Source organism: Chiloscyllium plagiosum, unplaced genomic scaffold (assembly GCF_037043375.1).
Source record: "Chiloscyllium plagiosum isolate Xiang-an unplaced genomic scaffold, Cpla_swu_hap1 HiC_scaffold_8, whole genome shotgun sequence".
Taxonomy (NCBI): Eukaryota; Metazoa; Chordata; class Chondrichthyes; order Orectolobiformes; family Hemiscylliidae; genus Chiloscyllium; species Chiloscyllium plagiosum.
In genome coordinates this window covers 100,626,474-100,770,652 of record NW_028270146.1, presented here as the reverse complement: position 1 = coordinate 100,770,652, position 144,179 = coordinate 100,626,474, and the positions used below count along the sequence as shown (strand labels likewise).

The 144,179-nt window shown below is 43.9% G+C and overlaps 2 protein-coding genes across 2 annotated transcripts in view; both read right to left on the bottom strand.

Moving 5' to 3' along the window:
- heatr4 (HEAT repeat containing 4) overlaps positions 1-57,773 on the bottom strand; it is a 69,142-nt gene extending 11,369 nt beyond the window's left edge. The window contains exons 1-11 of the mRNA XM_087990171.1: positions 57,694-57,773; positions 52,117-52,978; positions 46,236-46,414; positions 40,054-40,215; positions 36,843-37,037; positions 34,212-34,346; positions 27,838-28,026; positions 24,566-24,726; positions 19,140-19,244; positions 17,475-17,593; positions 9,223-9,403 (exon numbers count right to left, since the gene is read on the bottom strand). Coding sequence (XP_087846297.1) covers positions 9,223-9,403; positions 17,475-17,593; positions 19,140-19,244; positions 24,566-24,726; positions 27,838-28,026; positions 34,212-34,346; positions 36,843-37,037; positions 40,054-40,215; positions 46,236-46,414; positions 52,117-52,907 — 2,217 coding nt within the window. The 5' untranslated portion in view covers positions 52,908-52,978; positions 57,694-57,773. The remainder of the gene's footprint in view (positions 1-9,222; positions 9,404-17,474; positions 17,594-19,139; positions 19,245-24,565; positions 24,727-27,837; positions 28,027-34,211; positions 34,347-36,842; positions 37,038-40,053; positions 40,216-46,235; positions 46,415-52,116; positions 52,979-57,693) is intronic.
- Positions 57,774-66,816: 9,043 nt separating this feature from the next.
- Positions 66,817-131,100, bottom strand: rtf1 (RTF1 homolog, Paf1/RNA polymerase II complex component). Its single transcript, XM_087990170.1, has 18 exons — positions 130,753-131,100; positions 111,978-112,088; positions 106,979-107,126; positions 105,840-106,044; positions 104,354-104,465; positions 103,669-103,780; positions 102,047-102,182; positions 98,316-98,493; positions 96,195-96,277; positions 92,312-92,399; positions 91,888-91,995; positions 90,763-90,840; positions 86,518-86,639; positions 74,916-74,973; positions 72,893-72,970; positions 71,248-71,346; positions 70,256-70,376; positions 66,817-68,556 (listed from the first exon to the last, which is right to left on the bottom strand). Exons 1-18 carry the CDS (start codon positions 130,828-130,830, stop codon positions 68,450-68,452), a joined length of 2,022 nt encoding a protein of 673 aa, XP_087846296.1. The 5' UTR covers positions 130,831-131,100; the 3' UTR covers positions 66,817-68,449.
- Between the last annotated feature and the right edge of the window lie 13,079 nt (positions 131,101-144,179).

Sequence of the window (144,179 nt, the reverse complement as noted above, 5' to 3'; positions counted from 1 at the left end):
GGAGTCAGCTATTACAAGGGGGCATAGCTTTAAATTAAGGGGGGGTAGGTATAGGACAGATGTTAGGGGTAGGTTCTTTACTCAGCGAGTCGTGAGTTCATGGAATGCCCTGCCAGTAGCAGTGGTGGACTCTCCCTCATTATGGGCATTTAAGCGGGCATTGGATAGGCATATGGAGGATAGTGGGCTAGTGTAGGTTAGGTGGGCTTGGATCGGCGCAACATCGAGGGCCAAAGGGCCTGTACTGCGCTGTATTCTTCCACGTTATATGTTCTAAATAAGGTTCAGATGTACAGAATGGATAAGAGTGATTGGATGCTGTCTGCTGTGTATTTGATGTTATATTCTGGGCCATTAATTATTCAAGGCTAGCTTTAAACATAAACAGATACCAGGCCCATTAATTATTGGGTAATCAACCTGATAATAATTGACTCATTCAGCACTCCACATGGCCCGAGGTGAGCACAGGTGGTAAAATCCAGAAGCAACACTGAAAAATTATTTGCAAAGGATTAAGCGATACGGAAGGAGGCCATCATACCAATACTGGCTGTTTCAAAGAGCTCTCCAAAAGCTCCACATCACCACCACATATATCCCTTACCCCAACTCATATGCCCCTACCCCACAGTCAGGAAATTTTTTTTTCAATTTCAGCTAACATCCAATTTCCTTTTAAAGGCTTTTTCTTCTTCACCCATCCTTTTAGGCAGTGCATTCAAGATTGCAACTCATTGTGTAAAAATGATAAATTCTCTGCCTCACCTCCTCTGGATTTTTAGCAATCTAATCTAATCTAATCTTTCTGCTAATAGAAACAGCTTTCATCTGTGCCATCAATACTTCGTACAACTTTGAATACCTTTACTCGGTCCTTCCTCTACTCCAACCTCAAATCTCTCCATGACTGATGTCCTCATTGCTGGTATGTTTCCAGTAAAAGTTCTCTGCACCCACTCCAAGGCCTTGACATCATTCTTGAAGTGTGGTGCCCTTAATTGAAAACAATGTTCCTACTGAGGCCAAACTAATATTAAGCATAGCATCTTTCATTTTGGATTCTATTTCTCTACACATGATTGCAATATGATTTTGTTTGTTTTTTAGAAAAGTCATCTTGACATGTCCTACCGCCTTCACTGGTTTTTGTACATAAATCCCAGAGCTCAGTTTTGCATTCTCTTTTAAAATTGTATCCTTTAAGTTTACTAATATTCCTCTCCTCATATTTTTCTTTAAAAATGCATCAGTTCCCGTTACATAGCATTAAATTTGGTCTGTCATGCATCTGCCTATTTTATTGAAAAAATTGCCAGTGGGGAGATACAACAATTTCCTCATTGGGCTGAATCTTTGTACAGATGGAAAGGCTGACTGTCTTCCGTGACAATGGTACCTGAGGCAGGAATCTGAAAGTCTGTCCCTTGCTGTCATCAGCTGGCAGGTTCACAGGGGAGGCTGCATTTTCTGAAAGGCAAATCTCATTTTCACTCATGGGATGTCCAAAATGCAGCTTGTGCATTTTTAGTCTCATAAGACCTGGTCTAAACTAACCACAGATCTTTGGAGAGAAAGGGTACCCTTTTGGACAAGTGAGGTACCAATTTGGTTGTGGTCCAGAGCACCTTTGATAAAGTGTCAGGTAATCATTGGGAGAGGCAAGGTCTACATTTAGCAACACCAAAGGGCACATGAATGTGCATTAATCATAGATAAAATCATTGAGATTGACATGGTCAAGCAAGCTGTCAAGGGCATTTAAATATTGTAGAAAGTGTCTGCAGTGTTAAACAAAAAATGTGCAATTTACTCTCTATGATACAAGCCTGAAGACTGTCCTTATTGAGTCATTGCTGCATGACTGATTTCACATGCTATTATCAATGTGTAGTATCTGTCAGTTCACAATTTAGTTGACGGTTCTAATTGCTTATTAAGTCTTGTCTTTTTTTTCATAAGGGATTAAGTATTTGAAAGAAATTATATGTAGTGAGTAAGATTTATCACTGAGGGTGTTTTTTCTAAAAGATCGAATTTATCAACGTATATTTAAGAGCTATATTTAATCTCAGCATAGAGCCTGAGGTCTGTCCTTCGTGGATACTGGATGAGCTAGAATGAAGGGTGCAAGGACAAAGGATGGTGGACCGTGGGCTGGGCAAGCCGCACTAGTCACACAGGAGCTATCAAGGGTCATGGGGTTAGATGGAGGAGCAGAGGTTGAAAACAGAGTTGCTGCTAAACCTGTTGGTTTTCTCCAACAATTTCTGTTTGCTTCAGTTTCAGATCTTCAGCATCCGTAGTTCTTTATTTCAGTTAAAAATGGACTTGTGAGCCAGCAACCTAAGATAACTTTAAACATATTTATATAGTACAAATTTCACAGGTCACAGAGTCATAGAGATGTACAGCACAGAAACAGACTCTTCAGTCCAACTCATCCATGCCAACCAGATATCCCAACCCAATCTAGTCCCACCTGCCAGCACCCGGCCCATATCCCTCCAAACCCTTCCTATTCATATACCCATCCAAATGCCTCTTAAATTTTGCAATTGTAACAGCCTCCACCACTTCCTCTGGCAGCTCATTCCATACCCATACCACCCTCTGTGTGAAAAAGTTGCCCCTTAGGTCTCTTTTATATCTTTCCCCTCTCACCCTAAACCTATGCCCTCTAGTGCTGGACTCCCTGACCCCAGGGAAAAGACTTTGCCTATTTACCCTATCCATGCCCCTCATAATTTTGTAACCCTCTATAAGGTCACCCCTCAACCTCCGATGCTCCGGGGAAAACAGCCCCAGCCTGTTCAGCCTCTCCCTATAGCTCAAATCCTCCAACACTGGCAACATCCTTGTAAATCTTTTCTGAACTCTTTCAAGTTTCACAACATCTTTCCGATAGGAAGGAGACCAGAATTGCACGCAATATTCTAACAGTGGCCTAACCAATGTCCTGTACAACTGCAACATGACCTCCCAACTCCTGTACTCAATACTCTGACCAACAAAAGAAAGCATACCAAATGCCTTCTTCACTATCCTATCTACCTGCGACTCCACTTTCAAGTAGCTACGAACCTGCATTCCAAGGTCTCTTTGTTCAGCAACACTCCCTAGGACCTTACCATCAAGTGTATAAGTCCTGCTAAGATTTGCTTTCCCAAAATGCAGCACCTTGAATTTATCTGAATTAAACTCCATCTGCCACTTCTCAGCCCATTGGCCCATCTGGTCAAGATCCTGTTGTAATCTAAGGTAACCGTTTTTGCTGTCCACTACACCTCCAATTTTGGTGTCATCTGCAAACTTACTAACTGTACCTCTTATGCTCGCATCCAAATCATTTACGTAAATGACAGAAAGTAGAGGGCCCAGCACCGGTCCTTGTGACACTTCACTGGTGAAAGTGAGGTCTGCAGATGCTGGAGATCAAAGTTGAAACTTTATTGCTGGAACAGCACAGCAGGTCAGGCAGCATCCAGGGAACAGGAGATTCGACGTTTCGGGCACAGGCCCTTCTTCAGGAATGAGCAGAGAGTGTTCAGCAGGAGAAGATAAAAGGTAGGGAGGAGGGACTTGGAGGAGGGGCGTTGGAAATGTGATAGGTGGAAAGAGGTCAAGGTGAGGGTGATAGGTCGGAGTAGGATGGAGGCGGAGAGGTCAAGAAGAAGACTGCAGGTCAGGAAGGCGGTGCCGGGCTGGAGGGATCCGGCTGAGACAAGGTGGGGGGAGGGGGGATGAAGAAACTGGTGAAGTCCAAGTTCATCCCCTGCGGTTGGAGGGTTCCCAGTCGGAAGATAAGACGCTCCTCCTCCGACCGTCGGGTTGTTGTGGTTTGGCGGTGGATGAGTCCAATGACCTGCATATCCTCGGTGGAGTGGGAGGGGGAGTTGAAATGCTGTGCTACAGGTTGGTTGGGTTGGTTCGTCCGGGTGGCCCAGAGGTGCTCTCTGAATCGCTCCGCAAGTAGGCAGCCTGTCTCCCCAATATAGAGGAGGCCACACCGGCTGCAGCGGATGCAGTAGATGATGTGGGTGGAGGTGCAGGTGAATCTGTGGCGGATATGGAAGTTTCCTTTGGGGCCTTGGAGAGAAGTGAGGGGGGAGGTGTGGGCGCAAGTGTTGCACCTCCTGCGGTTGCAAGGGAAGGTGCCGGGAGTGGAGGTTGGGTCGGTGGAGGGTGTGGATCTGACAAGGGAGTCGCGGAGGGAGTGGTCTCTACGGAAAGCTGATAGGGGAGGGGAGGGAAATATATCCTTGGTGCTGGGGTCTGTTTGGAGGTGGCGGAAGTGACGGCGGATGATGCGCTGTACATGGAGATTGGTGGGGTGGTAGGTGAGGACCAGTGGGGTTCTGTCCTGGTGGCGGTTGGAGGGGCGGGGCTCAAGGGCGGAGGAGCGGGAAGTGGAGGAGATGCGTTGGAGGGCACCGTCGACCACGTCGGGGGGGAAATTGCGGTCCTTGAAGAAGGAGGCCATCTGTGTTGTACGTATTTTGAACTGGTCCTCCTGGGAGCAGATGCGGCGGAGACGAAGGAATTGGGAGAATGGGATGGCGTTTTTACAGGGGGCAGGATGGGAGGAGGTGTAGTCCAGGTAGCTGTGGGAGTCGGTTGGTTTGTAGTAGATGTCCGTGTTGATTCGGTCGCCTGAGATAGAAACAGAAAGGTCTAGGAAGGGGAGGGAGGAGTCCGAGACATCCAGGTGAATTTGAGGTCGGGGTGGAAGGTGTTAGTGTAGTGGATGAACTGTTCAACCTCCTCGTGGGAGCACGAGGTAGCGCCGATACAGTCATCAATGTAGCGAAGGAAAAGATGGGGGGTGGGGCCAGTGTAGTTGCGGAAGATGGATTGTTCCACATACCCTACGAAGAGGCAGGCATAGCTGGGGCCCATGCGGGTGCCCATGGCGACTCCTTTTGTTTGGAGAAAGTGGGAGGATTGGAAAGAAAAGTTGTTCAGGGTGAGGACCAGTTCGGTCAGTCGAAGGAGGGTGTCGGTGGAAGGGTACTGGGTGGTACGGCGGGAAAGGAAGAAGCGGAGTGCTTTGAGTCCTTCGTGATGGGGGATGGAGGTGTACAGGGACTGGATGTCCATGGTGAAGATGAGGCGTTGGGGACCGGGGAAGCGGAAATCCTGGAGGAGTTGGAGGGCGTGGGTGGTGTCACGAACGTAGGTGGGGAGTTCTTGTCATTGGACTCATCCACCGCCAAACCACAACAACCCGACGGTCGGAGGAGGAGCGTCTTATCTTCCGACTGGGAACCCTCCAACCGCAGGGGATGAACTTGGACTTCACCAGTTTCTTCATCCCCCCTCCCCCCACCTTGTCTCAGCCGGATCCCTCCAGCCCGGCACCGCCTTCCTGACCTGCAGTCTTCTTCTTGACCTCTCCGCCTCCATCCTACTCCGACCTATCACCCTCACCTTGACCTCTTTCCACCTATCAAATTTCCAACGCCCCTCCTCCAAGTCCCTCCTCCCTACCTTTTATCTTCTCCTGCTGAACACTCTCTGCTCATTCCTGAAGAAGGGCCTGTGCCCGAAACGTCGAATCTCCTGTTCCCTGGATGCTGCCTGACCTGCTGTGCTGTTCCAGCAATAAAGTTTCAACACACTTCACTGGTCACAGGCCTCCAGTCTGTAAAACAACCCTCCACCACCACTCTCTGTCTTCTACATTTGAGCCAATTCTGTATCCAAATGGCTAGTTCTCCCTGTATTCCATGAGATCTAACCTTGTTAATCAGTCTCCCACGGGGAACCTTGTCAAACGCCTTACTGAAGTCCATATAGATCACATCTACCGCTCTGCCCTCATCAATTCTCTTTGTTACTTCTTCAAAAAACTCATGGTCATGGATTTGCTTCTCCATACAATCTCATGTGGTCTGTATTTTTGGTGACTTTTCCGTCATCAGTTCCCATTCTAAGTGGTCACCATTATACCTACTGTAACAAAGTAGTGCAGACTCATTCCACAGAGCTACTTGAAGGTCAAAGTTCTGAAAACTTCTTTTAGCTCTAAAAGAACTGGGTGATGTCACTGGCAATGTCTACTTCTGTTCCACAGGGAAATCTTACACAGCAAGTCCCTGTTTAAAATTGACTCATTTACCTTTGTTACACTTTAAAGTTGCTATTAAAATCATGACTACATTTGCTTAACATGGTGAGTTTCAGTTTAATGTTGTCTGCCTGTTCTGTGGCCTGCCTATCTTCAAGACCTTACTCCCCACATCCTTCTCTGTCTCCCAACAACTGCTCCCCCATTCTAGCCCCTGTTCTCAGTCTCTCTTCACAACCACATGCACTCCAGGGCTCCTGTATAAATTCCTTTGTTTATACCTTTATAGTCAGCTGGTGTCTCTATCTGAACTGAATGTTGCTCTGAACTTGTACTGAAGTCTTCAGCTTCACTTAGTGACAGAAAGTGGTTAGTGGATGCTGTGCCTGCACTGGTCAGCTTTTACCACTAGACATAGCCTGGCGAACCTTTCCTTAGGGTGGGGGATTTCAAGACTAGGAGATACATTTTTAAGGTGAGAGGAGAAAGATTTAAAAAAGACATGTGGAGTAATTTTTTTTGTTTACACAGAGAGTGTTTCAAAGAACAAAGAAAATTACAGCACAAGGACAGGCCCTTTGGCCCTCCAAGCCTGCACTGACGCAGATCCTCTACCTAAACCTGTCATCCATTTTCTAAGGATCTGTATCCTTCTGCTCCCTGCCCCTTCATGTATCTGTCTAGATACATCTTAAATGATGCTATTGTGTCCACCTCTACACCCCCGCTGGCAACACACTCCAGGCACCCACCACCCCTGCGTAAAGAACTTCCTACACACTTGTGTGTGGAATGTACTTCCTGAGGAAGTAATGGATGCCGGTATAGTTACAATGGTTAAAAGACATCTGGTTAAGTACATGAATAAAAAGTGTTTGGTGGGATATGGGCTAAATGCAGGCAGGTGGGACCATTTTAGTTTGGGATTACGGTTGGACCGAAAGGTCTGTGAATCTATAACTGAAACTTCATTGGATTTGTCATTTTAACAATGTTTTAAAGTTGTTTTTAGCTGAGAAAGGTCCTGAAGTACTCTACATTTGTTTTTGGTGCTCATCACTGGATTTGGGAATTTTGGAGGCAGGTCACTAACCTTTAGCACCTCATGTCAAGGCAGTCAGACAGAACCAAGCAGCAAAGTAAGTTTTGGTGTTTCTCACTGGAATGAGAATCCCCATTGCATGAAGTTGCCTTTGCATAGAGAATGCATGAGTGCTGCTGTTGCATCTGAAGCACGAGTGAAGTTGACCCCTGTCATAATAAATGCTTGAACGTTGACAGGTCAGGCATATCCACATTGCGAGAAGTTAACAACTTGGTCATTGAGAAACGTGGGAAATAGCTAATGGGAGTAGGTCATTTGGCCCTCGAGCCTGTGTCACTACTCAATTAGGTCATGGCTGATCTTCTACCTCAAGATTAGAGTCGTGCTGGAAAAGCACAACAGGTCAGGCAGCATCTGAGGAGCAGGAATATCGACGTTTCAGGCAAATGCTCTTCATCGGGAATTTCCTGCTCCTCGGATGCTGCCTGACCTGCTGTGCTTTTCTAGCACCACTCTGATCTTGAGCATCTGCAGTACCCACTTCCGCTGAGTTGATCTTCTACCTCAGTAGTTTATTTCCACACAATCCCCATATCTTTTGAAATCTTTAACACACAGAAATCTATCGAATCACTATCTTGAGGATAGTTAATCACTGACACGGCCTTTTGGAGTACAGAATTCCAAAGATTTAGCAGCCTCTGGGTGAAGTATTTCCTCTGTGTCTCAGTCCTAAACAGTCTTTCTTTCATTTGGAGGGCATGTGTTCAGGTTCTAGGCCATAGAAATAAAACTACAACAAATCTGAAATTAAAGGTGAGAGTGCGAAAAGGAGCCAAAGGCCAGGTCTGAGATAGAGAGGAAGACGGGAAAATTTCAATAAGGAAAGTGTTGATGTAGTAAGATCAGCAGAAGATGTAATGGGACATGAAATGAGACATTGACCAAGTAAAAGTAAGAGAAGGATGAAGATTGGAAGTAACATTAAAGGAACTTTCTAGCTTAGGGAAATTGCACCAATGACATCACCGATGTACGAGAAAATGAACTGAATAAGACTGAGAAAAGGAATGCCCCACATATTTCAGAAACACCGCATAACAAGTGCCTTGTAGCAATGCCCTTCTGTTTGAAGGGAGTGAATAGAGTTGAAGGAGAGATTGTACAATATGTGAACAAGTTGGAGGAAGGTGGTGGTAAATTAGACCTCCAATGTGGAAGAAGTGGAGCTACTGGAGACCATCCATAATGAAGAGGAGTTGGTTATGACTTGGTATACAGGAAACTGTTGGAAGTGGCAGACAGCATTGTAAGAGGACAGACCAGACAAAAGGAGAAAAAAATATAGAATCAAAATGGGAAGAAATCAGTTTTGTGGCTCATAGGCTGAAATAATGATACTTCTAGGGGGTAGTCTTGTTTGTGGGTCTTCGCAAAAAGGTTCATGTAGGCTTTTGAGGGATGGAGTCTAGAAGGTTGGCGACTTGGCTATGGGGTAGGGTATGAGCTTCAGCGGAAGCAAGGTCACTCGCTGTGGCATTAAACTCTGTCATTAATCTTCACTCTCCTGGGATTTACGTTACATGGATTCTTTCCAGTAGTCACCTGGGATACTTCCGACCACTCCCATTTTGTGCAGTTGACCAAAAGTAAGTGGGGGACGTTTCTAGGGGTTATCTGGGAGTCAAGGGCCTTTGCTGTCCCTGATTGTGAAACATGGGTGTGTTGAGTACTCCTTCTGCCAGTGGGCAAATAAATAGCTGCCTGGCTGTTTGACACTGTTGATGTGAGGTATCAGAGACTGGTGCCCAGTCTCTAGCAGTCACCCATGTGGTGTGCTTTTACAAGGTTTTGAGAATTTCAATTGGTCAGGTGGTGAGTGGCCACGGCTCAGTCAGCAGCTGCCAGACCTGCAGAGTTTCTCCAGCTTTTTCTGTTTTCAACATGTTCAGTTTTTAACTATGCGCAGTCAAACCTGCTTTCTGCTCCCCTGTGCATCTTGATGGCAGGCAGGCAGCAGGATTAACTGGGAATCCTGCTCCGATCACTGTTAAAGATTCTCGCTTAACGAAGGCAGAACTTCAGAGTAAATGAGTACTGTTCCTACCTGCTCATCCTTTATCTTCAACAAACCAGCTGTCAGGCATGCCTCTCGCCTCACACCAACAAAATCATCACTGAAACAGGCGAGGAAGCTCGGCATCAGTTTTCCAGTCATCACACCAAGCTGACCAATACATGACAAGGCCTCGATTCGGCTCCTGCAATCCCCTTTCTCCAATATCTCCCTGCAAAACAATTGAATACAGTACAATCACCCCTCACATACTGACAGTCCCAGATGCTAAGTCTAACAGCAGTCTAGATTTGTTTAATATATCGTTCCAGTTGCATGACCACTGTAGTCTTTGGCTATAAACTCTGTGTCTTATGATCCTGCTCCACAGCTATGTGAAGGAGCAGTGCTCTGAAAGCTAGTGCTTCCAAATAACCTGTCGGACTACAAAGTGCTGTTGTGCAAGTTTTAAAGATGAAATTAGACCGTGAATCAAATTTGCTTTCTATCAACCTGATCGATGCCTTATGCAATGACAAAGTTATTGATTATTCTTCATTATCAATATCTCTCATAGATTAGAATGAACCCAGACATGAGCTAAGGAAACCCCAGAGAGAGAGAGAGAGAGAGAGAGACACATACCTTTGAGAAACATAGATTAGCAGGTCTCTTTCAATGTCATGTTTCACATTACCCACATACTGGATCCCAAAAGAGAATTTTCTGGAAGTGATCTGATTTACATTTAAGTGAATTAATAGTAACTGCTTTCATTGTCAGCGGAGGTTGACCATTAAAATATTGTTTCTATTCAATTCCTAAGGCGCTTAAATAGCTAATTCTGTTCATCTTTAAGAGCTTCCTGCAAGAGCTTTGTGTTACCTACATCTTTAGCTATTGTGCATAACAACACTAGCTCCAAATTCTGATAAAGATATTAACACCTCAGAGATGCCACTGGTATCATTCCCCAGTGCTGATAGAAATCTCCCTGCCTTTGACTAGCTGAAGAGAATAGAAGAACATCTACAAATGAGGGAAAAAATGAAGAGCAATCATGGATTTCAAAAAGAAATGTTCTTGTTGGCCATATTTCCTCCTGAGAAAACTAATAAGAGTCATAAAGATGTACAGCACGGACACAGACCCTTTGGTCCAACTCATCCATGCTGACCAGATATCCTAATTAATCTCGTCCCATTTGCCAGCACTTGGCCCATATCTCTCTAAACCATTCCTATTCATATAACCCATCCAGATGCCTTTTAAATGTTGTACTAGCCTCCATCACTTTTTTTGGCAGCTCATTCCACACATGCACCACCCTTTGCGTGAAAACATTGCCACTTAGGTCCAATTTAAATCTTTCCCCTCTCGCCCTAAACCAATGCCCTCTAGTTCTGGACTAGAGATTATGCAGTGGATGTAACTTATCTTCAAAAGGCCTTCACTAACATGACTCAAAAGATTAGTCCAGTTATGTGATCTTGGGGAACATAAAAGATCCTAAGCAGGCTTGGGCTTGACACAGTTTTGAGATGATATTTCCATTGATGGGGAAGCCTGGAATGAAGGAGAACAATTTCAAACTAAGGTCTCCCTTTTAAGGTGAAGAGGAGGAGGAATTTCTCCTCCTAGGACAGGTAATGTTCAGAGTTCTCTTCTCCAATGGATCATTAAATATATTTGAGTAGCAGAAGGATTGCTATCTGGCATTCAAGACGGACAGCAGAGATCAGGAGTCAGAGAGGCTGAAGGTAGGAACTGATGTTTCATATGGCTCTCTACTGGATTTACTGCTAGTCACAATATACAGAAACAATTGAGACACTGGAATCAAAAACACAATTTCCAAATTGTGGATGTCACTAAATTGGAGGGAGTCAACATTGAGAAGGGTTATCACAAAACAGAGGGTGGTTCATGTATGGAACGAGCTACCAGAGAAAGTGGTGCTGGCAGATAGAAATACAAGATTTAAAAGGGCATAGACAAATATGGGCCAAATGCTGGCAAGTGGGACAAGGTCAGATTGGGTAATCTGCTCAGCGTGGATGAATTGGACCAAAGGGTCAGTTTCTGTGCTGTCTGACTCTATACCTGTGGGCGGCACGGTGGCACAGTGGTTAGCACTGCTGCCTCACAGCGCCAGAGACCCGGGTTCAATTCCCGACTCAGGCGACTGTGTGGAGTTTGCACATTCTCCCCGTGTCTGCGTGGGTTTCCTCCGGGTGCTCCGGTTTCCTCCCACAGTCCAAAGATGTGCAGGTCAGGTGAATTGGCCATGCTAAATTGCCCATAGTGTTAGTAAAAAGGGGTACATGTAGGGGTATGGGTGGGTTGCGCTTCGGCGGGTCGGTGTGGACTTGTTGGGCCGAAGGGCCTGTTTCCACACTGTAAGTAATCTAAACTAATCTAAAAAAAAACTCTATAAATCACAAGAGGACATTAATAAACCACAAAATAAGCAAACAATTGGCAAATAATTCATTTTGGCAAGAAAGATGTGGAGGTCACTATGCACAGGAATGGGATTGCAGATTGAAAATACATCAAAAGTTAGCACACGATTACAGCAAAGGATTAGAAAGGAAAAAGGAGATATTAGAGCTTAATTCAAGAATGGAACATAAAAACAGGGGCATTTTACCACAGCAGCACTGGGCCTTGGTGAGACCACATCTAGTACTGTTTGGCTTTCTTATTTGAAAAAGGATATAGCTAGTTCAAAGATGGTTCACCTGACTCATTCCTGGGATTAAATGCTTATCTCTGAAGAAATGCTGAATAGGTTGGGCCTATACCTACAAGGACTTACAAGAACAAAAGGGTGATCCTATTAAAACATGCAAGATCTTGAGGGGATTCAATACCAGGAGGAATTAGCCTCTTATGGGCAGACTAGAGACGGAGTTGAAAAAAATAAGAGAACTCCAATTTACAGTGTGGAAGAACAGAACATTTTCTCTCAGTCTGTGTAACTCCCTTCCGTACAAAACTGTGGAGGTTAGGTCATATGGCTAAAAAGCACTAGCAGAGTTTTGAAAATCAAGTGGGTTTATGTTGTGCGCACTTTAGCTGCAAAGATTATGTTACTTTTTGGGGAAGCGAAGTGGCTATTTTGAGAGAGAATGGTACCAGGAGTTTTTGAGTCAAGAGACAGCCTTTGGATTGGTGCAGCTGCAGTCTGTTACAGATCTGTGCAGTATACTCAGAGACATCTAGAAGTTTGCAAATAAGTATTCCTTACCATTTCTCTTGGTGAGTGAAGGGGTAGAAGTTGAAAACTTTGAAAAGAAAGAATTCAAATTCAAAATAAGACCTAGGCCACCCAAACAGCTACTGAATTTAAGAACAATCATTGTTCTTCAGGCAATATTGAGTCACCTTTACTTTAAAACAAAACTTAAAAGAACTGAGAGAAACAACAAATCTCACCATTGCGTTCTGGACCCAAACTACATAATTTGTTTTCCCCGTCTACATTTATCACCTCTGTCAAACTGTCTTTGTTTGACTTATTTGTGAATGAATATGTATTTGAAGTTTAAAATGAGTACAGCTTAGGTTACAAAGTAGTATATTAAAGGGAGAAGGTGGTGGTAAGCTATTATCTTGAACTACAGCATACCTTGGTGTGAAAAGACATGCAAAGTGCTGTGAAGAAGGGATTCACTGTGACAGTGAATGGTGATATATTTCCAAGTCAAAATGGCGAGTCGCTTGTAGGGAACCTTTATGTGCTGGTGTTCCCATGTATCTGCTGCCCTGGTTCTTCCAGATGGTAGCAGTCACAGGTTTGAAAAGTGTTGTCAAAGAAGCTTTGATGAGTTGTTGCATCACATAATATAGTGATGAAGGAAGTAATTGTTGAAGGTGGTGGCAGGAACAGGTTGGACTGTTCACTTAAGCATCTGGAGTTGAGCTTGAATCACAGGTTTTAACTCAGGGACATGCAAGTAAGTCACAGAGCCAAGGATGGCACCTTCGCAGCAGTGAAAATGCAAACTCAACATGCAAACTACTGACTCTGAAATCAGAAGTATATTGTTTCAAATCTGATCCAGTGACGAGGTTGGGCTAATGCACACACTGCAGTGCTGAGGGAGCACTGCACTGTCAGAGATGCTGTTTATCAAATGAGGTGTTAAATCTGTCTGCCCTTTCAGGTAGTTTTGAGAGATCCATGACACTATTTCAAAAATAAAAGCAGAGTCATTCTTCATAGAGATCTGACCAATATTTAGCCCCCAGTCAACTTCATGAGAAACAGATCACCTGATCATTTCCACACTGCTGTTTGTTGGAACCTGCTGGGGGTAAAAGAGGGGGAGGTGTGGCATTGCTTGTCAAAGATAGTATTACAGCTGTGGAAATGACGATGGATGAAGACTCGCCATCTGAGGTAGTTTGGGCTGAGGTTAGGAATAGGAAAGGTGAGCTCACCCTGTTAGGAGTTTTTTTACAGGCCTCCTAATAGTCCTAGAAACGTAGAAGAAAGGATTGCGAGGATGATTCAAGAGAAGAGTGAAAGTAATAGGGTGGTTGTTATGGGGGACTTTAACTTTCCTGATATTGATTGGGAAAGCTATAGCTCAAGTTCATTAGATGGGTCAGTGTTTGTCCAATGTGTGCAGGAGGGTTTCCTGACACAATATGTAGATAGGCCAACAAGAGGTGAGGCCATACTGGATTTGGTTCTGGGTAATGAACCAGGCCAGGTGTTAGAATTAGAGGTAGGTGAGCACTTTGAGGACAGTGACCACAATTCGGTGACTTTTACTCTACTGATGGAGAGGGATAAGTGTGCACTACAGGGCAAGAGTTATAGCTGGGGGAAGGGAAATTATGATGCGGTGAGGCATGACTTAGGATGTGTGGCTTGGAAAAGTAAGCTTCAAGGCAAGGGCGTAATTGATATGTGGAGCTTGTTCAAGGAGCAACTATTGAGTGTCCTTGATAAGTATGTACCTGTCAGGCAGGGAGGAAAGGGTCGTGTGAGGGAGCCGTGGTTTAATAAGGAATTGGAATCCCTTGTTAAATGGAAGAGGGCGGCCTATGTAAAGATGAGGCGTGAAGGTTCAATTGGGGCGATTGAGAGTTATAAGGTAGCCAGGAAGGACCTGAAGAGAGAGCTAAGAGCAGCAAGGAGGGGACATGAAAGGTCCTTAGTTGGTAGGATTAGGGAAAACCCTAAGGCTTTCTATAGGTATGTCAGGAATAAAAGAATGACTAGGGTAGGAATAGGTCCAGTCAAGGATAGTAGTGGGAAGTTGAGTGTGGAGGCTGAAGAGATTGGGGAGACATTGAATGAATACTTTTCGTCAGTATTAAATCAGGAACAGGACATTGTTGTCAATGTGAGTACTGAGTCACAATTAAGTAGAATGGATGGCTTTGAGGTATGTTGAGAAGAGGAGTTGGAAATTCTGGAAAGGGTGAAAATAGATAAGTCCCCTGGGCCTGATGGCATTTATCCTAGGATTCTCTGGGAAGCAAGGGAGGAGATTGCAGAGCCATTGGCCTTGATTTTTATGTCCTCGTTGTCTACAGGAGTAGTGCCAGAAGATTGGAGGCTAGCAAATGTGGTCCCCTTGTTCAAGAAGGGGAGTAGGGATAACCCTAGTAACTATAGGCCGGTGAGTCTCACTTCTGTTGTGGGCAAAGTCTTAGAGAGAATTGTAAGGGATAGGATTTATGAACATCTGGATAGGAATAATGTGATCAAGGATAGTCAGCATGGTTTTGTGAAGGGCAGGTCGTGCCTCACAAACCTTATTGAATTCTTTGAGAAGGTGACTAAGGAGGTGGACGAGGGGAAAGCGGTAGATGTGGTGTATATGGATTTTAGTAAGGCGTTTGATAAGGTTCCCCATGGTAGACTACTGCAAAAAATACGGAGGCATGGCATTGAGGGTGAGTTGGAGGTTTGGATTAGGAGTTGGCTGGCTGGAAGAAGACAGGGGGTAGTAGTTGATGGCAAAGGTTCATCTTGGAGTGCCGTCACTAGCAGTGTTCCGCAAGGATCCGTTTTGGGACCATTGCGGTTTGCCATTTTTATAAATGACCTGGAGGAGGGGTTAGAAGGTTGGGTGAGCAAGTTTGCGGATGATACGAAAGTCGGAGGAGTTGTAGACAGTGAGGAAGGATGTGGCAGCTTACAGCGGGATATAGATAAGCTGCAGAACTGGGCAGAAAGGTGGCAAATGGAGTTCAATGTAGCTAAGTGTAAGGTGATTCACTTTGATAAGAGTAATAAAAAGATGGGGTACTGGGCTAATGGACGGATACTTGGTAGTGTGGTTGAGCAGTGGGATCTTGGTGTCCATGTACACAGATCTTTGAAAGTTGCCACCCAGGTAAATAGTGCGGTGAAGAAGGCATATGGCGTATTGGCTTTTATTGGTAGAGGAATTGAGTTCCGGAGTACTGAGGTCATGTTGCAGTTGTATAAGACTCTGGTGCGGCCGCATCTGGAGTATTGTGTGCAGTTTTGGTCGCCATACTATAGGAAGGATGTGGAGGCACTGGAACGGGTGCAGAGGTTTACCAGGATGTTGCCTGGTATGGTAGAAAGATCGTATGAGGAAAGGCTGAGGCACTTGGGGTTGTTTTCATTGGAGAAAAGAAGGTTTAGGGGTGACTTGATAGAGGTGTACAAGATGATTAGGGGTTTAGATAGGGTCGACAGTGAGAATCTTTTTCCACGTATGGAGTCAGCTATTACAAGGGGGCATAGCTTTAAATTAAGGGGGGTGTAGGTATAGGACAGATGTTAGGGGTAGGTTCTTTACTCAGCGAGTCGTGAGTTCATGGAATGCCCTGCCAATAGCAGTGGTGGACTCTCCCTCATTATGGGCATTTTAGCGGGCATTGGATAGGCATATGGAGGATAGTGGGCTAGTGTAGGTTGGGTGGGCTTGGATCGGCGCAACATTGAGGGCCGAAGGGCCTGTACTGCACTATGTTCTATGTTCTATGCATTGGTTACCATGCATAGTATATTACAGCATTAACCATACTTCATAAGAACAAAATTACTGACAAACAGCTTCACAATGTCCTGAGATTATGAAACATGCTAGATGAATGTAAGCAACAGCTCATAATCGGACCTCCTCAGTCGGGTCCCTCAGCAGCTCCTCCCTTCACTGATAAGTTAGTGAGAAATGGCTGGGATGGTGTTTGAAATTGAAATAGAGGAAAGGATGGAAGGATTATCAACACATCATAGACCTCCCTTACATGTGGCAGAGGCTACCTGGTGAGCCATAAAGATCTAGTGACCTTTTTAACAGAAGAATTCTAGTGCAATTTAAAAGCAAGTCTTCATTTACGACCTGAATTTTGCCCTCTGGATGGTAGCAATTCAAAGGAGAAGTCAAGCAGCATCATCCAATTCCTGTATCCAAGTTAGGTCACTGTTAGGTTTTCTGGGGTTACACTATGGGCATGGTGGCTCAGTGGTTAGCACTGCTGCCTCACAGTGCCAAGGACCCGAGTTCAATTCCTGCCTCAGGCAACAGTCTGTATGGAGCTTGCACATTCTTCCCGTGTCTGCGTAGGTTTCCTCCGGGTGCTCTGGTTTCCTCCCACAATCCAAAGATGCAAAGATGTGCAGGTCAGGTGAACTGGTCATGCTAAGTTGTCCATAGTGTTAGGTGCATGAGTAAAGAGTAAATACAGGGTAGGGGAATGGGTCTGGGTGGGTTACTCTTTGGAGGGTCAGTGTGGACTTGTTGGACCAAATGGCTAGTTTCTATACTGTAGGGAATCTAATACAATATTGGGCAACATGAATCTCTCCAAATTATGTGTGATGTAGGATTACTTGTGCCACCAACTGAAAAAGGAATCTGCAGAAGGCCCAAGCTTGTGATACACTGGTTCAGACGCTTGGGCATTGATAGAGACTCAAGACTTACTGTGGAGTGAAGCAATGACAGGAGAGATGGAATTCTGGATTAGTGGTGCTGGAAAAGCACAGCAGTTCAGGCAGCATCTGAGGAATAGTAAAATCAACGTTTTGGGCAAAAGCCCTTCATCAGGAATACCTGATGAAGGGCTTTTGCCCGAAACATTGATTTTACTGCTCCTCGGAAGCTGCCTGAACTGCTGTGCTTTTCCAGCACCACTAATCTAGAATCTGGTTTCCAGCATCTGCAGTCATTGTTTTTACCTAGAGAGATGGAAGTCAAAGTCATAGCTTGTTGGACAGGCTACGTAGACTGGCCCTTTGCCTACTGAAACAGTCAAGGACCTGCTTCACAGCTCCAGACTTCTCCATTATTCTGTCTTACCTGAGCTTATCATGGGCTTCCTTCCCCAGACCCAAGGCTCCCAATGAGTGTGTTGCTGCCTGTCGGACGTCACTGTTCCAGTCATTCCACATCAAGTGCACAATCTTGCGTGTTAAATCCTGGGTCATCAAAAAGTTGACAAAACATTTTATTCTACATCTGAACAAGGTAGGCCACTTAGCCCTTCAAGCTTGTTCTGACATTCAATAAGACCACGGCTGTTCTGATTTTAATGTCAACTGTACATTTTTGCATATACCCAGATATTTCAACTCCTCTGTCATCAAGAATCTATGTACCTCTGCCTTAAAAATATTTAAGGATCTTGCCTTTTGAGGAAGGGAATTTCAAAGACAAACCACTAAGAGAAAATGTTTCATCTATTTTAAATGGGTGAAAATTATTTTTAAACTATGACACCAGTTCTAGATTCTCCCACAAAAGCGAACATGCTTTCCACATCCACGTGGTCAATCATTCCTCATGATACAATCCACTCTTTCTCTGTATTAATCCAGTAAACCTTCGCTGAACTGCTTCCAACACATTAATATCCTTCCATAGATATGGTGACCAGTGCTGTAGGCAGTACTCCAGATGTGGTCTCAACAATACCCTGTATAACTGAAGTATAACCTTCCTACTCTTCTATTCAATTCCACTCAAAATAAACTATAATCTTTTATTAGCTTTCTTGATTACTTGCTGTACCTGTATACTAATCTTCTGAATTTTTTGCACAAGGACAACCAGATTTCTCTGCATCTCAGGGCGCTGCAACATTTCAATATTCAGACAGAACGCTTTTCATTCTTTCTGCCAAAATGGACAATTTCACACTTTTCCACATTTATACTGGATCCACTAAATCTCTGCCCACCCACTGAACCTAATTATATCCATTTGCAGGTTCCTTATGTCCTCTTTGTCTCTTTAGCAAATTTAGTTAACACACCTTCAGTCCCTTCATCCAGATCATTTATATAAATTGTAAAGAACTGGGGCCCTAGCACCTACCCACCTCAACTCTCCTTGCTCTCCCCTCTCTTTCACAGCAGCAACTGCTATCCTCACTTATTGGTAATTATAGGAGTATCTTAGCCTTGCCCAGCTGAGCTGTGTGAATGATGATGTGATCCCACTCTACAAGACACCCAGTTTTGTGTTGCATTAGGAGCTGACTCGAATCCAGACAAGCCATCCCTGGATGCTAGCCACTCAAGTGATCTGTAGGGTTCTGGTTTACAACTACATGGGGCATAGACAGCACTATAACATAACCTAATGAGTGGTACAGTTAGAGTGATTACCCTGTCGAGATATTTGCAAATTTTACAAGAGGTGATCAAATCCCTGTCAAAAACATTGGTGTTGAGAGTACAAAAGATGCCCAGAGGTGGATCATACAGTAAATCTAAATCCACCTTCTCAGTCAGGGATTGAAGCCTGAAGAGGAAATACAAAAAGATTACATTGTGGGGACTTTTCACAAATTGATTTTCAGTTACAGCAGCTGTTACAGGTTGGTCTTATACATGCTCAGGGTTGTGCTCATCTGAGAGGTTATATGGGATCAATTCAAACAGGGAGCAATGTCCATTCAAAGCATGCCCCAAAAGGCAGCCAGAATATGCAATTAGCATTACAAATTGAACATAGGCCTACCTTGTTAAGTGAACCACGCAGACAGGAGAAGACCTTGCATGCCAGCACCTTCTCTTGCCAATTGCGGCTGTTCAGATGCTTCGCCAGTATGAAATGTGCCAGAGTCTGGTTAAACAGAGAGATTACCAAATACCAACAGGAAATGTACTAGGAGAAAGTGAGGACTGCAGATGCTGGAGATCAGAGCTGAAAATGTGTTGCTGGAAAAGCGCAGCAGGTTAGGCAGCATCCAAGGAGCAGGAGAATCAACGTTTCGGGCATAAGCCCTTCTTCAGGAATCAGGTTCCTGAAGAAGGGCTCATGCCCAAAACGTCGATTCTCCTGCTCCTTGGATGCTGCCTGACCTGCTGCGCCTTTCCAGCAACACATTTTCAGCAGGAAGTGTACTAGACCTTGGTGAACAAAATGTGTGGGGGAAATAGTGTATATAATCTCCATACAATGTACCTGTCTTGAGTGTGATTGATGGGGCAGAATTTTACTCTTATATCTAAACCCATGCTATACTGCCCAGGAAGTGCTTGTTGGGGACAGTCTAGACGGAGCTTCACTCTATCTAACCGATCATTTATCACCTTTGGGAGCCCCTCAAATAAGGGGGTCAACAAGCAAATTCACCCATGGAACCTTACAAATGGCCTGCAAAAATGTAGCAAAGATGGCAGCGAAGAACTCAAAGGACATTCCAAACATAAGCTAACATTGTGACTGAACAATTAACAGTGTAGGCAATTCAGTGAGTCCAGGAAAATAATGTAGAGTTTGAGGAGGAGTAGGCCTGGGAAAGGCAGAATCTGCGAGGAACTCTCCTCCAACCACAGGTTTGTTCTCTCCTCTGCTGGTTGGCCTGCTCCTCTGAGCACAGGTTCAGTCCCTCCTATTCTTATTCATCCTCAAAAGACAGAACCTATGATTAGTGAAATAGCAAGGTGGGAGAGAGGAAACCTGTGATTGAACTGAAGAGTAGTTTCAGAGTGGGGAATAAAGAACAAAGAAAACTTACAGCCCAGGAACATGTCCTTCGGCCCTCCAAGCCTGAGCCGATCCAAATCTATTGTCCAAATCTATTGTCCAAACCTGTCGGTCAATTCCTAAGCATTTATATCCCTCTGTTCCCCACCTACTCATGTATCTGTCCAGATGCATCTTAAAATGAATCTACCATCCCTGCCTCTACCACCACTGCTGGCAACGTGTTCCAAACGCTCACCACCCTCTGTGTGAAGTACTTGCCGCAAGTATCCCCCTTAAACTTTCCACCTCTCACCTTGAAAGCGTAACCTTTCGTTATTGAATCCTTCACCCTGGGGAAAAAGCTTGGCTCTATCCACCCTGTCTACACCCTTCATGATTTTGTAAACCTCAATCAGGTCCCCCCCTAACGCCCCTCCCCCCTACCTTTTATCTTAGCCTGCGTGGCACACTTTCCTCATTCCTGAAGAAGGGCTCATGCCCGAAACGTTGATTCTCCTGCTCCTTGGATGCTGCCTGACCTGCTGCGCTTTTCCAGCAACACATTTTCAGCCCCCCTCAATCTCCCTTTTTCTAATGAAAATAAATCTAACCTACTCAACCTTCCTTCATAGCGAGCATCTTCCACACCAGGCAACATCCTCGTAAACCTACTCTTCAACTTCTCCAAAGTGTCCACATCCTTTTGGTAATGTATTCTAAATGCAGCCGAACCAAAGTTTTGTACAATTTTATCATGTTTTGCCAGCTCTTATACTCTATACCCTCCAATGAAGACAAGCATACTATATGCCTTCTTGACCACTCTATCCACCTGTGCAGCAACCTTCAGGGTACAATGGACCTGCATTCCCAGATCTCTCTGCCCATCAACTTTTCCCAAGGCTCTTCTATTCATTGTATAATTCGCTCTAGAACTAGTCTTGCCTAAATGCATCACCTCACATTTGTCTGGATTGAAAACCATCTGTCACTTTTCTAAATCTAAATCCTCCTGTATTCTCTGACAGTCCCTTATGCTTTCTGCTACTCCACCAATTTTTGTGTCATCTGCAAACTTGCTGATCATACCAACAGTGCCCTATTCCAGATCACTTATGTATATCACAAACAACAGTGGCCCCAACACTGACCGCTGTGGAACACCACTGGTCACCTTTCTCCATTTCGAGAAGCTCCCTTCAACTACTACTCTCTGTCTCCTGTTTTTTTTTTAGATTAGATTACATTACATTAGAGTGTGGAAACAGGCCCTTCGGCCCAACAAGTCCACACCGACCCGCCGAAGCGCAACCCACCCATACATTTACCCCTTACCTAACACTATGGGCAATTTAGCATGGCCAATTCACCTGACCCTGCACATCTTTGGACTGTGGGAGGAAACCGAAGCACCCGGAGGAAACCCACGCAGACACGGGGAGAACGTGCAAACTCCACACAGTTAGTCGCCTGAGGCGGGAATTGAACCCGGGTCTCTGGCGCTGTGAGGCAGCAGTGCTAACCACTGTGCCACCGTGCCGCCCACAAACTGGTTGTTCAACCAGTTCTTTATCCACCTAGCTAGAACACCCTGCACACCATGTGACTTCACTTTCTCCATTAGTCTGACTAAAGTCCATGTACATGACATCAACAGCCCTTCCTTCATCTATCAACTTGGTCACTTCCTCGAAGAACTCTATTAAGTTGGCACGGCACGATCTCCCCCACACAGAACCATGTTGCCTATCACTGATAAGCCCATTCTTTTCTAAATATAAATAGATCCTATCCCTTAGTACCTTCTCCAGCAACTTTCCCACCACTGACGTCAGGCTCACTGTAATAACCCAGAATATCTCTACTACCCTTCTTATACAGGGGGGACAACATGAGCAACCCTCCAGTCCTCCAGCACCTCACCTGTATTTAAGGATGCCACAAAGATATCTGTCAGAGCCCCAGCTATTTCCTCTCTCACCTCCCTCAGTAACCTGGGATAGATCCCATCCGGTCCTGGGGATTTGTCCACCTTAATAACCTCTCGCCTACCCAACACATCTTCCCTACTAATGTCAACATGATCCAGACTAATCAAACTACTATCTCTAATCTCAACTTTCATCATGTTCCTCTCCTCAGTGAACACTGATGCAAATTAATCATTCAGAATCTCACCCATTCCCTCAGGTTCAACACACAGCCTTCCTTCATTATCCTTTAGTGGACCAATCCTTTCTCTAGTTACCCGCTTGCTTTTTGTATAAGAAAAAATGCTTTGGGATTTTCCTTAATTCTGCTCACCAAAGCTATTTCATGACCCCTTTTAGCCGGCTTGGTTTCTCATTTAAGACTTGTCCTTAAGTGAAGAGAGAGTCAGACATAGCCCAGGGTTAGGGGAGAGAGCTCACAGCTTGAAACATGACAGTAAGAACAAAAAGATGGCATTAGCGCAGGGGTAGGAAACAAACTGGCTATTTGTGAAGCCTACACAGCACTTTTCTGCATTAAACAGGACTCTCTAGAAGTGAGGAGGAGGCTGGAGCTGCACCCAGTGTGTTAGTGCCTATTCGTATTGTGTATCCCTGTCTCTGAACAAATACCTTGCTCCACCAGGACTGTGTGGTAGTTGTTGTGCTACAAATGCCCTGTGTATCCCATGTACAGGCACCTCCCCCCTCTGCAAATGAGGTTTGGGCAGTGGAATTCTCATGGACAACCTGAACCTCGTATTGCTAACACAGCTCAGGATCTCTGACTTTATATCATTGACATCGCTGCCCTGACTGAGACACAGTGGGCAGGAGAAGGTTCAGCTCAAAGAACAAGGTAGCAGTTACACCTCTTACCAGAAAAGTAAATCTGAAGACTACATGGGATTCGTCTTGTCATAAAAAAGCCAACAAGTTGACCCTTTCAGTGAGTCCTTTCCACCTCCCCACACCCTATAGGATATAAAAATACCTCAAGACCCTTCAGCTCACCCTAACCCAGAAATAGTCCAACACAGTTGGTAATGCATACACCCAAACCTAAGAGCAATGGATGGGGCGAAAGAAGATTTCAGCTCCAACTTTGATCAGTTGCTGTCCTGTGTCTCAAAAGAAGATGGGCTGATTCTCCAGTGATTTCAATGCCATAGCTGGGAGAGAGACACATACATCTGGAAAGATAGGATTGATGAGGAAGGCAAAGGGAAGATAAAGACAATGGCGTTCCCCCAAATGAAATGTCTAGAATACCTGATTTCGTCAGAGAGACCTCAACAACAGATATTGATACCTGCTTGACCAGGTCATCATTAGGTTGAGGGAGCACAAGTAACAGCACACCACCCGTGCCATGACAGGAGCTGACCATTGCTGGACCAACCATTTCCTAATCCGGTCTGCCATCTCGATCAGGGTGGCCTAATAAACAGCAGCAGCATCAGAAACACTGCCTCAGGTAAATAACTAACAATGGATTCACAATCTCTGTCAACAACGACCTACACAGTCAGTGCTGCACAAACAACCCGGAGAAACTCAATGAAGAGGAACCATAGAATGTCTAAAGCGTATGGACTGTCCTTAACTCCAGCATAAACAGTTACCCAGAAGAAGCCTCGAGGTTTCTCTACCAGGAAACATCAAAACTGCTCTGACAAGAATGACTAGGAGGCCCAGGAGTGACTAAATCACAAACACAAAGTGTTCCGCAATTGGAAATACTATCAAAAGTTGGGAAAGAAAGCAGATCCACAAACAAATGAAGGCCAAACTCCAATGATAAAAAACAAACCAACCTAAAGAACACATGGTGGGTGGAAAGCTCAAGGAAATAAAGCAACCTGCCAACAACCAGGATGTGTGTGAATTCTTCAACACAGTCAGAACTATCCATAGTCCATGTACCCAAAGATCTATCCCACTGGCAGCTGAGAACAGAGTGGCATTCATCAAGGACAGAGATGGAAGGAGCACTTTGAACACTCACCCCCTCGCCCCCAACCTCAACCCCTCACCCTGCCGCCCCCCAGCCTCACCCCCTCGCCCTGCCCCCCTTACCCTCACCCCCTCACCCTGCCACCCTCTAACCTCACCCCCTTGTCCTGCCACTCTCAGCCTCCGCCCCTCACCCCGTCGCCCCCAGCCTCGCCCCCACGCCCTGCCACCGCCCTTGGCCTCACCCCCTTGCACTGCCGACCCCCCCAGCCTCACCCCCACGCCATGCCACCCCCCCAGCCTCACCCCTACACCCTGCCACCTCCCCCAGCCTCACCCCTACACCCTGCCACCTCCCCCAGCCTCACCCCTACACCCTGCCACCTCCCCCAGCCTCACCCCTACACCCTGCCACCTCCCCCAGCCTCACCCCTACACCCTGCCACCTCCCCCAGCCTCACCCCTAAGTGTGCGTTCAAAACAGGAGGCAGTTGTACAGTGTGTTTGATAGAATTTTGGTGCACCATAATATTCCAGCTCACATACTGTCCTCTCACTGAGCGGGCCCAGGATCAGACACACTTGCTTCATAATCTCCGGTTCTGGTTTATTGAAGAGATGCTGGATGATTCTGCTGACTACAGGGTAGCTGTCATCACCGTTGAGAGCCAGGCTTTGAGCTGCAATCCAACAATCAGCAGAATTACCTGTAAGACAAAAAAGTAACTCAACACAGGCCAGCAACCAAACATCACACCTACCTGCTCCACATTCTTCTTGAAGCTAAGGAAGTCGAAGGGAGCGAAAACAGAAATTGTGAGAGAAACTCAGTAGGTCTGACAGCATCTGTGGAGAAGCAGCAGCAGCAGCATTTTGAGTCTAATACGACTACTCTTTAGGAGTTGAGAGGAGAGTGGATAGAGGTCTAAGAGATTATGGCGGGTTTGGATAAGGGAGACAAAGATATTTCCATTAGTTGATAGTACTTGGACCAGGGTCTCATACGTAAGATTTGGGGCAAGTGATAGATCAGAAGAATCTTTCTGCAGAATAAGCAATAATGAGCTTGAAGCCACAACTAATGAGATAGTGGAAGCAGAGATGATAGATCTGCATTGTAGAGAGCTAGCGTTAGCTATGGTTCAGTGGAAGCACTCATGCCTCAGTTGAGAAGGCAAGGAACTGAGCACAATATCTAGTCATACATAATCACATATATATATAGTCAGATCTGAGGGAGTGCTGTACTCATTGGAGGCGTTATCTTTTGGATGAGACATGAAAATAAAAGTTCAGCAATCTTCTCATGCACATGCAGAAAGTTCCACAGCACTACTGAAATACCAGCAAGAGAGCTTCTCCCAGTGTCATGGTCAGATTTTATCCTTGAGCAGATAGGGTGAGAAATAGATCTGACCGTTATCTCACTCATGGGGGTCTAGATTAGGGTGGTGCTGGAAAAGCACAGCAGGTCAGGCAGCATCCAAGGAACAGGAAAATCGACGTTTCTGGCAAAAGCCCTTCATCAGGAATGGAGGCAGGGAGCCTCCGGGGTGGGGGGAGCAGTGGGGCTGGGAGAAGGTAGCAAAGAGTACAATAGGTGAATGGAGGTGGGGATGATGGTGATAGTTCAGAGGGGAGGATGGAGCGGATAGGTGGGAAGAGAGATTAGCAAGTAGGACAGGTCATGAGGATGGTGCTGAGCTGGAAGTTAGGAACTGCGGTAAGGTGGGGGAAGGGGAAATGAGGAAACTGGTGAAGTCTCGGAACACTTCAACCCCAGGGCATCAATGTAGACTTGAGCTTTTCAAAATATAAAGAACTCATTGTGACACTATTATTTTAGGAGAGAGATCATATACATATAGAAAGATCCAATTAACTATTACCATATTATTAGCAAACCAACTGCCTCTGAACAATGCTAAAACCCAGACAGGTGAGGGAGTTTCAACTCCATTGTTTTATTAAGAAGGTTTATGAAATATAAAAACAGGGGGTTGATGACGTGTGGTCCTGCCACAGGTTGGTTTTGAATCAACTGAAAGGTGTCTGACTCATCTCTGTTAATCAGGGTTCCCTGTAAGAGGGGAATCTTGAGGTCAGGACAGTTAGTCAGGGACATCTGTCTGGGTTTTAGCACTGGTTAGAGACAGTTAGTCAGGGATTTTACTCTGTGTGAAAACAAGATGTTTTGTTTGAAAAAAGTAATAAACTTCTTGTCCAAGGGCAGAATTTTAGATCCAGTTCGAAGTCTGTCTTGTATTTCAATAAGTATGACTTTTCTATCTTTTGTCACAGTACTCAGAGTTCTCAATTGTCAGTTGAGCGCCTTGCTTGATTATGCTGAACAAAATTTGATATTATTTACTAACTCAGTGACCTCATCCTACTAGATGGTATATACCTGTCAAACCTGAAGCATTGAAACTATATACTTTGAAAGGGCTGAAACTTTTAATTAGGTTAGCTCAACAGAATCAAATTAGTCCATAACTATGTAAACTCCATTTTAAAGCTTATAGTGTTAGTTGACTAAAAGTTTCACTTAAGGACAGAAAGCAGTGAGTCTTGGTAAATAATTATCCTCCAGTCTGAAATACAATGCTCCACCAAGACACACTTGGGACCACAGTTTTACTGGTATAGATGTTCAAGAATAAAGTTATTGAATGCAAATGCATTGAATGGGAGGGTTCATGAAGAGATGCAGAGAAGACTTGCAACAATGGTTCGAATGATGAGAGATTTTCACAACAAAGTAAGGTCAGAAAGGTTGGAGTAAAAACGGTTGATGAGAGACTTGATAGAGGCGTAAAAGATTTTGCGTGGTCTAATTAAGATAAATAAAAATGCTGGACGGTGGCACAGTGGTTAGCACTGTTGCCTCGCAGCGCCAGAGACCCGGGTTCAATTCCCGCCTCAGGCGACTGACTGTGTGGAGTTTGCACGTTCTCCCATGTCTGCGTGGGTTTCCTCCGGGTGCTCCGGTTTCCTTCCACAGTCCAAAGATGTGTAGGGTCAGGTGAATTGGCCATGCTAAATTGCCCATAGTGTTAGGTAAGGGGTAAATGTAGGGGTATGGGTGGGTTCGCTTCGGCGGGTCGGTGTGGACTTGTTGGGCCGAAGGGCCTGTTTCCACACTGTAACGTAATCTAATCTAAAAACTAAGGGGCATAGGTTTAGGGTGAGAGGGGAAAGATATATAAGAGACCCAAGGAGCAACTTTTTCACCACCTAAGGGTGGGACATGCATGGAATGAGCTGCCAGAGGAATTGGTGGAAGCTGGTACAATGACAACATTTAAAAGGCCTTTGGATGGGTATATGAATAAGAGGGGTTTGGAGGGATTTGGGCCGGGTGCTGGCAGGTGTGTCTGGATTGGATTGAGTTATCTGGTCGGCATGGACGGGTTGGACCAAATGGTCTGTTTCCATGCTGTACATCTCCATGACTCTATGGTGGTACAAAGATTGTGGGACACAGATTTAAGGCTCAGGGCAGGAGAAGCGATGAGGAATGTTTTTACACAGCGAGCGCTGACTTGAAACTCACTGTTTACAAGGATGGTGACAGCAGAGACAATCTTTTCAAATGAAATTGGAAATGCTCTTGAAAGAAATAAACTTGCAGGGTTATGAGAAAATTAGACTGATTGAATTGCAATAGAGACCCAGTATGGACTTGATAGGCTGAAAAGCCTCCTTCTATATCATAATTACTCTTTGACTTTAGAAGTTGGATAATCCTGAAGCTGTGAAGGGCACTGGATATATATACAAGGCTTTCTCATGGATCAACCAGTGATAGTTCATACCGTGAAGGAGGTTGTCACGAAGGATCTCTAAGACTCTATCATTCACTTTCTCCATTGTGACATGGCAGATGGCTGCTGCCAATTGTACGTGCTTGTTACTGCTGTTCAGGGCCTCACTAATCAGCGGTTGAAGAGACTCGGGCACAGCTTGAACTTCACTCACATTCCTCAAGTGAAGATTGATACGATCTGGAATGAAATCATTGGCATTTTACAGAAATTCAGTCACATGAAAACTTGTTCTGTCTGTGTACAGCCCTGTTATGACTCTCAGTATTCCAACAGTGACAGTTGCATAATGGTACTGTCACTGGATTGCTCTAAAGACACAGGCTCAAATTCCATCCAGGCAGAAGGTGGAATTTGGATTTATTTATAAAAGAGAAAGAATCTGGAATCAAACGTTAATCTGTGACGGCAGCCATGAAACTATCGGTTGTTGTAAAATCCCACCTGGTCCGCTCATGTGTTTTGTCAGTTCACAAATGGATGCCAGCTGGGTTAACTCGCGGCTGTTGAACATCTTGCCTCAAGGGAGAGAAAAGCTGACATGGGATGCCATGGCCCCCCACACAATATGCTCTTCAGGGATGCCTCACAGTAACTAAACATCTCATCTCATGAAAGGAGAAACTGATGATTCAAACATTTTCATGTATATTAGCTCTCAAGGATAGTGGAATCAAGGGTTATGGAGATAAGGCAGGAACAGGATACTGATTAAGGATGATCAGCCATGATCATATTGAATGGTGGTGCAGGCTCGAAGGGCAGAATGGCCTACTCCTGCACCTATTGTCTATTGTTTAGAGAAGTAAATCTACTACTATCTTCAAATGGTCTATGCAATGGGTCTGAAGCCACATGTAGAAATATGGCCAACCTGCCCTCTCTGAAATGGCCTACCAAGCTACTTGGTTCAATGGTAATTAGGGCAAACAGAGATGCCCAGATCCCATGAAAGATTCAATAAATGAAACCCCCATTGACAGTAATGGGAATAGGTGAAGACACATTCTGGCCTGCTTTTGTGTGAAGAGATGCAATGAAACCATCAGCACTCAACAAATTATGGAGTAAATCAGCAGCAGCCTCTGCAGACTTTACCTGTAAGTTAAACATGGCAAACCGGATGCTGCTGTCCAATTTGCCCTGATTCTCTAGATGTGATGCTACACTGATGTGTTATGGGATAGAAGGAGGCCACTCCACTCATCCTGCTGGCACCAATTTTTCAAATGAGCAATGTTGCTTCATGGCAATCTCCCACTTTTTGTCCATATCTGTCCACATTATTTTTATCCAAATAATTCAATCCAAATAAATGTTCAGGGATGTGTAGGTTAGGTGCATTAGTCAGGGGAAATATAGAGTAATAGGGTACCTCCCCTCCTTTAGCTGTAGCATATAGGGCATTCTCTATGTGGACTTGTTGGGCCAAATGGCCTGTTTCCACACTATAGGGATTCTATGATAATCATCCACATAATTAGGTCACAGCAAGAGGTTTGTATGTAGTTCTGGAATCTGCACTATAGAAGGGATATGATAGCACTGGAGAGGATACAAAGGGAATATCAGGGTGTTTGGGCTGGAGAGTTTAGTTATGAGGGTTACAAGGAAGTCAGGAAAGACCTAAAAAGAGAGCTCAGAAGAGCCAGGAGGAGACATGAGAAGTTGTTGGCGGATAGGATCAGGGTTAACTTTAAGGCTTTTCCATAGGTATGTCAGGGATAAAAGAATGATGAGAGTTAAATTAGGGCCAATCAAGGATAATAGTGGGAAGTTGTGCGTGGAGTCAGAGGAGATAGGGGAAGCACTAAATAAATTTTTTTCGAGTGTTCACTATAGAAAATGAAAATGTTGGCGAGGAAGATACAGAGATACTTGCATCTAGACTAGAAGAGATTGAGGTTCACAAGGAAGAGGTATTAGAAATACTGCAGAGTGTGAAAATAGACAAGTTCCCTGGGCCGGATGGGATCTAGGAGAAAATGAGGACTCAGATGCTGGAGTACCAGAGTTGAAAAATGTGGTGCTGGAAAAACACAGCAGGCCAGGCAGCATCCGAGGAGCAAAAGAATCGACGTTTCGGGCATAAGCCCTTCTTCAGGAATCCTGAAGTAGGGCTTATGCCCGAAACGTCGATTCTCCTGCTCCTCGGATGCTGCCTGGCCTATCGGATAGGATCTATCCTAGGATCCTCTGGGAAGCAAGAGAAAAGATTGCCGAGCCTTTGGCATTGATCTTCAAATCATCATTGTCTTCAGGAATAGTGCCTGAGGACTGGAGGATAGCAAATGTGGTTTCCTTGTTCAAAAAGGGTAGTAGAGACAACCCTGGTAATTACAAACTAGTGAGTCTCACTTCAGTTGTTGGTAAAATGCTGGAAAAGGTTATAAGAGATAGGATTTATAACCATCTAGAAAAGAATAATCTGATCAGGGACAGTCAGCACAGTTTTGTGAAGAGTAGATCGTGCCTAACGAATCTTATTGACTTTTTTGACAAAGTGACCAAATAGGTAAATGAGAGTAAACCGGTTGATGTGGTGTATATGGATTTCAGCAAGTTGTTCGATAAGGTTCCCCACAGTAGGCTATTATACAAAATGCGGAGGAATGGGGTTATGGGAGACATAGCAGTTTGGATCAGTAATTGGCTTGCTGAAAGAAAACAGAGGGTTGTAGTTGATGGAACATGTTCATCTTGGTGTCCAGTTACTAGCGGCATACCACAAGGGTCGGTGTTGGGTCCACTGCTGTTTGTCATTTTTATAAATGACCTGGATGAGGGCTTAGAAGGCTGGGTTAGTAAATTTGCGGACGACACTAAGGTTGGTGGAGTTGTGGATAGTGACGAAGGATGTAGTAGGTTGCAGAGAGACATAGTTAGGATGCAGAGCTGGGCTGAGAGGTGGCAAATGGAGTTTAATGTTGACAAGTGTGAGGTAATACACTTTGGACAGAGTAATCGGAATGCAAAGTACTGGGCTAATGGTAAGATTCTTGGGAGTGCAGATGAGCAGAGAAATCTCGGTGTCCATGAACACAGATCCCTGAAAGTTGCCACCCAGATTGACAGGGTTGTTAAGAAGACATATAGTGTTTTGGCCTTTATTAATAGAGGGATTGAGTTCCGGAACCTGGAGGTTATGCTGCAGCTGTATAAAACTCTGATACGGCCACACTTGAAGTATTGTGTACAGTTCTGGTCACCGCATTATAAGAAGGATGTAGAAGCTTTGGAAAGGGTGCAGAGGAGATTTACTAGGATGTTGCCTGGTATGGAAGGAATGTCTTACGAGGAAAGGCTGAGGGCCTTGAGGCTGTTCTCATTAGAGAGAAGGTTGAGAGGTGACTTAATAGAGACATACAAGATAATCAGAGGGTTAGATAGGGTGGACAGGGAGAGCCTTTTTCCAAGTATGGGAACGGCAAACACGAGGGGACACAACTTTAAAGTGAGGGGAGATAGGTATAAGACAGATGTCAGAGGTAGTTTCTTTACTCAGAGAGTAGTAAGGGTATGGAATGTTTTGCCTGCAACGGTAGTAGATTCGCCAAGTTTAAGTGCATTTAAGTTGTCATTGGACAGGCATATGGACGTACATGGAATAGTGAGGGTGGGATGGGCTTCAGATTAGTATGACAGGGGGCGCAACATCGAGGGCTGAAGGGCCTGTACTGTGCTGTAATGTTCTATGTTCCATGTAGAGACTGGAGAGACTGGAGAGACTGGAGAGACTGGAGAGACTGGAGAGACTGGAGAGACTGGAGAGACTGGAGAGACTGGAGAGACTGGAGAGACTGGAGAGACTGGGGCTTTCCTTAGAGCAGAAGAGATTGAGAGGGGACATGATAATGTTGCATAAAATTACAAGGAGCACAATAGGGGTAGACAGGAAGAAACTTTTCCTCTTGATGAAGGGATCAATGACCAGAGGACATAGATTTAAGGGAAGGGGCAGGAGATTTAGAGAGATGTGAGGAAAAACATTTTCACCCTGAGGGGTGGGAATCTGGAACTCACTGCCTGTCAGAGTGGTAGAGGCAGAAACTCTCATACTATTTAAGTAGTATTTAGATGTATGCTTTGGCTTTTCGAGGAACAAAGCTATGGGCCAAGTGCTGGAAAATTAGATTAGAATAGTTAGGTAATTGTTTTTGACTGGTGCTGGCGTGACGGACACCTCTGTACTATAGATCTCTATGACTCTCTCACTCACATTACCCTTGCTTATTTTGCAAATAACTTTAAATCTATGCTGTCTGGTTCTTGTTCCTTTGACAAGCAGGAACAGCATCTCCCTACCTACTCACTGTAGCCCGCTGGTGATTTTGAAAACCCCTCCTACTGCGTCTCCTCAAATCTTTCCACTCTCCAAAGAGAACAGTCCCAACTTCTTCAATTTGTCCTCACAACTGAAGCTTCTCATCACTGGAACCATTCTTGCAAATCACCTCAACACTGTCTCCAATGCACTCACATTCCTTCCTATAATACAGTACCAAATTTAACACAATACCCCAGCTCAGGTCCAACAAGTGTTTTATACAAATTTATCATCGCCTTGTTGCTCTTGTACTCTATATCCCAATTAATAAAATGTCCAACTCGTTATCAACTAAAGAGGTCAGAAAATGTTTAGACTCCTACCTTCAGGTTTCAGTGAATTTAACAGTGTGATAAATCTTAATTACTGTCAAAGATTAAATATTTTAACTTAGAGTCCGTGGCTTTGACTGCATACTTCAGTGGAGACTCTTCAACCTGATGCCTGCCCTGACCACACACACTCCACAGTATCTCCCAATACCATAGCTTGCATCAAAAAAACCACAAAATGTCAGAGAGCAATAAAAATGTAATGAACAATGAGCATCATTACTTTGACCACTGACAATTCTGGACTGCATACTTTTAAAAAGACTATAAGATTTAGAAGTAAAATTAAGCCATTCGGCCAATTGAGTCTTCTCTGCCACTCGATGAGATCATGTTTGATCTGATAATCTTCAACTCCACTTTCCTGCCTTTTCCTCATAAACCCCAACTCCTTTCCTGATTAAAAATCTCTCTATCTCAGCCTTGAATACACCAGCCTCAACAGCCCTCTGCAGCAAAGGATTTCACAGATTCACTACCCTCGGAGGGAAGAAATGCCTCCTCACTTTTGCCTTAAATGTAAAGCTCCTTATCTGAGATTATTGCTTCTGATCTTGGACTCTCCTACAAGGGAGAAACAACATCTCTGTATCTACCCTGCCTAGTCCCCTAAGAATCTTGTATATTTCAATATTTCGCACTCTTCTAAATTCCAATGAGTACAGGGTCAACCTACTGTCAACCTCTTCTTATAAGCCAGTCTTTTCCATACCTGGTATCAACCTAGAGAACCTTCTCTAGATTGCTTGTTTCACATTTCCTGTTATACTGTGTGAGGTTCTCCCAGTTGTTCCTGCTACATAGTGAGCAATCCTCTCTATCCTCATGCAAGTCTCAGCATGTCACCCCATATTTTTCCGTGACGGAGAGATTCTCCCAATTGTTCCTGATTTTTGTGACTCCATAATATTCCTGTTATTGTGTCCAATTCTCCCAAATAGACCCATTATTTTCAGTGAAATTCTCTCTGTATGCGTGAGTATATATATTGTTTCTATTGCTGTGTGCCCCTCCTGACATTGTACCTGTTACTGTCCAGTATGTGTCACAACTCTTCGTGCTATGATTAGTGTGTGCCTGCACGTGACAAGAGTGAGAGAGAGAAAGAGTGTGTGTGTGTGTGTGTGTGTGAGAAAAAGAGAGAGAGAGAGAGAGAGACACACACACAGACAGACAGACAGAGAATGACAGAGAGAGAATGCTCTATTGCTCTACACACTACAGCCAAGGAAGGGGGGGTTTAGATTGTTTTTTTTTCTTTTTGCAGTCCATCTCTGTAACTGACATATTCCAAAAACAACAGACAGACATCAACAAAACTGGGCACACAAGAAAAAAATGAATCAGTTCTTTATGAAAATTGCTCTCAATCTCCCAGTGACTCTTAATCACCAGGCTGGGATTCGGCCGGGTGGGGGAGACCTACTTGTGACTCCAGAGTCACAGTCATGTGATTGACTCTTAATTGCCTAGCAAAGTACTCAGTTGAATGCAAAGATGAGCAAAAGATACTGGCTATGACAGCGTTAGAATCAACAATGGTGTTCCATTGTTATACAGCCCTGGGAAGCACCTAAACTGCTTCTGTTTACAAAGATCACAGATCTTTGTGTTATTGATAAGGTCAAGACAGCTGCAAACATTTTAGGCATGCAACGATGCAACACTAAAATGGAATTTCCTAGACATATACATGTAAATCACACCTTTGTCTTCTTCCAGTTGTGGACGCTCAATAGCTCCTGATGCACAGGTTGCGAGAGCACTGAGCTGGACATAACTATGTATTGCTTTGAGGTCCCTCTTCAGTTCTTCGATTGTGATATCCTGCCAATGTGAATCTAGACCGTAACACAATTTAAAAAACAGTATTTTATATCACTGTTTCCAGCTTACATAGTACTGTAGACAGATTCATGATACAGTTGATGATTGTATCCGAGAAGAATCCAGTTTATACTGAAACTACATGCAGCAAGGTCAAGTGTTCAGCTCTCAGTCAGTTGACAGGAGGGATGTTGGGGAAGAAATAGGACAGAGCTCTCATTGCTAATCACTATCCAAGGAACCTGACTTAGGAGAAGATCTGATGCCAGAATCACAGTTTGGGTTCACACATGAACAAAAGTCCCTTGGCTAAGATGAGAGAGGGAACCAGCGCTCCTATGACTATTGTTAAACTAGAAAATATCACAAATACCCAAGTTATCAATTATGAATTGTAAATAGCAGAGGCCCTAGGATTGATCTTTGAATTTTGATCTTTGTAACTGATAGTTACAGCCTGGCAAAATGGAAATGACCCATTTATTTCTACTTTCTATTTTTAGCCCCATTAAGTAATTCTTAGTCTTTGCTAATATATTCTCCCAATTTCATGGGACCAAATTGTGTGCAACAGCCACTTATGTGGCACCTTATCAAATGTTATTTTGAAAATCCAAGTTCAACACATCCAGCTACTCACTCACTCTCCTGCTCACCCACATTCATTTATTTAGAGACTCGAGAACTTTAATTAGTTGAAAATGGCAGTTGGGTCATAAATAGGATGCATAAAGTCTCCTTTCGAGAACACTCCTACCCTTCTTAGACTTAAAACAGTGAGATTAACCTAGCTCATTTTGTTGCAGGCAGGATCCCAAATCCAAATTGAAATTGGGCAATTTGATCAGGATGAAAAGCTGCAATTTATTCAGCATTAACCATGATCACAAGAGCTGGGCCTCTTTCTGTTAATCGTGCACTACGAGCAACACCCCTATCTTCGACACTGCATGAACACTTTCCCAATGAAGTTTTTATTCCTTAAGGGAATGAATATACGTTGCAAATTTTGAATTAATTCGTTAAATGATTCAGCACTTTGGAAAACCATTCTTCAGCATAAGTCAATGAGTGTGAAATCTGTAACCCCGTGAGAATCAAATGTCTGTACAGCCTGTACCCTAGAGAGCCAGTAAGTGCGGGTTCCACAAATGCTAACTGGCAGGTGCAATGGGAGCTGACTGTCACTGGGGAGGCAACAGGTACAAGGGGAGCTGACTGCCACTGGGGAGGCAACAGGTACAAGGGGAGCTGACTGTCACTGGGGAGGCAACAGGTACAAGGGGAGCTGACTGTCTCTAGGGAGACAACAGGTACAAGGGGAGCTGACTGCCACTGGGGAGACGACGGGTACAAGGGGAGCTGACTGTCACTGGGGAGACACGTACGGGGAGCTGTCACTGGGGAGACGATGGGTACAAGGGGTGCTGACTGTCTCTAGGGAGACAACGGGTACAAGCGGAGCTGACGGTCACTGGGGAGACGGTGACAAGGGGAGATGTCACTGGGGAGACGATGGGGACAAGGGGAGCTGGCTGTCACTCAGGTGGCAAGTTCCACAGGTGCTGACTTTGATTGGGTGTAGGTTTGACGGGTGAGAGGTGACCTTATAGAGGTTTATAAAATCATGAGGGGCGTGGATAGGGTAAATAAACAAGGTCTTTTCCCTGGTGTGGGGGAGTCCAGAACTAGAGGGCAAGGTTTAGGGTAAGAGGGGAAAATTTTAAAAGGAACCTAAGGGGTAACGTTTTCATGCAGAGGGTGGTGCGTATATGGAATGAACTGCCAGAGGAAGTGGTGGAGGCTGGTACAATTACAGCATTTAAAAGGCACCTGGATGGGTATATGAATAGGAAGAGTTTAGAGGGATATGGGCCAAGGGCTGGCAAATGGGACGACATTAATGTAGGATATCTTTTCAGCAAGTATGAGGTGGACCAAAGGGTCTATTTCCATGCTGTACATCTCTATGTCTCTGATTTGGTGTAGGTTCAATGGTTCCTGACTCTGTCAGAGGGTTGATTCAATGGGTGCTGACTCTCATTGTTGTCATGGATTGCTTGGGGGCTAGCTCACTTCAAGTTTTAACTAAACATTTGTAACAAATGAGCTTTCCCTTAAGAATAAAAGCTCCATGGGAAGAGTATTCCAATCCTGACTATAAGTGACCACAAAGTTATTTAACAAGACCTATAAACCCATTTGATCCACTTATGCCATTTCAGGAAGGAGCGTGACCTGTGCAGAACTTTAAACCCACCTTGTTTAGACCAAGTCCTGCCTTCACACAGAGGACACCCTCTAGCATACCGCATGACACTTCCACCAATTTAAACAGAATAGACTGGAAACAGATCGTGCAAAACCGGGCAAATAAATATTAAATTCTTGTCACTCTGCAATAATCAGCACCCGAGGGAATATTTGACATTCAAGAGCCTACAGCAGCTATTGGAATGAGGAAAATCACGGACATAATTTGCTAATTCTTTCCTGAGCAGAAAACTTACAGATGTGCCAAGCTTTGATCCATCCCGTGACCATGTTGCGCATCACTTGCAGGTCCTCTTGCATTTTGAAGGATTTCTTCACTTTTTTTTCCACCAGTTCATAGTCTGGTAATCTCAGTCCTTGCTCCATAGTGTAATCAGCGAGGGTAGGCAGGCCTGTCCACCGCCTTAGGCCTTTCGACACCCTCTTGGAACCTGTATGGACAAAGATGCAATCAGTTCCTCCACTGGCAGAAACAGACTGAGTATCAGTGATTCTATTTTTCATTCTTGGAAGTGGCACAATTGAAAATCGCCCTGATTTCTGAATACCCGCTATTTTTATCCTCATCCTTTAGACATCTTGAGCAACACTATTCTGACTTGAGAAGCAGCTGTCATTATCTCTTCCATTAGTTATGCCACCTCAAGCTGTTTGGCTGCCTGTTTTAGATTAGATTAGATTACTTACAGTGTAGAAACAGGCCCTTCGGCCCAACAAGTCCACACCGACCCGCCGAAGCGTAACCCACCCATTCCCCTACATTTACCCCTTTACCTAACACTACGGGCAATTTAGCATGGCCAAATCACCTGACCTGCACATCTTTGGACTGTGGGAGGAAACCGGAGCACCCGGAGGAAACCCACGCAGACATGGGAAGAATGTGCAAACTCCAAATATTGAGTTGGTGCCAAATATTTCTCATCCTTGGCTGGTCAAGAGCATATCACTAGGAGTGTCAGAATGCCACTCATAAAAAGGACATATAACATTATCATTTACAAACCACTGGTTGGGCTTCAGTTGGAATATTGCATTCATTTCTGGGTTTAGAAAAGACGTCAAGCTTTGGGATAAGTTAAACAGAGATTTACTACAGCAGTACCAGGGATGAAATAGATCAGTTTTGTGGAGAGACTACAGAAGCTGGATTTACTCTCCCAAGATTAGCACAAGGTAAGGGGGAAACCCTTTTAGTGGTGTTCAAAATTATAAAGGGTTTTGATACAGTGAAGGATGAGAAGCTAGTTTAATTGGCAGGGGAGTCAGTAACCAGAGGACACTGGTTTAAGATAACCGGCAAAAGAACCAAATGAGAGGAAAAATATTTTTTAAACAGCGAGTTACGATGATCTGCATTGCTCTGTCTGAAAGATTGCTAAAAGCTGAAAGCTTTAGTTTCAAGAAGGCATTGAACAAAATGTATGGCTTTGGGTTATGAGCAAAGGAATAAGACTAATTTCACAGCTCTTTCAACTGTGATTCAATGATGATGTGACATCATCCGAGAAGGAACATTTCAAGGCCACCACATACCCAAATTCAAAAAGGCCTATGCATGTTTTAATTTTATTCATCACATGAGGAGTGTTCTTCTTTCTTGGCTTATGATTCTACCTCAGCTACAGGCAAGGATGCCTCAAGGCATAGTACATTGCCGAGACCAAGCAGATGCTATGACAATGGATGAATGGACACTGCGCAACAATCGCCAGACAGGGATGTTTCCTCCCAGTCAGTAGACACTTCAGCGGTGAGGGACATTTGCCTCTGATCTCCAGGTGACTATCCTCCTAGGCGGACTTCGGGATTCGCAACAACGCAGAGTGACCGAAAAGATGCTGATAGCAGAGTTTGGAACCCAAGTGGATGACTTCAACCGGGACCTTGGTTCACGTCACATTACAGGTGACTCCACTGCACTATACACTCTCTCATACACACACACTCTTACAGACCCTCTCTCATACACATGCTCTCTCTCATACACACACACACACTCTCACAGGCTTATACTCCATCACACACACACACACACACTTTACCAAGCTTGCACACACTCACTCTTGTGTGCACTCATACTCTCTTTGCATGCACACATACAAGTCTACGGGTGAATTTGCATTTGCAGAAGTTCATTTGCAAATACATTCTATTTTACTCAAAAAGTGCACAACCTGCAGGCTGTTAATTCATATAATATTTTATAAATTCCTATTTGGGAAATGAAGCCAGTCTGATTTAAGTTTGGGATACAGGTAGACTTAACCTCACACCTTTAATACATTGTCGGAGCTGAGATGTCTCCTTTTTTATATACAAAACCTTAAGTTATCTCAAGAATGTGACTTAAAATTTCTGGGGGTTACATATTAATGAAACGTGTAACCCATCCTAAACAGCAATCTAGGTTTGTTCAATATATCATTTCAGTTGCTTGACACTGTAATCTTTTGCTATAAATTTTATGTCTTATGATCCCGTTCCACAGCCACCTGATAAAGGAGCAACGTTCAAAAGCTAGTGCTTCAAAATTATCCTGTGACTATAACCTGGTGGTGTGATTTCTAACGTTTTCCTATAGCAGGAAGACCAGAACTGAATACAGTATCCTAAAAGTGGCTCACCCATGTCCTGTACAGCCACAACATGACATCCCAACTCCAAGACTCAACGTCACTGACCAATGAAGGCAAGTGGGCCAAATGCCTTCTTCACCACCCTGTGACTCCACTTCAAGGAACTATGCACCTCCACCCAAGGTCTCTTTGTTCAGCAACATTCCCAAACACTAGTATTAACTGTACAAATTCTATCCTGATTTGCCTTACAAAAGTGCAACACTTGACATTTATCTAAATTAAACTCCATCTTCAACTCCTTGGTCCATTGGCCCATCTAATCAATGTTGTACTTCGAGATGACCTTCTTCACTGTCCACTACACCATCAATTTTGGTGTCATCTGCAAAGTTACTAACCATTCCTCCTCTTTTCACATCCAAGTCATTTATAAATGACAAAAAGCAGGAGACGCAGCCTTCCCTGGATTGCCTCCAATGCTAGCATATCTTTCATTAGATAAGCAGTCCAATACTGCTCACCTGTGGTCTGTACCTTGTATAAATTTAGCAAAAGACTCCCTATTTTTATGCTCAATTCCCTTTGAAATAAAGGCCACAGTTTGACTTGTGTTCATATTACCACCAAACGTGGTGGAGACTAGTACAATTGCAATATTTAAAAGGCATCTGAATGGGTATATGAATAGGAAGAATTTGGACGGATATGAGCCAGGTGTTGGCAAGTGGGACCAGATTAGGTTGGGATATCTGGTCAGCATGGACGAGTTGGACCAAAGGGTCTGTTTCCATGCTGTACATCTCTATGACTCTCGGAAGTGACAAACACCCCAGATTACTCACATAGCTTTTAATGGTGTTCAGACCTGGAGGTACTTGCTGTTTGTCTTTGTCCCCTTTGTCCTCCAACCACTCTTCTGGGGGCTTGGGGAAGCGCTCTTGGAGGTGTTTCTGATATTCGGAAAGGTTGTCCATGATGATCCTCTCCTTGTATTTCTCGCCACAGTGATAAACCACACTGGATGACCCTGTAAATTAAAAACTCGGTGACACAAACCAACTCATATATAATGCCCAAACATCCCAACATTAACACCTAAACAAGAATAGCCATGAAGAATTTGTTGACTCTTCCAACAGATCAAAGATATACCCACCACAATAACCTAAGCATATTGAGTTATGTCCTGTTCCTGTTTACACTGCCCAATGCAATGTCCTTACCTCAGACTTTTAACTTATTCCAAAGCCTCATGCCATTCTGGGTTACTTTCAGTCTGTGAACACTTATCCACTTCAGTGATTTATTCACACCATGAGTGGGGAGTTACTGTTTAGTGGCGTATTGCATGAAGGGTGGTCAATTCAGAATAGTCACAAAATAGATGAGGCGTCGTCTGTGCATAGATATGATCACAGAACAAGTGAGGGGACCTGCTTATTGAGGTAATTAAAGAATTTATGAGGATTCACCCATTCATTCTCATTGCTGTACTAATGACATCCTTTATTAACAGAATGGCTGTGCCACCTTTTCCTCAATTCCTCTCTTTTCAAAATGTCAAATCCCCTTCAATATTAAGGTACCAGCCCTTTCTGCTTGTGAATGCTTATATTTGTGCTTTCTGGTCCTTCTTGCCACATTCTGGTTATCCTTACACAAATTATTAACTTGTTCTCTTATTTGATTGCCTCCCTTTGATTTACCACATCTCTCATGTAATCTCTTCACCTTCACTCTTTTAGATTAAAGCCTTTGTGACCATCCTGGTAATGAGACTTCCTGTCCCAACACTATTCAGATGAAGATAATCTCAATGGTACCTCACCCAATTTTCCAATACTGATGTCAGTAGCTAATAAACTGAAACCCATATCTCCCACATTAATTTATGAGTCAGACATTCTTCGCTCTGATTTTATTTACATCACTTTTCTTCTCTTCCCCAGAGCAGATATTCCAAACTCAGGCAGACAACATAACTGATCCCTGAAGGGCTCCGGCCCAAAACGTCAATTTTCCTGCTCCTCTGATGCTTCCTGAACTGCTGTGCTTTTCCAGCAACACACTCTCAACACAGACAACGTAACCTTCTGGACTCGAATTCTCAACTGCAAAAAATGGTGTTAATCTCTCCAACTACATACTCATTTGCTAACCCACTTAAATGGCTTCCTATACCACTCTGCCATCGTACATTTGTTCATTCACCTTGCAACCCTCGCTCACATTCACACAATCTGCAAGAGGCTCAAACCTGTTGCACAATTACAAAGCTGCACCTACACCGCTTCTATCTTCTCTATCTCCTTTTCTGCCTCACTTACAGTCACACTTCCCTGTCTCTGACCCTAGAGCAAATCAGACGATTGTACCTTAAGGGATGTGACTGCCTTTTTAAATAAAATGTCTTTGTAATTTTTCTGGTCCTTTTTGCATCATAGCATTTGCAACTCGTTCTCCAGCTTAATGACAGAGCCAAAGTTCCTCGCACTTCAGATGTGGTTGTCTTGGATCACAGCCCCCACAATCAATCAGCCCCCACAAACTGCAGCAGCAATACATCACCTGTCCTATAGTTATTGTACATTAATACATTTTTCTCACTTTACAATCAAAAATCCTAGTACAACTCTCATGATGTCACAAATCCAAAATGCTTATGGATATACTGAACTTAAGCAAGTCTTTTTTTATAGAAGAGGAATGTACAGCCAAAGGTTGGTTTGGATGTAAGTTAGTGACTGTCTGGCAGAGTCTTTTGTGGATCTGTGGAAAGTTACACCTGTTCAGAGTGAGGGAAACTCCAAACAGAAAAAAATGAAACTAAAGAGATAATGAGAGGCTGACTACCCACACCACTCTCTCTCAGCAAGTGGCCACCTCCTGCAGACATGTTTGTGTTTAACCTTTCAAGGATATACAAAAGGGTTAAAAAGAACAGCAATCCACAAGTGTGTGTGTTACTGGTCTTATACACTAGTCTTTTAATAGTCATAGAGTCCTACAGCACAGCCCAAACTGGTCCATGCCTACCAAAATATCCATCAATGCTAACCCCATTTCCATGCACTTGGCCCATATCCTTCTAAACATTCCCCATCCACATATTTGTCCAAATTCCTTTTAAATGTTGTTAAAGTATCTGCCTCAACTACTTTCGTTGGCAGCTCATTCCATAAGTATACCATCCTCTGCATAAAGAAGTTGCCCCCTTTATTTTCAACTGCCAACCTCTAGCCCTCGATTTCTCAACCCTGGGAAAATGACTGACTGCATTCACCCTATCCATGCCTCTCATGGAGGAGAGGGTGAGGACTGAAGATGCTGGAGATCAGAGTCAAGTGTGTGGTGCTGGAAAAGCACAGCAGGTCAGGCAGCATCCGAGGAGCAGAAGAATCAATATTTTGGACATAAGCCCTTCATCAGGAATTTCCCGATGGTCTTATGCCCAAAATGTCGATTCCCCTAATCCTCGGATGCTGCCTGATCTGCTGTGCTTTTCCAGCACCACACTCTCGACCCATGCCTCTCATGATCCTGTACATTTCTATAAGATCCCCGCTCAGTCTCCTATGCTCTAAAGAAAAAAGTCTTAGCTTGTCCAACCTCTCCCTATAACTCAGACCATTGAGTCCTGGCAACATCCTTGTAAATTCCTACTGCACTCTTTCCAGTTTAATAACATCCTTCCTTTAGCAAGACTGAACACAATACTTCAAATGCGGCCTCACCAAAGTCCTGTAAAACTGCAACATAACTTTCCAACTTCTATACTCAGAGCCCTGACTGATGAAGGCCAGTGTGCCAAAGGCCTTCCTCACTGCCCTGTCTACCTGTGACTCCATTTTTGAAGAACTGTGCATCTGAACCCCAAAGCCCTTCTGTTCAAATAGTTTGCTGTGAAGATCATAGTTTGAGCTCAGCTGTCAAACATGCCTGCACTGCAGATCAAATACAAAAAGACCTCTGTTCTGAGGGCTTTTCCTTCCCCTCATGTGCTGTTACCATTTCTCTCACTGCTGCACCTCCCTCCCCTCGTACTTTGTGGTCTCTCATTGCTGCTGCAATAGTGCTCCAACATCCTGCTCTGCTCTTCAGAGTTGTGACAAGATGAGCTGTAAAAGTGATGTGGGGTTGAGGGTGGGGTGGGTAGGGTTCTCTGCATCTCTACTGTAATGTCATTCCCCTGGAAAAATATTGGTTAACAGGTGCTATAACTGCTAAAACTGGCTTCCCAATGCCATCTAGAGACACAGGTTCAAATCACAGTCCTCACTTTCCACCTCACCAGCCTCCATACACAAATGATCATAAGCCACCACTTCCACCTTCTCCAGCAATATGCCACAACCAGACATATTCCCCTCCTCTCCCTTGTCAGCATTCTGCATAGAGTATTCAATCTGAGACACCCTGGTCCATTTCCTCCTCCACTCCCAACATCTCCTCACATCCTTACAGCACCTTTCTGTGCAATCACAGAAGGTACAGCACTCACCTTTTTACTTCCTTCCTCCTCACTATCCACGGCCCCAGACACACCTCCCAGGTGAAGTAGCAACTTAATCTAGCCTACTGTATTTGCTGCTCACAATGTGGCTTCCTGTACAATAGGGAGACAAAATGTAGACTGGGCAACCACTTTGCGGAACATCTATGTTCTGTCTGCTCCCAGCTGCCTGCTACTTCAACACACCACCATGTTCCCTGGCCAACATTTCCATTTCGGGCCTGCTGCAGTGCTTCATTGAGACTCAGAGGAAGCTGGAAGTACATCACCTCATTTTCTGCTTAGGGATCCTGCAGCCTTCAAGACTCAACATTGAATTCAATCATTTTAGAACCTGAACACTTTATCCACCCCTACACTCCTGGCCCTGTCATGACACAGGCTGTTTTCAGCATATACAGTACTTATAATCCCCACTATCAGCTTTTTTGTCTACCTGATCATCCATTTGTTTGTCTGACTTTCTCCTTTAACCTCCCCTCTGCTCCTGCCTTTAGTGTATAGATCACTTTTGCCTCGTTATCTAGTTCTGAAGGAGGATCACTTACTGGAGCTGAAACGTGAACTCTGCTTTCTCTCCACAGTGGCATGGTGGCACAGTAGTTAGCATTGCTGCCTCACAGCGCCAGAGACCCGGGTTCAATTCCCGACTCAGGCGACTGACTGTGTGGAGTTTGCACATTCTCCCCGTGTCTGCGTGGGTTTCCTCCGGGTGCTCCGGTTTCCTCCCACAGTCCAAAGATGTGCACATCAGGTGAATTGGCCATGCCAAATTGCCCATAGGGGTAAATGTACGGGAATGGGTGGGTTACGCTTCGGCGGGTCGGTGTGGACTTGTTGGGCCGAAGGGCCTGTTTCCACACTGTAAGTAATCTAATCTAATCTAATCTAATCCACAGTTGCTCGCAGTTTCATCAGCAATTTTGGTTTTTGTTTCATTAACAGATATGCTACAGTATAGAAGAGGTGCTTTCAGCCCATATTATCTGCACAACTTCAAATGAATTCAGTACCATCCTCAAATCTTTCCTCTTTAACACTGCATATTCTTTCTATTCAAGTAATCGCTCAATGCCTTCTTGAATGCCTCAATTGAATCTGTTTCCACCACATTTCCAGGCACTGTCTTCCAAAACCTAACAGCTCGCTGAGTGAAAAAGTTTCTTCTCATCACATTTACTTCTTTTGCAAGTGACTTAAAATCCATACCCTTTCCTCTGAATTCTAGATCCAGATTCAGAAGTGCAGTGCGGACTCAAAGGTCTGAATGGCCTGCTTACACAGTATCGACTCTATGGCTAAACCAGCATTTGTTTCCTATTCCCAACACCTCTTGAGAAGGCCATGATATGAAGGTGCCAGTGTTGGACTGCAGTGGATAAAGTCAGAAGTCACACCACACCAAGTTATAGCCCAACGGGTTTATGAGAAATCACCAGCTTTTGAAGCACTGCTACTTTGTCAGGTGAAGTGACACTTCACCTAACAAAGGAGGAGAACTTCAAAAGCTGGTGATTTCTAATAAACCTGTTGGACTATATCTTGGTATTGTGTGACTTCTGCCCTTGAGAAGGAATAATTGGTTGCCTGGAATTTACAATCTCAGTGCTGTCAGATAGGAATTTCCAAGATTCTGACCCTGTGATATGGCAGTGGAGGGGGTGTCTGAAACATGCTCTTCAGTCTGGTCAGGCAAAGGGAATCAGTATTGAGCAACTCAACAAATACACCTCCAATAGCATTTCTTGGGTTGTTTATGCCATTAACCCTTTTTAGTGGAGGAGTAAAAGCTTGAATGAGTCAACATACAACAGTAATGCCTGGTATTAATGTTGCTCTGATCCAATGTTCTATGCTGTCGATTTGAATGGAAGTGCACAAAAGATTTCAATTTGCCACAGGTCTCAGTGTGATACTACCACATTGAAATAAAATGAAGCTCCAACACACATCCTGTTGAAATGTTGGACATTATCAGCATAAGACACACAGGTTATACCCAATCCCCTGAACCACAACAGAGTTAATCACAGAATCATAGAACACCTACTGTGTGGAAACAGGCCATTTGGCCCAAAAAGTCCACACTGACCCTCTAACCCACTCAGACCCATTCCCTTACCCTATTACTCTACACTTACCACTAACTAATGCACTTAATCTACACAAAGCTGGACACTATGGGCAATTTAGCATGGCCAATTCACCTAACCTGCACATCTTTGGACTGTGGTAGGAAACCCACGCAGACACAGAGAGAATGTCCAATCTCCACACAGACAGTCACCCGAGGCTGGAATTGAATCCGCATGCTAACCACTGAGCCACCGTGCTACCCAGTGAATTGACAGGAGCTTTGTGGGAAGTGGGAAGAATGGGAAAGGATTGGGAGCCTTAGAATCTGATGTTGGATTGTCAGCTAGTGTTGAATGCTAATAAGAATCTCATTATTTAGCAATACATCAAGAAATGTAGTACTCAGTTTCTCTGCACTTCCTGTAAACAGTTGCTCAGTTCTTAATGTCTCAAATTACCAGTGTACAGTTCTTGTTCAAACACATTCTCAGTGTAATAGACATGTTTTCCAAGCTTTGAATTCAAGATGGTCTTGGGTTTTGGGGGAGATTCAAAGTGCTTCACTTTCAGGTTGGCTGCCGTTCGATTTACAGATCCAGGTTCCTCCATGCCTTCATTCAGGTCAAACCCAGGAACCCTGTGAAAGCCAACCATAATAACATGTTCAACAACAACAAAAACAGAAGTTGCTGGAAGAGCTCACAAATGGTATGGCAGCATTTGGAAGAGAAATCAAAGTTAACATTTCAGGTCTGGTGACCCTTCCTCGGAACACAATAACATGTTGCCAGCCACAACTGCTGTTCTTGTTATTATCTTGTCCTGATACACAGAAATACCTCACGGAGCACAAACTTCAGCAAGACTTTGATCACTGTCTAATCAGGGTCAGTGCTTATCCCTCCTTACTCATCAAATTAAACATTCTTGAATCATAGCTGCCCAAATAGGTTAACAGCTAGGAACCGTCATTTAAATTTTTCCCAATCACATGTTTACTTGCTGACCCTGAAAGTCTAAAACATATACTCTACCTTTTAGCACATGGGAAACAACAGGCAAATAAATTGGAATAGATATGTCATGTGAAGAACCTGCACAGATATTGGGTTCAATGGGCTCCTCTCATGCTATAAGTTCTATGATTTTCTTTTTGAAGCCAGGTGCAGCTCAGGCAGCAGCACTTTTCACCTGTGAGTGACTAAATTTAAGGTTCAACTCCTGGTCCGGCAGGGGGGGGCAAGAGCACAATAAAAAACAAGTTTGATGCTCCAGTGCAGAACTGAGGGAGTGCTGCACTGTCAGGGGTGCCATCTTTCAGATGACTCCATTTGCTTCCTGAGATAGCTAGATAAGATCTAATTTGAAGAAAAACACCTTCCCTTGGCATCCTGGCTCGTACTTACGTGATGGTGGTCTTGAATGCTTAGTGAAGACTTAAAGGTAGCATGCGTTGACAGCAATAATCTCACAAAAATGTTTCACTTGGATGCATTTATACTGCTGAGGTCTTTCATAGTAATTTATTAATAATATACAACTTTATGGGCGGACACAGTGCCTAATGCTGCTGGTTAGGAAGAATGTTATCGAAAGGAACAAATGTGGGATGACAGTACAAAACAGGGACATGTGCAAGTTCAAGCTAATGCCCAGTGTCAAAACCCAGGGTTAAAAGCAAAGACTGTTGAGAGTTGCATTGATCAGCCTAGAATGGCTATTCCTGAGTGACACATGCAGTCATACATTAAATTGATAAAGATGTAAAAGATAAATCAGATAGTACTTTAAATTCTCTACAACATACTTCATCACATTGACTGAATGGGCTGTCATAGCAAATGTAACTTGTGAAAGACAGCTGGACGTGAAAAGCTAAAATCTACAGGACGCTGGGAAAGGATTGAGAATGGACAAATTGGATTGTTCTTACACATGCCTGGTAGAGCACAATGTAATGCTCCACTACACTGTGATTCTATGTCAAAAATATTTCACTGGTTGACAGTCATCCCAAGATTCTGCAAGGAGCTACACATATCAAAGTTTATTCTTTCTGACAATCTCTCCCTGAAAGTTTGAACTGACACTCCTGTTCCTTGGATGCTGCCTGACCTGCTGCGCTTTTCCAGCAACACATTTTCAGTTCTATTCTGTCACTGTGCCATCCAATATCAGGCAGTGCGTCAAAGGGGAATCACTCAACACCTACACGCACGCACACACACGCGCGCACACACACACACCCAAACCCACCCAACTCATTGTCAGGCGTGAGCGAGCAAGAATGAGAGAGCGCGAGAGAGAGCAAAAATGAGAGAGCGCGAGAGAGAGCAAGAATGAGAGAGCGCGAGAGAGAGCAAGAACAAGAGAAGGAGAGAGTGAGGGTTCTACTTTGTGTGAAAAATTCCTTCCTGATTTCACTCTTAAAAAGCCTAATTATTGTGGATCCCTGTTTTGGATTTCTCCACCAGAAGAAATAGTTTCACTATGTCTTCCCTACTGAAGTCCATAATCATGTGCAACCAATTGATAATATCATCCTTCAACATCTGGATTCAAGGGCATACAAACCGAGTGTGTGCAACTGGTCCCCTCATCAAACACCTACTTAGTTTGTGTTGCATCCCACAGTCATAGAGTCATACAGCACGGAAACAGACTCTTCAGTTCAACTCGTCCATACCAATTAGATATCCTAACCTAATCCAGTCCCATTTCCCAACACTTGGCCCATATCCCAATAAACCCTTCCTATTCATATACCCATCCAGATGCCTGTTAAATGTTGTAATTGTACCAGCCTCCACTACTTCCTCTGGCAGCTCATTCCATACACGCACCACCCTCTGCGTGAAAAAGTTGCCCCTTAGGTCCCTTCTATATCTTTCCCCTCTCATCCTAAAGCTATGCCCTCTAGTTCTGGACTCCTCCACCCCAGAGAAAAGACCTTGTCTATTTACCCTATTCATGCCCCTCATGATTTTATTAACCTCTATAAGGTCACCCCTCAGCCTCCGATGCTCCAGGGAAAACAACTCCAGCCTATTCAGCCTCTCCTTATAGCTCAAATCCTCCAACCCTGGCAACATACTTGTCAATCTTTTCTGAATCCTTTCACAACATCCTTTGGATTGGAAAGAGACCAGAATTGCATGCAATATTCCAAAAGTGGCCTAACCAATGTCTTGTACAGCCACAATATGACCTCCCAACTCCTGTACTCAATGCTCTGACCAATAAAAGAAAGCATGCCAAACGCCTTCTTCACTATCCTATCTACCTGCGACTCCACTTTCAAGAAACTATGAACCTGCACTCCAAGGTCTCTTTGTTCAGCAACACTCCCAAGGACCTTACCATTACGTCCTGCTCGGATTTGCTTTTCCAAAATGCAGCACCACACATTTATTTAACTAAACGCCATCTGCCACTTCTCAGCCCATTCGCCCATCTGATCAAGATCCCATTGTACACTCAGGTAACCTTCTTTGCTGTTCACTACACCTCCAATTTTGGTGTCATCTGTAAACCTACTAACTATGCCTCCTACGTTCACAACCAAACCATTTATATAAATGACGAAAAGCAGTGGACCCAGCATCAATCCTTGTGGTACACCACTGGTCACAGGCCTCCAGTCGGAAAACAATCCACTACCACCATCCTCTGTCTTCTACCTTCGAGCCAGTTCTGTTTCCAAATGGCTAGTTCTCCCTGAGTATTCCATGAGATCTAACTTTGCTAACCAGACTCCCATGGAAAACCTAGTTGAACGCCTTACTGAAGTCCATATAGATCACGTCTATCGCTCTGCCCTCGTCAATCCTCTTTGTTACTTCTTCAAAAATCTCAATCAAGTTTGTGAGACATGATTTTCCACATGCAAAGCCATGCTGACTATCCCTAATCAGTCCTCGTCTTTCCCAATACATGTAAATCCTGTCCCTCAGGATTCCCACCAACAACTTGCTCACCACTGACGTCAGGCTCACCGGTCTATAGTTCCCTGGCTTTTCCTTACCACCTTTCTTAAATAGTGCCACATTAATCAATCTCCAGTCTTCTGGTACCTCACCTGTGACTATCTCAGTAAGAGCCCAGCAATCACTTCCTTAGCTACCCACAGAATTCTAGGGTACACCTGATCAGGTCCTGGGGATTTATCCACTTTATGTGTTTCAAGATATCCAGCACTTCCTCCTCTATAATATGGGCATTTTTCAAGGTATCACCATCTATTTCCCCACATTCTATATCTTCCATGATCCTCTTCAAAGTCAATATATTCTTTATGAGATGCACTGCCCAGAACCAGAACAGTTATCCAGATCAGACCAGAGGGCAGTATTTGTAGCCAGGATTGCCCAGCACACACACTTTCTGGGTGGGATAATCAGTGGTCTCTAAGTGGAGGTGATGCCACACTCCAGCTGACCATACTCAGAGGCCTTCTTTTGGCACAGTTACAGCTGGAGGAAGGTTGAGCTGAAGAACAATGCAAGGACTCTGTGTGACAGTAAGTAAAATGACTGAGCTGACAAAATAAAAAAAAACAGGTTTAATGGAAGAATTACATTTCTGAACACAATTGGCTAGATCAAGCAGAGAGTATATGGGTTTCAGGTAATGCCACAGGTAGTAGCAATGCCAAGTTAGTGCATGTTACAATATTAGTCAGACCTCAACTGAAGCACTGATGTCAAGGTCTTAAAGATGGTACAGAGGTGATTTATCACAACAATAGCAAGAATGGGACACCAGTTACATTAAGGGGTATAAGCTATGTTGTTCTCCTTAAACAGAGGAGAAGGGGAGATTTGCCAGAGGTGTCTGAATGATGAGAGATTTTGACACAGTTAAGAGAGAGAAACTGTTTCCAATGGCAGTACGGTCAGTAATCAGAAATTTAACATAGTTGGCAAGACAACTCCAAAAGATGATGAGATTTTGTTTTTAATGCGCAAGAAAGAGCATGGCAGAGAACGAGGGAAGACTGATGAATTATATACGGCATTTATTTCAATGCAAGTGGCCTGACAGGTGAAGGAGATGAACTCAGGGCATGGATGAGAACATGGGATTGGGATATCATAGCTATTACTGAACATGTAAGGGACGGACAGGATTGGCAGCTCAACGTTCTGGGATACAGATGCTGTCGGAAGGATAGAAGGAGACTCAAGAGAGGAGCGAAAGTGGTGTGTTTGATTAGGCAAAACATCACAGCAGTACTAGAGCCGATATTCCTAGAGGATCATCCAGTGAAGTTATATGGGTGGAACTGAGAAATGAGAATGGAGTGATCACTTTGATGGACCTGAGTATTATAGTATCCCAGTAATCAGTGGGAAATTGAGGAGAAAATAATGTAGGGAGATTGTAGAAAGCTTTAAAAATATAGAGTTAATAATATAACTGTAGGGGATTTTAACACTTAGATTAGATTAGATCACTTACAGTGTGGAAACAGGCCCTTCGGCCCAACAAGTCCACACCGTTAATATGTAGACGGCCCTATGAGAGAAGGGGCAAAACGTGAGTTCCTCTTGAGAAATAAGGCAGGGCAAATGACTGAATGTATTTAAAACAGAGTTAGATAAGTTCTTGACTGCCAAAGGGGCATTGATAATGTGAAGATCTTTTCCCCAGGGTAGTACAGTTCAAAACTAGAGGGCATAGACTGAAGGTGAGAGGGAAAAGATTTAAAAGGGATCCGAGAGGCAACGTTTTCACACAGAGGGTGTTGACTTTATGGAGCGAGCTGCCAGAGGAAGTGGTAGAGACAAGTTCAATTACAACTTATAAAATATATTTGGACAGTTACACAGATAGGAAAACTTTAGAGGGATTTGGGCCAAAATGTAGGCAAATGGGACTAAGTCAATTTAGAAAATGTGGTAGACGTGGACAAGTTGGGTTGAAGGGTCAGCTTCTGTGTTATATGACTCTACAACACCAATCAACAGGGAACTGTATATAGACTTAAATCAGAACAATTTGCAAGGCCACATGAAAACAACAAATAGCTCCTTTAAGATGCTGGCAAAGGCAAGATTGACAGTACCTTCTATAACTGAAAAATGTGTTGCTGGAAAAGCGCAGCAGGTCAGGCAGCATCCAAGGAGCAGGAGAATCGACGTTTCGGGCATAAGCCCTTCTTCAGCAACACATTTTTCAGCTCTGAACTCCAGCATCTGCAGTCCTCACTTTCTCCTAGTACCTTCTATAATGCAAAGTGTTATAATTGCAACACAAAATCAACACAATCTCCTGCAGATTGTTACACTAGGAAGATCTCAGCAAGATGCACTGGGAGCTTGTGCTGAGTATCAGTACCTGTAGTAGGCAGTCAGTGGAGTCTTGGTCTCTTTCCTAACTGTGGTCACGATGGGCTCCTGGACTTTGATTTGGTCATACAGGAGGAAGTCACTGGGGGTCATAGTCTCGTCCTCTATCAGGGCATGGGTGTGGGCAGAACCATAATGATCCTGCAGGAGTCCCCCGAGTCTGGCACGAGACGGGCCCCTGGGCATCTGCTTGGTCACTAGCCACTGTGCCATCCTCTTGCTCACTTTCTTCACCAGGTACTCATCCCATGTCTCACGCAGCTCGCTGGTGGAATCTTTTGCTGCTCTCTCGGGGATGTCTCCACTTTGCTCCAGTGCTGGAACCTTCAATGCTCCTGCTACAGGACTGCTGCTCTCTGATGAGGGGATCATTTCAGCAGAGCTGGCACCCTTGTGCAGATGGCTGGCTGTCAATCTCTGGTCAGAGCGGTCTGTGACCAGTGCTGCCCCTTCACCTTTCGCCTCCCTCTTGGGCACCTGGCGAAGAGTCTTGGGGTGACGCGACACTCGCTTCAAGTGGCCAGGCCTGCGGGGCGCGTGATCTTTCACCCCTTCGCGTGCGACAACCTCGAAGAGATTGAACATGTTTCTGCCATCTCTTTCCTTGAAAGGGACCTGGTAAAATAGCATGGAGTTAACTACATCCTGGGAGAATTTCAAGTTCAGAGATGCATCTTTAATGTATTGCCTGTGCAGCTGTTGCCTGTACTTGCGCTGGGGAGGGAGGATGGTCTTCCAATTCTGGCTGGTGGCAGGAGGCTGCAGTGTCGGGAGATCCATGGTTTAGATTGCAAAACTCATCGACCACAGGATGTTCTTCACAAAAAATCCAAATTTCCATCTATACACATCTGTAAGCAAAAATAACAACCACATTATTGCGCAGCAAGTGAACTCAGATACCAGACAAGTGATGCCAAACCTAGATGACTTTAAGATATGCCATTAGTCCAGAATGAGTGAACGTCAGAGCACAGCGAGTGAACTCTGTGTCGAATGAGCAACATCTCTCTGCTTATTTCCCTTCATTCTTTCACTCATTCTCTTCCTCTATTCATTTGACATTCCCCAGTCTCTGACTTTCCTTTTCCCAATTCATGCTCCTTCTCCCTTGCTCCCCTTTTCACTCTATTCCTCATAAGAATTGCCACTTTAGTGGATTTGGACAAACCAATTCTCCAACTGTAATCCAGAATTTGGTGATGAAAGCGACAGGAAGGTAAGCAGGGACAACAAAATTCTTGCTGTGGGTGATCTTCATTGTTTTGTGCTGAGATGGACATAGCTATGAGGATTGTGAATAAGAACTTATTTTGAAGGTATAAACTTCACAAGAGTTTGAACTTTTCTATAAGAATCACACAGCTTCAGGCTTTCTCATGACTACTTTGCGGGATAACATTCCCAAGTGGTATTAATACTGCAAAATAACTCATCATTGCTGCTCCAGATATTAAGGACCAGCTACAGATTTATCTCCTATTTCTTTGGAACAAGCAAACTCATAAATTGCTGAAATGCAACCTAATCTCCCTTTCATTCCCTTTGCAGTATTAAACGTCTTTTAAAAATTTGGTTAGTATAATTTTATTAATTGTGTTTTATTTCTCTCAGGATTAAAGTAAAGCACACTAAAAACCAAATTCTTTTGACTAGAACTTTATTGTCATCAAGGTCCTGGATTATGTAATCATCATAGTAATGGAAAGGCTTGTGCTATTGCTCGAAAGCAAGTAAGGAAGGTCCAAGCCCATGCCAGTAACAGACCACACATTCTCACAGCTGGCAAGTGGTGAGTATTTTGAGGTGAGGGGCATATGATCAGATTTAAGATCCAAATAGGGAAACTTTAAGTGCAAAGACATGTTGGAAGTTAGATCTGGAGAGCAGTGAGATTGAAAAGGAGGTCCTATTTGAAAGGATGTCAGACAATTGGTTTAGTCATGCAGTGCAATGTCTGATTGGACCACATAGAACACTAGAATCCTGCCTTCATCCACTCGTTATTCCTGTAACATCCTCGATTGCAATGATGACATAGTTTGTTTACTACAAATCATCATCTTAAACCTTCCTCTCAGTACCCTCACTTACAATTGTAGGGTACAATTGTAGCATGCGGCTCTGGATCAATAAGACCAAGACAAACTAATTAGCTGCCGCTGTCATGTCCCTTACACGAGGCTACAAAGACAAACAGCTTCTACCTTTTTGTCCATATCTCCATCATGCCCTATCCAAACTCATCTAATTAATGAGATTAATTTCCTGTTTGCTCTACCCTATTCCTACCCAAACTTCCTGATGAAGGGCTTTTGCCCAAAACAATAATTTTCCTGCTCCTTGGCTGCTGCCTGACCTGCTGTGCTTTTCCAGCACCACACTCTGTACCCAAACTGCTGCCAATCCAACTTCACCAACTGGTCCCCATCGCAGCCAATAAATGTTCTCTCACTGCCTTTTTATACTCAAGTCCTTATTAGAACATATAAGGTCCTGAGGAGAGCTTATTGAAACATGAGATTCTGAGGGAGCTCTTAGATGGTAGATGTTGAGAGAATATTTCCCCTTACTGGAACTGGAGGACACAGTTTAAAAATAAGGCACCTCCCCTTACTGTTATGCGAAATAAGCTGAATGGCCTATTTCTGGTCCTTGTTTCTTACAGTCTACTCCCATCTTTCCAGGATCTATGTTTGAATCCTTCAAACAGGTTTCTGTGACTCTGTTAAAGATGAACATTCACTATCTTTTCCTTCTTAGCCTGCCTGTGGCCTTTGACAAAGCTAACTCCAATATGGTTGAGGCTGATTTTACTTAGCTTCATTCTTACCAAATTATACCCAAAGTATAACTAACACTGCCTTCTCTTCCTGGACCACTGCATTCAGTATCAGTGAAATTTCTACCCTTGAAACCCCTCCTATTTCTAATTTGCACACTACCCTTGGGCAACATCATCCAAAAATACAACATTAATTGTCTTATGTACTCTGACAACACCTTATCATAACCTTGTTGGGCTCCTCCACTGTTGCTCAATTACTAGACTAGTTGTCAGACATCCAATTCTCAATGAGTAACAATTTCCTCCAAATATGGGAAGGCTAAGACCGTGCACTAGGGCACCCAGATCTCTATGTATCCCAGAACTCTGGCACTTCTCACCACTTAGATAATATGCTTTTTTATATTTTGTCCTAAAATGGACAATTTCACATTTTCACACATTGTACTCCATCTGCCAGATCTTTGCCCACTTAACATCTCCATAGCCTCTCTATGGCCTCTTCATAACTCACTTTCCTCACCATCTTTGTATCATCAACAAATTGGGAGGGATCACACCTCAGGAAGAAAACTTTGGGCTCAGAATTATGGTACATTCAATGTTGCTGCAAGAATGCATAGAGGCAATAATAAACTAAATGGTACAATTTTAAAGGGGCACAGGACACAGAAACTTAGAAGTGTACATACACACTTAGAACATAAAATAGTATAGCACAGTACAGGCCCTTTGGCCCTTGATGTTGTGCCAACCTTTTATCCAACTCTAAGATCAAACTAACCTACATACCCTTCACTTTACTTTCATCCAGGAGTCACTTAAATGTCCCTAATGTATCTGACTCAACTACCACTGATGGCATTGCATTCCTCGCACCCACCCCTGTCTGTGTAAAGAACTTTCCTCTGACATCTCCCCTAAACCTTCCACCAATCACCTTAAAATCCCCTCATGATAGCCATTTCCACCCTAGAAATAAGTCTCTGGCTATCCACTCTATCAATGCCTCTCATCATTTTGTACACCTCTATCAAGTCACCTCTCATTCTTCTTCGCTCCAATGAGAAAAGCCCTACCTCCCTCAACCTAAGACATGCCTACAGTCCAGGCAGCATCCTGGTAAATCTCCCCTGCATCCTCTCTAAAGCTTCCACATCCTTCCCATAATGAGGCGACCAGAACTGAACACAATATTTCACATGTGGTCTAACCAGAACTTTATAGAACTGCAACGTAACCTCGCAGCGCTTAAATTAAATCCCCCGCCAATGAAAGTCAACACACCCGAAACTTTCGTAACAATCCTATCAACTATAGACGTTAACCCCAAGATCCTGCTGTTCATCCACACTGCCGAGAATCTTGCCTTTAACCCTGTAATCTGCATTCAACTTCATCCTTCCAAAATGAATCACTTCACACTTTTCCAGGTTGAACTCCATCTGCCAATTCTCAGCCTAGCTCTGTATCCTGTCAATGTACTGTTGCAACCTACAACAGCCCTTCACACTATCCACAACTCCAACAATTTGAGTCATCGGCAAACTTACTGACCCACCCTTCCACTTCCTCATTTTAGGCTGCCAAAAGGGCATAATGGATTGTTGGTTTTACAAAGAGGCAGAAAATACAAAAACAAAAAGTTATGATAAACCTTTGAAAAAACACACCGGTCAGTGGAGTAATATATTCAATTTTGGCTTAACACTTTCGAAAGCATAGTCAAAAAGTGTAGTACCAAAAAAGGACAGCAAGAAGGCAGCATCTGAGGAGCAGGAGAATCGATGTTTCCAACATAAACCCAACATCAGAAATGGGGGGGGGGCTGAGAGATAAATGGGAGGAAGGTTGGGATGGGGCGGGGGAAGGTAGCAAGGAACGCAATAGGTGGATGAAAGTGATAGATTGGAGTGGATAGGTGGGAAGGAAGATGAACAGGTAGGACAAGTTGGCAAATTGGAGGGTTGGATCTGGGATGAGGTGGGCAGGGGAAAAGGAGATGAAAAGCTGGGGAAATTCACATTAATGCCATGCGGTTGGAGGGTCCCATGGCAGAAGATGAGGTGTTCTTCCTCCAGGTGTCAGTTAGAGTTTGGCAATGGAGGCAGCCTAGGACTTGCATGTCCTTGGCAGAGTGGGAGGGGGAGTTGAAGTGTTTGGCTCCAGGGCATTGGGGTTGTTGAGTGCTTGTGTCCCAGAGATCTTCTCTGAACCGTTCCACAAGTTGACATTCTGTCTCCCCAGTGTAGAGGGGACCACATCGAAAGCAGTGGACACAGTAGGTGGTGTTTGGATGTGTAGTAAAATCTCTGCTGGATGTAAACTTGGAATGGAGGTAAGGAGGGAGGTGTGGAGGCAGTTTTACACTTTAGGAAGCATGTCAAGGCTGAAGAGCGTAGACATGTGAATGAATGCAATTTGTGTCGAGACTGGAGCAGAGATGATTAAGATTGATCACGAAAAGAATTTGACTGTTTCAGTGACAAGAATGGCTGTAAAATAACTGGTTTTTGAAGAACTTGGGGCAAAGTGAAGAAAAAAATTTAAAAGTAAATTATTGGAAACTGGAAAACACTGTCTTAAAAAGAGTGGTGAAAGCAAATTTGAGAATAACTTTCAAACTTGAAAGGAGAAGGAAATCACATGATTGAGAGAGAGTCGAGAATTAGAAGTGTACACGTCTAGATGCCCTCCTCCTCGAGGAAGTCTGTCTGATCTCCCCCGACCCCCACCAGACTTTCCCTCTTTACTCCTGTGTTCCCCCACCCTGCTCACCTCCCCCATCCCTGTCCACCTGTTCTCCCACCAGCTCGCGGTTACCCGCTGTTCATGATCCGGCGCCGCACACAGACCAGGCCGCAGCGTTCCCATGGCAACGGCACCGGCACCGGCCGCGCGCTGAGCTCATTAAACACAGAGCAGGCATGCAATACTGACTGTGCCCTTTAAACAGAGCAGGCATGCAATACTGACTGTGCCCTTTAAACACAGAGCAGGCATGCAATACTGACTGTGCCCTTTAAACACAGAGCAGGCATGCAATACTGACTGTGCCCATTAAACACAGAGCAGGCATGCAATACTGACTGTGCCCATTAAACACAGAGCAGGCATGCAATACTGACTGTGCCCATTAAACACACGACAGGCATGCAATACTGACTGTGCCCATTAAACACAGGACAGGCATGCAATACTGACTGTGCCCATTAAACACGAGGCTTGCATTACCGACCGTCCCCATTAAACAGCGGAGCATGCGTTACTGGCCGTCCCCATGAGACAGTGGGGTGTTCATCACTGTCCCCATTAAACAGTGCATGTCTCCATTACAATGTGGCATGCACCACTGTCCTCATTAAACAGGGCAGCATGCATTACTGACTGTTCCCATTACACATCACTATCTCTAATAAATAGCAGGACACGCACCATGTCTCCATTAACCAACAGGCATGCATTATTGACTGTCATTAACCAGCAGGGCATTCCCCACTGTGAAACAGCACACGAGGCCCAGGTGAACAGAGGAAGCACTCCAGTGATACCTTGAAGGCCTCACTAGTGAAGTGCGACATTCCCACAGACACCTAGGAATCACTAACCCACAACTGTTCAAAGTGGAGGAGGTTCATTCAGGAAGGCATCGAGCATCAATACTGGACATTGGGGAATAAAATGGTAGCTGAAAAATGTGCTGCTGCCTGATCTGCTATGAAAAAAGCTGCCTGACCTGCTGCGCTTTTCCAGCAACACATTTTTCAGCTCTGATCTCCTGCATCTGCAGTCCTCATTTTCTCCTAGTTGAATAAAATAGTAGCCAGGCAAAAACAGCAATATGAGCACACCATGGCCTAAACACCCCTTCCTGTGACCACCACCTGCCCCAAGTGTAATAGAGCCTGCGGTAGCCATATCAGTCTGTATAGCCATCTACAGACTCACCCCAAGTGTGGAAAAGAGTCCTCCTCGTCTGCGAGGGACTGTCCACGATGTTCACCACTGTATTAATCACTGTCTCCATTACACAGTGGAGTAATTGTCCCCATTAAACAGAAGGGTACTTGTTACTGTCCCTATTACATTGCATGGCATTAATCACAGTCTCCATTAAACAGCACAGTATTGATCACAGTCTCCATAAAACAGCACGATATTGATCACTGTCTCCATTAAACAGCACGGTATTGATCACTCTCTCCATTACACAGTGGGGCATTCACCACTGTCCCCAATAAACAGCAGAGAATTTTTTTTCCATTATACATTTGTGGGATGTGGGCACCACTGGCTACCACATTTATTGGCCATCCCCATTAAACAACAACTCTCTACTGTCTTTTACTGTTGACCACATTGGTAAATAACTCAATTGTAGCACATTGTCTCATGTCCCCATTAAACAACTTGTAGTATTGACAGCTATTCACCATTTTTTCTACTGTCCTCTGTTAAAACTTTGACAGGAGGAATCAAACTGCAGCACACGATCACACCATGGCCACTTGCAGTGGTCATTAATATTAATATTTTGATGTTACCAAAACATTGATTTTGTTTCCTTTCATTCTGTTGTTCAGAATAACAAGACTTTCATCAGGCTTCTTTCATAAACCTAAAATAAATCAATTTATTATAAAACAAACCCTTTAAAACAAACAATAAACATCTAAATTACAATCCAGAATTAGAACTATATCCCTTTTAATCCCACTCAAACAAAAAAAAACACACATACAAAACACAACAAAGAGGTGAAATTTTGAAATCTGCAAAAGCAGCAAAGCACCCTTATTGGTCAATAATCAGAAAAACAAAGGATAAAAATTGGTGGATTCTCACATCCACTCCAGGTTACTTGTTGTTAAAATCTAATTGCTGACAGTCATAGAACAATGGAAGATCTTTCATTCAAGGCTTCGGGTCACATGTCGCTGGAGAATGGTCATAGTTCAACTTTTCAGGGGTTACAACATAACTAAATTATTGAGAGGAAAATCCCTATCAAGTACTTCAACCAAGTGAGGCAGAGAGATTTCAGTCATACTTTTGCTTTACGGTTGCTTGCTTCTTCTTAGGCCCCTAGGTTTGTGAAACAAAAGAAGATCAGGAAGGATTGGTTGATAACAATCAACACAGGGTTCCCTGCCAGGTTTACCAGCAAATAAGGGTCATAATGTAAGGGTTTATCTTAACCCCATTAAAGTTTTGCCTTGTTATTTCTTTTCCCCCCCCCAAAGCCTTTGACTATGTAATCAGCAAGTGGATCATAGCCCATATTAAACTGTTGACCTAATTTCATAGGATCCATATGGGTTCCCTTCAAACTCTTGGTTAAAAACCCTTCTCAATCATGGGAATCTCTAAACACTTTTCATTATCTTACAAGTCTCCATATGCTACATACAGATATGCATTGCGAACATTCCATTAAACAACATGGTATTATATGTCAGTCATGTAACCAGTGTCCCACATTTGGCAACACATTTTTTTAGCCACTGCCCCTATTAGGCAACATGGTACTATCAACAATCTTTTACCACTGTCCCCATTAGACAAGGTGATATTGATATTATTGAGTCTTTTATCACTGTTCCTATGAGACATTATATCATTGACAATCTTTTACCATCATCAGCACAGGCAATTCCACTCTCAACCACGAACCCCACTGATTGAGACAGTCTGAAGACCCACTTGTGTGAACTGCAAGTGAGGCATTCCAGGGCTGTGCCGGTCTTTGCACCGGCTAACCCAATACATTCATCTTGAAAATAGGTTTTGTACCAGGAGGCTGTGGATGTTTAAGGCTAAGGTAAACAGACGCTTCTGCCTGGCAGAGAATCAAGTCATTTCGGGAGACGGCAGGAAAGCAAACATATACTAGATTAGGTACAGTCACTCTGAATGGTGGGGCAAGTTCAATGGAATTTATGGGGGGGTCCATTCAGCATCAAGCTGCATAAATTGACTTTAACTTGTCAGCAGCGCAGGAGCAAACAAGTGTAAGGTGGTAGAAATCACTTCTCAGAGAGATCACTCGAAGGATAGCAGTAGTGTCAATTTCATAATCTTGTTTACGCTGGTTTGAGAGAATTTGGAAAACCCCAAGTTGGTTACACAGTCCAAGGTTAATCCTCTTTGAACTGCCATTTTGTGCATTCAAATTGCCGGCCCCCTGTTTCTAGGTATGTCACCCCCATGCTGAAAATGTGGACGCATCAAAAGCAGTCAGCAAGATCACGTGGGGCTCCTGATCCCATTCATCAACATCTGCACTCCCTTTGTAAGTTAAAATTCTTCCCAGTCACAGAATGCTGAGGGGAATGCCACTAGCCACCAGGGTAAGGGAGTTAAGAGATTAAAATCAGTGGAAGTACAGCTAGAAATACAACAGTGAGGGAGGAAAAAGTTTTTTTACAATTCCCTACAATTCCCCGAAGGAAATAGGTCCTTCGGCCCAACAAGTCCACACTGACCATCCAAAGAGCAACCCAATCAGACCCATTCCCCTCTATATTTACCCCTGACTAATGCACCTAACACTATGTGCAATTCACCTGACCAGCACATCTTTGGACTGTGGGAGGAAACCCACACAGATAGTGGGAGAATATGCAATCTCCACACAGGCAGTCAACCAATGCAGGAATTGAACCCAGGTCCCTGGTGCTGTGAGGCAGCAGTGCTAAACATTGAGCTACCATGCAGCCCAAAATTTGAATACACTCAATGACACCTTCGATGCATTCAGCCACCTTTTAACCATTACTTACTTAATCATACTTTGTATTTTTCTCCCTTCTACCACACTCCTTTCACTTCATGTTCAAGGTATACATCATGAAAAGGATCATGCAGACACACTGGCATTAACCAGGTAAAAACAAGGACTGCAGATGCTGGAAACCAGATTCTAGATTAGAGTGGTGCTGGAAAAGCTTTTGTCCTCTAGACCCCTCTGATGAAGGGCTTTTGCCCGAAATGTCGATTTTCCTGCTCCTCGGATGCTGTCTGAACTGCTGTGCTTTTCCAGCACCACTCTAATCTAGACACTGGCATTAACTGCCAAGTGCCAGATTTGATTGGGCCACAAGACATTACTAAGTTCTTTGCTTATCTGTGGAAGCCACTCACCATTTCAGAATCATCCTGGAAGACTAAAGAAATTCTTGCCTTTTCTTATCTCCTACCAATCAGCCTCCTGTCCCCTCCACCCTCATTATGCACGAAGGACTCATGGATTTGTCATTAAGACTGAGACTATCCAAGCAGCTGCGCCTGTGGGTGGCACGGTGGCACAGTGGTTAGCACTGCTGCCTCACAGCGCCAGAGACCCGGGTTCAATTCCCGACTCAGGTGACTGACTGTGTGGAGTTTGCACGTTCTCCCCGTGTCTGCGTGGGTTTCCTCCGGGTGCTCCGGTTTCCTCCCACAGTCCAAAGATGTGCAGGTCAGGTGAATTGGCCATGCTAAATTGCCCATAGTGTTAGGTAAAAGGGGTAAATGTAGGGGAATGGGTAGGTTGCGCTTCGGGCGGGTCAGTGTGGACTTGTTGGGCCGAAGGGCCTAGTTCCACACTGTAAGTAATCTAATCTAATCCATGACCCTCCATTCCCCTGGGCCAAGTTCATCCATCCAAACTTAAGCGTCTCCCTACTCCATAGTACTTTTTCTAACTAGAGATTAGCTTGACTATGGGACGCCCACTCCTCTGCTGATCAGCTGATATCACAAAACTCCTTTCCTGCTCCCTACATTAGCTGGTATCAACTTTTACCTCAAAAACCGATCCCCTCTTGAAAACAAAATCTTAACTCCTCCATCTTTGCACACTGCCACCAAATCTCCATCTCTCTTCAAAAGCCTTGAACGCGTTGTTTCTCCTAAATCCATTCTCAGCTTTCCCAAGGTTGAGCACCTTTTTCCAGTCTTCCACCTTGCCACAGTACAAAGATGGCAATCAAAGTCAATAACTTACATTCTGTGACTGCAATTATTTCTTCACTACCTATGCATATCTTCCAACAACCCTTTACCATCTGGGTGTATGGGACTATTCTCACCTAGTTCCATCTTTATCCAGGTCATCGCACTGGAATAGTCATCAGTAGCTTCTCATTCCACTCCTACACCATTACTTCCAGTGTCAACAGCCCTAATGTTAATATCATGCCAATTGGTGCCCACACCTTCAGTACTTAGGTACTAAACTCTGAATACCATCCCCAAACCCTTCTGCTTCTTTAACTCCTTAAAACATCTCTCCATTCCTGGTATCAGCTTAATGAACTCGCTCTGGACTGCCTCCAAAACCAGTATATCGTTTCATAGATAAGAGGCCCAAACTATTCAGAGTATTGCAATTGTGGGCTGACTAATGTCTTGCATGGTTTTAACAAGACCTCCCTACTTTCATACTCCATGCCCTTTGAAATGAAGGTCAACAATTAATTTCACTATAATCCACTGAACATTGATAATAGCTCTTTGTGATTTATGAACGCACATTCCCAAATCCCTCTGTTCAACAGATTTGTCATCTTTCCTCCACTTAAATAATAGTCAGCTCCTCGATTCTTCCTGCCAAAGTGCACAATCTCAAGCTCTTCTCCATTTTATTCCAAGAAACCTAGGGTTTCAGGTACATAATTCTTTGAAATCTGCGTCGGGGTTGTTTAGATGACATTTAGCACGCTTGCCTTCATTGCTCAGACCGTTGAGCATAGGAGTTGGGACGTCATGTTGAGGTTGCACAGGACGTTAGTGTGTCCTCTTCCAAAGTACTACGTGCAGTTCTGGTCACCTTTTATTTGAAGGATATTATTAAACGGAGAGGATTCAGAATAGATTTACCAAGATGTTACCAGGAATGGAGGGCTCGAGCTATAAGGAGGGGCTGGGACTTTTTTTCACTGGAGCATAGGAGGTTGAGGTACCTTAACAGAAGTTTATGAAATGAGGTGAATAGATAAAGTGAATAGCAAAGGTCATTTCCCCAAAGTAATGAATTTCAAAACTAAGGGACATATTTTTTGAATGAGAGGAGAAAGATTTATAAAGAACATGAGAGGCAACCTTTTTTTTTTTTACACAGAATGGTTAGTGCGTGTAACGAACTGCCAGAGGAAGTGCTGGATGCAGGTAGAAGACGTTTGGAATGTAGAAGACATTTGGTACATGAATAGGAAAGGTTTGGATGGATATGGAGAAAGTGAGGACTGCAGATGCTGGAGATTAGAGGACAGAATGTGGTGCTGGAAAAGCACAGCAGGTCAGGCAGCATCCGAGGAGCAAGAGAGTGGATATTTCAGGCATAAGCCCATCAGGAATGGATGGATAGATATAGGCCAAGTGCAGGCAGGTGGAACTAGTTTGGGAATAGGGTCAGCGTGAACTATTTGGACCAAAATGTCTCTTTCCATACTCTATGACTATCTGCCAAGTTTTGCCCACTCATTATCTATTTCTCACTGCAGACCTGACATCATCTTCACTATTTTTTATGTCATCCACTACTTTGGCTATCCTGATCCAAATTTGGCCCCACGACTGATCTTTGTAATTATAGGTTGCCATCCTGAAATGTATCATTACTCATTTGATTTGATTCATTGTAGTCACATATACCCAAGTACAGTGAAAAACTTTGTTTTGCAAGGAGTACAGACAGATCATAGCAAACAAAGATATACAGATCATAGTGTGCTTAGAGCCAAGTTTACAAGATTATGGCTGCACCAGAGATGCACAAAGCAAGGTCAACATTATTTGAAATTAGAGAAGTGCATTCAGCAGTCTAATAATGGCAGGGAAGAAGCTGTTCTTGAATCTGGTGGTGCATGTTCAAGCTTCTGAATCTTCTGCCTGACAGCCTCGCTCTACTAAACCTTTTAATCAATGCTGATATGCTACCTCCAACATCATGGGCTCTTATTCAAGTAGTCTAATGTGTGGTACCTTATCAAACATCTTCTATAAATCCAAACATATTGCAACTACTGCTTCCCCTTTATCTATCCTGCTTGTTACCTCCTTAAAAAAAAGAGTTCTAATAAATTTGTCAAGCACGATTTTTCCTTTAAGCCATGCTGACTCTACTTGATCATATAATGACTTTCTAGATAGTATTACATCCTTTATAATAGACACGAACATTTTCCCCAATAAGCCAGATAACCTGTTTTTGTCTTTATTTTAAAATAAAGGTGTTACATTGGTAGTTTTCCATTTCTCTGGAACTTTTCCAGAATATAAGGATTCCTGAAGGATTATTACCAGTACATCCACTGTCTCTGCAGCTACTTCCTTTAATATTCTGGAATGGATCTCATCAGGTTGGGGACTAATTGGTCTTTAGCCCCATTAGTTTCCTTAGCACCATTTCTCTCCAGATAATTATGTATTATTTCCTTTCCTTTTAACCTTGATTTTTAAGTAATTTTGGAATACTTTTAGCGTCTTCTACTGCAAAGGTTGATGCAAAGTATTTATTCAACTGCTCTGACACTTCCTGGTTCTCCATTATTATTTCCCTTGCCTTGTTCGCCAAGGGGTCTATGTTTGCTTTGGCTTCTCTCTTCCCTTTTACATATTTAAAGAAACTCTGACTGCATGTCTTTGTTTATGGCATGAAAGTGTACCTTCAAAGTTTGTCTTCTTCAGTGTTATTTTTTGGTTGCCTTTTGTTGATTTTTAAGACGTTTTCCAAGTCTTTCAAGAACAACTTTCTCAGGCTTACTACCAAAGTTGGCCATGTTATAGGTTTTCTTAAACTCAATGCTGTCCTTAACTTCCCTGATTAACCATGGCTAGCTTATGGTCTTCCTAGGATCCTTATTTGTTGGTAGTCATGAACTATTTTCTTAAACGTCTACCACCATTCTGCTTAGCTGCTAAACTCCTTTCCCAACCCACTGTCAGTCAGTTCTGGCCTTACTCATAGAATTCCTACAATGCAGAAAGAGGCCATTCAGTCCATCCAAAGAGCTTCCCACCAGATCCACAACCCACATGACTTCTTTTAATACCACAGCTAACTCACCTAATCTGCAAACAATGCAGCAATGTTTTAGCATGGTCAATCCACCGGACCTGCACATCTTTGGACTGTGGGAGGAAACTGGAGCAACCAGAGGAAACCCACATAGGCACAAGGAGAATGTGCAAAGTCCACACAGTCACCCAAGGGTGAAAACAAACCCAGATCCCTGGTGCAGTCAGGTAACAGTGCTAACCACTTAGACACCATGCCACCATTCATGTGTGACTACCCTTACTTAAGTCTATTTGACTGAACCATGACACCAGAGAACAGTTGGTATAAATGGTCAGTGTACGTTTGCAAATCAAGATGTAATTCTATTTATGATAGTGCATAATGGTTTTGGTATTTATAGTTGTTTCTCTGGGCCAATAATGTTTAAATTTAAAAACTACCATAGAAGCTTGAAATTCTAAATCCAGTGTAAAAGAAACATGGAATTAAAATATTTCTATTTGTAAAGTGAACATGAAGCTGTCAGATTGTAAAAACCCAACTGGTTTCGTAACAATCGCTTGGGGAAGGAAACCTGATTTCGCTGATAAATGACTTCAGTCTCACAAAAGTGGCCAAAGCTCAAGTACCCAACTTAAGTGGCCCAGACAGCCACTAAACTGCCACAAAACAAACAGATACCAGTCATTTGAGGTGGCCCACCACTTCCTGTGGGAAACCAGGAACGGACAGTAACTATCCTCACCACATCCCCAAATACAACAGGAGAAAAAAGTATATTTATTTGAGGATTCATGACACAAAGTTCATTGGCACCTTTTTTTCTTAAAAAAGTGCACACATTTTCTCTGAAGACTGAAATTAGAACTGAACAGAGACTGGATTAAAAATGCCCAGACGGTGGATTAGCACTTTATTAACAACACTACCATGTAGTGGCAGGAATACAGTACTACAAGAGTACATTGTTTTCGGTTCCATATATCTTCCTGTTTGTAAATCGACTCGGAGCACATTCACAAAATAACTGCCCTGCCAACATCTGATGCGACATGTTCCACCCTTGACTGAAATTACTGCCCAGTACAGGGTATATTTTGCTGGTTTAATCTGGGAACGCCTGTGGCCTACCATGAACCCCCCTGCTCCCCCCCATTCAAAACTCAAACTAAGTCAATGATTTAACCAGTGCCTGGGCTGCTGGGACTGGGCAGGGCAGACGCAGGTCAATGTAGCTCCAGTCTCTTGGGATTTAAACACGAACAAGAGGACATTCGCTGCAGAATAAAACACAAAAAACTCTGATGGAAACATACAGTAGCTACCTTGAAGGAGGAAAGAGATTAACAATTCAGGCAGACCTTGACCATGCTTTGTGCCAGCTGAACCACTCACCTGGGTTTCTCTTTTAGACGATGAAAGATCAAACCACACATTTCAAGTTTTCTACTCCCCAGGTATTTCTTGTATTACCTTTTGTTCAGAATAAGGGCTTGATGTGAATGAAAACCTGCTCTGATTTAATCAGGTGCAAGGTTCAACTCTCGGGGGTGCCTTAATTACAGGGGAGATATTTACAGATCTCAAGTGATTCCCTACTAACAAAGCCCTGGGCCTAGCAACAGATTCCAGCTCACTGAGCTACTGTTGCAGGGATCGAGCAGGAAAGTGCTCGCAGGCAAAGTGAGCTCAAGTGATGGCATCACTGCCCGAGATCAGAGAGATGAGACAAAGGCTACCAATACTTCAATGATAAGCAGGGCCCAGGGCTGGCTTGACGTAGTCTCCTCCACAGTTGGCTTTGACTACTGTGAGACCAATGTCTTAGTTATAGGTGGATGAGCCAAAGTAGGGAGACTCCTGAAAGGAAACTGCCAGGCAGCTTTTTTTTTGGTGGGGGGGGGGGGGGGGGAAGGAGGTTTACTTGGCGGATATCAGACACAAACTGGGAGGAAAACAATTACTTACCATCATTTACAGTAGCCAATAGGCCACATGCACTAAAACAACCTAGCAGCCAGAATAGATGTGGCGGGGTGGTGCTCTGTATCCAGCTGATCACAAATCCAGCCGGCCACCAGATGGTTTTCTGCTAGGCACTTAAACTACTGTGTACATGTACAAAACTCAGCTGTAGAAAAAGAAAAGTTTCCTGTATACAAGATGTTCTAGTAGGAGAACACTGCTTCAAACAGAGCTCGCCAAATGCACAAATCAAACTATCCCCTCAGGCAAACTATAGTCTCAATCCCTGTTAAGATTTTAAAAAATGACTGTAGACCTACTGAGTGGGATCACTTTGCAGCCAAGCACTAAAGAATGACAGAAAGCAGCACTCAACTTACTTTTACTAAATGAAAGAAAAATAAAAATCACCAAGGAGTTTGGTTTTTTTTATACAATGACCGTCCTGCCTGAACAGAGAGTCGGGCAGCCGGGCTCAGTCTTTCAAAGTCCGCTTGCTGCACTCGTCTGCTGCCAGTAAGACACATACAAAGAAATGCAGCAGCAGCAGCAGTCTTGACATGCTCAAATCAGTCCCCGGCGTTTCTTGTAGTCCTCCAGGTTTAGGGATCGCCTTGGGGTTCCATCTTTGACGGACGGAGTCTTCGAGCTCACTGACAACGACTTGGATTCTACACCAATGCAAAGAGACGACAGTTATTGAACTGCAAATAGTATTTACTTAATTTTAACCCAGTAAACACACCTTGCCCCTGCTTCCACCCACCAGTCCCAACAAGCAGGGGACAGCTGATCAAACATTTGGTCAAAGAGGTAAATTGTAAGGAGTGTCTTAGGGAAAGAGTGAGAGGTAGACGGGTTTAGAAGAGATTTCCAAAGCTGAGGATCCAAGTAGTCAAAGATGGAGCCATAAACAGCAGCAACACTCAGGCAGCACGGTGGCTCAGTGGTCAGCACTGCCGCCTCACAGCATCAGGGACCTGGGTTCAATTCCAGCCTCGGGCGACCGTCTGTGTGGACAGTGCACATTCTCCTATTGTGTGCGTGGGTTTCCTCCAGATGCTCCGGTTTCCTCCCACAGTCCAAAGATGTCCAGGTTAGGTAAATTAGCCATGTTAATTTGCCCATAATTTTCAGGGATGTATAGACGAGGTGCATTAGTTCGGGATAAACAGAGTAATAGGTTAGGAGAATAGGTCTGGGCGGCACTCCTGGGCGGCACGGTGGCCCAGTGGTTAGCACTGCTGCCTCACAGCGCCTGTAGACCCGGGTTCAATTTCCGACTCAGGCGACTGACTGTGTGGAGTTTGCACATTCTCCCCGTGTCTGCGTGGGTTTTCTCCGGGTGCTCCGGTTTCCTCCCACAGTCCAAAGATGTGCGGGTCAGGTGAATTGGCCATGCTAAATTGTCCGTAGTGTTAGGTTAAAGGGGTAAGGGTAGGGGTATGGGTGGGTTGCGCTTCGGCGGGTCGGTGTGGACTTGTTGGGCCGAAGGGCCTGTTTCCACACTGTAAGTAATCTAATCTAATCTAGTCTGGGTGGGTCACTCTTCAGAGGGTCAGTGTGGACTTGTTGGGCCAATGGCACGTTTCAACACTGCAGAGATTCTATGAATACAAGAGGCACAGAAACCTGTGTTCTAGTTCTCATAAGTGGTACAATGACAGGGAGAAGCAAAGTTATTAAAGGGTCTGAAGCAAGGAGCAGAATGTTAAGATCTAGGCATTAGCAAAATGGGAGCTTTTGTAGGTCAGTGAGCACAGGATGGATGGGTGAATGGAATTTAAGGCATTAAACCAAGCAAACCTGAAGCTGCTCATGCAGGGGTAGATGCTGAGAAATGGGATACTAGCCACTGCAAGGGCTCTCACATTCATTATATCTAGCCTGGATTACAAATACAGCAAAGCTGCCTCTGCACAATTCCCATCAGATCAAACCACAATCATCAAATATTCATAGAACCAGTACACCATGGTTAGGAAAGCTTTGCTAGACTGTCCTATTCAGCATTTTAAAAAGGAGGTGGTTATTCTTTCTTGCCCCCTTGCCTATCCAGGATACTTCTGTCAAGTCATCAGTGGTAAATATCAGAGGGGATTACATTCCATTCTAGTTCCTTGAGCCCTTCATCTACAAAAGCAATTCTGAGGAAATGCTGTACTGTTGACGGCACTGTCTTGCAGAGTAGACATTAAATGGCCACTAAGGTGACGTTGGAACATCCCATACAGTACAATAAACTGCAATGAGTTTGAAACAAGAGACAGAGAGGCCACTTAGTTTGGACTAGAAATATTTTCATTTGAACATTTAGAAATAGGTTAAAACTGACCCCATGCAACAGATACATTTTTCACAGAGGCTCACCTGCATTGGGTACTTGCAGATCGATCTTGATGTCGAAGTCATGCGCTTTGAAAAGGTCCTCAGAAAGGTCGCTGTTCGATTTATTATTACTGTCCTCTTTCTTACTGCTTCCCTGATCCTGCTGTAGGAACACACATCAGTTACAAATGTAGCAATTGAGACATAAGAAAATGTTTGAGATCTATGAGTGCACTTCTGTTATATACAATGTTGGTTAATCACAGGAATCAATGAATTTCCAACTGATTGGGATATGTGGTGGAGAAACCCCCAAGTGAAGTGTTTCGGGAACCACACTGACAAATTCGCCTGTTCCTTAGGGATTAACTCTTACCCTGTCATTTTTCAAATTACTCATACTGAAACTCAAAATATGCCATCAAAACTGCTTCTTAAAAACTACTTTTCTGGATCTCTGTTCTCCCTACCCTCTTCTTAAAGTTATGCACCGTCCTGGCTACACAGTGTGCAAGACAGTGACAACAGAAGTATTCTCAAAGAGCCAGCACAGAAGTATGCTCAAAGAGCCAGCAGTTTCAGGAGAGAGGAAAATATTGAAGAAAGAAAAGCATTTTCTTGGAATAAGCAGCTTTTTGGGGGAGACAACTTATCGCTGTAACAATTGATAAATGACCGACCGAAGGGCCCTGGTGCTCTCGGGAGACTAACACACCGCTGACAAAATAGGTGCTGGAGAAACCAAAAAACTGAAGGTAGAATAAAGAAATAAAAAAGAATGGAGGGGGTAGATGCAGGACATGAAATATTGGCAGATCAGCCATGATCGCACTGAACAATGGAGCAGCTACTTGTGCTCCATTTTCCCACTCTACAGGCCCTAAGAATTGTCCAACAACAAATAATCCCCAACAACAGCACTAGCTAGCTACAAAGTCAGAAGATTCCCATCATAAGGAGGATCAAAAGAACTGTTTCCCAAATGATACGCCCCAGAGGATGATTTGATATTCACCATTTCTTTTCATTCTTACCGGTTTGTTTAATTCCAGTGGCAGCTCTGTCTGGGACCCAGATCCGTACTTGGCATTCAGATGTGCAATGATTGCAGCCTGGACTGCAGGATCTCGGGACTAAGGAAACAAAAGCAGCATTGTGAACCTTTGTCATCACAAAGTCTGCCTAGCACACTCTGCCTGGAAAGTGCCTCCTCACATACCCGCCCAGCACTGTGAAGGGTGTGCTGGTGGTACACAACCTCCCAGCAGAGGTCAGGGCCTGGTTCACCCCACCTCTATAACCCAGCACTGGGAAAGGCAGGGGGTACATCGTACTGCTTCCCCGAGCCAAGAGGCCATGTTTTACAAGCTCTGTAGAGCAGAGATAGAAATTTGACTGGATTTGTAATCACACCAGAGCAACTGAGCAATTTAAATTCAAATGTCATTTTAATTGTTGGCCAAAGTTAAAGCACTGCAGGTGCTGGAAATTTAAAGCAAACACGGAATGCTGAGACACCCAGCAGGGCTGGCACAATCTGGAGATAGGGCAAGAGTTAACATTTCAAGCTCAAAATGACTGCTTCAAATGAGATTGGGGTGGCACGGTGTCTCAGTGGTTAGCACTGCTGCCTCACAGCACCAGGGTCCCAGGTTCAATTCCAGCCTTGGGCGACTGTGTGGAGTTTGCACATTCTCCCTGTGTCTGCGTGGGTTTCGTCCCACAGTCCAAAGATGTGCAGGTTAGGTGAATTGGTCATGCTAAATTGCCCATTGTGCTAGGTGCATTAGTCTGAGGGAAATGGGTCTGGGTGCGTTACTCTTCAGTGGATCAGTGTGGGATGGTTGGGCCAAAGGGCCTGTTTCCACACTGGAGAGAATCTAATCTAATCTAAACATTAATTCTGCTTTCTCTCCACAGCTAGTACTGCTGAGTTTCTCCAGCATTCTTTTGTTTACTTGCAAGAAATCTGGAACAAAAGCTAAGTAACAGTGACTGTAAAACACCTGGACTGTTGTTAAAGCCTATCTTACATCCTTTAGGGAAGGAAAGCCGCCACTTACCAGGTCTGAATTATGTGACACCAGACCCACTTTTAACTGCCTTCTGAAATGGCCCAGTTAGCCATTCAGTTGTATTCAAGATGACATGTCACCACTATAAGGATAATGTGGGCGGCACGGTGGCACAGTGGTTAGCACTGCTGCCTCACAGCGCCAGAGACCCGGGTTCGATTCCCGCCTCAGGCGACTGACTGTGTGGAGTTTGCACGTTCTCCCCGTGTCTGCGTGGGTTTCCTCCGGGTGCTCCGGTTTCCTCCCACCATCCAAAGATGTGCAGGGTCAGGTGAATTGGCCATGCTAAATTGCCCGTAGTGTTAGGTAAGGGGTAAATGTAGGGGTATGGGTGGGTTTCGCTTCGGCGGGTCGGTGTGGACTTGTTGGGCCGAAGGGCCTGTTTCCACACTGTAATCTAATCTAATCTAATCTAAATTATGGATCGTAATAAATGCTGGCCAGTGCTATTCATTCATGAACAAATAAGAAATAAACCTCCCTACTCAGGCAGCTTTCAAGTTGTCATTGGCATCATTAAACCTCAAAGCTCAAATAGCATTGTAGAACCACACTGAAAGCACTGCATGTCATGACCACTGACAACGTTGCAAAAAGACCTTACATTGGAGACGATGGTTGGTTGACATTGGCGCCTGGTGAAGGGGTCCATTTGTTTAGTTCTCTCGTTCTGGACCTCAGCCTGCACAGAAGGGGAGATTACAATTAAAATAAGTTCTGCAATCCTATAATTCAACAGTTACCACATGTCAGAAGCAATCTGCATAACACTACCTCCAAGAATGGGTTGCTCTGTGACAAACATTGAGTCACTTGTGCATCAAAACAACTCTGTACCTCAGCAAGGCTGATGGAAGAATGTTCGGTGGAAGCAAGCAGTGAGTTACTTAGGCAAAGTGCTCCAACAGAGACAACTGCAGCTCAGCCTTTTCCCATGCAGTATTTCTCTCAGTCTACTGCTGCTTACATTCCTCACTGTGGTGTCAATTACAGCGCGCACGAACGCACACACGCACGTTCCCGGTTCTCCAATTTAGAACAGAGATCCACATTGCAAAATCTTACCACAGCCTCAGCCATTCTTTCTCCAACCACCCCCACTTCCCCAGCCCTTCAATGTCCTACTCTCCCTAAATCAGGAGCAACTATATTGTGATAATATTATTGAACGAACAATCCAGATTCTCGCACTAATACTTTGGAGATGAGTGTTCAAATTCTACCACAGCAGCTGGATTAAAGATTTAGTCTTAGCAATAGTGTCCATGAAATAACCCATCTAGTTCATTAATACCCTTAAAAGGGAGGAACTTGGCCACAACATCTAATCTGGTCGAGATGCAATTCCAGACCCACAACATGGCATATTCTTAACTACCTGCCGCAACGGTCCGGCAAGCTACTCAGATGTATAAAAACACTACAGGAAAGTCTAATATAACCAAGTGACTGCCAGGCATCTAGGTACAATAAGCAGCAGACACACCCAAACCACTCAGTCCTCCTCATTCAGGTGACCGCACCACAATTAGGAGAGCAGTGCCAGAGTGGTGAATATTCAACCCAAGAGTCATACACATGGAATCATTACCACTCAAAACATCACCAATTACACCATCACCACCCCAAGAAGTGGCAGCAGTGATAAACAGACACCAAGGTGTGATCCTAGGAGTCCTCAACTTTGATTCCATGAAATCTCGTAGCATTACATCAAACGTGGGCAAAGGGATCACCTGCCAATCACAATCACTCTCCGTGAGCTGGTGGATCAGGTCTCCTTAACTTTGAACACCACTTGGACAGCTTTGGGTGGGTGCAGGGTAAGCGCCCGCGCACATAAACGGAATAGAAACAAACTTCAATGTCTGCCACTAAGTCAAGCTCAGCAGCACCACTACTAAACAAGCTGACTGAGGCCTGAAGCATATCTGCCAGATTGAAGAGAACCAACCAGAAGGAAAAGTTGACCAAAAATCTAGGTGTTGACCATTCCTCAGTTCTTAAAGCTGCAGCATTGGCCAAACACAAATTCAATGAAATTACCATGCACTCCTTTGGAGTTCTGAAGGGTCATAGGATCAGAAACATTAACTCTGCTTTCTCTCCACAGCTCCTGCCAGACCTACTGAGATTTTCCAGCAATTTCTGCTTTTGTGTATGCGCCCATGTGTAATAAACCATTCCAACATTACACAACAGTGTCTACTAGAACATCTTACCAAACTCCCACTGTCTCAAGCTGTGTTATATCAGAATTACCTGCAAAATATAATTCACCCAGCTTCCCCCTTCCTCTGCTGAAAGTGTTAACAACTGGCAGTGCATCAGCACATGGGGTGCTCATTGCCCTTCGACATCTCATCTGAGCAGTCACCTTTTATCGGTGAGTCTGATTAATGACCATTTGATAAAGATGGTAGTCTCAGCACATCATGAGAAAGTGACCTGGAAGAAAATCCTGGCTAATATTCTCTCGCAAACAAATGACATTGAAGCCAACTTTAACCACAGCAAAATCAGCTACCACAGCACAGTTGCTGAACCAGACAACTTCTGGTCTTCAATGCAGATTAACCAAATGCTTTTGAATCAGTAGTTAATAGTTACTTAACAACAGCACTTACCAGCAAAGCCTTTTCAGACTCTACAATGTTCCACTCTCTGTTTCTCTGGTTTATGTAACTAGAAAAAGGAACAACAACATTTTAATGGAGACACTTTTAAAATAAGCCATCACTTGACTGCTCTGTGAAGAGTGCAATCATTTCCAAGGCCAGTTTTAGGTTCTGTTTGAAATGAAGGGGCTTTGCTACCAGGTGGAAGCTTATCCCCAGGCCCATCTGGGCGAGTGATGGAGATGTGGGCCTTGCACATCAAAAACTCTGTGGAATACGCTCAGGAACCGGTCAATCATGAGAAGGTAAAACATGCGTTGTGCTTTCTCTAAATCCTCAGACTCTTCCTGAGAATGTACAGCCCAAAGGGTAAACAACATTCAAACTGAAATCTTTAAGATAGTGTGTGGGCTCATCATTATCTTTTAGTTTTTATACCCCATAGCTCAATTAAAATTCCATCAAGTTATTGCTAGCACAGGTTTGAATCGCTTGGAGATTTTGATTCAAAATTCAATATAATTTTGCTCATAACTAAAGGTACCCTGACAAAGCTTGCTCCAGTTCAATTCAACAGTTGTTCCACTTTTTGGAAAAAAAGACCCTCAAGATCTTCAAGCCATTTCTCAGCAGTACCAGGGCCTGGGTGACACTATAAGCTAACCACAATGATAATACAGAAAGGAACCACACATAGCAACAAAAGTAGGCATACTTTTTTTCATTCATTCAAGCACACTCAGAAAGCCTATTAGATCACGGTTCACCTGTATGTGAAGTCCATCAGCCTGCCTTGGTTCCATATCCTTGATACTCTTGCCAAAATGAGATCGCTTAGAGCTTCAAAATTTTCAACTGGACCCCAACCTCAATGGCGTTTTGGGGGAAAGTGTTCCAGGTTCCCACTACCATTTGTGATGAAGGGGAGCTTCCTGACATCACACCCGAATGACCTAGCTCTAATTTTATCATGTCCTCCATCTACTGAACCTAGTTATTGAGTCTGTAGACAAAGCTGGTATTTTTTGAGATAGACAGAAAACAAGATCCTCCTAGTTGCTAAGAAAACTAGCATCAAAACTGAGATCAGGAAATGGTACTGCTGGTTGAAACTCAAAAAAAAAGCCAGCAGAGCTCAGGAGAATTTGATGAGTCCAGTGGTGTAAGATAGGCAGGCTGAAAGAGGGACTACGTTCAGAAACTGGGAATACAGCAACTGTCTATTTGCTTAACTGCTTTGTAACTTCAATGGTATTATGGATTGGTCTGCTCCAACAATCCCAGTTGAGGAGGTTCTACAGAGATATACCCTTTTTGGTGAAGACCAAGTCTGTGGAAACCGCGTTGGTTGCGACCTGCTGGTGACGTCTAACAGAGAAGCTGAAATTTTTAAGAGAAAGGCCGAGTTTTGCAGAACTTTTTGACTGATTTTGATGACCTCTCCATTGTGTAGTGCTGATTCAATTCATAAGATCTGTCTTAGTTGTGTTTGCCATTTAATGTGCAATGTATACTTTATAACGAACCACAAATTGCCTGTTAACTTATACTTATGATGATTGTGTTTAGCAGGAGGCCACCCGAGATAGTATTTAGCACTTTGATTCTTGAATTAGTCAAAAATAATTTTTCATTAAACAGGAGAATCAAGGTGTTAGCCTTGACACATTTTGCTCTTTTTGAAAGTGTCACTGACCTTAAGTGAATTTATAACCAGCCTCTAAACAACTTGAATACCTCAATTAAAAGTGCAAACCTCCATCCTGGTGAGATTAGAGAAGTGGAATTGTCTTTCACACAGCAGAGAAGATTATGAAAAGATTTGAGAGGAGTGTCGAAAATAATGAAAAGTCTAAGAGAAAGATTTTCAGTGACAGAAACATGGAAGGGTCTGAATGCCCACACTCAAAATTTGATGGTTACAGGACTTATATTGCCCCTTAATATGCTATACTCAAATAAACAAAACCTCATCTATGCATCCTGTTCTGATAATCTGCCCCTTGTAGGTATCATTTTGGCAACTCCACAGCCAACAATAGAAAGTTGACAGATAGCCCAATAAATGTTATGCTTTGATATTTATCAGGGAGATGGAACAGATAGACATACTGAATATTGAGATAACAAGGATTTGATCATATTTAGAATTATATAAAGGGATGCAGTGAACAAAATAAACAGAGTAATTTCATACAGGAAAGAGACAACTGAGAATATTATTCCTTCTATTTAATAATCTGCTAGAAATGGGCATACTGCCAGAGGACTGGCAAATAGCCAAGGCGGGGATAGATGATGTTCAGATAATTAAGAGCAATGGTACAAAAAAGTGACAATTGTAAGTGAGATGAGACAATAGAAGCATGTCTCCAAGAAGAAATAAAATAATTAATATTCAGCATAAAATTCACATGGGAAAATCTTGACTGACCAACCTTTCTGAATTTTTAGGGAGGAGTCGGAGCAAACTATGGTAATTAACAAAATTTACCATAGAGCCTTCAACAAGGTTCCCAAAGAGCCTTCAACAAGGCATCACCATACAAGGTGGCGAACGTGAAGTCAGGCAGGGTACAAGGTAGCAAAATGGGAGTGGAGTAAAGGATAGTTATTCGGAGTGACAGAGATACGATATGGTGTTCCAGAAAAATTGGTGCTGAGACCACTGCTGTTCATAATTTATATTAACAATCTGAACTCTAGAATCAAAAACACAATTTCAATATTTACAGATGTCAGAAATCCAGGGTGGGTGGGGAGGAGGAGAAATAGCTATCAGATTAAAGGAGCACCTTAATAAACTGCCAGCAAGATATTGTTTTGTGTGATCTAGGTCACAGATGTGACACCTTGTCCCAGAGCCAATTTTCCTGATGCTTATATAAAGGGAGCGCGAGTTACAAATAGTTGAGAAACATTTTCTTTTTTAATTTTCGTATGAGTGACAAGAGTTAGATCAGGGTGTGCTGTGTTTATAGCTTCTATTTCAGTTTGGACAGCTTACATGGCTTGCTATCTGACAAAGTATCTGGAAGGGAACACAGAACTCAACAGCAAGTGAAAGAAAATACCAAATAAAACAGGGGTGAGGGCAGTCCTGTTTTCTTTTATCGTCAAGAGGGTGCTGGAAAGGCACAGCAGGTGGAGCAGGAGAAGCAACATTTCCGGTATAAGCCCTTCATCAGGAATGAGGCTTGTGGGCCAGAGGCTAAGAGATAAATGAGGGGGGGGGGGGGGGCTGGTGGAAAAAGTAGCTGAGAATGTGATAGGTAGATGAAGGTGTGGAACAACATGATGGGTCAGAGGAGTGTTGAGCGGATAGATAGGAAAGATGATGGACAGGTCAGGAGGGTGGTGCCGAGTTGCAGGCTTTGGACTGGGATAATGTTGGGGCGGAGAGGGGGAATGAGGAAACTGTTGAAATCCACATTCAGGGTCCCATGGCAGAATTTGAGGTCTTCTTCCTCGAGGCGGCAGGTGGTAATGGTTTAGCTGAGACGACAGCCCAGGACCTGCACGTCCTGGCGTAGTGGGAGGGGGAGTTGAAGTGTTCAGCCACGGGCGGTGGGGGTTGGTGGGTGCGGGTGTCCCACAGATGTTCTCTGAAACAATCCGCAAAGTGACGTCCAGCCTCCCCAATGTAGAGGAGATCACACCGGGTGCAATGGATGCAGTAGATGACATTGGTGGAGGTACAGGTAAATTTCTGTCAGATGTGAAAGGATCCTGTGGGGCATGGGACGGAGGCATGGGTGCAGGTTTTGCACTTCCTGCGGTGGAAGGTAAAAGGTGCCAGGAGTGGGTGCAGGCTGGTGAGGGACGTGGACCTGACGAGGGAATCATGGGAGGAATGGTCTCTCTGGAATGCTGATAGGGGTGGGGAGGGAATTTTATATCTCTGGTGGTGGGGTCTATTTGGACGTGGCGAAAGTGCCAAAGGGTGATGCAATGTACGTGGAAGTTGGTGGGGTGGAAGGTGAGGACCGGGGTTTGGTTCTGTCCTTGTTGTATTGGGAGGGGTGGGGCTCAAGGGCAGTGGTGTGTGAAGTGGAGGAGATGCGCTGGAGAGCATCGCCAACCACATGGGAAGGGAAATTGCGATTGTGGAAGGACGAGGCCACCTGGGATTTTCTAAAGGTGGAATTGGTCATCCGGGGAAAGATGCAATGGAGGCGGTGGAACTGGGAATAATGGATGGAGTTTTTACAGGAGGTAGGGTGGGAGGAGGTGTAGTTCAGGTAACAGAGAGTCGGTGGGCTTGTAGAAGATATCTGTGGTTAGTTGGTTGCCAGAGATAGAGATGGAAAGGTCCAGGAAGAGGCGGGTAGTTTCAGAGATGTTTCAGCTGAATTTGAAGTCCGGATACAAGATGTTGGTAAAGTTGATGAAGTGTTCAACCTCCTCATGGGAGCACGAGTTGACACCAATACAGTCATCGATATAGCAGAGGAACAGGTTGGGGGTGGAGCCGGTGTAACTGCGGAAGATGGACTGTTCTATGTACCTGACAAAGAGGCAGGTCCCATGGCTACCCCTTTGGTTTGGAGAAAGTGGGAGGATTGGAAGGAGAAGTTGTTAAGGGCGAGGACCAGTTCAGCCAGGCGGATGAAGGTGTCGGTGGAAGGGTACTGGTTGGCTCGCCGTATGAGGATGAAACGGAGGACTTGGAGGCTCTTGCCATGGCAGATCAATGTGTACAGCGACTGGTTGTCCATTGTGAAGATGAAGCATTTGGGCCGGGAAACAAAAATCTTGGAGGTGAAGGGCATGGATGGTGTCCCGAATGTAGGTGGAGAGACAGGACAGTTGTCAAGGTAGGCACAGATGAGTTCAGGCGCCGACTGAGACAATGGGTCGACCAGGGAAGTCAGGTTTGTGAATCTTTGGTAGGAGGTAGAATTGGGTGGTGCAGGGTTCACGGACAATGAGGTTGAAGATTGCGGTTTGGTTCTCTGGCACACTGACCTCTAACACCACTGAAGCCAGGCGCCAACACTCAAACCTCCTATCGCATCCTCGACCACGACCTCATCTCCCATCACGAAACCATCTCCCAGACTATCCACAACCTCATTAACTCTGGGGATCTCCCATCCACAGCCTCCAACCTCATTGTCCGTGAACCCCAACCCCACTCCCCCTCCCATTTATCTCTCAGCCCCCCAGCCCACAAGCCTCATTCCTGATGAAGGGCTTATGCCTGAAACATCGATCCTCCCGCTCCTTGGATGCTGCCTGACCTGCTGCAATTTTCCAGCACCACACAACTGATCTCCAGCGTCTGCAGTCCTCACTTTCTCCCTGTTTCACTTTATTCTTTACTTTGATTGTATAGTACTGTGCATATAATCTCAATACAGTACAGAAGATAAGGCAGTGCATACGATACACAGTGATCTTCAGCCAGAAGAGCCAGTTACTGTTTGTTATCTAGATCAATGATTTGGATTAGCATATACAATGCATGAATACTAAGTTTGCTGATGACACTACAATAAAAGGCATCATGGACATGGAAGGTTATCAGAAATTGCAGCAGGAGAAAGTGAGGTCTGCAGATGCTGGAGATCAAAGTTGAAACTTTATTGCTGGAACAGCACAGCAGGTCAGGCAGCATCCAGGGAACAGGAGATTCGACGTTTCGGGCACAGGCCCTTCTTCAGGAAAGAAGGGCCTGTGCCCGAAACGTCGAATCTCCTGTTCCCTGGATGCTGCCTGACCTGCTGTGCTGTTCCAGCAATAAAGAAATTGCAGCAGGTCCTTCATCAGCTGGGGAAGTGGGCTGGGAAATGACAAATGGAGTTTAATATAGATAAGTGTGAGGTCTTTCATTTTGGAAAGTCAAATCAAGGGAGGAGATTCATGGTGAATAGTAGGGCCTCAAGTTGGTGGAACAGAGGGACCTTGGAGTTCAGGTTCACAGTTCATTGGAGTCACAGGTAGATAGGATAGTGAAGGATGCTTTGGCACACTGGCCTTCAGTCAGGGCATTGAGTGCAGACATTGGGAATTTATGTTGCAGTTATACAGGACATTGGTGACCTTGCACTTGGGAGTATTATGTTCAGTTTTGGTCACCTTGCTATAGGAAGGATGTTATTAAACTGGAAAGAGTGCAGACAAAATTTACAAGAATATTGCCTGGATCCAATGGTCTGAGTTCATGAGAGAGGTTGGACAAGCTAGGACATTTTTCTTTAGAGCATAGGAGACTGAGGGGGGGACCCTTATAGAGGTTTATAAGATCATGAAGCATGGATAGGGTTAACGCACTCAGTCTTTTTACTAGGATTGGGGAATTCAGGACTAGAGGGTATCAGTTTAAGTTAGGGGGAAAAGAATATAAAGGGAACCTGCGGGGGAATTTTTGTTTACACAGAGGGTAGTACACATATGGAATGAGCCGCTAAAAGAAGTGTTTGAGGCAGGTACATTATAATAACATCTAAAAAGGTATCTGGACAAATAATGGATAGGCAAGGTTTAGAAGGATATGGGCCAAATGCAGGGAAATAGGGTTAGCGTTGATGGACATTTTGGTCAGCATGGACCAGTTTGGACTAAAAGGCCTGTCACCGTGACTCTGATTCTAAGTGTGGAATGAATGATCCATCTCAGCCTCCTCCAGTTATCACAGATGCCAGACTTCTGCCAATTCAATTCACTCCATGTGATACCAAAACACAGTTGGAGACAGTGAACACTGTAAAGGCTATGGGGCCTGACAACATTCCAGCAATGGTACTAAAGACATATGCTCCAGAAAGTGCTGTTCTCCTATCCAAGCTCTTCCAATACAGTTACATCACTGACATTGCCTCGATATGCCTTCTACGCAAAAAGCAGAAAAATCCAACCCAACCAATTACCACCCATCAGTCTATTCTAATCAGTGAAGTGATGGAAGATGTGATCAAGTAGTGACGCCCAGTTTGGGTTCCACCAGGGCCACTCAGCTCCTGACTTCATTACAGGATTGTTACAAATAGAGACAAAAGAGCTAAATTCAAGAGGTGTGGGGAGTGTGACAGCCTTTGACAGCAAGGCCACATTCAACTGAATGTGGCATCAAAGAGCTCGAGTAAAACTGGAATGAATGGATATCGGGGGCAAATTCTCCACTAGTTGTAGTCAAACCGGTCACATCGGAAGATAATTGTAGTTGTTGAAAGTCAGTCACTTCAGCTCCAGGATATCTCTGCAAGAGTTCCTCAGGGTAGTGTCCTAGGCCCAACCATCTTCAGCTGTTTCATTTGAGACTTCCCTCCATCATAAGGTCAGAAGTAGGAATGTTTGTCAATAATCGCACAATGTTCAGCACCATTTGCAACTCCTGCAGGAATACTGTAGTGAGTAACTCACTTAACTCCCCAAAGCCTACCCACTGTCTCCAAGGCACAATTCAAGAGTGTGATGGAATACTCCCACTTGTCTGGATGGGTGCAGCATCAACACTCCAGAAGTTTGACACCATCCAAGACAGAGCAGCCCACTTGACTGACACCACAAGCATCCACTCCCTCCACCACCAGTTGCAGTATGTCCTATCTACAACATGTACTGCAGAAATTCAAAGATCCTTAGACAACACTTTCCAAATCCTGACCACTTCCAACTAGTGAAAGTGCAGCAGATACAGAGAAATTGCACCACCTGTAAGCTCCCTTCCAAGCCATACATCACCCTGACTCTGAAATATATTGCTGTTCCTTCACTGTCACTGGATCAAAGTTCCGGAACTTTATGGGCATTGTGAATCTACCTGCAGGAATTCAAAGAGGCAGCTCACCAGCACCTTCTCAAGGGCAACTACAGAGGGCAATAAACGCTGACCAGCCAGCAATGCCCACGTTCCACGACCGAATTTAAAAAAAAACTCATACTTCATTCACGACAATGGAACTTTGGTAGACTCCAAATTTTCTACAATATCATGCAGAGTCTTGCCTTGATGTCAGCGTTAAATGCTTTCATGAGATCTACAAAAGCAAGGTAAAGCAGTTTATTCTATTCTCTCCACCTACCTTGCAGCTAGCCTAACTCTACCAGCACAGAACCCTCATTGTCCTTCAGAAGACATTCAATCTGCAAGGTTAAAGAATCTTTTTAAACATGTCCCTAGCAAAGTCCACAAGACAAGTATAAGACAATCAAGAAATCCCATAGCAAATTCAAACAATTTTTTAAATATCTGGTGAGAATTTGCAACTCACGATCACAGGTGAAGTGAATCATACAGATGCACTCAAGTCTAAATGAAACAAACATACCAGAGATAAAAGCAGATGGCTATGGTGGTAGATTTGGCTGAGAAACATTGGGGCAGAGGTTCCACTGGAACACGAACACCAGCATTGGTTAGGTCGAATAACCTGTTGCCATGATGCACACACTATGCAATCCTGTGAATCTGCTATGAACACCTGTTACAATATTAACTCTTAAGCTGCTGTTCCCAGACATGCATGTACATTCTTCCTTACGAACCATCTCACAAATCCTCCTGTCCACATATCTCCTATATCATGGCATTTTACACAGGACACAAGATCAGGTGCAATCTATGGTGAAAAAGGGATAGAGGATCAGGTCAGAAGGCTAGAAATAATTCTATCAGAGCACACAGATGCAATTCAATTCCCATTTTAAAATCTATACCTTATATACCTTGTAGATTACTTGGACAAAATGACAATTTAAGAAGCTGGAACATAGAAGCTTTTCTCCAAAACATGTAGAGGAGTTAGGGGATTAAAAAAAACTGGGGGATGAGAGGATATTTAATTCAAGCAAATTACATAATTTGCTGTAGGGGTGTTAGAACTAGATTCAATAACAACTTTCAGAAGTGAACTTGAAACGAAACAAGCTGCAGCATTACTGGGCAAGACAGTGAAGCTAAGCTCTTTCAAAGCTCTAACACAAACATGATGGACCAAACAGCCAGCTGCATCAGAATTTTACATAAGACTAAAACGATTGCACTACTACTCAGTGTGAGATTATAATCATCAAAGTGACAACTTTAAATAAGTAATCCCAATATAAATGGGCACAGAAATTTATAATCTGGACAACTGGATACAACACCAGTCATATAAAAGACTGAATTCTTAACACTAATTCATTCTCTCCTTTCATCCTAAATATATTGTCCTGATGTTATGGTGCTAGTCTTGGTCACAGAACAGTATATTAGACAGCTGACGAGTTAAATAAATCTGAGCAAGGACATTACTGTCAGTTTCCTGCCAATTCCACAGATCTCCCCAGCAAAAGCAGACAGCGACCAGCATGGAAAGCAGTCACAGATTTATACTAAAATTTAGCATGGAGTTCTACTAACTCAACAAAGGCAAAGAGATACAACCTAAGTCTTTATCGTTCTATAAGCCTCAGCTGCCCAGAGAGTATTTGGAAACCCAAGACAACTTTGTTTATAGAATATAGAATATAGAAGAATACAGCGCAGTACAGGCCCTTTGGCCCTCGATGTTGCGCTGATCCAAGCCCACCTAACCTATACTAACCCACTATCCTCCATATACCTATCCAATGCCCGCTTAAATGCCCATAAAGAGGGAGAGTCCACCACTGCTGCTGGCAGGGCATTCCATGAACTTACGACTCGCTGAGTGAAGAACCTACCCCTAACTTCAGTCCTATATCTACCCCCCCTTAATTTAAAGCTATGCCCCCTTGTAATACCCGACTCCATACGCGGGAAAAGGTTCACACTGTCAACCCTATCTAACCCCCTAATCATCTTGTACACCTCAATCAAGTCACCCCTAAACCTTCTTTTCTCTAATGAAAACAGCCCCAAGTGTCTCAGTCTTTCCTCATACGATCTTCCTTCCATACCAGGCAACATCCTGGTAAACCTCCTCTGCACCCGTTCCAGTGCCTCCACATCCTTCCTATAGTATGGCGACCAAAACTGCACACAATATTCCAGATGCGGCCGCACCAGAGTCTTATACAACTGCATCATGACCTCAGGACTCCGGAACTCAATTCCTCTACCAATAAAAGCCAGTACGCCATATGCCTTCCTCACCGCACTATTTACCTGGGTTTCTAAGTGATTTTCTCCCAGTGCAGCCAACACTTTCCACTGAGTTCAAAGGGCTGTGGTTTGGGTCTTGTGCCAAAATCTTGATCAGGTGAGGGGAGCCTATTTGCACATGACATCAAAGCAGCTAGGTAAATTGAAATCCATGATAATCAGGGGGAACATACTCCACTGGCTGGAGTCATGTCCAGCTTCTTTGTGCTAACAATCTAAACTCAAGGACATCACTGCACAAGTTCCTTGGGGCAGTGTCCTTGGCACAACCAGAATTAGCTGCTTCATCAGTGATCATCCCTTTATCTTTGGGTTAGCTGGGGGGGGGGATTATTTTAAGATGATTGCAATGTTCAGTATCATTCACAATTCATCAACTAGTGAAGCAGACTGTGCCTGCATAAACTTCACCTTTACAATGTTCAGGCTTGGGTTGACAAGCGACAATTAACACTGTCATAAGTGCCTGACAATGACCATCCCCAACAGAGATTCAAACCACTATGCCTTGATTTTCACTTGCACTACCACTGCAAGTGTTGACATCCTCGGCTGAACTCTACAAGCTACATGAATACTATGGATACAACAGCTGGTGAGACTGAATTCTGTGGCAAGTGTCTCACCTCCTTACTCCCAAAGTGTCTGCAATACCCTCCAAAGCACATGTCAGGAGTGTGACAGAATATTACCTTTTGGCCTGCTTCACCAGCACTCGGGGCGAGAGGGGAAAGATATAAAAGAGACCTAAGGGCAACCAGGATCACAACATTATTTGAAAAGGAGAAGTCTCTTCTGGTTGCCCTTTTCACGCAGAGGGTGGTACGGGCTTGGAATGAGCTGCCACAGGAAGTGGTGGAGACTGGCACAATTGCAACATTTAAGAGGCATTTGGATGGGTATATGAACAGGAAGGGATTGGAGGGATATGGAGGTGCTGGCAGGTGGGACAGAATTGGGTTGGGATATCTGATCGGCATGGACGGGTTGGACCGAAGGGTCTATTCCCATGCTGTACATCTCTGACTCTATGACTTAAGGCTCAACACTATCCAAGACAAAGCAACTGAGAACTTCACTGTTGCTGGGTTAAAGTCTTAGAATTTTTCACGACAAGGACTGCACTGGTTCAAGGCAGCAGCTCAGCACCACCACAAACCCAAGGAGAATTAGGGATGGGCAATCATCTCTGGGTCTTGCCAAATCTCTAGAACAAACTAGAAGAAAGCAAACCTAGCTGACACCACAGCAGTGAGTGAGTGCTGCACTGTTAAGAGGTGCTGTAATTGAAGATGCATTAAAACTACAGCCCTATTTTTACCTACTGAGGTGAACGCAAAGGATCACAACAGTATTTGAAAAGGAGAAGTCTCTTCTGTTTGCCATAACTAACAAACATTTCTTATTCAGCATTACTGAAACATTATCTGGTCATTTATTTAATGTGTTTGAGACAGCTTGCTGTATAATATTAGCAGCCATATTTCCTACATAATAGCCATGCACATCTGGGACATTCTGAAGTTATGAAAGGCATACCTGATGGCAGAGATGTTTTTGGTGCGAAGTCTGTCAAGGGCCTCTGCCCGTTCTTCTAGTTCGTTCAGCTGATCCTGGATTTGTCGTGCTTTATCTGGTTCACCCGCTTCTTCTGCCATTGCCTGAAGTGAAAAGGAGGGAATGAGGTATTACTAGAGTGAAGATATTGGGTCCCAGTACACTGTAACAACCCAAGCTAAAGGCAGGCCCAGCACACGAGCTGAACTTTAAAATTGACAGGAAAGTAGCACACAGCTACCCAACCAAAAACACTAGGCAGGACAGCACAAAGCAACATCAGATGGGTAAACCAAAGGTCTTGGGGGTCACAGTGAGAGGTTGGCTGATCGGTAGGCTGTACCCTCACCTCTCCAAAGGTCAAGCTCACTTCAACAGTCTGGCTTCAGCTTCCCTTGAGCTAGGCTCCAAAATGAACATCTATGTGTTTTTCACAAAAACATTGCACAGATGTGTAGATGTGCAAGCTGCTCACGAGATGCCCCTATTTGAGGGAACACATACTCTGTGCAAAACATTTAAACTAACATCTGCAGTGAAAGGAACGGAAACATTAGTTTTTAAGAACTGATAATTCTTTGCAATTTGACAACCTTTCCAGGGATTGAATGAACTTGAACAAATCCCAAAATCTACAAATTGGGAACTTTCTTGCAGTACAACTGCAAGGATAGTGGGGGATAGTGGGCTAGTGTAGGTTAGGTGGGCTTGGATCGGCGCAACATCGAGGGCCGAAGGGCCTGTACTGCGCTGTATTCTTCTATGTTCTAACTGACCTGACTGCAGTGTGTTTTTGGATTTTGTTGACATTCCTTGCAGATAAAGCTTGTTTATTAAGCTCATTGGAATTTAAGAATTCCATTCGACAAACTGAACTTGTCATAAGGAGATGAGTCTCAGACAGCTGTTTTCCAACAAAAACGGTATAACACAAATATATTTTGGACTGGAACAGCCCATTTCCTTGGCCAGTTTCCCAAACAGCTCATCTCCTATGATTTGACCTGATTTAATAGGTTTGTATTCGGCCCTTCAGCTTGAGTCACTGATAGTGTTGATACGTCTTGGCTGTCACGTACAACTTAGAAAAAAAAATAGTTTTTTCCAAAATATCAGGATAAAAGTTTAAAGATAGCAACAATAGCACAGCCAATCCACCAATAGAGGTTAACAACAGAGGTTAAGACTATCTTTTATTTTCTTTGCATTACTTTCCAACTGGCCCCCATCTCCAGTGTCCACCCCCAGGAAGTTATACGCAAGTATCTAACACAGGGAGTAGTACCTGTAAGCAGTGGGCAGATGTATGAAACTGCAGAACATCTGTGACAGAGGTTTGGACTCCTTAGTAATGAGGAGCCATAATCTTGGGCAGAGATAGAACATGGAGAGGCAAGGGTTTCGGATTTAGAAATACCTTTGAGAAAGCCTGGCTGCAGTGCTTGGTGGTTTCCTGTACATAAGTATATGCAGCTTACCCAGAACCAGTGAGACAGTACTAACGGGATGTGGCAACACACAAAAGCAGGCCATAAAAAAGAAAGAGAACCTCTCACAAGCCACCTGACATGCAGCGAATCTTGATAGAAACCTCCGCTACCAACACAACTTTTACATGGGAGTATTGAAGCTACTCCGTTCACCCCTCATTAAGTACAGTTCAGCCTCCAGCTAAATCAGTTTGTCATCCAAAATGTGAAGGGATAGAGGAGGGAGGGGCCATCATTTCATGAGTTTTAAATAGTGTTCATTTGTTACAGACTCTGCCAATACAGAAACTTCACAGACTTAATGCAAAATGACAACTTCCATTTTCAAAATGTCCTGCACAGGTAGAAGTTTCAGGGGAGTGGGGACAAAAGCCAAAGGGTCGAGAGCATGGTGCTGGAAAAGCACAGCAGATCAGGCAGTATCTGAGGAGCAGGAGAATCGAGGTTTCGGGCATGAACCCTTCATCAGGAATAAGGCTTGTGGGCCGGGAGGACTGAAAGATAAATAAGTGGTTTTGGGGGGGGGGGGGGGGGGGGAGGGAGAGCAAGGTAGCTGAGAATGCGATAGGTAGGTGAAGGTGTGAGAGAATGTGATAAGTCGGAGAGGTGGGTTGAGCAGATAGATGAAAAAGGTGATGGGCAGGTCAGGAGGGCGGTGCAGAGTCGGAGGCTTGGGACTGGGATAACGTAGGGGGGAGGTGGAGAATGAGGAAACTGGTGAAACCCACATTGATCCCGTGTGGTTGCAGGGTCCCAAGGCGGAAGATGAGACATCCTTCTTCCAGATGTCGGGTGGGAAAGGTTTGCTGATAGAGGTGGCCCAGGTGACCGTATTTCCTTGGCGGAGTGGAAGAGGGAGTTGAAGTATTAAGCCATGGGGTGGTAGGGTTGGTTGGGGCAGCTGTCCTAGAGGCGTTCTCTGAAACGATCCGCAAGTTGGCATCAGGAGAGACCATTCCCTCTGCGAGTCCTTCGTCAGATCCATGCCCCCCCCACCAGCCCACACCCCACTCCTGGCACAGGAAGTGCAAAACCTGCACCCACACCACTCCCGTCACCTGGGTCCAAGTCGCCCAAGGATCCTTCCACATCCGACAGAAATTACCTGTACCTCCATCAATGTCATCTACTGTATCCGTTGCACCTGATGTGGTCTCCTCTACATCGGGGAGACAGGAGTCCAACTTGCGAATCATTTCAGAGAACATCTCTGGGACATCTGCCAACCCTACTGCTCCGTGGCTGAACACTTCAACTCCCCCTCCCACTCTGCCAAGGACATACAGGTCCTGGGCCTCCTCTATCAACAAACCCTTATCACCTGACACCTGGAGGAAGATGGCCTCATATTTCGTCTTGGGACCTTGCAACCACAAGGGATCAATGTGGATTTCACCAGTTTCCTTATTTCCCCTCCCCCAACATTATCCCAGTCCCAAGCCTAGAACTCGGCACCGCCCTCTTGACCTGCCATCACCTTTTTCATCTATCCATTCCACCATCCTCTCTGATCTATCACGTTCTCCTCCACCTTCATCTACCTATCGCATTCCCAGCTACCTTTCCCCCAACTCCACGCCCTCCCATTTATCTCTCAGCCTCCAGGCCACAAGCCTCATTCCTAATGAAGAGCTCACGCCCGAAATTTCGACTCTCCTGCTCTTCGGATGCTGCCTGACCTGCTGTGCTTTTCCAGCACCACACTCACGACTCTGATCTCCAGCATCTGCAGTCCTCGCTTTCTCTTCTGAAAGCCAAAGGGCAAGAAATCAAGACAGGACTGGAATATCAGGTTAGAAAGATGGGCTATGAAAAGATGAGAAAGAAACGGAAATAATGCAGGTTTTAGGAGCGAGTTCCAGAGAAGAAAAGTAAGGACACAATCAAGACAGCAAAGTAGGAAGTGGTGAGAGATTAGAAGATGGTGTAAAAACAGGTAGGGGTGAGCTGCACAGATTAAAAACAGGCTTTAAATGTAATGCACTGTAATATAGGTATGGATAATGAATACACGTTAGAAAGTAGGAATTTATAACGGAAATCTAAAAATAGAAAGGTACTGTATTACTTCAAAATTAAGACTAAATTATTTGTGTACCCACTGCAATTAGCACAGCACCTAACCTCAATATACCTGATAACAATACTTGGCTTGGAAGGCCTGTATCTCTTTTCCACTCCTTAAACCCTAATCTGCAGAGTTTTCCACCTCCACACAAAGATTTTAAATTTTTTTTTAAAAACAATTTATACCCTTATGTTGACCTTGTTAGCCTTATTCTCCTCTCAGGCTAAGCACCGTGTGGGCGGCACAGTAGTTAGCACTGCTGCCTCACAGCGCCAGAGACTCGGGTTCAATTCCCGCCTCAGGCGACTGACTGTGTGGAGTTTGCACGTTCTCCCCGTGTCTGCGTGGGTTTCCCCCGGGTGCTCTGGTTTCCTCCCACAGTCCAAAGATGTGCAGGTCAGGTGAATTGGCCATGCTAAATTGCCCGTAGTGTTAGCGAAAGGGGTAAATGTAGGGGTATGGGTGGGTTGTGCTTCGGCGGGGCGGTGTGGACTTGTTGGGCCGAAGGGCCTGTTTCCACTCTGTAAGTAATCTAATCTAATCAAACCTCTCCAGCTGAAACACCAATCTGGATTTTGGCTTATGCCCCCCTGAAACATTTTCCCTCCCCTTGGCCAATGTACAAAAAAACAAATGTATACAAATCTTCATTTGGATATTGTCACTCACTTTTTCTTTCATAAGCTGCGTCTTTTTCATAGCGTAATTGGAAGGAGCTTTCCTGAATCGGTCCTTTTCTTTCACAATCTGCAAGGACAAGACAAAGTGGCTCAACAAGGGCAACAACATGAACATGATCTCAGTAATCAGTTTGAAGAGAAGGCTTCTGTATACTTAGAGAGCAGTGTATCAGCTGAAGCTTCAAGTGATTCTGTACAATATTACCCAAACCTCCAAAGTAATATCAGAGAACACCAAACTCCTGAAAACCATTATTTGCATTGCTGTGACACTTCCATTTGCAAAGTCACCAGCCATACTGGTACTGAGGAAGAGACTCCTGAAAACCCCTGGTGTTCAAGACCTAATTTAAACTAGATGTTTACCATAGATGTGGTTCAAGTGCAATAACTCATTTTCATCTGACTTCCATTCATAACATAGTCAAATAATATATTGCTGCATTGGCCATTTGATATAAAGTAGCCCATTTACCGTAATGATTAGACAGGAAGAAAAATATGCATCATTTTTATGAAGTACAAAACTATTGAGCCCGCAACCCCGCCCCCCCCCAAAAAAACTGTTAAATACTAATCAGTCACCTTTTGAATCAGAGTTGAATTAGTCACAGTATGATAGACATGACATATAAGCTTGTTATATGGACCAAGTTGATCTGAATCACTCTGACCCACAGAATGAAAATGCCCCAATTCTGGCATTATATTTTCTAATGTACAAGCTGCAGAATGGTTGGTGTATGATGTGGAACAAGGTCAGACACTAGGTTGACAGTGTGCTCTGCTGGAAGTTTGTCAAAAGTGACCCACGAATTAGTAAGCGCCTTTCTCCTACCTGGATAGAGATAAAGTTTGAACTTCACCTGAATGAAATATGTTAAACCACAAAACAAACTAAGCAGGGGTTTCTGTGGCACAGTGGTAGTATCCCTACCTCCGGACCAGGAAGTCTAGGTTCAACTCACACCTCCTCCAAAAGGTGTATAATAGAATCTCTAAAGAGGTTGATCAGACAGAGAAAAAAAATCAAGAAATTAAGCGATATTAGAGAGAGGGAAAAAGACATGTTGGCAACTTTGTCCAACCAGTTGTCTTTTGATCCAGCACATACCTCTTCAATGTCACGGTCATTGAATTTATACTCCAGTGCCTGTTTGATCTGCTGTTCCTTCTTGTTAACTTCATCCATGGTTGGTAACTGCATTCCTCCCATCATTATCTGTAATAATGGGAATCAAGTTAAGGAAGCTCAATGACAGTCTGGTCCTACTGCGACGCTGAACCACAAATCCTCCTCACTGTTCCAAGCCATAAGCAGGGCTGCAAACCATGCACCACTATTATCTTGGGAGCTTCCCAAAGCTTTGACAGCAGGGACCCCTATCTGATTGTATTCAACATGGAAATCCGTCAAGTAGCAGAGGAATTGGTCAGATGAAGACATCAGCTTTGCAGTTAACTAGCTGCCACAGTGCCTCTCAAGATTAGACACATAAAACTGAAGTGAACAAACCCCACACCACCACAGAACTCACCGTTTCCCTCCATTTCATAAACTCCGTTTCTGTGAACTCTTGGTTTGACACAAACTCAAGACGAAACACCCGCTCATCTGACCCATGTCTAGAGGGAAAAAAAAATCACACTTCTGTAATTAGAGGGAAAACTGGACGGAAAATAAGACTTGCACCCTTCACTGCTGCTTGCAATTGATCTGGGAAGTACTGAAACCAACGTGACTGACTTCTGCAAGACACGCCGCTTATCAAATGGCTGGGAAAGCCCAGATGTTAATTTAACCAGCTCCATGGATCTCAATATCTGCTTTATTAAACCTTTTAGTAAGATTGTGAGCATTGTATAGGTCAAAATAGAACGTCAATATTTTTGCACTGGATTGGTCTGAGATTCCCATCCTATCCCTTCAAGATTGCTACACCCAGATGATAATTGAAGGGTCAATTCAATTTTCCACCAGATATGTATTACCCAGAGAAGTTCAATCTGACAAAGGTTGCTCAAGAACATCTTATAATTTCTCAACAGATGATTAAAAACAAGGAAACTGAAGAGCACGTTTTCGATAAAAAAAAGTGCTCTTTGTGTTCCTATACCATGCAAGCCATTGGCGGTAAGATTTAGTTAAAAAGAAATTTAATGAAATAACCTATTTATCAGCATACCAAATGGAAGACCAGTGGTTAACAAAGCAATTCTGGTCTCCTTCCTATTGGAAGGATGTTGTGAAACCTGAAAGGGTTCAGAAAAGATTTACAAGGATCTTGCCAGAGATGGAGGATTTGAGCTAATGGGAGGGGCTGAATAGTCTGGGGCTGTTTTCTCTGGAGCATTGGAAGCTGAGGGGTGACCTTATAGAGTTTTATTAAATCATGAGGGACATGGATAGGATAAATAGACAAAGTCTTTTCCCTGGGGTGGGGGAGTCCAGAACTAGAGGGCATAGGTTTAGGGTGAGAGGGGAAAGATATAAAAGGGACCTAAGGGCCAACGTTTTCCACACAGATGGTGGTGCATGCATGGAATGAGCTGCCAGAAGAAAAGTGGCAGAGGCTGGTACAATTGCAACATTTAACAGGCATGTGAATGGATATTTGAATAGGAAGGGTTTGGAAGGATATGGGCTGGGTGCTGGCAAGTGGGACTAGAATAGGTTGGGATTTCTGGTCAGCATGAACAGGTTGGACCAAAGGGTCTGTTTCTGTGCTGTGACTCTATGACTCTATATGGAATAGAGGGAGAAGCAGCCATTTGGATACAGAAGTGGCTCAAAGGTAGGAGACAGAGGGTAGTGGTAGAGGGTTGCGTTTCAGACTGGAGTCCTGTCTGAAAGGATCAGTGCTGGGTCTACTGCTTTTCATCATTTATATAAACGATGTGGATGTAAAGATTGGAAGCATAGTTAGTAAATTTGCAGATGGCATCAAAATTAGTAACGCAATGAACAGCAAAGAATTACACCTCAAAGTACAATGGGACCTTAATCAGATGGGCCAATGAGTGACAGATGGAGTTTATTTTAGATAAATGTGAGGTGCTGTATTTTGAAAAGGCAAATCTTAGCAGGACTTATACACTTAATGGTAAGGTCCTGGGGAGTGTTACTGAACAAAGAGACCTTGGAGTACAGGTTCATAGTTCCTTGAAAGTGGAGTCGCAGGTAGACAGGATAGTGAAAGCAGCATTTGGCATGCTTGCCTTTACTGGTCAATGCATTGAGTGCGGGAGTTGCAAGGTCATGGTGCAGCTTTACAGGACATTGATTAGGCCACTTTTGGAATATGTCTCCCTGCTATAGGAAGGATGTTGTGAAATTTGAAAGGGCTCAGAAAAGATTTACAAGCATGTTACCAGGATTGGAGGGCTTGTGCTATAGGGAGCAGCTGAATAAGCTGGAGCTATTTTCCCTGTAGCGTTGGAGGCTGAGGGGTGACCATATAGTGGTTTATAAAATCATGAGGGGTATGGATAGGGTAAATAGACAAGGTCTTTCCCCAGAGTAGGGGAGCCAAAAACTAGAGGGGCAAGATTTGAAAGGGACCTGGGATGGAACCCTTTTATGCAGAGCAAGGTGGGTGTATGGAATGAACTGCCAAAGGAAGTGGTGGAGGCTGGTATAATTACAACATTTAAAAGGCATCTGGATGGGTACATGAATAGGAAGGGTTTAGAGGGATATGGTGAAATGCTAGATTAATTTAGGATATCCGGTCAGCATGGACAAGACAGGCAGAAGGGTCTATTTCCATGCTGTCCAGCTTTATTACTCTAAGTCAACAAGAGGGTCTCAAGAAGGGAAAATAACCAAAGAATGTACCACAGGCAGTAAAGAATGAAGAGAATAATATCAATATATCTGAGGGTTCAAGTGATAAAGACAGGGCTGAAAGTTTCAAACAGAATCCCCAGCAAAAACGCTAGCCATTAGGTGGTGACGGATAATTTGACTAAAATGTTTCACCATCTTCCAGTTTAGTCTGATATTAAAAGAATGAATTGTAATGTATCTAACTTTAGTTATTAGATTAGATTACATTACATTACATTACAGTGTGGAAACAGGCCCTTCGGCCCAACAAGTCCACACCGACCCGCCGAAGCATAACCCACCCAGACCCCTACATTTACCCCTTACCTAACACTACGGGCAATTTAGCATGGCCAATTCACCTTATATAGATTACATGAGAAATACTCCAATCATTCATTGAGACTGAACGCTAAGAAATTGGCTGAACTCAGCGAAGTATTTATAGGAACTTCCAGACCAAGAATCGCTGGATCTAATGCTGCAATCATATTTATGTTGTAGGAATCAATACACCAACATCCAGAAGTCCAATTAGTCACTGGGTTGGTTCTGATCAATATTGATAGATTCGCTATGACAGTGTCTGGGCAGGCGGGGCATGAAATGCAGACTTTCTCAACACTACCAGCGCACCACAAGAGCCTTTCCAGTTACGTCCCTGGTCATTTAATTGGCATTGCACTTATTTCCTTTAACCTGGAGATAATTAGATGGAAGTCAGACCAACTTGCCCTAATTTCTCAAACAGGAGACGACCACCTAGCCCATTATTCAGTTAGATCGTGGGCTGGTTCATATCTAAACTGCATTATCTGCCATGGTTGCACATTTCTAAACAGATTTTTATCTAACAAGCTATAACCCATTTAGTAATATTTAACTGTTACACAGACTCAAGTCTGTCTGAGCACAAGTTCATACGGGACAGTAAAATCTAGATTTCTGCTATCCCTTATGTGAAGAAGCCCTTCCAGATATTGCACCTCCAACAGCATATTATGATTATGCCTGATCACATAAATTAATTACTCCCTCTATCTTATCAGCTCCTTTAAACATCTTACGAACCTCAATTTCAACAATGTTTGATTCTAGCAGGAAAGATTCCGTGCTGGCTTTTGCTAAGTACAGGATTCAGTTACACTGAAATGCCAAATATGTTTCAAGCCACACTGGTAACCACCACATTGGCAGAGTTCTGATGAGTGGTTATTCAAGTGCTGGATCACAGGGTTGGTTCCACATAAAGCATCTATTAAGTTCAAGAGTACAAACAAAGGCAGAAGCTAAAGAAAGAAGCTGCCAGAATAAAATGTGTTCAACATAGAGGGGGGCATTTTTCCTTCCCACTGACTGCTAAGGAATACAGGATATTACAATTAGGAATTTCTAGCAGATCAGTTAATTTCAACTGAAATCACAGCCTACAAAAGGTACAATCTTTGAAAGACTGCCCCACTGCAATCACATGAAATATTGCAGACCAGACAACACCTCGTAAAAACATGGGAACAGTGGGAGAAACTGGACAACAACCCCTCGACTCAGAAAACCTTAGTTTCAATTCTTGTCATTTCCTTTGAACCTACCGTAACTGCAGGCCTTTGTTTGTTCTTGAGCTGCCCAACTGGTAGACCTTTCCAGTTTCTACAACACCAGTGATTTCTGCGACCTGTGAGTAGGCAGAGATATTTTCAATGAGCCACATGCACACTTTTTTCGTGCTGGGACTACTAATGGTAAAACCAATACTCATACAGTACAGGGCAATCAGGATGGACAACAGTAGAAGTAGTGAACCAAGCTAATCAATATTAAAAGCCTGTCAGGAACATTAAAGGTGTATTTGTCAGTTGCAGAGAATAGGCTAATGCAGACACGGTGCATTGAAACTGGTTTACAGTCAAACGATAATGCTGGCAAAAAAGTGTGCAGTGTTGTTTAAAGCCAAGATGGGAAATTCAGAGAAACTTTCAACAAAATATGAATGGAATGGAGACACACATTGACTTTAAATATCTGTCACAGCCTCATACATCAATGATCTGCAGGAAGGAACTAAGGACATTGCTAAGGTTGCAGATGACAAAGATAGGTGAATGGACAAATAATTGAAGCAAAGAGGCTGTAGAAAGACTTGAGCTGGAAATGTGTTTTTGGAAAAGCGCAGCAGGTCAGGCAGCATCCAGGAAACAGGAGAATCGACGTTTCAGGCATAAGCCCTTCTTCAGGAATACTTGTAGAAAGGCTTGGACAGGCTAAGAGAGTGGGCAAAGTAGTGACAGATGGAATACAACATGGGTAAGTGCAAGTTTATGCACTTTGGTAGGAAGAATAGAGACAGACTATTTTCTAAATAGGGACAGGCTCTGGAAATCTGAAAAGGGCCACTGGAGTACTAGTTCGTATTCAAAGATTGTCTTGCAGATAGGAAGGCAAATGCAATGTTTGCAATCATTTCAATTAGGCCAGAATACAACAGCAAGAATGTACCACTGAGGCTGTACAAAGGTCTGGTCAGACTGCATTTGGAATACAGTTTTGGGGCCCATATCTAAGGAAGGATGCGCTGATCTTGGAGTGGGTCCAGCAGAGGTTTACAAGAATGAAGGGCTTGTCATAAGGCGCGGTTGAGGACTCTGGTCTTGGTCGAAAAGTGTGGTACTGGAAAGGCACAACCAGTCACGCAGCATCTGAGGAGCAGGACAGTCGACATTTCGGGCATAAGCCCTTAATCAGGAGTGAGGCTTGTGGGTCAAGGAGGCTGAGAGATAAATGGGAGGAAGGTGGGGCTAGGGAAAAGGTAGCTGGGAATGCGATACGTAGGTGAAGATGGGGGGGAAAGTGATAGGTCAGAGAGGAGGGTGGAGCAGATAGGTGGGAAGGAAGATTGACAGATAGGATTGTTCAAGAGGGCGGTGCAAAGTTGGGACTGCGATAAGATTGGGGGTGGAAATGGGAAATGGTGGAATCGATATTGACCCCGTGTGGTTGGAGGGTCCCAAGGTGGAAGACGAGGCATTCTTCCTCCAGGCATCGGATGGTTAGGGTTTGGCCATGGAGGTGGCCCCAGACCTGCATGTCCATGGTGGAATGGGAGGGATCTTGATGGAGTTTAGAAGGATGAGGAGGGGATCTGATTGAAACTTACAGAATACTGAGGGTCTGGATAGAATGGACGTTAGAAGATGTTCCCATTAGCAGGAGACACTGGGACACAAGGGCACATCTTCAGGGTGAATGGATTACCCTTTAGAATGGAGTTGAGGAATTTATTCAGCCAGAGGTGGTGAATCTGTAGAACTTATAACCACAGATGGCTTGGAGGTCAAGTCATTGAGTATTTGAGAGATAGATAGATAGGTTCCTCATAGTAAGGAGATCAAAGGTCATGGGGAGAAGGCAGGAGAGGGGGAGTTGAGAACCATATCAGCCATGATCAAATGGTGGAACAGATTCAATGGGCTAAATGGATTAATTCTGCTACTATATCTTATGGTCTCAGTCTCATGCTGACCTTCTCCATCATAGCCTTCCTGGAGAAGGGCTTATGCCCGAAACGTCGATTCTCCTGCTCCTTTGATGCTGCCTGAACTGCTGCGCTTTTCCAGCAATACATTTTTCAGCTCTGATCTCCAGCATCTGCAGTCCTCACTTTCTCCTTCTCCATCATAGCTTCACATTGATCAAATACACCAGATGATACTTACTCTGTATACCGGCTTGCCATTACTGTTTCCAATGCCAATGCGAACAAAGCAACCAACTGCTGTCTTGGAAAAGAAGGGCATGTGACACCATCGCTCCAGCTTATAGCGTGAAAGCCTGATTTTGTTGAGTTCCTCTGGTAAAGTGACCGGCAGCGACTTGGCTGGAACTTCCTCTTTTCTGTACCAATGCAAATGAAGTTAATTTTAGCAACAATGTACTGAAATCTTGATATCAGTATCTGACATAGCAAGCATCACAACACCACACCATCGTCAATCTCCGCAGTATTAGCGAGGTGTCCTGTTCCCATTGCTGTCCACTCTAGATCAGGCCTCTGGGACTGAACTTGATCTACCTATCTACAGTATTAACTCTGAAGAGATTCACTATAGCCGCACCACCCCTCCTGGAAGTTGCATTTTTTAAATAGAAGTATTACTCAAACACTTTCTTCCTACTCTCCTGGCACAGGATTAACACCCTATTCATTGGGAACACTGGTATTCACTGTCTCTAGAGGGAACATCCTCCTCTCACTCCTAATCCCTTCTCTTCTCATCCCACAAACACTGCCATCTTGCACTGCTTGGAAGTTAACAAGTGCTGACTCCCATGTGAACAATGCACTTACAACCCCCAGCCTTACAACAAACGCGGGGTGAAGCTTAACTAATTATAGTCTTTATTGTAGCATTGTCACCCAAACATCCATGGTGGGAGAGTAGCACCAAACATCAAGTCTCACACTGGTCACTTTCCCTACTTCTCGAATACTTCCACCTCTAAACATCTAAATCTGTTCCACTTCTCTCAATGCTCTTTTATGTCAGCCTCAACTCAAGAAACCCTCCACAATGCACAGCACTGAGCAACAACTCTCCTTCGATTAATTCCATCTCTGCTCCCCGAGCTATCTCATCGAAATTCACTGCCCAGCCACTACATGAAAACTTTCCCATCAGCACATGCACCTCCTCACCTCTCATGGTCTTAATTGTAGACAATTAATTATCAAACAATTAACTCTCTCCAACAACCCTGAAAAATGTCTTTCTCGGGTCTCACGCAATTTCCAAACTTCATACTTCCTCTATCAATATACATTCTTGGTAAACCTATGGTTTCTTCAATGACAGCTTTTCAATTTTCATCCATCTGACCCCAGCAAAACATTCAGCAGTGTGTACACCCACCACTCAAATTTTCACTCTGTCAAGTCCATAGGCTACTTATATAAGAGGTATCTTGCACACAACTATTGAGTCCATAATTCAGTTAGATTTAAAATAGCAATGGAAAAGGACAGACCAGATCTAAAACTTGAAGTTCTAAATTGGAGAAAGGCCAATTTTGACGGTATTAGGCAAGAACTTTCAAAAGCTGATTGGGGGCAGATGTTCACAGTTAAAGAGATGGCTGGCAAATGGGAAGTCTTCAGAAATGAGAATGTGAGAATCCAGTGAAAGTATATTCCTGTCAGGGTGAAAGGAAAGGCTGGTTGGTATAGGGAATGCTAGATGACTAAAGAAATTGAGGGTTTGGCTAAGAAAAAGAAGGAAGCATATGTAAGGTTAGATCGAGTGAATCCTTAGAAGAGTATAAACGAAGTAGGAGTATACTTAAGAGGGAAATCAGGAGGGCAAAAAGGGGACATGAGATAGCTTTGATAAATAGAATTAAGGAGAATCCAAAGGGTTTTTACAAATACATTAAGGACAAAAGGGTAACTTGTGAGAGAATAGGGCCCCTCAAAGATCAGCAAGGCAGCCTTTGTGTTGAGCCGCAGAAAATAGGAGAGATACTAAACGTGTATTTTGCATCAGTATTTACCGTGGAAAAGGATATGGAAGATATAGACTGTAGGGAAATAGATGGTGAAGTCTTGCAAAATGTCCAATTACAGAGGAGGAAGTGCTGGATATCTTGAAATGCATAAAGGTGGATAAATCCCCAGGACCTGATCAGGTGTACCCTACAACTCTGTGGGAAGCTAGAGAAGTGATTGCTGGGCCTGTTGCTGAGATATTTGTATCATCGATAGTCACAGGTGAGGTCCAGAAGACTGGAGGTTGGCTAACGTGGTGCCACTGTTTAAGAAGGGTGGTAAGGACAAAGCCAGGGAATTACAGACCAGTGAGCCTGACGTCGACGGTGGGCAGGTTGTTGGCGGGAATCCTGAGGGACAGGATGTACACGTATTTGGAAAGGCAAGATCTGATTAGGGATAGTCAACATGGCTTTGTGCGTGAGAAATCATGTCTCACAAACTTGATTGAGTTTTTTGAAGACGTAACAAAGAGGATTGATGAGGGCAGATGTGATCTATATGGACAGTAAGGCGCTCGACAAGGTTCCCCACGGGAGACTGGTTAGCAAGTTTTAATCTCACAGAGTACAGTGAGAACTAGCCATTTGGATACAGAACTGGCTCAAAGGAGAAGACAGAGGGTGGTGCTGGAGGGTTGTTTTTCAGACTGGAGGCCTGTAACCAGTAGAGTGCAACAAGGATCGGTGCTGGGTCCTCTACTTTTCATAATTTATATAAATGATTTGGATGTGAGCATTAGAGATATAGTTAGTAAGTTTGCAGGTGACACCAAAATTGGAGGTGTAGTGGACAGCAAAGGTGGTTATCTCAGATTACAACAGGATCTTGATCAGATGGGCCAATGGGCTGAGAAGTGGTAGATGGAGTTTAATTTAGATAAATGAGAGGTGCTGCATTTTGGGAAAGCAAATCTTTGCAGGACTTATACACTTTATGGTAAGGTCCTAGGGAGTGTTGCTGAACAAAGAGACCTTGGGGTGCAGGTTCATAGCTCCTTGAAAGTGGAGTTGCAGGTAGACAGGAAGGTGTTTAGTCAGAGTATTGAGTACAGGTGTTGGGAGGTCATGTTGCGGCTGTACAGGACATTGGTTAGGCCACTGTTGGAATATTGCGTGCAATTCTGGTGTCCTTCCTATCAGAAAGATGTTGTGAAACTTGAAAGGGTTCAGAAAAGATTTACGAGGATGTTGCCAAGGATGGAGGATTTGAGCTATAGGGAGAGGCTGAACAGGCTGGGGCTGTTTTCCCTGGAGTGTCAGAGGCTAAGGGGTGACCTTATAGAGGGTTACAAAATTATGAGGGGCATGGATAGGGTAAATAGACAAAGTCTTTTCCCGGGGGTCAGGGAGTCTAGAACTAGAGAGCATAGTTTAGGGTGGGGGTAAAAGATATAAAAGAGACGTAAGGGCCAACTTTTTCACGCAGAGGGTGGTACGTGTATGGAATGAGCTGCCAGAGGAAGTAGTGGAGGCTGATACAATTGCAACATTTAAGAGGCATTTGGATAGGTATATGAATAGGAAGGGTTTAGAGGGTTATGGGCCGGGTGCTGCTAGGTGGGATTGAAATTGGGTTGGGATATCTGGTCGGCATGGACGAGTTGGACCAAAGGGTCTGTTGCCATGCTGTACATCTCTATGACTCTGAGTCATGTGTCAGCAGATCAGACTCGGCCATACAACTGACCCTTAAACCATTAGATTACATGCCCTTCTACTCCAACACTTCAGGTGTAAGGTAAAGTTTTATTCCAGCTGCTGTTCAATATTACACAGCAGTGAAACATGCCCTGAAATGTATTTGTGTTAACAGGAATATAACAAGCCACAATAATTCAAATTAAGATCCTAGTTAGCCAAAGATGTTCACTGCAGGTAGGTCACAATCACATTAAGAACTTACTCTTCCTCTTCGTCAGAAGATGATGACCTAGATGATCGATCACTCTTCACACTTGACTGCTCTTCCTCCTCCTCCTCTTCATCATCAGAATAAACCTCACTGGCTTTTAGAGGCTGTTTCCTGGCCAATAATTCAGCTGAAATAAACAAGACAGATCAAACCCCAAGCTCATTGAATTTTACTGCATGAAAACAATGAAAAACAACTTCCTTTCCTAATGCTCAATTGTGCCACCCAAGTCATGACATTTTCCCTTCTGCTCTCTTGAATACTTGGTCACAGGTTCAAGGCTGCCAAGATGTACTCACATCTGTGCCTATCTATATGTTTCACTGGTCCAGTGAAACAACTGCCCTATCTACATCTCTCACCTACTTTTCCACACAGCATGCCTGCTAGGGACTAAAGTTCACTAACCTTCCCACTATTACCATTTGGGTTGTACCTGTGGAACAATTACTACCTTTCCCTGCATTTCCCCCTAGAGCTTGCTCACTAACAAATAAAGCATCCGATCCCATAACCTTACTGGGAAGAAAGCACTGATGTTGAATTGAAGTTGGCTGACAGGTGGTGACATCTTCCACCTTAACTGTACTTTCCTACATTACATAGTAACCACACTCTCAAAACATTTAATACCCTACACATTATTTTGAGATTGCTGGATGTTCAGTTGTGAGGAACACTATATGAATTTAAGTAATTTTCTCTATTACCCACCCCACTCAAAGTATGGCAATGGTATTCATCAACTAATACTCCTGCCACTTGACCTGCTTTTAATCACCTCAATGTCTCAGCTTATTCTTCCAAGTTCTTCTCTAACCCAACCAAGCTCCACTGCAAGTTACCCACCATACACCCCTGCCTGAAGCAATTTCTCATCCTCAGCACTTTACATCCATCACAAATCCTTTTGCCTTTTCTTCCATTCTACTGCTCTTCCTAAACTCAGTCACAGATAGCCCCTCTACTTGCTTCAACGTATCTGCACTGATGGTCCCTTTTGATATGCTTACCACAGTCAAAATCTTCACACAAACATATTTTAGTCAAGTTTACAATTTATCCTTTGAAGTCAAAGGCTAGGATTTGTTTCCTTATTTATCACTAGACATTGCTGGAATTTTTTTTCCTGCTACTGCAGCCAAGTAGTATTTTGGGACGATTTCCTCGTGTTAAAAGATTGAAATAAATGCAAGTTGCTGATGATGTCTGGGCTGTTGTGGAGGAGGTACTTAGTGGGGGAATGGTCTTGGTGAAGGAGATGGATCTAGCTACAGAGCCCAGAATAGGCAGGTAGCTTGCAGTTCCCCTTAAACAAACAGTTGCGCTGACATCTACAATATTCTCACTGAAGCCAACAAGAACATAGTGCACAGAATTTGAAGATTTAAAAAATTCTGCACAAAACTGAAAAACAAAGAAGAATTCAAGAGCAAAATGCTCTCCCCATCACTGAATAGGTTACAATTTGATGTGAGACATTCAAGGTCATGGAGACATTCAAGTCTGAAAAACAAGGTGGTAGTGTGGTTCATTCTCCATCAAAACATTAAGCTCATTGGATCTCGTTTTGAACTATCAGCTGGTTGGCCTGCAGCCACTGCATTTCTTACCTGTCTTGTTTTTCTTTTTCTCTCGTTCAGCTTTCAGCTCCTCCATTGCCTGAGACTTCTTATCCTGTTTCTCATCCCTTTTTGATCGCCGCTCTTTGTTGTGCGACATCACCTAAACGACAAATACACTTCAGCCGAGTCCTTGGGAGGCACTCATTTCCTTGTTAATCAATCTTATCGACCTTAACCAGTTTAGCAACTTCACATCCTCAAGAATAATTCCTCGTCCTTCAGTTCAAAACAGCCTTTCTTTAGCTGCTCTTACCCTGATGGCGCTCACCATCTACTGGTTAACCACCCCAGAGATGCTATCCATCCCCTTCATGTAAGCCTGACGGTGTACACATCGTACCTGCAGGTATATGGAGTTCATTCACCACCTTCTTTTGGCTAAACACGAAGGCCAGTGCTAACCAACTTATCATCTGGCTGAAACCAAGGCACTGAATCTACAGGTTCCCTGACAGTGAGAGGGCAGCTGAAGCAGTTCATTTTGACTGTATCCAGGATACTCTAAAGGATTACTTGACATCCCACTTTGGTTAGCAGTTTGTGGTAATCAAGTGAAAAAGAAATTTGATAACACAGTTGTCCTCTGTCCAAATCTACCAACAGCCAACATGTTAATGAGTGTATGGTAAATGTGGAAAGCACCTTCAGATTGGACAAGGCTTCTACAAAATACCTGAGACTCTTGGATCTGCTGCATCTTTTTCTCTCGCTCTTCCTCCATCTTCTTCTTCTTCTCTTTCTTTTCTTTCTTCTTTGCTGCCTTCAGCTTCTTTTCAATTTCAAACCTGTCAACAGATTAGAAGAAATCCTTGATTGCCAGTTAAGTCCAAAATTCAGAGTGGTGGGCAACGGGCTCAGCTAATCTGTACCACGCACATTACAGCTCCGACGCAAACAAATCTCATCAACCAAATTGGTATCACACTCAGTTTCAATCCAATTCAATAACCCATGTCTACAACATGCACTTTACCTACCCATCATCAAAAGGTGAAGCATTGGTCAAGGTGGCTAATTTTAGATGCCTGATATTCATTCATGCAAAATGGGGTCTAACTGAGGAAGTCAGGCTAGCCTCTCCCAAGTTAGATTAGAGTGGTCCTGGAAAGGCACAGCAGGTCAGGCAGCATCCGAGGAGCAGGAAAATCGATGTTTCGGGCAAAAGAGGACTCCAGACCTGCTAGTTAGGCAAACACTCAGCAGTAATAATTCTCTCCTTTTTGCCTGATTGTGTTTTTCTCTCTTTCTTTAGTTTTTCTATTCAGCTATCAAATTAGTGAACATTCAGTGAACAGAATCCCAGTATGTAACAAACAAGCATATATTTCTGGGAGTCTAATTAAACTGTTTGCATTAACCGATGACATGGAAATTCATGATGTACAGTTCTACATTTCCATGAACAACTCATTGTCCAAGGATTTAACAATGGCCTGGCGTCGATCACTTAAAACTGTTTATTTGCAACTTGCTAGTTATTATTTTTTAAAAATGTAACAATTAACTTGATGTCTGTGAGAGAAAGTGGAGATTATGATAAAAAAATTTGGGTTGTTGCTTACGTTCTACTAAAACATTATATTATTAATAAATTAACTTCTCAAGTTATAAACTTAATGTGCAAGATTTGTTATTTGTAAAGTCTAGGCAGGAAAAATTGCGCAGTTGGAAGGTCATTAAATGTTTTAATTCACTGTGTTGTGAATCCACGACAGGCATATTTGGTTTTGCTGGTTATGCCCATGTCACAACAACGCAGTGACATGATAATTGGTCCTAGCATCTCTAAGGTGCACAGGATTATATCAGTTTGTGTAACCATATCATTACCCAATGTCCATGCAGGAGGGTGAAATTCTCCCTTACTGATGCATGGTCAGACAGTGTAGAACTTTAATTACAAGAGCTGAAACTTCAATAGAGTTTTCAGTGCCACTCAAAACCATTTCCTACATGCCCAAGCATCAGTACTTGCTGAATGTATGATTCACTCAATACTGGCCAGCTCTAATGTTCAACAAGACATTCCCTGCCCCAATATAACACCTGCCACAATTACTAGGTGTTACATCTTCTGGAAGCTTCATCAAGTCACATTTAATCCTCTAATGAAGACAATAGGAGAGAGAAAAAGTTTGACCACAGGCAGAGAATCTCACCTCCTCCGTAGCACTTCTCTTTTCTCAATTCGATTATACAGTTCCTGCTCTCGTTCTTTCTCAGTCATTTGTTCCAATCTTGCACGATCCTCTTCATCACCCATGAAATCATCGTCATAGCCATCATGAAACTCCTCCTCCTCTGACGAGGACGAAGATTCTGAGCTTGAAGATGAGCTACTGCTTTCCGAATCAGAAACTTCTCCTGAAATTTCAAATGAGTGACTTAATCACCAAAAAACATCTACACAAGTGAAGCACTACAATGGAGATGAGTCAGGGTTGTGGGTGGTGACAGAACTAATGTTACATTTATACAACACTGAGTGTGACAAAGCGACATCCAGCATTTCTGATAATAACAGCAAGATTATCAGTATTCTGTTGTTACTCTGTATAATTGATGGCAATTCCTGATGCCCATGAAAGCAGCTGAATGTGAAGATCCAGAACTTGTCTGTGACACCCTGCAGTGAGCTGTTGCAGCAGTAATAGATGGAATCAATTAGAACCACTAGCTTATCATGGACATAGTTATTTACCACTCTTCCTGCTGTAGGAACCATATGAACATAAGAATTGAGAGAAGATTCGGCCATTCAGACCCTTGAGTCTGTTCTGCCATTTGATAATATCTGATTTAATCTGATCTGATTTTGGCCTGAATTCCACTTTCCTATCTACCCCACTACACCTTTGGATTCCATGAACTATAAAGAATTTCACTTAGTCTTAAAACTATTCAAAATCCTTTCCTCCCTTGCTTTTTGGAAACGAACGCCATAACCATCCGAAATAAAACGTTTCACCATAACTCAATGTAAAATGGGAGACTTTAAAAAAAATGTATACCCCGATTCTAAAATACCCACTTCCCACACACATCCTCTACGTGACATCTCACCTTCATCCACTCAACCCCTTGTGTGTCACTAACTTCTAACCCTCATCCACTCATGGCCTTGCACAATGCCTGATACACATTCTACTTACTCTGATGCTCTTGTGAAAGTAGTGACAGATGGTCAGGAATTAGTGCGCAGCTGTCATATTGAAATCAAACCAGCAATTAATTATATTTTGCTTTTCTTTTTTGGAGAGTGAAGAAATAAGTTTACCACAGGATTCAAATTATTTACCTTCCTCTGGTGCAGAGCTATCACCAGAACTATCCTCCGCTGAGCTGCCTGATGACGCTGCTTTGTTTACCGCTCTCTTGGTGGCCGTTTTCTTCTCCACACCCTTGCCTTTTCCCTTCTTTTTGGTCTTGCTGCCTCCCACTGTCCACTGAAAAGGAAAACATACTCTTAACTAAAACTCAAGTTCCCTCGACCTAACAATGTGCTTTAACACTTAGACTGGAATATGCCATATACACAGACACGTTTTTAATTTTTAGCATTGAGCATCCTGTGTCCTTGTAGGCACAAACTTAGATGCAGCTCAAGACTGACCAAAACACCTATGGGTCATTGACCATTCCATTAGCCCATGGATTTGGAAAGGGTTTTGCAACACCCAGCACTCAAACATATCATTGCTGAAACATAGGATAGAGAAATGGCGATTAAACTGAAAGCAGCACTCTCAGCAAGTTAAAACTAGCTTCACTTGCTAAGTGAACTGAAACTCTGCGATGATAAATAACAAGGGTGAGCATCGAAAGGTTGACAATTGAAAGATGTTATCAACTGCAGAATATCTGATGAACAGCTCTTTGTGCAATGAAAACATCCAGGTGTACAAGGCCCATTAAAAGGATACACCAAAACTAACTTGTGGCATTCTGAAGTATCTTAGCTTAACTGTGAACACCTGGCATCTACTGCTGGCTACAATACCCTGACAGTTTAGCATCATGAAGTATGGTTAGTTTATGTGGATCTGTGTCTCCAATGTTCCTTTTGCAGAAGTGTATCAATGCAGTGATTAGATGTTAAGAATCACTCCAGAGAGACTCGCAAACCAAAGGATTTTCTTCCCTGCTACCCAAATCACATGTAAATCACCCACCTCTAGGGACAAGGGAGACTTGTTACAGAAAAGAAGGCTCTCTGTCACATGGTTTTTCAGACTACATCCTTCACCTAAAATTCCTCAGCAACAGATCATAAACAACTGTATTCACCAATTCTGTGTGTATAATGGAAAGAGGTGCCTCCACAAAGTTCTGGCTCTGTCTAAAGGGGCAGCATGGTGCCTCAGTAATTAGCACTGCTGTCTCACAGCGCCAGGGACCCAGGTTCAATCCCGGCCTTGGGTGACTGTCTGCGTGGAGTTTTCACATTCTCCCAGTGTCTGCATGGATTTCCTCCCACAATCCAAAGATGTGCAGGTTAGTGAATTGACAAACCTAACTTGCCCATAGAGTTCAGGGATGTGTAGGTTAGGTGCATTAGTCAGGGGTAAATATAGAGTAATAGTGGAGGGAAATGGGTCTGGGTGGGTTACTCTTCAGAGGGTTGGTGTAGACTTGTTGGGCCAAATGGCCTGTTTCCACACTGTAGGGAGTCTATGATATTCTAAGATCTAAAAGGCAGACAATGGGTGTGCTGGCAGAGATACAAAATACAATGGATGGACCCTCCCAAAGAACTGTCGAAAACCTTACAACACTTGATAAAGAATTCTTTAGTGAAACTAAATCGCATACACAGGCCCACAGCAATACAGTGAGCAGCAACCCAAGATTCTCAGTTAAGTCTGACAGGAACAAAAGACTGAGAACACGCTGCTACTTGTGGGTTTCGGCTCATAAGGTGATTAGATCGAAGATCAACAGCATGTCACCATTATAGGTGACATCTGATGAAGGGCCAGTCATTCCAACTTCACTGTGGGACAACATCCTAGACATGGTCATTTGGAGCTTATAACATGGAAGTGCGAGTGTTGGACTGAGGTGGACAAGATGAAAAGTCACACGACAGCAGGTTATACACCAACAGGTTTGTTTGAAATCACAAGCTTTCTGAGCACTGCCCCTTCATCGGAAGAAGTGAAGAGAGCACCCAGCACAGATTTTATAATCGGAGATCAAAAGATCATATAAATGGTGTGAGCGAGACTCAATAAACCAAGTAATAGGTCTCTGCAGGTGATCAACAGCATCAGACAGTGTGAGTAAAGTGCCAACAGCTGACTGACAGTGAAGGGATGGCCTACAATCCGATTAATTGAGGCAGAGAGATAATTAGAAAAAGTTAAAGATAAGGTGGTGCTGGAGACAAACCATATGATTGAACTAACATGATAAATATAAGTCTCCTGCCAGGATCTACCCAAAGTAAGAAGTAATCGAAAACTGTACAAAAAAGGTTAGAGATGTCATTTGTGATAAAGGTGATGGTGTCAAAACAGGACAGTAAGGTAGATTTTACAAAGGCATGGAGATTAGCAGTTATAGAGCCAGGGCTCATTTAGTGTGGCACCCAGGGATCTCAAAAGAGATTGACAGCCGCATAGTCAACCTTGAAATTTGTGTTATTCACAAATCTGAGCAGAAAGTGCCATTGATCCTCACTAGACAGTGGGAACAGATCTATTTGTGATTTACAGATGGTCTTACTTTATTGCCGACAATATATAGAGGTGAAAAAGATTACACCACCACCAAAGAAACAGTCATCAGGGCCTTGCAAGAAATGTTCAATGCTCATGGGATTCCTAAAGCAGCTGTATGCAAGAATGGAACACAGTTTGCTAATTGCCAGTTTATAGCCATTTCTAGATTTGAACATATAACCAAACGAGGAAGTTCAGCACAGTTGAAAGACTTAAATTTCTTTTGAAGAAAACACTGACTCTTATAACTTGGTTAAATTACAAGTCTATCCCACTTCAGTATGGCTTCTTGCCGTCAGAATTCTAGATGAAAAGAAAATTGAAAACTCAATTCCCTTTCCTACCAAAAATGCCGAGTCCACTGGATGATAAATTTTAAAATAATTAAAAAAAAATTAAAACAGCAGAGTACTAATTTTAATATACATCAATGTGCATAAAAAATTGCTACACCTGGTTCAGGGGCAGCAGATTTGATACAGAGAATGGAACAGTCATCCAGGAGGCACTGGACTAACATGGATGCATCTTGGTTATATGAAGAATCAGCAGGAACCTTATCTCACTGCAGAGCAACCATTCACTGAAGTTTAATTGGGATGAATTCAATGAGGAACATCAAGACATCATGGTTCAAGGTCCACATTAGAATCAAGGTCCACAATTCTCAAGCCAAAGATGTACTAATCTTGTAAATCTGAAAATAATGACTTGAAGAACTGTGAAATCTCCAAATTACCTGAATGTGCGAAGGGGAGAACTGGTGTACTGGTAAATATAAATGTAGTTATATAGCCAAATGTACAATTTTAACTATGGGAGAAAAAAAAATTGAGTGGAGTTTAGCACAAGGCAATGGTTCTCAAAGGATTAATACTGCATTAAGCTCCACCTAATCTGATGATGTCATACATTCTTGGATGGAAAATGGCAAGTCAATTCAAAATTCTAATAAGACCAGAATGTCAACCTTGATAATATTAAAGATAATTGTCTAATTAATATAATTTGTAACTACTGCTATGATGCAATAAATAAAGAACATCTTGATTTTAAGACAAACGTCTCCTCTTGTTCTTACGGTCTGACGGAAATGGTTTTTTATGTTTGCTTTCAATGTTTATACATGCAAACCCTATTCCTATTTCCTAAAAAAGAGAGACTGCTTTTAAACCTTTGGATGCACTGATTTATTTTAAAAAAAGATGGTATGGATCAGAGGCTTTCCTATTAGCAGGTCCAGGCAGCGTGCTATGGAGAAGATCTTACTACCTGCCGTCTGCACCTCTCCTGTGGCTATGTCTGCATTAGAGTGCCCATGCAGAGAGAATTCATTTAAATATTACAGGCCTTTGGGACCAGGAACAGCTGCAGCATACCGTCACCTGGTAAGAATATTTTGATTTAACTTTGATAAGTTTCCATCAACCTCTTGGCTGTGTGTTACAGTTCCCCAACAGGGACTGTCAAAACCATTGCTGTTACTTTTTTTAAAAAAAATAGTTCATCACCACCAGTGGCAATGATAATTTATTTTTTTTTACTTAAAGTTTCTGATGATGTTTTGATTATGTGTTACAGCACCAACCAAGGGTCAGTTGACTTTTGTTTTAGAAAGGAGTCTTGGTTGTTGTATGCTAACCCAATCATTAGCTTGCAGAGGCTGGTCCTGCATCAAGGCCTCCATCAGAGCGGCCCGAGACTTGAAGTTCTCTCTCGGAGGGGAGGGAGGACATGGCAGAGAGATGACTGTACTAGGTCTTTGATTGCGCAGTGACCCTGACGGGCATGGAACGATCCCACTGCACATTACAGCCCAAGCCTGCTACAAATACTAACATATTCTTGACACATGCATAACAAAGTTAAAAATCTCACAACATCAGGTCATAGCCCAACAGGTTTATTTGGAAGTACAAGCTTTTGGAGCACTGTGCCTTTATCAGGTAGCTAGTGGAGTAGAATCATAGGACAGATTCTGCCAAATAAACCTGTTGGACTATAACCTAGTGTTGTGATTTTTTTTAAACCTTGTCCACCCTAGTCCAACACCAGCACCTCCACATCATGACATCCATAACACACCAAAAATACTGTGCATTATAGAGCTAGAGTGGTAGTAGTTATAAATTAGATTAGATTAGATTACTTTACAGTGTGGAAACAGGCCCTTCGGCCCCACAAGTCCACACCGACCCGCCGAAGCGTAACCCACCCCTACCCCTACATTTACCCCTTACCTAACACTACGGACAATTTAGCATGGCCAATTCACCTGACCTGCACATCTTTGGACTGTGGGAGGAAACCGGAGCACCCAGAGGAAACCCACGCAGACACGGGGAGAACGTGCAAACTCCACACAGTCAGTCACCTGAAGCGGGAATTGAACCCGGGTCTCTAGCGCTGCGAGGCAGCAGTGCTAACCACTGTGCCACCGTGCCGCCCAAAATGTAGAGGGAACTTGCCATTTTCACATTTGTAATACACTGAAGGGAATCCCCTCTCCCTGTATAGTCAGGGAAATCACACATGACCTGTTCAAAAATTGAGAAATAAAAGTATATAGCTCACCTCATCGCCACTGTCTGAGGTTTCCGAATCTGATGATGCTGATGGTTTGCTTGCCTGCTGCTCCTGCTGTTCTGGCTCACTCCGTTTCCTCTTAGCCAATGACAGCAATTCCTAAATGAGTTGAGAAAACAAGATGTATCACTTAATGTATTTCTCATTTGCACATTGCACATGCACACACAACCATAGGAGAGGTGCAGACACTCAGGTAGTATGAGTCGAGAACGTGGTGCTGGAAAAGCACAGCAAGTCAGGCAGCATCCGAGGAGCAGGAGAATCGACATTTCAGGCAAAAGCCCTTCATCAGGAAGGAGGCTGGGAACCTCGGGTTGGAGAGCTAAATGGGAGAGGGGTGGGGCTGGAGAGGAAGGTAGCTAAGAGTGCAATAGGTGATGGAGGTGGGGGTAATAGTGAGAGGTCAGAGGGGAGGGTGGAGCGGAAACGTGGGAAGGAAAATGGACAGGTAGAGCAGGTCATGAGGGCGGTGCCGAGTTGGAAGGTTGGATCTGTGATAAGGTGGGAGGGAGGGGAAATGAGGAAACTGGCAGGTTTCCATAGCCTGCTGACTGGAGTGAAGTGAGGGACTACGATAGGGCTTTGCAAACTACTTTCCTCATGCAAGTCCATTTTAAGTCACTAGTATTTCTAGTGCTAATTAGATATGGGCAATAAACACTGGACTTCCCAGCAATTCCACATCCCATGTAAAAGTACCTAAAGATCTTAAAAACTAATGTGACCCTTCCCAGACATCAAAAACAGAACAGTATTACAGCACTAATAACATTCAATACAATTACATTGTATCACATGACATTAAATATGAAAATCTGTTTTTAAGTTATTTTGTAGAAATATAATTTTATATCCTACAAGTGTCAGACAAGGTCTCCATATGTCACTCTTCCTAAAAGCATTGCCCACACCTCCACTCCACACAGGTTACTCCATCTCACAACAGTCCCTGATGTCAATCACGCAGCAGAACCTATTTCAAACCTCTCCCCCAACCCCCACCTCCCCCCCGCTCCGGCCAAATGCCTCATACTCTGGCTTCACTGTTCCATCTCCCTCCAGCCCTACCAAATTTCAAGATTGACAAAATAAAGGAATGTCATCCCATGACAGCAGGTAGGCGATAAGTTGGCAGGTATTTCTGTTTCATTTTTGCCCTTTATGTTGAAGTTAGCAGGATGCATCAAACATTGGTACAGTGATAGGAGTAGAGGGGAGTTAGAGGTCATAGGTATATCATATCATTAGAAAAAAACATTACGCAAGAAATAATTGGAGTTTGTAATAAAGGTAATCTAAACTTAAAGGGAATTTTAATATCCATATAGACTGGACAAATCAAATTCGCAAAAGTAACACGGAAAATAAGGCATCGATGAGACCATATCTGGAGTACTGTATACAGTTCTGGTCCCCTTGAGGAAGATGTAATTGCATTGGAGACAGTTCAGAGAAAGTTCACTAGATTAATTCCAAAGATTAAAAGTTTGTCTTATAAGATACAGCAGTTCAGGACTATACTCAAGAGTTTTAAAGGATGAGAGGAGATCTAATTCATGTATATAAGCAGCTAAGGGGATAGTCAAAATAGACAGATGGAAAACGGATGTTTCCTCTTTCGGGACAATCTAGAACAAGAAGTCATAGTTTTAGACGAAGAGGCTGCATATTTAAAATGGAGAGGAGGAGGAATTACTTCTCTCAAAGGAATGTGAATCTGTGGAATTCACTACCACAGTAGAGGGAAATCGGAACACTTAAGTAGACAGATTTGTAATTACTAATGAATTATGACGAGTGGGTGGGAAAGTGGAATTGAGGATGAGATCAGCCACAAGCAAATTGAGTGGTGGAGCAGGTTCTAGGGGTTAAATTGCTTGCTCCTGGCTCTTATGTAAAATGAATTACTTAAGAAAGAGCTGGCTAGAGTTGTTCAGGTAAGTAGACTAAAAGGGTATTGCAGTACAATAACAATGAGACTCAAACAATTCAAAATGTTCAACAAAAATACATCCTAAAACAGAAGCTCAGCAAGAAAGATCTAAGCTTCCACAAAAGTTAGGGATTATATTACAGATGTTTAAAAAAAGCTGTACTATTGCAAAAAGTAGCAAAACCCTGAGGATTGAGAGGTTTCAGAAGTCATTAAAAGGCACCCAATAGCTAATAAAAGGGAATAAGTAAAATGAGAGTAACTTAGGCAGGAACATAAAAACAGATGAGACTTTTTATGGTCTAAAAAAAAGGGGAATAACAGAAGTAAACTGAAACAAAACTTATGCTTGTCACGTGATGAAATCCCCTAGTTATATCCATTTACTTTGTCTGAGCAAACCAGACATTTAAACTGTTAATTTTACTCTACTGTGCAGACTTTCAGGGTCCATGCCCGGCAGCGACTTCTGAAACAGGAAGTCATAGCTCTGCAGACCCTCCGAGCAGCTGCACAATTTAAAAAGGGGAAGGTGGCCAGCCATGAAACCAGCAGTTGCAAAAAAATTTGGTGGCATCATACAATTCTGGCTAGCAATAAGAAACATCTTACTGCAAAGTTTTCAACTGGTCACTTCAGGGGAAAAAAGAAATCAATAGAGGAAACAGCACACCTGGAGCATTGCATATAGTACTGTCCACCATACTTGCAGAAGGATGTTAACACATTGGAAGTAGTTCAAAACAGGTTTACATAGATTAATAGCTGGAATTGCAGAATGCCTTGAGGAAAGGATAGGTCTACATCCTCTGAAGATAAGAACCAGAGAGGACTTATTCAAATAAGGAGACATAACAGGTGGTGTGGGAAAGGTTGCCTCCTTTTGTATCCAGAAGTTTAAAAACAAGTGGCTCCTCATTTAAAGCAGAGATGAGGAAACATACTCTCTCTCTCTCTCGGAGGGTCAAGTTCTTTCGAATTCCCTTCCTTAAAAGGCAGTGGATGCTGAATCTGTCTATGTTCAGATGTATGAATGGGATTTGATGGAGTGAATTGCTGAGAAATCTGTGCAATCTGACTTGATAGGTGGAGTGCCCAATCACAGTATATAATCCCGTTCACCACGTTAATTCTGAATGTTAGATTAAGTTATATATATTATATGGATTACTAAACAAGCTGTAATGCAAAGTAAGATCATCTTTCAATCCATGGAACCTTATGGCTTTAGTCTCTCAGCAAGTCTTCTGGATCTGACTCTTTATAGAATTTAAAGGTAACCAGTCCCTAATAATAAGGTTAGCCGTACACTCTAGAATCATAATAGTTCTCTTAGCAGAGAACGTAAATTGCATACCAGAAGAGAGAGTAACAAAGAGTCTAAATAAGAGTGAGAAACTTCAAGTAATTAATAAAGAAAAATTAAGGAAAGCTTACAACCGAAAAGTAGAATTTCTACATCTTCATGGCTAACCACCCAGATTTAGATTAGATTAGATTAGATTACAGTGTGGAAACAGGCCCTTCGGCCCAACAAGTCCACACCGACCCGCCGAAGCGAAACCCACCCATACCCCTACATTTACCCCTTACCTAACACTACGGGCAATTTAGTATGGCCAATTCACCTGACCCTGCACATCTTTGTGATGTGGGAGGAAACCAGAGCACCCGGAGGAAACCCACGCAGACACGGGGAGAATGTGCAAACTCCACACAGTCAGTCGCCTGAGGCGGGAATTGAACCCGGGTCTCTGGCGCTGTGAGGCAGCAGTGCTAACCACTGTGCCACCGTGCCGCCCACAAAGAGACAACCAGAAACAACGAATGCCTGGTTTATGAAATTCCAAAATTCTCTAGATTTTAAAACAGTCCCAGGCACAGGCCAGTTAATTGATATCACTTGCTGGAATAATACTGAAAGTAGATCTGGGAATTACACATTAAAGAATCAAAACCTGCAACCCATTCTAAAGATGAAAGACTTAACAGCAATCTAGCTTTGTTCAATATATAATATCAGTTGCATGACACTATGATCTAGTGCAATAGATTCTGTGTCCTATGACCCTGCCCCACTAGCTACCTGACAAAGGAGCAGCGCTCTGAAAGCTAGTGTTTTCAAATGAACCTGTTGCGACTATAACCTTTTAACAGAATCTATTAACAATGGACTAGACAAAACCAATATGCTTTATAAAAGGGAAACATGTTTGATAGATTTATTGTACATGGGTGGTCAGGGATATAATAGATGGTTCTCAAAACCTCCTCAATGAGGTCGCACAAAAGTTATACAAATTAAGGGCTCATGGTGTTGGATTACGGTACGAGCAGACAGCACGAATAAATGGGCATTTCCAAGTTGGTAGTCTGCAACTAGTGTAGTGGGGTGCTGCAAGGATCTATGCTGTGGTCTTAAATATTTACAACCATCTTAATAATTTAAATACAAGATCAAAAGTAATAATCTACATTTTTGCTAATAAAAGACCGTGCAAATGTAAACTGTGGGGACGACAAGAGGTTGTTAAGGGATATAGACTAGTTAAATGAAAGTCTTCAAGGTGATACATGGAGTTTAATGCAGTAAAGTGAAGATTAATTATTTTGATAATAATAGAAAATCAAGACGTTTCAAAAAGGCATGGCACTTTTTAATATTGATATCCAAAAATATTTGGGTGTAGTTGTACAAGATACACTGTTATCATGCAAGTCCAGCAAGCAATAAGGAATTCAAATCATGTGTTGGCCTTTATTGCAAAGGAATCTCAGGACAATTGCACAATGTTTTTTATAAGGCATCACTCAGTACTGTGCACAGATACGCTGTCCATATTGAAGGGAGAATATACTTACATTGGGAGCACTAAAACAAAGGTTCACTAAGTTAATCCCCGAGATAAGAGACTGAGTAAACCGTGTAGACCCAGTCTATAAGGAGGGGCTTGACAGGGTAGATACTAAGGTTGGCTTCCCTTGGCTGGTAAATCTCATATGGGGGCACAATCTCAGGATAAGGTGTCGATCATTCATGAATGAGAGGAGAAACTCAGTTGTGAACCTTTGGAATTCCCTACCCTAGATGATTAGGAATATTTCATTGAGTACATTCAAAGTTGAGTTAGATGAATACTGTGTTTCACAGAATCAAGGGACATGGGAAGTGGTGTTGAGACAGAAGATCAGCAATGATAGTACCGAATGAGAGTTTAAGCAGCTACTGACTCCCTCTCCTAATAGTGCTTAAATACTGCTCTACATTATACACACATAACCCCTGTCTAAAACATATTGCAGCGGCTTATACCATGCAGATTTTCTACAAGTCTTTCCCAAATAACACCAATGAAGCAAGTGTAAATTTGTGTTCCCATTGCAATCAATGCAGCTACGCTGGAAGCTTTATGCAAGAGATTCACTGGAATCCCTCTCTGAACAACAGCATCACTCGAATAATTATCTCTACTTTCAGTTAAGGCTGCACATCTGGAGTAGAGGCTGGCAATAAAAATCAACCTGAAAACCCAGGTGAGTTATGGACGATATAGACTGTAGGGAAATAGACGGTGACATCTTACAAAATGTCCAGATTACAGAGGAGGAAGTGATGGATGTCTAGAAACAGGTAAGGTGGATAAATCCCGAGGACCTGATCAGGTGCACCCAAGAACTCTGTGGGAAGCTGGAGAAGTGATTGCTAGACCTCTTGCTGAGATATTCGTATCATTTATAGTCACAGGTGAGGTGCCGGAAGACTGGAGGTTGGCTAACATGGTGCCACTGTTTAAGAAGGGTGGTAAGGACAAGCCAGGGAACTATAGGCCAGTGAGCCTGACCTCAGTGGTGGGCGAGTTGTTGGAGGGAATCCTGAGGGACAGGATGTACATGTATTTGGGAAGGCAAAGACGGATTAGGGATAGTCAACATGGCTTTGTGCGTGGGAAATCATGTCTCACAAACTTGATTGAGTTTTTTGAAAGATGTAACAAAGAGGATTGATGAGGACAGAGCGGTAAATGTGATTTATATGGACTTCAGTAAGGTGTTCGACAAGGTTCCCCATTGGAGACTGGTTAGCAAAGTTAGATCTCATGGAATACAGGGAGAGCTAGCCATTTGGATACAGAACAGACTCAAAGGTAGAAGACAGAGGGTGGTGGTGGAGGGTTGTTTTTCAGACCAGAGGCCTGTGACCAGTGGAGTGTCACAAGGATCGGTGCTGGGTCCTCTACTTTTTGTCATTTACATAAATGATTTGGATGTGAGATAAGAGGTACATTTACAGATGACACCAAAATTGGACAGTGAAGAGGTTTCCTCAGATGACAACAGGACCTTGACCAGATGGGCCAATGGGCTGAGAAGTGGCAGATGGCGTTTAATTCAGATAAATGCAAGGTGCTGCATTTGGGAAAACAAATCTTAGCAGGACTTATACACTTAATGGTAAGGTCCTAGGGAGTGTTGCTGAACAAAGAGACCTTGGAGTGCAGGTTCACTCCTTGAAAGTGGAGTCGCAGGTAGATAGGATAGTGAAGGCGGCATTTGCTATGCCTTCTTTTATTGGTCACAGTACTGAGTACAGGTGTTGGGAGGTCATGTCGCGGCTGTACAGGACATTGGTTAGGCCACTGTTGGAATATTGCGTGCAATTCTGGTCTCCTTCCTATTGGAAAGATGTTGTGAAACTTGAAAGAGTTCAGAAAAGATTTTAAAGGATGTTGCCAGGGTTGGAGGATTGGAGCTATAGGGAGAGGCTGAACAGGCTGGGGCTGTTTTCCCTGGAGCATCGGAGGCTGAACGGTGACTTTATAGAGGTTTACAAAATTATGAGGGGCATGGATAGAGTAAATAGGCAAAGTTTTTTCCCTGGGGTCGGAGTGTCCAGAACTAGAGGGTATAGGTTTAGGGTGAGAGGGGAAAGATATAAAAGAGACTTAAAGGGCAACTTTTTCCACACAGAGGGTGGTATGGGTATGGAATGAGCTGCCAGAGGAAGTGGTGGAGGCTGGTACAATTGCAACATTTAAGAGGCATTTTGATGGGTATATGAATAGGAAGGGTTTGGAGGGAAATGAGCCAGGTACTGGCAGGTGGGACTAGATTGGGTTGGGATATCTGGTCGGCATGGACGGGTTGGACCGAAGGGTCTATTTCCATGCTGTACATCTCTATGACTATGAGTGGTCTGAATAAGTATGAAAATGTAGCTAGCAATTCTAGAACCTAAACTTTTTCAAGAGTACAAGTAGTCCAATTAAATCACTTGAAAGTCTACTTAATCAATAGGATCTCCAGATTTGTCCCTCAGGCACTGCAATTTTATGAAATTCACTCTCTGATGCATATAAAAGAGCTGGAATTTAATATCATTTGTTCTATTGGGCCGCAATACATGGTAAACTCTTTGTATTGTTGTTGACAAAGGAGGAAGAATTGGACAATGCGTCAGAAGTGGAAATAGTGGAGGCAAGGAAATGGTGAAAACTGCAAGAGAGGTTGCACTGGAAAGGCTGGTTCTGCTTATGGTATCACCTGATGTGGACAGCTTGCATCCCAGGCTGCTGAATGAAATTGGGCAGATTTGAAAGAACCCTAGACATGGGGAATGATAAAAGATTTGAGAGTGGCAAATATGACAAATGTAATTCAAGAAAAGATGAGAGAACAATCCTAGCAACTATAGGCTGGTCCATTTAACAGCGGTGGAGGGCAGGATTTTGGAATCCATGATCAAGGAAAAACATGCATTTGGAGATATTTGAGTTAATTAAAAGGCAGTAAGAATTTCAGTTAATTACAGAGAGCTAGCAGGGATTTCGTGAAGTCAGATCATGCTCGACTGATCAAATTGAATTTTCTGATCAAGCAAAACTGACACTTGATGAGGATGAGGCAGTGGATGTTGTGGAGTTTTAAAAAGTGTTTAAAATGTTATCACCAACAAAAAACTGGTTCACAAAATGGAACCGTATGGAATAAAGTGGTTAGCATCCAAAAAGATTAGAAAATTAAGGAAACAAAGTCATGGTAGATGGTTTCCTCCCCCCATCTCTATGGTAGCAAGCAGTGGTACTCTCCTAGGGTTAGTGTTAGGACCGTTGCTTTATTTTACTTTTTGTAACTAACAATCTTGGAATACAGTAAAATTTTAAAATCTGAAGACGTCAAACTTGGAAAAGAGGCAGACAGTGAGAATGTTATGAATTACCCACAGCTACCATACTGTGCAAACAAGTGGCAGATGGATTAGATTACTTACAGTGTGGAAACAGGCCCTTCAGCCCAACAAGTCCACACCGACCCGCCGAAGCGCAACCCATCCATACCCCTACATTTACCCCTTTAACCTAACACTATGGGCAATTTAGCATGGCCAATTCACCTAACCTGCACATTTTTGGACTGTGGGAGGAAACCGGAGGACCCGGAGGAAACCCACGCAGACACGGGGAGAATGTGCAAACTCCACACAGTCAGTCGCCTGAGTCGGGAATTGAACCCGGGTCTCTGGCGCTGTGAGGCAGCAGTGCTAACCACTGTGCCACCGTGCCGCCCAAAGTAAAAAGTGAAAAAGCTGAAGAAAATCAGCAGGTCTGAAAGCATCAGTGAACAGAGAAACAGTTAACTTTTAGAGAGCAACTCTTCCTCAGAATAATAGGATTGAATTTTTTTTGACGGAATAGGATAAAGTACAGACTTAATGTCACAATTCTAAGAGTGTGCAAAGAAAGAGAGCAGGGTTGCATGTTAGTCAATCTTTGAGGGTGGCAGGACATATTAATAGATTTCCTACAGTATGGAAGTGGGCCATTCGGTCAATCAAGTCCACACCGACCCTCTGAAGAGCATCCCACCCCATCCTTGTAATCCTGCATTTCCCGTGGCTAATCTACATGGCCTGTACATCCCTGGACATTATGGGCAAATTAGCATGGCCAGTCGACCTAACCTGCGCATCGTTGGACTGAGGAAGCCAGAAACGCACACAGATACAGAGACAATGTGCAAACTCTATACAGACACTCACCTGAAGGTGGAATTGAACCAGGGTCACTGGTGCTGGAGGCAGCAGCGCGAACCACTGAGCCATTATAGGTTAGACATATTGAGAGAGTGGTTAGCAAAACAAATTGCATCTTGGACTTCACATATTGAGGTACAATACACAAATAGAGTGGTTGCGCTGATCCTTTATAAAGCTCTGGTTAGGCCCCAAACTAAAGTTCTGATTCCCATTCTGATCAGCATATTTTACAGAGGTGGTGAAGATAGTGATTAGGTTGGAAAGGCTGGGGTAGTGCTCCTTGGAACATTGAGGGGGGTAATGATAGATATAGAGATTATGACAGAGTTAGGTTAGGGGACTTATGTTTAAGAGTTTAGCCAAGAGATGCAGGGAGAATCTGTGGAAGAACTGTGTATCTTGCTGCCAAAATTGCTGGAAGCAGAAACATTTAAAAGGAATTGGTATAGATATTTGAAGGAAACAACCTTGAGCAGAAAATTTAGACTGACTGGCCTGTATCATAGGGAACCAGCACAGACTGAATGGGTCAAACATTAAGACAACGAGGTGATCTTTACTCTGTAACTGAAGTGGGTTACCACATTTCCAAAAGTTCACTTCCCTGAGAAAAAGTAAGAAGCCACCATGCAAAACAGTAAATCATGATAGGAGAAAGAAATTTAGTAAAATGGTAAAAAATGAAAGTTTTTAATTTTATATATTGACACTCCTCAAACAATTCTAAATTTATTCCTATAGCTTGTTGGTTATCATTTACTGACACAGGAATCTTCCTGCATGCGTCAATTTCCTTAACGGGTTTTATGTTGCCACACTTCATAGTTCAATCAATATATAGTGCCCATCCAGACGGATATATTAGTATCAAATACATGAAACCTACCTAGTTCATCTGTGCAAGTGGGGTCAAAGTGGTTACACGTATTTGCAAAACATCTTTGAGTGCTACTAGTACTTTGGTAATTTAGTAATTTTTTTGTTGTATCAATTGATTGACAATCAGATAAAATTAACTGGGTTTCTGAACTTCCCTTTAATCTGTTTCACGTTCCTGATGTTCCTTTCTTTAATCTGGGGAAATTATATTTCCCAAGTTATCTCTTTCAAGAAATTTAAAACAATTCAATTTCCAACAGTAAGGACTACAGATGCTGGAGATTACTGTCAAGTGTGTGGTGCTGGAAAAGCACAGGTCAGGCAGCATCCAAGGAGCAGGAAAATCGACATTTCGGGCAAAAGCACTTCATCAGGAAAGCCTCTTGCTGAGGCGAGTATAAGGTCAGTCACTAGACTGATTCCAGCAACAAGAGATAGCCTTGAGAAGATATTGAATAGATAATATGTAAATTGTTTAATAAAATAAGATTTGATGTCATTTCAGCATGTTGAATTCTGAATGGACTTGGTAGTATAGATACTGAGAACATGTCCCTTGCTAGTCCCTTTCGAATATTCCTGATGAAGGGCTTTTGTCCTAAATGTCAATTTTCCTGTTTCTTGGATGCTGCCGGACCTGTTGTGCTTTTCCAGCGCATCTCGACTTCCTACACCTTTCAACAGCCCTCTCTCCTAGATGCTAGTCATTTAAAACATCCCCAATTTAGTTCAATCTTGTACAACTCTATGAACCTTGCTCCATCAGCTAGATTTCATAGATTCAAAAAATTCACAAGATGCCAGCATACCAACTGGATTCAGATGACTGCCAAATTTTAGAGTTTTCCACAATCCCTTCAGAAGTTGCTCTTTATAATTGCTGATGCTTTGGACCAACTGCAAAAGTCTGATAATATATAAAGGCTATACATTCCAAAAGAATATTTACTTCAACGCCGCAAAGAGATGGCAGAGTACTCTCTTGGCATTCTGACCAATATCTCGTCCCCACCTAATATCTAAATAAGTCATTGTATTATGCCATTCATGCACTTTTATGGTTATATTACCTAATGCCAACTTCCTTTCCCCATAACCCTGCATGCCATTTCCATCCAAAATCATCATCCAATACTCTCGACTGCCTCAACTGAACTTGCCGCAAACACTGTTCCAAGTGATCAAGACATTAATTGGTTTCTACTTGCGAGATCTCACTGTGCACAAATCAGATCTCAAGCTCCAACACAACAGCAATTACTTCAAAAGAGCTCAGTTGACTGCAAAGCTCTTTGGGACAGTGACATGCAAGGTGCTACTGAAACAGTTCTTCCCTTTAACTCCGTCAGACCTGTCTACTCCAAATCTCTCCTCGCCAGACTTTATTTCAATCATCTGAAACGCACTTCTCCAAATCTCTGCTGCCCATACTCAATGGTGCACAAAATTCCACTCAACCAAAGTACTGCTCTCACTAATCTACACTAACTTCTCTTGCCTCAATGTCCTGTTTAAAATCTGCACGCTTTAAGTTCTGTACTTTTAGTTCACTGATTAACTTATCATCATCCAGCTCAGTAACCGCCTTAGTCAATCAATTCAGGCCCAACTAATGTTTGGTTGCTGGAATTCCCTCCCATCAATGAAAGTCATCCCTATAATCTTATTCATGAAGACATTTGTTCACCCTGCCCAACCTCACCTCTACAGGATCAGTTATGTGTTTATATCCTCTGGATAGTGGCCAGCAACTTCCATTAAAACTCAAGAAATCAGAAGTAGGTCCATCAGCCATCTTTGCCATTCAACAAGTTCATGACTGAATTTGTTTTTACTCAAATCCACTTTCCTACATCATTCTCATATCCCTTAATACCTAAACCTTCAGGACCTCATTCTTGAAAATATTCAACTACTGAGCTGTCACAGCCTTTTTTTTTTACTGGGGTAAAAGAAAATCCCAAAAATCCAAAATACTCAGTGAAAAAATTTCTCATTTAGTCTGAAATAGCCAACCATTATTCTGAGACCATGGTCAATATTCACCTATCCTACCAAGTCCATTCAGAATTCAACATGTTGAAATGACATCAAATCTTATTTTACTGAACAATTTATATATTATCTATTCAATAACTTAAGGCAATCTCTTGTTGCTGGAACCAGTCTAGTGACCTTCCTTATACTCACTTCAACAAGAGGATATCGTCCTTGGAGAGTTAAGGAGATCAAAGCTGTGCATACAAATTCAGGTGTGGTCTTACCAATATCCTATCCAACTAGAGTCAGGTTTATTTATTCATACTCTAATCTGTAGTAAAAGCTAACATACCATTTTGCCTTTTTAGTTGCTTGCTACACCCTGCAAGTTACCTCTGTAACTAAATGCACCAGGTCCTTCTAATTACAAACATTTTCCAATCTCACCACTCAAAAAGTACTCAGCTTTTATATCTTTCCCACCAAAGTGGATAATTCCACAACTCAGCACATTATTTCCCAATGCCTTATGTAATCACCTGTATCCCTCCGCACTCATGACATCCTTGTTAGCAAATCTGGATACAATACATTCAGTACCCTCCTCTAAATCATGAATACAGATTGTATGTATTAAAGGAGCCTTGATGAATTGCTGGACAGCTTAATTTGTAGGGCACTTTGTGGCCATTGATTTCTTCTATTACTGATGCACCATTTTCAGATTAGTGGAAGGGGTACCAATCAAGCAGGTTGCCTTATGTTGGATGATGTTGGCTTCTTGCATATTATTGGATCTGTACTCAGCTAGACAAGTAAAGAGGTATTGCATCACCAGCCAAACTGTGTCGTGTAGATTGTGGACAGGCTTTGAGGAGTCAGATGGTGAGTTACCTGCCTCCAAATTCCTGGCCTCAGACCTATTCTGATAGCCACAATACTTCTGTCACTGGTCAAGTTCAGTATCTAAATGAATAGTAACCCCTCCAATGTTGATAGTGGGGATTCAGCAATGATAACATAACTAAATGCCAAGACAAAGTGGTTAGACTCTCCCTTGATAGGAATAACCCCTGCGCAATACTGTAGATATGAATGTCACATTGCCACTTGTCATCCCACCCTGAACGTTATCCAGATTTTGCTACGGATAGAGATTGCTTCAATACCTGAGAAGCTGCAAACAGTACTCAACATTAAACAATTATCAGCAAAAACTCCTCACTACTGTCCTCATAATGGAAGGAGGATCATTGACAAAGCACTTGAGAGTTGGCCTCGGACAACCCTCAGGAACTCCTGCAATAATACCCCGAGTTTGAGATGACTGACCTCCAACTACTATCTTCCTTTATTCTAGGTACGACGCCAAGCAGCAGAATTTTCTGACTGCTGCAGCCTTCAATTTTGCCAGGACACCTTGATATCACACTTGGTTAGGTTACTGAAGGACAGTCATTCTCACTGCACCCGTGGTGGAATTCAGTATTTAACCCCCACTAACTTGGACCAAAACTGCAATATGTGAGCATGTATGTGACACTTGATAGCATTGTTGATCGTGATGAATGCCATTAAGATCTTATTTCTTAAAGTGCTAGTTGTTAGCATATAGCTTATGACAGGAAACGGCTTTACACATGAGGTAGAACACAGTTTGGAATCATTAAAAATAATCCAACTTGAGAAAGTTTCAAACAGATGTCTCAGACTAAACCAGCATAGAATCTTGCAGCACAGGTCATACAAAACGTTGCAGCTCTTTGAAAGAGCTATTCAATTAAATCAACTACCTCATTCCTAATCCCCATAACTGTGCAAAATTTTTCCCTTCAATATTTATCAAATTTCTTTAAGGTGTTAAATCTGCTTCCACTACCTTTTTAGATAGTGCATTCCAGATCAGAACACTTCATAACAAAAAATATTTATCACCCCTCCTGCTCTTTTGATCATTACCTTATGTTGATCACCTCTGGCTACTGGCCCACCTGCCAGTGGAAACAGCTTTTCTTTATCTACATAAATATATAATTTTAACACCTCCATTAACCTTCACTGCTCCAAGGAGAACAATCAGCAGCATCAGAAATTCAGCAACAGCTCCAGTTTTCTAATAATGGTTGAGCACTACACCAACACTTCCTCCTACACACAGGGGAACAGGTGACACAGAGCTTCGACAGGCGACAGTTCAAGGATAATAAGCAGCATGTGGTATGTCACCATGCTGCACATAATGAGAGGGGCCAGACTATCAAGAGCAGGAACCTAGCTGATTTTCTCCCTCAGTTAATTGCAACACCACAACACTGCCAGCTCACACCAGACTCCACATATGCCAAATGCTGTTTTGTATGGCTCGTTTCAATCAATATAATAAGTCTTCAAGGGGACCCTTATTGGTTATAATTCAATTTTTTCCCTTCACACTGATAACAAGGTGGCACTGTGGAAGAGTTTGAAACAGTTCTGTGGTATGAGCATTTTCACATAGAGTGCCCTTCATAACCTGTCAAAGTTTTAGCTTCCTCTTCTAACTTTCAAATCAGCTAGTTTTTCTTTTAGTTTTCAGCAGTAGCAGAGAGCACGGGAAGGTGAACATCAGGGCCTTTTATCACCTATCCAGACTCTGTCTTTTGACCAAATTTCAGGGACTGAATAGTTTACTGTTTCTAAGTTGAAGGGAGGAATCAAGAGATACATACATACAAAAACACTGAAGATGAGAATGCAGAGAGGCAGATCTACTTAGACAGGAATAGATCCAGCTGAGAGAGACTATATTCTGATATATTATGCCATGGGAGATTGAAATTATAACAAAGGTTTTGGAGTACAACCATTGCAGATCGCTTACATAAAGACGTAAAAAGCACAGCAAAGAAAGATGAGGAATTTGTACTAGGTAACAGTTCAGCCATAAGTTTTCGCTTCAGTTTTATGTTCTTCCATTATTGAAACCAAGTCAAAGTCAGAAAACACAGATTCATTATAAAGATTCCAAGGATGGGAAATTATTAAGGAGAGACTTGAACTATGGAACTGTTGCCAATTGAACAGAAAAAAGGAGAAGGGAAATTTAGTTAATGTTTGTAAAATTTTATCTATGACTTTGAAAGGGAAAAAGTTTCCTCTGGTGCAAAGACAAAAATTGCCGGTGAAACACGACAGATCTTCATCAATGAAGAGTCTCACCAGACTCAAAACGTTAACTCTGCTTTCGTCCTACAGATCTTGCCAGATCCACCAACGTTTGCCAGCAATTTCTGACTTTGTTTCAAATCTCCAGCATCCAGAATTCTTTGTTTTAATTTAAGCTTTCTTAGGCGATAGAGTCAGTGACTTGGAATCAGCTATTTAAATATTCTACAGTGGATTTTTTTTTTAAAAAAGAGACAGTCACTGGAAGCTTGGAACACTTTCAGAAACGACGCAGAGATCCTTTAAGGAAAAATTAGTTAAATATTTGATGATATAGGAAAATATTTGGATCAATATTGGATTGTCACAGAAGAACTAGCACTGATGCTTCCCCCCACCATGTGCCACAAGTGGTTTCTGTAATATTTTTGTCACACTTTACTGGTAATTTGATTATTAAGCAGTGCATGAACAACATTACAGATGTGCTAGTGATATTAACGCTCTCAGTTATTTCTGACACCATTTCTTCACCAAGTCAAAAACTTTATTAATTGAAGTAGAGAATGTGTAATTAAGATGGAAAAGGTATTTGAAAGAAAAGTACCAAAGGAACTATGTGTTACATAGAAAACTCATATCATGAGGGGAAACGTTTTATTTAGACATTTTGTTAGATGTGGACGTCGCTGGCTGGCCAGCATTTATTGCCCATCCCTAGTTGCCCTTGAGGTGGTGGTGGTGAACTGTTTTCTAGAACCACTGCAGTCCAGCTGCAGCACAGCCAACTGATCATAACCAGTGAGAATACAAGACTTGGTAGTGGAATATTTATTTTAAATCCTTGTATTTTTCATAGTAAAAGAATTAGCAGCCAACAGAAATTATATACAAATAGCAAGATGGATGACCAGTTAATCTGGTTTTGTGGGTACTGAAGTAAAAAATTAGCCAAGGCAGGGCTTTCTACTTATTAGGTTATACAAATTCAATCTTTAGCATCCATTTGAATTGCTACAAGAGGTGACCAGATTGACTGAGAACATTTCATCCAAAAGACAGTATCTCCAACAATGCTGCAGCAACACACTGCTCCTCCTGCAACAGTACTTGTAAGATCTTGGACCATTGCTCCAACCCACATGATTTAAAGCAAGAGCACAAGCAACCAAAACAAATTCATACTTGAACCATATGCAACAAATCTTAATGTCTGGCGTTTTTTTTTAAAAAAGTTTGCAAATTAAAACCATCAGAATCTGAGTATAGAAGATTCACAACCTTCTCAGCAAAGAGATTTATCCTCTTCTCAATCCCAAATGCCAAACACTTGTTTTAAGAGAGTGACCATAGATTCCACGGTTAGTGATGCCATTTCCTCAGGTCCTCGGGGGCTCAAGCCCCTTAAGCATGTTTCATTTTTAAATGTAGTCACCTGTCTCAGTTAATAACAATTTATAATTATGCAGCACCTTGACCATAAAACATCCCAAGGGTGTTTCAAGAACAGTATAAAGTGACAAAATAAGCAGATAAAAACAGATGGCTTTTAAGGAGTGTCTTAAGGGAGGAAAGCAAGGTGAAGAAAAGTAGGGAGAGTGTTGCAGAATTTAGGACCAAGGCAGCTGAAAGATGGCCAAAGGTTATGTGATTAAAGTCAGAGGTGCTCAAGAAACCATAATTAGAGTACATCTCAAAGGGGTGTGGGGTCGGAGGTAGTTACAGAAGTAGACAGGAGAAAGGCCATGGAAGAATCTAAAAATAAAGATGACAATTTCAAAATGCTTGACTTGCAGCCCATGTGGGCAAACGTGATTGATGGGTTTATAAATTCTTCTCACCTCTGAGCAATTAGGAGGTAATGAGGTCATCACATGCTGGAGATCAGAGTTGAGAGTGTGTTGTTGGAAAAGCACAGCAGGTCAGGCAGCATCTGAGGAGCAGGGAATGTCGATTTTCCTGCTCTTCAGATGCTGCCTGACCTACTGTGCTTTTCCAGCAACACACAACTCTAAGAAATGTAGGTCTTGCCTACTCAATCTCTCCTGTTAAAAGTCCCCTCAACCTTAGAAACAATCAAAAGAACTTTGCACTCCCTCTAGGGGCAAGGATGTGCTTTAAGAAAGGAGAATAATTAAAATTGTACTTATACCTATAATATTGTTCCTTTAAAACAAATCACTAAGAACTTACTGCACCTGCACGCAAAATAGTTCTAAGTTTTCATACCAAAGTGTGGCTCTGTAGTTGGCCACACTGTATTCCATCTACCACGTTCTCACACCGATCCAATCCAAATCCCTCCACAGTTTCTGTCATCTAAATCATCATAAATTGTAAACAGCCAAAACCCCTCTCAGATCCTTGTAGTACATTGCCACTTAAAAGCCCAAAAATATTCCACTTATACCTGCACATTGTTTGCTGTCCATTAATCAATCCTAGAACTGTGGTAACATATTTCCCCCAATCCAACGCATCTTATTATCGTGTAATACTAGTCAAGCTGTAAAGGGATAGTTCGAAAATGGAACCAGACATGAGCAACCTCAATTAGATGAGCAAGGGAGAAAATGCACTGAAGAAGAATGGTGTGGGCAACCATCCCAAAACCTGCTCAAAAGTTGAGGAGACTGAGGAACAGTTTACTGCGGTCACATGTAACTTAAGAGCCATTCTGATACTTTGCTGGGACAGAAACCAGACTTGAGAAATTCAAACAAGGAATTTAGGGTAACCATAAAAATGTGGAAAATAGGATTAGGCTATTCAGCCCTTTACCATTTAGTATGATCATGGTTGATCACCCAACTAAGCATCCCTTTCTTGCTTTCTTCCCACTCTGACCTTATATCCCTTTAGTCTTCTTGAAAACATTCCATGTTTTGGCCTCAACTGCTTTTGTGACAAAGAATTCTACACCCTCCATTTCTAACCCAACTGGCCCCAATCGCTCCCTTCCATTCTCAAAAAATCCTCTCGCCAAGTACTGCTCCATTTTTCCCCCTCACCACTCTCCATTCCCACACTGCTGGTTCTCCAGCCATCACACAAAATCTTGCCCAAATAACCTTCCTTACTGCCCTCATCCCCACAAGTCTTTGCCCCTTGAGTCCCACACTTGGGTCACCTCGAGACAATCCTTTCCTCAGGGTCACCTCACTTACACACTAACCACCCTCCCTTCTCAACTATCCCACACACCCTCTCCTCAGGGTCCACTTCTACATCTATTCCCAAATAATTCCCTCCCCATGCACTCCCCTTACTCTCTAAGGCAGCGTTTAGCACCTGATCTGTCTCTCTCTTCTGGTTGATCTACCTCCACGCACTCCCACGGATCTCCTTTCTAACCCCTCCAAGGTCTCCCTCACCAAGCCTCCCTCCCCAGGGGGTCTTGCACACCAAACCCACCCCTCCCCCCCCCCCCAGGGTCTGTGACCCAACACCTCTCCCCTTCTCTCCCTCACCCACCCCCAACCCCAACCCAAAACCACCCTCTCTCCCTTCCACCCTCCCGTGGGGTAGGGGGTGATCTCGCACCAACACCACCCCCTCTTCCCGCCCCCTGGGGTCCCTCACCACACCCCCCCCCCCCCCCCCTCCTCCTGTCCCCACACCCATCCCGGGGGTCTCTGACCAACACCCCACCGCCCCCGCCCCGAGGGTCGCTCACCTCTCTCTCTCTCTCTCTTAACCACCCCAGGTCTCTCACACCCCCGCCCCCCACCCCCACACCAGGAAGTCCCCCCGCCGCCCTGGGTCTCCCTCCCGACGGGGCAGGCCCTCACCTGGTCCAGGTTCTCCTCACTGCCGCTATCGTCGCTGTCCGAGTCGATCACGATCCGGCCCTTCCGTTTTTTAACCATGGCAGCGGTGGATGTCCGCGACGCCGGCGGCGAGCGGGCCCGGGGCCCGGCGGGAGGGAAGGACCGAGAGGGAGAGGCGGCTTCCCGGGGCCGAGAGCGGGGCGTGGGGGAAAACAGTAGGCCGCAGGGCAGCCACACGACGCTGCCGGGGCCCGGGGGGAGTGGACAGGACGGCTCAAGGCCCCGGGATCGGGGAGCGCGTCGGACGGCGCGGAGCTCTGGGAACGGCTCCGGGTGTCGGGAAACAGGCCGCGGCCTCCGGGCGACAATAAACAGGGGGAGCACTGCGCCTGCGCTGCGCCGTGCCGTGCCGCCCCGCCCGGCGCGGAACGTGCTGACGTCACTGGGGCACGCGCAGGGAGAGACAAGAGGGAAGGATCCAGGGAACACAGAGAGATGGAGAGGGATATAATAGAGGGAAGGATCGTGGGAACACAGGGACAGATAGAGAGGGATATAATCAAGGGAAGGATCCAGGGAACACAAGGAGAGATAGAGGGAAGTATCTAGGCACACAGGGAGAGGTAGAGAGGGATATAATAGAGGGAAGAATCCAGGGAACACGGGGAGGGATAGAGAGGGATAAAATAGAGGGAAGGATGCGGGGAAGACGGGGAGAGATAGAAAGGGAAATAATAGAGGGAAGGATCCAGGGAACACAGGAAGAGATAGAGAGGGATATAATAGAGGGAAGGATCCAGGGAACACAGAGAGATGGAGAGGGATATAATAGAGGGAAGGATGCAGGGAACACAGGGAGAGGTAGAGAGGGATGTAATAGAGGGAAGGATCCAGGGAAGACAGAGAGATGGAGAGGGATATAATAGAGGGAAGGATGCAGGGAACACAGGGAGAGGTAGAGAGGGATGTAATAGAGGGAAGGATCTAGGAACACAGGGAGAGGTAGAGAGGGACATAATAGAGGGAAGGATCTAAGAACACAGGGAGAGGTAGAGAGGGACAAAAAAGAGGGAAGGTTCCAGGGAACACAGAGAGATGGAGAGGGATATAATAGAGGGAAGGATGCAGGGAACACAGGGAGAGGTAGAGAGGGATGTAATAGAGGGAAGGATCTAGGAACACAGGGAGAGGTAGAGAGGGACATAATAGAGGGAAGGATCTAAGAACACAGGGAGAGGTAGAGAGGGACAAAAAAGAGGGAAGGTTCCAGGGAACACAGAGAGATGGAGAGGGATATAATAGAGGGAAGGATGCAGGGAACACAAGGAGAGATAGAGAGGGATATAATAGAGGAAAGGATCCAGGAAACACAGGGAGAGGTAGAGAGGGATGTAATAGAGGGAAGGATCTAGGAACACAGGGAGAGGTAGAGAGGGATGTAATAGAGGGAAGGATCCAGGGAACACAGGGAGAGGTAGAGAGGGATGTAATAGAGGGAAGGATCCAGGGAACACAGGGAGAGGTAGAGAGGGATGTAATAGAGGGAAGGATCTAGGAACACAGGGAGAGGTAGAGAGGGACATAATAGAGGGAAGGATCTAAGAACACAGGGAGAGGTAGAGAGGGACAAAAAAGAGGGAAGGTTCCAGGGAACACAGAGATGGAGAGGGATATAATAGAGGGAAGGATGCAGGGAACACAAGGAGAGATAGAGAGGGATATAATAGAGGGAAGGATCCAGGGAACACGGGGAGAGATAGAGAGGGATATAATAGAGGGAAGGATCCAGGGAACACAAGGAGAGATAGAGGGAAGGATCTAGGAACACAGGGAGAGGTAGAGAGGGATATAATAGTGGGAAGGATCTCGGAACACAGGGAGAGGTAGAGAGAGATAGTATAGAGGGAAGGATCTAGGCACACAGGGAGAGGTAGAGAAGGATATAATAGAGGGAAGAATCCAGGGAACACGGGGAGGGATAGAGAGGGATAAAATAGAGGGAAGGATGCGGGGAAGACGGGGAGAGATAGAAAGGGAAATAATAGAGGGAAGGATCCAGAGAACACGGAGAGAGATAGAGAGGGATATAATAGAGGGAAGGATCCAGGGAACACAGGGAGAGATAGAGAGGGATATAATAGAGGGAAGGTTCCAGGGAAGATAGAGAGATCGAGAGGGATATAATAGAGGGAATGATCCAGGGAACACAGGGAGAGATAGAGAGAGATATAATAGAGGGAAGGATCCAAGGAACACAAGGAGAGATAGAGAGGGATATAATAGAGGGAAGGATGCAGGGAACACAGGGAAAGATAGAGAGGGAAGTAATAGTGGGAAGGATCCAGGGAACACAGGGAGAGATAGCGAGGGATATAATAGAGGGAAGGATCTAGGAACACAGGGGGAGGTAGAGAGGGATATAATAGAGGGAAGGATCCAGGGAACACAGGGAGAGGTAGAGTGGGATATAATAAAGGGAAGGATCTAGGAACACAGGGAGAGGTAGAGAGGGATGTAATAGAGGGAAGGATCTAGGAACACAGGCAGAGGTAGAGAGGGATATAATAGAGGGAAAGATCCAGGGAACACAAGGAGAGATAGAGAGGGATATAATAGAGGGAAAGATCCAGGGAACACGGGGAGAGATAGAGAGGGGCATAATAGAGGGAAGGTTCCAGGGAACACAGAGAGATGGAGAGGGATATAATAGAGGGAAGGATGCAGGGAACACGGGAGAGACAGAGAGGGATATAATAGAGGGAAGGATCCAGGGAACACAGGAAGAGGTAGAGAGGGATATAATAAAGGGAAGGATCTAGGAACACAGGGAGATGTAGAGAGGGATGTAATAGAGGGAAGGATCTAGGAACACAGGCAGAGGTAGAGAGGGATATAATAGAGGGAAGGTTCCAGGGAACACAGGGAGAGATAGAGAGGGATATAATAGAGGGAAGGATCCAGGGAACACAGGAAGATGTAGAGAGGGATATAATAAAGGGAAGGATCTAGGAACACAGAGAAAGATGGAGAGGGATATAATAGAGGGAAGGATGCAGGGAACACAAGGAGAGATAGAGAGGGATATAATAGAGGGAAGGATCCAGGAAACACTACGAGGGATAGAGAGGGATATAATAGAGGGAAGGATCCAGGGAACACTACGAGGGATAGAGAGGGATATAATAGAGGGAAGGATCTAGGAACACAGGGAGAGGTAGAGTGGGATATAATAGAGGAAAGGATCCGGGGAACACAGGGAGAGATAGAGAGGGATGTAATAGAGGGAAGGATCGTGGGAACACAGGGACAGATAGAGAGGGATATAATCAAGGGAAAGATCCAGGGAACACAAGGAAAGATAAAGAAGGATAGAATAGAGGGAAGGATCTAGGAAACACAGGGAGAGATAGAGAGGGATGTAATAGAGGGAAGGATGCAGGTAACACAGGGAGATATAGAGAGGGATATAATGGAGGGAAGGATCCAGGGAACACAGGGAGAGATACAGAGCGATATAATAGAGGGAAGGATCCAGGGAACACAGGAAGAGGTAGAGTGGGATATAATAAAGGGAAGGATCTAGGAACACAGGGAGAGGTAGAGAGGGATGTAATAGAGGGAAGGATCTAGGAACACAGGCAGATGTAGAGAGGGATATAATAGAGGGAAGGATGCAGGGAACACAGGGAGAGATAGAGAGGGATGTAATAGTGGGAAGGATCCAGGGAACACAGGGAGAGATAGCGAGGGATATAATAGAGGGAAGGATCTAGGAACACAGGGGGAGGTAGAGAGGGATATAATAGAGGGAAGGATCCAGGGAACACAGGGAGAGGTAGAGTGGGATATAATAAAGGGAAGGATCTAGGAACACAGGGAGAGGTAGAGAGTGATGTAATAGAGGGAAGGATCTAGGAACACAGGCAGAGGTAGAGAGGGATATAATAGAGGGAAGGATCCAGGGAACACAGGGAGAGATAGACAGGGATATAATAGAGGGAAGGATCCAGGGAACACAGGAAGAGGTAGAGTGGGATATAATAAAGGGAAGGATCTAGGAACACAGGGAGAGGTAGAGAGGGATGTAATAGAGGGAAGGATCTAGGAACACAGGCAGATGTAGAGAGGGATATAATAGAGGGAAGGTTCCAGGGAACACGGGGAGAGACAGAGGGGGATATAATAGAGGGAAGGATCCAGGGAACACAGGAAGAGGTAGAGAGGGATATAATAGAGGGAAGGATCCAGGGAACACAGGGACAGATAGAGAGGGATATAATCAAGGGAAGGATCTAGGAACACAGGCAGAGGTAGAGAGGGATATAATAGAGGGAAGGATCCAGGGAACACGGGGAGAGATAGAGAGGGATATAATAGAGGGAAGGATCCAGGGAACACAGGAAGAGGTAGAGAGGGATATAATAAAGGGAAGGATCTAGGAACACAGAGAAAGATGGAGAGGGATATAATAGAGGGAAGGATGCAGGGAACACAGGGAGAGATAGAGAGGGATGTAATAGTGGGAAGGATCCAGGGAACACAGGGAGAGATAGCGAGGGATATAATAGAGGGAAGGATGCAGGGAACACAGGGAGAGGTAGAGAGGGATGTAATAGAGGGAAGGATCTAGGAACACAGGGAGAGGTAGAGAGGGACATAATAGAGGGAAGGATCTAAGAACACAGGGAGAGGTAGAGAGGGACAAAAAAGAGGGAAGGTTCCAGGGAACACAGAGAGATGGAGAGGGATATAATAGAGGGAAGGATGCAGGGAACACAGGGAGAGGTAGAGAGGGATGTAATAGAGGGAAGGATCTAGGAACACAGGGAGAGGTAGAGAGGGACATAATAGAGGGAAGGATCTAAGAACACAGGGAGAGGTAGAGAGGGACAAAAAAGAGGGAAGGTTCCAGGGAACACAGAGAGATGGAGAGGGATATAATAGAGGGAAGGATGCAGGGAACACAAGGAGAGATAGAGAGGGATATAATAGAGGAAAGGATCCAGGAAACACAGGGAGAGGTAGAGAGGGATGTAATAGAGGGAAGGATCTAGGAACACAGGGAGAGGTAGAGAGGGATGTAATAGAGGGAAGGATCCAGGGAACACAGGGAGAGGTAGAGAGGGATGTAATAGAGGGAAGGATCCAGGGAACACAGGGAGAGGTAGAGAGGGATGTAATAGAGGGAAGGATCTAGGAACACAGGGAGAGGTAGAGAGGGACATAATAGAGGGAAGGATCTAAGAACACAGGGAGAGGTAGAGAGGGACAAAAAAGAGGGAAGGTTCCAGGGAACACAGAGATGGAGAGGGATATAATAGAGGGAAGGATGCAGGGAACACAAGGAGAGATAGAGAGGGATATAATAGAGGGAAGGATCCAGGGAACACGGGGAGAGATAGAGAGGGATATAATAGAGGGAAGGATCCAGGGAACACAAGGAGAGATAGAGGGAAGGATCTAGGAACACAGGGAGAGGTAGAGAGGGATATAATAGTGGGAAGGATCTCAGAACACAGGGAGAGGTAGAGAGAGATAGTATAGAGGGAAGGATCTAGGCACACAGGGAGAGGTAGAGAAGGATATAATAGAGGGAAGAATCCAGGGAACACGGGGAGGGATAGAGAGGGATAAAATAGAGGGAAGGATGCGGGGAAGACGGGGAGAGATAGAAAGGGAAATAATAGAGGGAAGGATCCAGAGAACACGGAGAGAGATAGAGAGGGATATAATAGAGGGAAGGATCCAGGGAACACAGGGAGAGATAGAGAGGGATATAATAGAGGGAAGGTTCCAGGGAAGATAGAGAGATCGAGAGGGATATAATAGAGGGAATGATCCAGGGAACACAGGGAGAGATAGAGAGAGATATAATAGAGGGAAGGATCCAAGGAACACAAGGAGAGATAGAGAGGGATATAATAGAGGGAAGGATGCAGGGAACACAGGGAAAGATAGAGAGGGAAGTAATAGTGGGAAGGATCCAGGGAACACAGGGAGAGATAGCGAGGGATATAATAGAGGGAAGGATCTAGGAACACAGGGGGAGGTAGAGAGGGATATAATAGAGGGAAGGATCCAGGGAACACAGGGAGAGGTAGAGTGGGATATAATAAAGGGAAGGATCTAGGAACACAGGGAGAGGTAGAGAGGGATGTAATAGAGGGAAGGATCTAGGAACACAGGCAGAGGTAGAGAGGGATATAATAGAGGGAAAGATCCAGGGAACACAAGGAGAGATAGAGAGGGATATAATAGAGGGAAAGATCCAGGGAACACGGGGAGAGATAGAGAGGGGCATAATAGAGGGAAGGTTCCAGGGAACACAGAGAGATGGAGAGGGATATAATAGAGGGAAGGATGCAGGGAACACGGGAGAGACAGAGAGGGATATAATAGAGGGAAGGATCCAGGGAACACAGGAAGAGGTAGAGAGGGATATAATAAAGGGAAGGATCTAGGAACACAGGGAGATGTAGAGAGGGATGTAATAGAGGGAAGGATCTAGGAACACAGGCAGAGGTAGAGAGGGATATAATAGAGGGAAGGTTCCAGGGAACACAGGGAGAGATAGAGAGGGATATAATAGAGGGAAGGATCCAGGGAACACAGGAAGATGTAGAGAGGGATATAATAAAGGGAAGGATCTAGGAACACAGAGAAAGATGGAGAGGGATATAATAGAGGGAAGGATGCAGGGAACACAAGGAGAGATAGAGAGGGATATAATAGAGGGAAGGATCCAGGAAACACTACGAGGGATAGAGAGGGATATAATAGAGGGAAGGATCCAGGGAACACTACGAGGGATAGAGAGGGATATAATAGAGGGAAGGATCTAGGAACACAGGGAGAGGTAGAGTGGGATATAATAGAGGAAAGGATCCGGGGAACACAGGGAGAGATAGAGAGGGATGTAATAGAGGGAAGGATCGTGGGAACACAGGGACAGATAGAGAGGGATATAATCAAGGGAAAGATCCAGGGAACACAAGGAAAGATAAAGAAGGATAGAATAGAGGGAAGGATCTAGGAAACACAGGGAGAGATAGAGAGGGATGTAATAGAGGGAAGGATGCAGGTAACACAGGGAGATATAGAGAGGGATATAATGGAGGGAAGGATCCAGGGAACACAGGGAGAGATACAGAGCGATATAATAGAGGGAAGGATCCAGGGAACACAGGAAGAGGTAGAGTGGGATATAATAAAGGGAAGGATCTAGGAACACAGGGAGAGGTAGAGAGGGATGTAATAGAGGGAAGGATCTAGGAACACAGGCAGATGTAGAGAGGGATATAATAGAGGGAAGGATGCAGGGAACACAGGGAGAGATAGAGAGGGATGTTAGAGAGGGATGTAATAGTGGGAAGGATCCAGGGAACACAGGGAGAGATAGCGAGGGATATAATAGAGGGAAGGATCTAGGAACACAGGGGGAGGTAGAGAGGGATATAATAGAGGGAAGGATCCAGGGAACACAGGGAGAGGTAGAGTGGGATATAATAAAGGGAAGGATCTAGGAACACAGGGAGAGGTAGAGAGTGATGTAATAGAGGGAAGGATCTAGGAACACAGGCAGAGGTAGAGAGGGATATAATAGAGGGAAGGATCCAGGGAACACAGGGAGAGATAGACAGGGATATAATAGAGGGAAGGATCCAGGGAACACAGGAAGAGGTAGAGTGGGATATAATAAAGGGAAGGATCTAGGAACACAGGGAGAGGTAGAGAGGGATGTAATAGAGGGAAGGATCTAGGAACACAGGCAGATGTAGAGAGGGATATAATAGAGGGAAGGTTCCAGGGAACACGGGGAGAGACAGAGGGGGATATAATAGAGGGAAGGATCCAGGGAACACAGGAAGAGGTAGAGAGGGATATAATAGAGGGAAGGATCCAGGGAACACAGGGACAGATAGAGAGGGATATAATCAAGGGAAGGATCTAGGAACACAGGCAGAGGTAGAGAGGGATATAATAGAGGGAAGGATCCAGGGAACACGGGGAGAGATAGAGAGGGATATAATAGAGGGAAGGATCCAGGGAACACAGGAAGAGGTAGAGAGGGATATAATAAAGGGAAGGATCTAGGAACACAGAGAAAGATGGAGAGGGATATAATAGAGGGAAGGATGCAGGGAACACAGGGAGAGATAGAGAGGGATGTAATAGTGGGAAGGATCCAGGGAACACAGGGAGAGATAGCGAGGGATATAATAGAGGGAAGGATCTAGGAACACAGGGGGAGGTAGAGAGGGATATAATAGAGGGAAGGATCCAGGGAACACAGGGAGAGGTAGAGTGGGATATAATAAAGGGAAGGATCTAGGAACACAGGGAGAGGTAGAGAGGGATGTAATAGAGGGAAGGATCTAGGAACACAGGCAGATGTAGAGAGGGATATATTAGAGGGAAGGTTCCAGGGAACACGGGGAGAGACAGAGGGGGATATAATAGAGGGAAGGATCCAGGGAACACAGGAAGAGGTAGAGAGGGATATAATAAAGGGAAGGATCTAGGAACACAGGGAGAGGTAGAGAGGGATGTAATAGAGGGAAGGATCTAGGAACACAGGCAGATGTAGAGAGGGATATAATAGAGGGAAGGTTCCAGGGAACACGGGGAGAGACAGAGGGGGATATAATAGAGGGAAGGATCCAGGGAACACAGGAAGAGGTAGAGAGGGATATAATAAAGGGAAGGATCTAGGAACACAGGGAGATGTAGAGAGGGATGTAATAGAGGGAAGGATCTAGGAACACAGGCAGAGGTAGAGAGGGATATAATAGAGGGAAGGATCCAGGGAACACGGGGAGAGATAGAGAGGGATATAATAGAGGGAAGGATCCAGGGAACACAGGAAGAGGTAGAGAGGGATATAATAAAGGGAAGGATCTAGGAACACAGAGAAAGATGGAGAGGGATATAATAGAGGGAAGGATGCAGGGAACACAAGGAGAGATAGAGAGGGATATAATAGAGGGAAGGATCCAAGGAACACAAGAAGAGATAGAGAGGGATATAATAGAGGGAAGGATCCAGAGGGAGCACAGGGACAGATAGAGAGGGATATAATCAAGGGAAGGATCCAGGGAACACAAGGAGAGATAAAGAAGGATATAATAGAGGGAAGGGTCTAGGAAACACTGGGAGAGACAGAGAGGGATATAATAGAGGGAAGGATTCAGGGAACACAGGCAGAGGTAGGGAGGGATATAATAGAGGGTAGGATCCAGGGAAGATAGGGAGAGATGGAGAGGGATGTAGTAGAGGGAAGGATCCTGGGATCAAAGGGAGACATAGAGAGGGATATAATAAAGGAAAGGATCCGGGGAACACAGGGAGAGATAGAGAGGGATGTAATAGAGGGAAGGATCGTGGGAACACAGGGACAGATAGAGAGGGATATAATCAAGGGAAGGATCCAGGCAATACAAGGAAAGATAAAGAAGGATATAATAGAGGGAAGGATCTAGGAAACACAGGGAGAGATAGAGAGGGATGTAATAGAGGGAAGGATGCAGGTAACACAGGGAGAGATAGAGAGGGATGTAATAGAGGGAAGGATCCAGGGAACACAGGGAGATATAGAGAGGGATATAATAGAGGGAAGGATCCAGGGAACACAGGGAGAGATACAGAGCGATATAATAGAGGGAAGGATCCAGGGAACACAGGGACATTAGAGAGGGATATAATAGAGGGAATGATCCAGGGAACACAGGGAGAGATATTGAGGGATATAATAGAGGGAAGAATCCAAGGAACACAAGGAGAGATAGAGAGGGATATAATAGAGGGAAGAATCCAAGGAACACAAGGAGAGATAGAGAGGGATATAATAGACGGAAGGATCCGGGGAAGATGGGGTGAGATAGAGAGGGATATAATAGAGGGAAGGATCCAGGGAACACAGGGACAGATAGAGAGGGATATAATCAAGGGAAGGATCCAGGGAACACAAGGAGAGATAAAGAAGGATATAATAGAGGGAAGGATCTAGGAAACACAGAGAGAGATAGAGAGGGATATAATAGAGGGAAGGATCCAGGGAATACAGGCAGAGGTAGAGAGGGATATAATAGAGGGTAGGATCCAGGGAAGATAGGGAGAGAAGGAGAGGGATGTAGTAGAGGGAAGGATCTAGGAAACACAGGGAGAGATAGAGAGGGATATAATAGAGGGAAGGATCAAGGGAACACAGGCAGAGGTAGAGAGGGATATAATAGAGGGTAGGAACCAGGGAAGATAGGGAGAGATGGAGAGGGATGTAGTAGAGGGAAGGATCTAGGAAACACAGGGAGAGATAGAGAGGGATATAATAGAGGGAAGGATCCAGGGAACACAGGGACAGTTAGAGAGGGATATAATAGAGGGAAGGATCCAGGGAACACAGGGAGAGGTACAGAAGGATGTAATAGAGGGAAGGATCCTGGGAACACAAGTATAGATAGAGGGGGATATAATGGAGGGTAGGATCTAGGAATACAGGGAGAGGTAGAGAGGGATATAAGAGATTGAAGTATCCTGGGAACATAGGGAGAGATTGAGAGGGATGTAATAGAGGGAAGGATCGTGCGCACACAGGGACAGAGAGAGAGGGATATAATAGAGGGAAGGATCCAGGGAACACAGGGAGAGATAGAGAGGGATATAATAGAGGGAAAGATCCAGGGAAGATTGGGAGAGATAGAGAGGGATACAATAGAGGGAAGGATCCAGGGAACACAGGGACATGTCGAGAGGGATATAACAGAGGGAATGATCCAGGGAACACAGGGAAAGATAGAGAGGGATATAACAGAGGGAATGTTCCAGGGAACACAGGGAGAGATATTGAGGGATATAATAGAGGGAAGAATCCAAGGAACACAAGGAAAGATAGAGAGGGATATAATAGACGGAAGGATCCGGGGAAGACGGGGAGAGATAGAGAGGGATATAATAGAGGGAAGGATCCAGGGAACACAGGGAGAGATAAAGAAGGATATATTAGAGGGAAGGATCTAGGAAACACAGGGAGAGATAGAGAGGGATATAACAGAGGGAAGGATCCAGGGAACACAGGGAGAGATAGAGAGGGATACAATAGAGGGAAGGATCCAGGGAACACAGGGACATGTAAAGAGGGATATAATAGAGGGAATGATCCAGGGAACACAGGGAGAGATAGAGAGGGATATAATAGAGGGGAGGATCCAGGGAACACAGGGAGAGATAGAGAGGGATACAATAGAGGGAAGGATCCAGGGAACACAGAGACATGTAGAGAGGGATATAATAGAGGGAATGATCCAGGGAACACAGGGAGAGATAGAGAGGGATATAATAGAGGGAAGGATCGAAGGAACACAAGGAGAGATAGAGAGGGATAGAATAGAGGGAAGGATCCGGGGTAGACGGGGAGAGATAGAGAGGGATATAATAGAGGGAAGGATCCAGGGAACACAGGCAGAGGTAGAGAGGGATATAATAGAGGGTAGGATCCAGGGAAGATAGGGAGAGATGGAGAGGGATGTAATAGAGGGAAGTATCCTGGGAACACAGGGACAGATAGAGGGGGATATAATGGAGGGAAGATTAGATTAGATTACATTACAGTGTGGAAACAGGCCCTTCGGCCCAACAAGTCCACACTGACCCGCCGAAGCACAACCCACCCATACCCCTACATTTACCCATTACCTAACACTACGGGCAATTTAACATGGTCAATTCACCTGATCTGCACATCTTTGGACTGTGGGAGGAAACCGGAGCACCCGGAGGAAACCCACGCAGCAACGGGGAGAACGTGCAAACTCCACACAGTCAGTCGCCTGAGGCAGGAATTGAACCAGGGTCTCTGGCGCTGTGAGGCAGCAGTGCTAACCACTGTGCCACCATGCCGCCCAAAGTATCTAGGAATACAGGGAGAGGTAGAGAGGGATATAAAAGATTGAAGTATCCTGGGAACATAGGGAGAGATTGAGAGGGATGTAATAGAGGGAAGGATCGTGCGCACACAGGGACAGAGAGAGAGGGATATAATAGAGGAAAGGATCCGGGGAACACAGGGAGAGATAGAGAGGGATGTAATAGAGGGAAGGATCGTGGGAACATAGGGACAGATAGAGAGGGATATAATCAAGGGAAGGATCCAGGCAACACAAGGAAAGATAAAGAAGGATATAATAGAGGGAAGGATCTAGGAAACACAGGGAGAGATAGAGAGGGATGTAATAGAGGGAAGGATGCAGGTAACACAGGGAGATATAGAGAGGGATATAATAGAGGGAAGGATCCAGGGAACACAGGGAGAGATACAGAGCGATATAATAGAGGGAAGGATCCATGGAACACAGGGAGAGATAGAGAGGGATACAATCGAGGGAAGGATCCAGGGAACACAAGGAGAGATAAAGAAGGATATAATAGAGGGAAGGATCTAGGAAACACAGGGAGAGATAGAGAGGGATGTAATAGAGGGAAGGTTCCAGGGAACACGGGGAGAGATATTGAGGGATATAATAGACGGAAGGATCCGGGGAAGACGGGGAGAGATAGAGAGGGATATAATAGAGGGAAGGATCCAGGAAACACAGGGACAGATAGAGTGGGATATAATCAAGGGAAGGATCCAGGGAACACAAGGAGAGATAAAGAAGGATATAATAGAGGGAAGGATCTAGGAAACACAGGGAGAGATAGAGAGGGATATAATAGACGGAAGGATCCAGGGAACACAAGGAGAGATAGAGAGAGATATAATAGAGGGTAGGATCCAGGGAAGATAGGGAGAGATGGAGAGGGATGTAGTAGAGGGAAGGATCCTGGGATCACAGGGAGAGATAGAGAGGGATAAAATAGAGGGAAGGATCGAGGGAACACAAGGAGAGATAGAGAGAGATATAATAGAGGGTAGGATCCAGGGAAGATAGGGAGAGATGGAGCGGGATGTAGTAGAGGGAAGGATCCTGGGATCACAGGGAGACATAGAGAGGGATATAATAGAGGGAAGGATCCAGGGAACACAGGGAGAGATAGAGAGGGATGTAATAGAGGGAAGGATCGTGGGAACACAGGGACAGTTAGAGAGGGATATAATAGAGGGAAGGATCCAGGGAACACGGGGAGAGACTGAGGGGGATATAATAGAGGGAAGGATCCAGGGAACACAGGAAGAGGTAGAGAGGGATATAATAAAGGGAAGGATCTAGGAACACAGGGAGAGGTAGAGAGGGATGTAATAGAGGGAAGGATCTAGGAACACAGGCAGATGTAGAGAGGGATATAATAGAGGGAAGGTTCCAGGGAACACGGGGAGAGACAGAGGGGGATATAATAGAGGGAAGGATCCAGGGAACACAGGAAGAGGTAGAGAGGGATATAATAAAGGGAAGGATCTAGGAACACAGGGAGATGTAGAGAGGGATGTAATAGAGGGAAGGATCTAGGAACACAGG

What these genes read in the sequence shown, in the direction of transcription:
- rtf1 (XM_087990170.1), bottom strand. Translation starts at nt 130,830, where the DNA reads ATGGTTAAAAAACGGAAGGGCCGGATCGTGATCGACTCGGACAGCGAC. An exon ending in TTATGAAATGGAGGGAAACG is followed by an intron (nt 91,996 to 92,311) that starts GTGAGTTCTGTG and finishes CCATTATTACAG; the next exon opens with ATAATGATGGGAGGAATGCA. An exon ending in AAAAACATCTCTGCCATCAG is followed by an intron (nt 74,974 to 86,517) that starts GTATGCCTTTCA and finishes TCCTTTTTCTAG; the next exon opens with TTACATAAACCAGAGAAACA.